The sequence below is a fragment of the Camellia sinensis genome, chromosome 15, assembly GCF_055761805.1.
Source record: "Camellia sinensis isolate YWXY chromosome 15, ASM5576180v1, whole genome shotgun sequence".
Lineage (NCBI taxonomy): Eukaryota > Viridiplantae > Streptophyta > Magnoliopsida > Ericales > Theaceae > Camellia > Camellia sinensis.
In genome coordinates this window covers 123558601-123702779 of record NC_138975.1, presented here as the reverse complement: position 1 = coordinate 123702779, position 144179 = coordinate 123558601, and the positions used below count along the sequence as shown (strand labels likewise).

Below are 144179 nucleotides of genomic sequence, written 5' to 3'. Positions count from 1 at the left end.
GGTCCTTTGATCGACGAGAATCTCGTCTCTTGTCTCGTTTAGCCCGATGTGGTGGTTCAGGGCTCTGAGGTGGTGCAGAATTTAACAGCTGAGCAATTTCAGAAGGGGCCATCTTGTTGGCCATGTTTTCGGCTTTAACCCGCAAGGCGTCATCTTCCACTTTGTAGTATTCGTCAACTTTCTTCACCAACGACCAGACTGTTTTGGGGGGTCTTCTAGTCAAGGAACTGCGGAGAGCACTATCAGGATGCAAACCCATTTTAAAGGCGGTAATGTCCATAGAGTCGTTGCAAGCATCATCGACAAGATTAAAGCATTCCCAATAGCGCACCGAATACGCTCATAAGGTTTCTCCCGGCTGGATCTGCATTGCCCAGAGAGAGTCGGCTTGCTTCGGCTAGACCTCGTTAGTGATAAATCTTGCCCTGAAGGATTTCTGTAGTTGATGGAAACTCTTAATCGACGCCGGCTCCAATTTATAATACCATCTGACGGCCAATGGCCCCAAACTGCTCAGAAATATTCTACACATGAGAGCCTCATCGTCTGCATGCAGCATCATGGCTTGCTTATAATGACGGATATGATCAGTGGGGTCCGGTTTCCCGTCGTACAAGGTGAACGACGGGGCTTTAAACTTCTTGGGTAGCGCTGCCTTTGCGATCCATTGCACGAAGGGATCGTGCTGGTCTTCTTTGTCCGAACCATTTCGTCTTCACTTATGCCTTACACATGGACTCTCTTAAAAGGAACTGGTAGTTTCGAGTCGTCCCTTGTTTTTGGGCTCTGGGGATAATGAGTCAGAGTCGCTGTCACTATATTGCTTTCAAACTCGAGGTCTTCGACCACCCACTCTCAGGGGTTGTCCCGGATCTTGGCGTGTAGCTTGATTGGATTTTGCTACTTCTAAGGCCAAATCCTGACGGAGGAGCTCGTTCTCAGCAATCATGTCTTCCAGCCTCTATTCGTTTTGCTTCGCCTATTCCATGATTGCTTGCATTGTTTCATGTGCTGAGGTCGAGGGCGAGTTCTGGACAAGTGAGTTGAAGCTCAAGGCACGTCTTGCGGTGATAGTCTCCGGTCCAAGCATATTCATTAGAGTGAGGTCGTCTCTCTGTGTGGTCTCGTCATTGACTATCAGAGGGTCTTTCGTTACGCCCGCCATGGATGTATTTGAGTATTCCCACAGACGGCGCCAATTGTGGGGAAGTGGTTTGGAAATACTCTTTTGATCCACTCAGACGCTCGAGATCTTCAGCTGATGACCTGGATGACCTGAAAAGAAACAAACACTCTGATCGGGGGTGCTGAAATTAGCACTCCGACGGTTAAGTCAGTGTATACTCTCTTAGTTACTTGTATTTTAAGTTAAACACCATGATTCTCACATACCTCTCTCTGGATGATATTCTTCTATTTATATCTTTTCTTTCTTGGGCTTCAGGGCTGGGCCCACCTTTAATTCTCCGTTTAACTATTTACTCGGCTCTTTTTGTTGCAAGCCGCCCTTCACTCGGCCCCTTACTGAACTGGTTATTTGGCCGAATAGGGTACCTCTGGATTTTGTGTATAAGATGGGGCCGAATGTGATATATGAATTTTGACTCTCCGGGTCCAACTATTCGGCCTCTTTACGTCTCCCGATATTCGGCCCCCATAGGTGTTTATCAGTTTCACATTGCACTTGTGAGATTAGATACAGAACTGCGGGAGTTTGAACTGTAGGGCTTATTCGCCTTCTGAAAGGGGGTGCGAAAAAGGCGAGCTGCAGTTTCTAGCAACTCCACTGGGGACTTAGAGAACTTGAATCAAACTTCATGATGTGAAATTTTATTTACACTTATGTGTTTATTTGCATTGCATTTGCATTGGTGCACTTAAGTCACTGTGTTTGCCATCTGCTATTCTTGGACGGTTTGCCTAAGGCTTGCTTGAAAAGCTTGCCAAAAGGATGACTGGTCACGGGCTCTGCCATGATGGGGACACAACCCTTGGATCTGGATTACCGCTGTACCGTTTGATCCGCTTTTCACTTTTCGGTGTCAGGTGCAAGAGGTATATTAAGTAGTCTTGCTGAGATACCCTTTTTGACCAATCGGCCTAGTTGCATATTGAAAGCCATAGAGCCTGTTCCAAATTAGGACAAGATGCTCACCCAAGTGTAGGATTGCGTGAAGCCACATTGTTTGAATAGTGAACCCTAGCTCCTGACCAAACTAGGACAAGGTAACCCTACCCTCTCATAGGGGTATTTTGGTTCTCATTTAATTGCTATATGCTTTTAGAGTGAAACTCTACAGGAATATGTGCATCAGTTGCAAGTTTGGGTATCAATATTTGGGGGCAGAATTCAGTGTTGAGTGCAGTCCTACATCTTTGATTACATCTGTGTGTTGTTAACATCTGAAACGAGGTGCTGTGCGTTTTTCTGATTTCTGCTTTCTTTTTGCTTTATTCCTTGTTGCTAGGTAGTTTATCACAATAGCTTCGAAAAGTTCAGATATCCCTCGAGCACTCTAGACCCGTGTGAGGAGACTTTACAGACCTGGGGATCTTGTTAGGGGACAATGTGTGTTTGCTTCGCTCCCACCAGTTACTAGATGGAGGAGAGTTGGGCACAATTCACCAGTTCAACAATCACCTACATCCAGTCAGGCTCAATCTTCTACATTCAGGCTAACAAGAGATCACTCGCCTATTCAGATGACTCAGTACCCTGCAACTATTATGGAAGACTTGGTTCGTCATCTCCAACAAACAGTGGAAACCATGCAGCAAGATGTTGCTCGTCAAGCTGAGGTTACAGCTCACCAAGCTGAAGTGATAAACAGGCTGCAATAACAGCAACCACGGCCGGCAGCAGCTTCTGTTTCCCATGCACCTCCTGCGAGTATCCCAGCACCCAAAATTACTGCCAATGTCCAAGAGAATCTGGGCAATCTTGTAGACCCCATCCCACCGCAAGCCTCCAAGGCACCAGTGCACCAAACCGAGCCTCTGTTTGAATTTGAGGTTGACCCGACTGTACTTAAGGTCAACAAGCTGGAGAAGCTTTTCAAGCGGGCATAAGGCATAAACTCAATCCCCGACATCGAAGATGGATACACCGACTCCGCAGTAACCTTGCCGGACCGGTTCAAAATGCCCCATATCGACCGGTTCAATGGCTCTGGGATCCTATGGTTCATCTATGGTTGTTCTCTAATATCTTGCGGCCAATGGGCCTCACTAGACTTCAAAACTGTCTCTTTTTGGCCGGACCTTGTTTGGAATAGCAGCTATCTAGTATGCAAAGCTAGAGGACTCTGTGAAACGGAGCTGGGAGGAAATGGCTGAGGCCTTCATCACACAATACTCATAGAACACGCAGATCGAGGTCACAACCTGTGATCTTAAGGCAACCCATCAAGAGCCAAAGGAGGGCTTCGTAGACTTTGTAACGAGATAGAGGGCCAAGGCTTCGATGATGACTACCAGGCCATCCAAGAAGGACAAAATCAGGATGGTGGTCCGCAATCTGTAAGGGAAATTACTACAAAAGATGATCATCTTACTGTTGTTCACATTCACTAAGCTCCATGAGATAGGGGTTGAGATTAAAGATGCAATGAAACAGGGGTTAATAACCAATGAGAAGGAGCAGGCTAAGAGGCCTTTTTCACGCAATTCCAATGCAACCACTAGTGGAAGCACAATTGCGCGGCCATCTGATGTGAATGTTGTTACCACCACAATCAAAATCGCCAACACAACTCCACAAACCTCAAACAACCAAGCCCAATCCCAAAGGACCTTTACCCCACTCTATATGCCTTTATCACAAGCCCTGAGGGTGTTGATAAAAAAGGGGCATCTCAAGCTGTTAAAGTCTCGCCCACTACCCGATCCTCTCCGACCAAAACACAACCCAGCCAAATACTGCGCTTTTCACCAGCAACACGGTCATAACACCGACCAATGCTTCATGCTGCGTCATAAGATTCAAGATCTCATTGACAACAAGGTGATAGCACCACCTTAGAAGCCAAATGTAACCACCAACCCTCTCCCAGCCCACAATCAAGTCCCTCCATCTCGGAACTTAAACCTAATACATATACTGGCCATCTCCTATGACCCCAGTGTATATATTACCCTTTCCCACCTACCTGAACCAGCCGTGTTCATTCCTAAAAGCACAGACTTGTACATGATGGACACGCATATACTTCAACCTGAACCCGTGGTGGTGGCAGCAATGGCAAAAGAAGGAAGGTTGGCCTTGGAGGAGAATGTTAGTCCATTGCTTGAGAGCTCAGCAGACTTAGCTGAGGGGGTGTATGACCCGTGCTATTACATTATGCCGACCAATCAAGCCAAACCAAAAGTGGTATTGCCAACAGCAGTAGAGGTCAATGTAGTTAGAGAGGATAGCCCAAGTTAGGGACTAGATGATCTAGCGGAGCTAGAGGAGGACTTAGACAATCTGTAGTTCTACGACGAACAGGATCAGGGGGATGTATAGATTGACTGGTTTGATCTGAATAGGTCGACAGACCGGGGTTTGTGTTCAAAGAGGGTGCCCCGGTAAAACCGGGGTTTGTGTTCCCATACTGGCAGAGCCCACAACCGGTCAGCCTTATGGTCATGCCTTGACAAGACAAGCCTCCGGCAAACCGTTCAGGAATAGCAGATGGCAAACACGGTGTCCTAGGCGCACCAATGCAAATGCAATGCAAAGAATCACACAAGTGTAGTCAAAAACAGATATCATGAGTTCGAGTCAAGTTCTCTAAATCCCCAGCAGAGTCGCCAAAAACTGTAGACGTCCCCCGAACGCCCCGGGAGGGTTTAACTCCCGTTCTGTTCATTTGGGGTCACTACAGCTCGGACTCTTAAATGTCACGGTTCCTAATCTGAACCAAAGAGTCCAAATCCGGCAAATCGTTTTTGAGAAACTGATTTTTTAAAAAAAGTAGTGCCAAACATGGACTGCTTTGCCAGATACAGAGTCGCCACCTAAATATTTTATTTTGGGAAATTTAGGAAACCCTGACTCGGTGCCAAAAGGCCACGTGTCCGTCATCACCAAAGTTGCCTCGGCTCGGGAACTTGGGTACGATTGGGGAAGGTCACTTCGTGAGCACCCCCGCTCGCCCGGTCATAGACCGGCCTCTACTAACCATGATATCAATTTTTGAAAACATTGTGAGTTCTTATTCCGGTTATTAACCTAGGTTACTATGTGATGCTCACAGCATATAAATATAGATCGGGTCGCCTGAATTGGAATGAAAACATTTCATGTTTGTTTTTGAAAGAGGGTTTGCTACCCGCAGGTAGGCTTTAAAACATTTGATGATTTATTCCAATTTAAACAACCCAACCTTCACCCACAGGCATTCAGGCAATTATATCAGATAAGCACATAGCCTCATGGTAAGCATGCTATCATGGCATTCACTCACACGCATGCAAGGATGCTAAAGCATAAAAACTCACCGAGTACTCCAAGCCAAAATAGACACTTATTAGAAATCATGCATGAATCCTAAGTATACAGAAATGCCTAACGCAACACATGTAAAAATGCAATTATAGTAGGCTCGGCTGTTCTAAGATGGTATATGAGATGCTACAGCTATCATGTATTCAACTTTGAAATTGAAAGTACAATGCAGTTAGTATGATGCGCCGAGCCCGGTGCATGCAATACAGATGAATGATGCAAACATGCTGTCATACCGTATGCTAATTTAAATATGCCCTAATCTAACCATCATAAGCGGATAAATAAAAGGGAGAAAGACGTGGGGTTGGAAGACATACAACACACCCACGCACACTTATTACAGTTGTGCCCTCGCACAGAGGGTCCGAATAAATATACAGTCCAAATATTACAGTCCCGAATAAAAGAATATTACAGATTTCTAATTAATTAATGAATTAACTAAGAAAGCAGATAAAAAAAAACTGGCGTGCAAGCCAGGGACTGCCTTGCTTCTGATGGACGATGCATGTCCGGGTTGTCTTGCGCGGAAATCCACCGAAATGCCCCAATTAGCCTCTGTTTACACCTGTTCTTGAAATGTGTGCTGAGCCCTGAAAAATTGTTGATTCTTCGTTTTGCTGCAACAGAGAGCAGGAAAGGGGCATAGCAATGTATTTGCACAGATATATGCATGTCTCGATCCTCGTGCCACCAATCGCGCATACCGAGGCATGATGGCCGAGGAATCGAAATGCACAACTCAATATAGGATGAATGCACATGAAACTACAGCTAAAACCTAACTCCATCATGGATAATCCGGAGTGTCGGTGACTGGGGAATTGAGACACATTCCGTCACTCGGAGTACGAAATGTACCTCGTTTCCCGTGCCCGGGCTAACTCCTATTCCGAACATGATGCAATATGCATGATATGCATGAAATGCAACTAAGATATAATCCTAACATACACAATGCTATGGAATGACATGCCTCGAAGTGCGTGCACACGGGCACGCAAACTGAGAAAATGGCAGAATGATATGAAGATGAGGTGCCTCGAAGTGTGTGCGTACGGACACGCAAACTGAGGCGATGGCAGAAACGATGCGAATGAGGTGCCTCGAAGTGCGTATACACGGGCACGCAAACCGAGGCGATGTTAAATGCAATGAAAATGAGATGCCTCGAAGTACGTGCACACGGGCACGCAAATCGAGGAGATGATAGATGCAGTGAAAATGAGATGCCTCGAAGTGCGTGCACACGGGCACGCAAACCGAGGCAATGATAGATGCAGTGAAAATGGGATGTCTCGAAGTGTGTGCACACGGGAACGCAAACTGAGGCGATAATAAATGCAATGAAATGAGATGCCTCGAAGTGCGTGCACACGGGCACGCAAATCGAGGCGATGATAGATGCAGTGAAAATGGGATGCCTCGAAGTGCGTGCACACGGGCACGCAAACCGAGGCGATAATAGATGCAGTGAAATGACAAATGGGCTTATACCAACATGAGTGAGCCTCAGCCACACTCACATCGGATGCCGTCGGATAAAAAATGGAGTGCCTCGAAATGCGTGCACACGGGCACGCAAACCGAGGCGATGCTATAATGACATGGAAATGACAAATGGGCTTATACCAACATGAGTGAGCCTCAGCCACACTCACATCGGATGCCGTCGGATAAAAATGGAGTGCCTCAAAATGCGTGCACACGGGCACGCAAACCGAGGCGATGCTAAAATGACATGGAAATGACAAATGGGCTTATACCAACATGAGTGAGCCTCAGCCACACTCACATCGGATGCCGTCGGATAAAAATGGAGTGCCTCGAAATGCGTGCACACGGGCACGCAAACCGAGGAGATGCTAAAATGACATGGAACATGGCAAAAATGATATGCAAGCATACTAACAGAATTTCAGCAACAAAATATGGGGAAAAACAGTCCCGAAATGTAGCGAAATGATACCAGATGCTTGAAATTGTCCCGAAATGCAACATTAGGCACCCGAAATGGCCTATAGCCATGCTAAACATGCACAACATGGACATGCAATGCAAAGACAGAAGCTAGACAGCCCCAAAATAAGCACTTTTCCAGTTATAAACATGGCCAAACAGCAAATATAGGTATGGCAAAAATAGCATACAAGAATAGGGGCCAAGATAGGGGTAATGAAGCAAGTGGTATAAGCTAAACCCAAACTGAAAACTTTCCTTCTACAACAATGAATATGGACCAAAAATATGAACATTTACAGTATATGGCAGCCTCAAAATCAGTATACAAATATGCTAAAAATGGGATGCAAAGCAAGGCCCAAAAGGTGCTATAACATGAAGTATATAAAATAATCACCAAACAGAAAAAAAGTGTGAATGAAACATGAAGTATAGGCCAAAATAAGGCCACTTTCAGTTCGGACCAAGGTCCAAAAACAGAAATCAAGAGGGCTATCAACTTATGCAAAAATGGGGCCAAATAGGGGATTGAACTACAAGTGATACATGGAGACACCAAACAATGTTGAGCCCTTCTCCAATGTTGAAGAGGGGCTCAAAATAAGCCCTAAATCAGTTTACCACATGCTCGAAAATAAATTTCTCAAGGGTCAAAAATAGCATGCAAAACTATGACATACAAGATGGTCAATGAAGCAAGTGTATCATGGAGGGCTCAAACAGGGTTGAGCCCTTAATGAGAAGTGAAGATGAGCTCAAAATATGGCCCTTTTCAGTTAGGGCCGGAGCTTGAAACAAAAATGAAGTGAGGCTTAGAAATGGATCAAGAAAAAGGGTCAAAAGGGTAAAAGTGTAACTTACCCTTGAAGATTCGAATTTTTGTTGCTTCTTGGATGGATTTGTAGCTTCTTTAGCCTTCAAGAATCCCTCCTTGCTGCTGGAAATGAGATGGTGGTGGTAGAGCTTGGTGGTGTAGAAGGAATGAAGGTTATGGACTTAGGGTTTTTTGAAGAATTGAAGAAGAAGAAGATGGAGGTGGCTATGGAGCTTTGAAGAAAAGTTTTTCTCACCCTTGTAGAGGAGGCCATCAGCTGGTTAAAAGGGCCAAAAGGGGGTGTAAAAGGTGGGGGAAATGGAGAGGAAAACTCCCCCACAAAATATCCCCCGGATACAGAAAATATCTGGGGGATATTGCCCAACAGCTGGAAAGGGTACAGTGAGGAGAATACGGCCGGCCTCATACTTTTACAGGAGGTGGCCGGCCGGCCACACCCCCTAGCCGGCCGGCTATGGGTCAAAAGGGTCAAGGAGCTTTTCTGGCCGGCCAGATATTGGGGAGGTAGCCCTATGTGTGTACAACACAACCATGTAATTGAAATTCCAAGAAAGTGGGCCCAAGGGGTTCAACAATGGCTCGGAAAGAGGGGGTCAAAAGGGTCAAGTTGACTTACTGGCCGGCCATGAACTTTTAGGGGCCTCCCAGGTGTGTAGATCACAGATATGTGGTTCAAAGTTGGCAACACTAACCCTAGGGTGTTCAACATTAGCCCGGAAGTTGGAAAAACGGGCGCCGGGAGGCTCCGGAGGATGTATAACTGGCTGCTGCAACAATTGCTGGCCTCCCACCCTTCAGTGACCTCTCCAGTGATAAAACAGAGATACCTGCCAAAAATGAACGAAAACCGTTGCAAAACGAATGTTCGGGAGCCAAAACACGCAGTTCGGGGTCCCGAAAATGGGCTGTTAAACACCGAAAGTGGCGTTCGGCCACGAAGTGGGTTTCTCAGACCCCAGTGTCCCTCAAAAGGGATGAAATAGGAAGTATGCCAAAAATCAGAGCAATAGGAGATGGTTAAGCGGTCCCGAACCGAGGCACACGGCCAACGGTCCCGAAAACCGGGAACCGGACTCCGAAATGGGCAAAATGGCCTACGGCCACCAAATGTAGCCTACGGACATCGAGAGATGGTCTACGGGACCTCTCCCTCCCCTCAGGAAAAGAAACAAAGAAAACCGAGTCTGGTTCGCAAACCGAGGCAAGGTACAGAAGAGGGTTCGGAAGTCCGGAGGCAGGGCTCACGGCCGCAACTCTGAAACTTCTGAACAAGCACATCATGCAACATCACCAAGCGCTCAATTGGTGACGTCTGAGTCTTAAGGTCGGTCAAAAATGGGGTGTCTACAGTTGCCCCTCTTTGACAGAACTCGGAAGTCACAAGTGACGAGAGTGAATGTCAAAGCCCAGAGACGACCCATTTTTGACAAGGCCGAAGACTTAGACAAACATACAGGATAAACAGAGATGCGCCCGCAGGCATGCCCGCAGGCAGGGGGCAAAATGCAAAATGATACGCAGAAATATTTTGAAGATTGGACTTATACGCTACGCGAAGCCGATTTGAAAGTTGGACTTATACGCTACGCGAAGCCGATTTGAAAGTTGGACTTATACGCTAAGCGAAGCCGGTTTGACGAGTGGACTTATACGCTACGCGAAGCCAATTTGAAAGTTGAGGATTCATGCAATGCACTGTAATGTAATAACTGAAATGCAATGTAATAGCTAGGAAATGAAGGTACCTCACAGGGGCAATTGGTAATGACTTACCTCATGCTGCTGGGGATCTCTCGCTTCTTCTTGGTTGAACCGCAGGTACTACTTTTCTCCCTGACTATGGTCGCAGCTTTCCTTATTCTCCAACAGGGTGACAGACTAGGTTGGATCAGTATCCAGAATTGAGGTGCATACAGATGCTATCTCAACCTATGGGGCTTCCATACAGATTTCAAGCCGAGGACGCGCCTCTGGGTATTTAAACCAGACTTTAGTCTCGGAAATTCCGAACCTTTGCGTTCTAGGCATAAACCATTCGAACTCTAGTTTCCACCGTCGCAGTTGGTCTCCTAGGAACTCACTGTAAACACAGGCAGGTGGCTATACCAGACCACCGGAAGTCGTTCGGGCACGACAAACACCAAAGGAATTACACCTTTAGAGGATTTAAGGTCTCCTAGACCGGAAGTGCACAAGATAGTGCGAATAAAGATGCAGGATTTAAGGTCTCTGCAGACCGAAGGATTTAAGGTCTCCTAGACCAGGGAGTGCACAAGACAGTGCGATGAAAAGATGCAGGATTTAAGGTCTCCGCAGACCAGGAGTGCACAAGATAGTGCGAATAAAGATGCAGGATTTAAGGTCTCCGCAGACCGGAGGATTTAAGGTCTCCTAGACCGGGGAGTGCACAAGACAGTGCGATGCAGAGTGAATGCACAAAACAGTGCCAAACAGATGCACAAAATAGTGCGATGCTAAAGGTGTACAAAACAGTACGAGCAAGGTGAATGCACAAAACAGTGCGATACCAATAAGGTGCGCAAGATAGCGCGATACAATGCACTAACAAGTACAGGTGAGATGCGCAAGATAGCGCGATGGAATGCATGCAAAATGCAAGTAAAGTGCACAAAACAGTGCAATGCGCAAGAAAGCGCGAGTGATTTGAAATGCACAGGACAGTGCGATACGCTAAACAGCGCGATTGAAATGCACTAAACAGTGCGATACGCTAAACAGCGCGATTGAAATGCACTAAACAGTGCGATTGATTCGAAATGCACTAGACAGTGCGATGCGCTAAATAGCGCGATTGATTTTGAAATGCACAAGATAGTGCGATACGCTAAACAGCGCGATTGAAACGCACAAGACAGTGCGATACGCTAAACAGCGCGATTGATTTGAAATGCACAAGATAGTGCGATACGCTAAACAGCGCGATTGAAACGCACAAGACAGTGCGATACGCTAAACAGCGCGAATGAAATGCACAAGATAGTGCGATACGCTAAACAGCGCGATTGAAACGCACAAGACAGTGCGATACGCTAAACAGCGCGATTGATTTGAAATGCACTAGACAGTGCGATACGCTAAACAGCGCGATTGATTTGAAATGCACTAGACAGTGCGATGCAGATACAACCACAAGATGCACAAGACAGTGCTAGCGAGATACAAAGTGTAAGTGCACAAGATAGTGCGAGTGAATGCATGTTCTATGCAAATGAGGTGCATTTTCTATGCAAGTATGGAAGAGTGCATTTTCTATGCAAAAGATACGAGCATTTTCTATGCATAAAACAAGCAAAGCATATTCTATGCGGAATTAAAAGCAAGCATATTCTATGCATGAATCATTACGACGCGCGGCACGCATGCAACAATAGTGTATATGAAAATTCATATTCTATGTAGTTGAGGAGTATCAAATATGTACTCTGGTGCCTCTGATTTACCTCTTAGAGGACTTTGCAACACACTCAGCTCAAAAGGGGCACACCCTGTTCATATTGGCGGGAGATAACATCTGCTACTGCTGCTTTAATTGCCGTTCTGGCTTGAAGCATGCTTAAGCTTGGAGTAGAGGCACACTCATTTTTCAGGGCACTGGGAAGGCCTGAAGAGGTACATATGGAATGTAATTGCAGAATTTTCTGAAGGTGAAACACACTCAGATGCTCCGGTTTTCCCTCTTTTCTTTTGCTTTGTAGTCGGGAACCCATATAGCTTCAAATAGGTCCTTGTTTTACTGTTCTTGCATGACCTGGGTTGAACCCTGTGGTTTTATGAAAGAATGAATCTTATTTTGCACAGATGTGGAGAACGGCACGGCACTCGGAGCGCAAAACGATTTTATTTTGAAATTGATAAATGAGCTCTTGACCGGGTATCGAGCCTACGACTGAACACAGCAAGACAACTCAACACGGAAATAAAAGGCACACAACCTAGACACATCGGGTAACACTCGAAACGACTCAAAACAAGAATCGAGATAAAACAAAAAGACACGACACTCAAATGTGCACAGGGAGCCTGTTTCACCGGGTAGTGTTTCCCACCCTTTCTTATTTGTGGTTCTCACATCACTCGGCCCTCAAGCTCTGTTTTTTCTGAAAAAGCCCCTTTCTCACTTTTTCTCTCATCGTACATCTCTCTATTCTTCAATCTCTCGTTTTTCATCCCTCCCCTGGGTGGTTGATGGATGAACAGGAAGTTGCGGGATCACGCCCAACATAATCAGCTCGCGGCTATTTCCTTCGGTGACATCTGTCGATGCGCCGGATGAGGGAATGGAGCATCTTGATCCATTCCAATTCGTGTTTCGCACTCGGCTTGATACCTCGCTGCTTGGAGGATGGGAGAGCTTTCAGCCCTTTTGTGATCAGCCTCAGTGGTGCCCTTTTCTGGCGAATATGGTGCCCTTTCGGCAAGTAGAGTTCCCTTTCTGGCAAGTAAGTTGACAACAGGAGGAAGACAGAACATCTGACTCAACTGTGCCCCTATTTCATCATTTTGACCATTTTTTTCTTTTTAGTTTTCTCCTAAAAAAAAATTTTGACCAAAATGAGAGTTAGATTAACATACTTGTTCAATTTTCTGATTTAAAATCATGCAAGTTAGGAAGTGAGCACTGAGAGTTTTCCTTTTTTGGGTCCAAGAAATGGTCCAGTTTTGAAAATGGAATACTTTTCGAGAAGATTAGTCAACCTCAGTAAAAATTCTCAAAAACTATTTTCGCAAATGACCACTGCTCAACGAGCATGGGACCTACTCTTGAGATGCGCAACCTCGGATCCATGGCAATGGAAAATTGCCCCTTGTCTGAAGGACACTGCATGGCAACGGAATGTTGCCCCTTGTTTGAAACGACACTGCGGCGTTCTGAATGGCAACGGAAAGTTGCCCCTTGTTTGGATAGCACCGCAGCGCATTGAATGGCAAAGGAAAGTTGCCCCTTGTCTGAATGGCACCGTAGTGTATTGTAGTCAGTCCTCAGAGCGACGAACGCAACCAGACTCTCAGATACAGAGAAGGCAAAGATTATCAGAACCATTACATGGACACAATCGAATTGTTTTACGGCTGGACTTCAGAATGAAGTTGCCTACGTATCCCAAAGATGGGAATCAAGCCTCACGTAGTTCGGGGTTAAGGTACACTCGGGTATTAACCTCTCCTTTTTAGGCTCTAACTTTTGCCAAGGCGCCCGTTGCGGGTTTTCGACCTTGCAAGCTTTGTTCTTCTTTTCTTTTCAATTCTTTTCATTTCTTTTCTTTTTTGATTTTTTTTTTTTTTTGTTATTTTCTTTGCATTTTTCTTCACTTTTCTTTCTTTTTTTGTTTTCTTTTTTTCTTTTACATTTTTTGCTTCTTTTCTTCTTTTTTGTATTTTTCTCTTGCTCTAACTTTTGCCTGGGTCGCCCTTCCGGGTTTTCGGCCCAGCGAGCCTCTCAAGGGTAAAAGTATAACAAGTCCATGCCAAATGGTTTTGAGATCCTAGAGTCATCTGAATCCAGGAGAATGGCTGCTGCTTTGCAAGAGGACTCATCTTCAGCTCTTCGAGCATGTCTGATATCTTTGCCCCTAGTTCGAGGGGTGTTTCTGCTCTAGCTTCGCAAGCTTCTTCTGATGAGGTCTGATCTTCCTTATCTAACTTTGGTGCCTCTTGTTCGAAGGCTGTTTCGAATCCGGCCACACAGGCCTCACATCGTAGTTAACTGTCGAACCTTCTGAATTCAAGTTCAAGGTTTGGAAGCGGAGGGGTTGAGTCTCGAGGCTGAGAGCGATCCTAAGCTGCACAATCTCAAGAGCGATTCCACACAGGTCTTCGCAAGACCGCTCAAAACATTTTTTTTTGAAAGTTTTTTAAGGAAGCGACAAATCGCTCGCGCTGAAAGTAGTATGAAACCAGTCTGGATCAAGTCAGGGTCCTTCTCAGTACTCACGCTAACAAGCATGATTTCATTCATTAAGGGCTTAGCACACCTCTCTTTCTCTCAAATGATCAAAGTTTTGCAAATCCCGAGGAATTCCTTCCTCTTCGTTTTCACCGCAGTGTTCAAAAAAAAAGTTTTGAAAAACTTAGGTCGATACAATGATTTTGGGGTGCAGAAGAGTAGGCGAAAAGTACTGCCATTTCATTCAAACTTTCTGGCACAACTGGCGCAAGGCAGAAGCAAACACAAGAGTGTGAAAATCACTGCTGTTTCATTCAAATCTTTTGGTACCATTGGCTCCCCGGCAGAAACAGACTCAAAAGAAAACAAAAGGACAAACACAAAACAAAATAGTGATATCCGAAGTAACACCCCCGGAATCACCCGACTCTAACAAAACAGGACTGACTCGATACAACAAGACAGACACTTAATCAAAAAGACCGACTCAAAACAAAGAGACAGACTCAAAACAAAACAACAAGGCTGACCCAATACCCAAGTCAGAAAGCACAAAAGTTAGCATTCACAAATGCTCAAAGCAGTGCATGCCATCCACCAAATCTGGAGTAACTGGGCGCTGCCCGCAGGTGGTTCATCCCTTGATCACATCACATTATCCCCTACAAGTTCACTGATCAAGTGCCAATAGACTTTGCAGGACCTGGTGTGGGGATGACCCCATTGTCAAATAGATCCTGTACTTCATGGCGAAGACGGAAGCAGGCGTTGGTAGTATGGCCAGTTTGTTGATGGTACGCGCAGTACTGGGTAGTATCATGTGTAGCCGGAAGAGGGTTCGGGAGAGGCCGAGGCTCAAGGGGTTTGAGATGGCCTTGTCCAACAAGGATTTGGAGAGCTTTGGACAAAGGCATATAGAGGGCATGGAAGACCCTCCGACCTCGGGGTTGGTACTTCAAGGCTTGTGGATTTTTACTGGGCGCACCAGCAGGGGGATTAGCAGATGCTGGCCTAGTTTGGTGATCTCTTCCGAGTGGAGGATTAGAGATAACAGGATCGTCTCTGGTATGATAGCCCTTCCCCCGATGTTCCTTCTGATTCGGACTGCCTCCAACCTGAGTAGCGAAAGTGTCATCCACAGCTTTTGCAACAACTGCGAGGACTTGCTCTTTGTTCAGTCCCTCGGCTTTCAAAGCCTCAACAGCCAACAGAAGATGTTCATTGGGATCCATGTCCGCCCCTATCTTGTTCCTCCCACTCACCTCCATTCTGCCAAGGGATTGGCTTTCCTCAAATGCAGCCCGTCCCAACATCGGGGAGCCTTTTGACATGAAGTTCCCGGTATGTGGTGTGGTCGATGATGGAGCCAATGTCCCGGAGGCCAGATCTGTCACGGTTTTTTGAAGATCTTTAATCATTCCCATCAACTCAAAAATAGTGGGTTCACGGGTTTGAGATGGTTGAGGTTTAGGTGCACCCATCATGCATAAGTCCATGCTTTCTGGGATAAACACCTCAGGCTTGGGTAGATGGGCCGGGGTGATGTATATACTGGGGTCAAAGGTGGATGGCAGTATGTGGATGTGATTGAGGTAGGCAGGAGATGTTTGGTCATTGGGGTCCGAAGGTGGAGCTATCGTCCGGTTGTCGATGAGATTTTGGATCTCATGACGAAGGCGGTAGCAACGGTCGGTGCCATGACCGCGCTGCTGATGGTACACACAGTACTTGGCGGGGTTATGTCTGGCTGGGAGTGGGTTGGGAAGAGGTTGAGGATCGAGGGGTTTGAGATGCCCTTTTTCCATTAAGGCTTTCAGTGTGCTAGTCAGGCTCATATAGAGGGGGGTGAAAGTTCTACCCTGAGCTCGGGCTGGGCCAGCTGTTTGTAGGCTCGGTTTGGCAAAAGGGTCGGCTGTGGCGACCGTGTTGATTTCGGTGGGTTTGGGAATAGCGCTACTACCAGCGTTGGTACTCCTTGAAATCACCTTCCTTGTCAGTTCCCTTGTCTTGGGAATGATTCCACTGTTGAACGCATTCTCGACTTGAATCCCCAGTTCATGCAAACTTTTGAAAGTAAATAGTGGAGCGACTATCAACTTTTGCAACATATCATGCTCGAGGTTGCGGACCATCATCTGCACTTGATCCCTCTCAGAAGGGCGACGATCTGTCATTTGTGCTGCATTTGTTCTCCACCTTGCAACGAATTCCACAAAAGGCTCTGTTGGGTTCTGGCGGGTTGCTTCAAGCTCTTGGATGGTCATTTCAACTTGGGTATTGTAGGAATACTGATCGATAAAGGCCTCAGCCAGTTCTTCCCAGTTTTGCTTCACTGTATCCTCCAATTTGGTATACCAAGTGGCTGCCACACCCGACAGGGTTCTTCCATACAAAGAGAGTTTCTGTGGCTTAGTCAGACCCATCGGCTTCAGGACTTCTAAGAAGAGTCGGATATGTACCATTGGATCTCCAGACCCGTCGAAACGGTCGATATATGGCATTTTGAATCTGTCTGGGAGCCGGATGGCAGCCTCGGTGTGCCCATCCTCAATGCCAGGAATGGAGTTAAGGCCCTGTGCCCTTTTGAATTGCTTCTCAAGGTTTGCAATTTTCACTGCAGTCAGATTGAACTCATCAACATGAAAGGGTTGAGTTCTCTCATTAGGATGCACCAGGGGTCTGAGCACCTGAGCTTGAGTCGACCCTTCTCGAGGATTCAGACACTGCAAGTCTTCAACTGGCGAAATTGGGTCAAAGTTCGGCTGGGGTCCCAAAGCTGGATGTGAGGCAGATGCCCCAGATGGGCGCTGCGTTTCAATACTGGTCTCAGCCTGCATGGCAGTTCCCTGACTTAGCACTGCTGTCACGGCCGCAAACTCTTCCGAACCTTGTGCCATCACAGTCTGCTGAGTCTGAACAACGGTGATGTAACTGGCGACTGACGGATTAGACGAACAGATGAGCCCTGACCGGCTTTTCTTTACCTTGCCTCAGCGAAAGAACACTGGTTGCCCTTGGATTGAATTTCTGACCTAACAAAGTCTATCAGCACAAGTTCGATGAACCTCGGGGGATATCGGAGCCTTCTGAAGCTATGGTTCCCAGACTACCTAGCAAAAGAGAAAACAGACAGCATCTCAGCCTGATTCCATCTGAATAGATACGAGCGTAGTTGAATAAGTGTGCCCTCTACTGAATTCTGCCCAAAATTCGGCCTCAAAATCTGAGTCTGATACCCACAGGTAAAGCTGACTCCTAAATACTGATAGTAATGCCCGCAGGCCTGATGCCAAAATTCGCAAACTGGTGCCCGCAGGCCTGACGCCCGAACTCATACACTGATACATACATTCCTGTAGAGACGCACTCTAAAGCACATAACAGATAAGTGAGAGCCAAAACACCCCTATGAAGGGGTAGGGTTTCCCTGTCCTATTTTGTCAGGAGCTAGGGTTTCACTACGCACGCAGTGGTTTCAAACAACCTATAAACGGGTAAGCAACCTGTCCTAATTTGGAATGGTCACTATGGATCCGAATATGCACTAGGTCAAATGGTCAAAGAGGGTGCCCCGGTAAAACCGGGGTTTGTGTTCCCATACTGGCAGAGCCCACAACCGGTCAGCCTTATGGTCATGCCTTGACAAGACAAGCCTCCGGCAAACCGTTCAGGAATAGCAGATGGCAAACACGGTGTCCTAGGCGCACCAATGCAAATGCAATGCAAAGAATCACACAAGTGTAGTCAAAAACAGATATCATGAGTTCGAGTCAAGTTCTCTAAATCCCCAGCAGAGTCGCCAGAAACTGTAGACGTCCCCCGAACGCCCCGGGAGGGTTTAGCTCCCGTTCTGTTCATTTGGGGTCACTACAGCTCGGACTCTTAAATGTCACGGTTCCTAATCTGAACCAAAGAGTCCAAATCCGGCAAATCGTTTTTGAGAAACTGATTTTTTAAAAAAAGTAGTGCCAAACATGGACTGCTTTGCCAGATACAGAGTCGCCACCTAAATATTTTATTTTGGGAAATTTAGGAAACCCTGACTCGGTGCCAAAAGGCCACGTGTCCGTCATCACCAAAGTTGCCTCGGCTCGGGAACTTGGGTACGATTGGGGAAGGTCACTTCGTGAGCACCCCCGCTCGCCCGCTCATAGACCGGCCTCTACTAACCATGATATCAATTTTTGAAAACATTGTGAGTTCTTATTCCGGTTATTAACCTAGGTTACTATGTGATGCTCACAGCATATAAATATAGATCGGGTCGCCTGAATTGGAATGAAAACATTTCATGTTTGTTTTTGAAAGAGGGTTTGCTACCCGCAGGTAGGCTTTAAAACATTTGATGATTTATTCCAATTTAAACAACCCAACCTTCACCCACAGGCATTCAGGCAGTTATATCAGATAAGCACATAGCCTCATGGTAAGCATGCTATCATGGCATTCACTCACACGCATGCAAGGATGCTAAAGCATAAAAACTCACCGAGTACTCCAAGCCAAAATAGACACTTATTAGAAATCATGCATGAATCCTAAGAATACAGAAATGCCTAACGCAACACATGCAAAAATGCAATTATAGTAGGCTCGGCTGTTCTAAGATGGTATATGAGATGCTACAGCTATCATGTATTCAACTTTGAAATTGAAAGTACAATGCAGTTAGTATGATGCGCCGAGCCCGGTGCATGCAATACAGATGAATGATGCAAACATGCTGTCATACCGTATGCTAATTTAAATATGCCCTAATCTAACCATCATAAGCGGATAAATAAAAGGGAGAAAGACGTGGGGTTGGAAGACATACAACACACCCACGCACACTTATTACAGTTGTGCCCTCGCACAGAGGGTCCGAATAAATATACAGTCCAAATATTACAGTCCCGAATAAAAGAATATTACAGATTTCTAATTAATTAATGAATTAACTAAGAAAGCAGATAAAAAAAAACTGGCGTGCAAGCCAGGGACTGCCTTGCTTCTGATGGACGATGCATGTCCGGGTTGTCTTGCGCGGAAATCCACCGAAATGCCCCAATTAGCCTCTGTTTACACCTGTTCTTGAAATGTGTGCTGAGCCCTGAAAAATTGCTGATTCTTCGTTTTGCTGCAACAGAGAGCAGGAAAGGGGCATAGCAATGTATTTGCACAGATATATGCATGTCTCGATCCTCGTGCCACCAATCGCGCATACCGAGGCATGATGGCCGAGGAATCGAAATGCACAACTCAATATAGGATGAATGCACATGAAACTACAGCTAAAACCTAACTCCATCATGGATAATCCGGAGTGTCGGTGACTGAGGAATTGAGACACATTCCGTCACTCGGAGTACGAAATGTACCTCGTTTCCCGTGCCCGGGCTAACTCCTATTCCGAACATGATGCAATATGCATGATATGCATGAAATGCAACTAAGATATAATCCTAACATACACAATGCTATGGAATGACATGCCTCGAAGTGCGTGCACACGGGCACGCAAACCGAGAAAATGGCAGAATGATATGAAGATGAGGTGCCTCGAAGTGTGTGCGTACGGACACGCAAACTGAGGCGATGGCAGAAATGATGCGAATGAGGTGCCTCGAAGTGCGTGTACACGGGCACGCAAACCGAGGCGATGTTAAATATAATGAAAATGAGATGCCTCGAAGTACGTGCACACGGGCACGCAAATCGAGGCGATGATAGATGCAGTAAAAATGAGATGCCTCGAAGTATGTGCACACGGGCACGCAAATCGAGGCGATGATAGATGCAGTGAAAATGAGATGCCTCGAAGTGCGTGCACACGGGCACGCAAACCGAGGCGATGATAGATGCAGTGAAAATAGGATGCCTCGAAGTGCGTGCAAATGGGAACGTAAACCGAGGCGATAATAAATGCAATGAAATGAGATGCCTCGAAGTGCGTGCACACGGGCACGCAAATCGAGGCGATGATAGATGCAGTGAAAATGGGATGCCTCGAAGTGCGTGCACACGGGCACGCAAACCGAGGCGATAATAGATGCAGTGAAATGACAAATGGGCTTATACCAACATGAGTGAGCCTCAGCCACACTCACATCGGATGCCGTCGGATAAAAAATGGAGTGCCTCGAAATGCGTGCACACGGGCACGCAAACCGAGGCGATGCTATAATGACATGGAAATGACAAATGGGCTTATACCAACATGAGTGAGCCTCAGCCACACTCACATCGGATGCCGTCGGATAAAAATGGAGTGCCTCGAAATGCGTGCACACGGGCACGCAAACCGAGGCGATGCTAAAATGACATGGAAATGACAAATGGGCTTATACCAACATGAGTGAGCCTCAGCCACACTCACATCGGATGCCGTCGGATAAAAATGGAGTGCCTCGAAATGCGTGCACACGGGCACGCAAACCGAGGCGATGCTAAAATGACATGGAACATGGCAAAAATGATATGCAAGCATACTAACAGAATTTCAGCAACAAAATATGGGGAAAAACAGTCCCGAAATGTAGCGAAATGATACCAGATGCATGAAATTGTCCCGAAATGCAACATTAGGCACCCGAAATGGCCTATAGCCATGCTAAACATGCACAACATGGACATGCAATGCAAAGACAGAAGCTAGACAGCCCCAAAATAAGCACTTTTCCAGTTATAAACATGGCCAAACAGCAAATATAGGTATGGCAAAAATAGCATACAAGAATAGGGGCCAAGATAGGGGTAATGAAGCAAGTGGTATAAGCTAAACCCAAACTGAAAAATTTCCTTCTACAACAATGAAGATGGACCAAAAATATGAACATTTACAGTATATGGCAGCCTCAAAATCAGTATACAAATATGCTAAAAATGGGATGCAAAGCAAGGCCCAAAAGGTGCTATAACATGAAGTATATAAAATAATCACCAAACAGAAAAAAAGTGTGAATGAAACATGAAGTATAGGCCAAAATAAGGCCACTTTCAGTTCGGACCAAGGTCCAAAAACAGAAATCAAGAGGGCTATCAACTTATGCAAAAATGGGGCCAAATAGGGGATTGAACTACAAGTGATACATGGAGACACCGAACAATGTTGAGCCCTTCTCCAATGTTGAAGAGGGGCTCAAAATAAGCCCTAAATCAGTTTACCACATGCTCGAAAATAAATTGCTCATGGGTCAAAAATAGCATGCAAAACTATGACATACAAGATGGTCAATGAAGCAAGTGTATCATGGAGGGCTCAAACAGGGTTGAGCCCTTAATGAGAAGTGAATATGAGCTCAAAATATGGCCCTTTTCAGTTAGGGCCGGAGCTTGAAACAAAAAGGAAGTGAGGCTTAGAAATGGATCAAGAAAAAGGGTCAAAAGGGTAAAAGTGTAACTTACCCTTGAAGATTCGAATTTTTGTTGCTTCTTGGATGGATTTGCAGCTTCTTTAGCCTTCAAGAATCCCTCCTTGCTGCTGGAAATGAGATGGTGGTGTAGAAGGAATGAAGGTTATGGACTTAGGGTTTTTTGAAGAATTGAAGAAGAAGAAGATGGAGGTGGCTATGGAGCTTTGAAGAAAAGTTTTTCTCACCCTTGTAGAGGAGGCCATCAGCTGGTTAAAAGGGCCAAAAGGGGGTGTAAAAGGTGGGGGAAATGGAGAGGAAAACTCCCCCACAAAATATCCCCCGGATACAGAAAATATCTGGGGGATATTGCCCAACAGCTGGAAAGGGTACAGTGAGGAGAATACGGCCGGCCTCATACTTTTACAGGAGGTGGCCGGCCGGCCACACCCCCTAGCCGGCCGGCTATGGGTCAAAAGGGTCAAGGAGCTTTTCTGGCCGGCCAGATATTGGGGAGGTAGCCCTATGTGTGTACAACACAACCATGTAATTGAAATTCCAAGAAAGTGGGCCCAAGGGGTTCAACAATGGCTCGGAAAGAGGGGGTCAAAAGGGTCAAGTTGACTTACTGGCCGGCCATGAACTTTTAGGGGCCTCCCAGGTGTGTAGATCACAGATATGTGGTTCAAAGTTGGCAACACTAACCCTAGGGTGTTCAACATTAGCCCGGAAGTTGGAAAAACGGGCGCCGGGAGGCTCCGGAGGATGTATAACTGGCTGCTGCAACAATTGCTGGCCTCCCACCCTTCAGTGACCTCTCCAGTGATAAAACAGAGATACCTGCCAAAAATGAACGAAAACCGTTGCAAAACGAATGTTCGGGAGCCAAAACACGCAGTTCGGGGTCCCGAAAATGGGCTGTTAAACACCGAAAGTGGCGTTCGGCCACGAAGTGGGTTTCTCAGACCCCAGTGTCCCTCAAAAGGGATGAAATAGGAAGTATGCCAAAAATCAGAGCAATAGGAGATGGTTAAGCGGTCCCGAACCGAGGCACACGGCCAACGGTCCCGAAAACCGGGAACCGTACTCCGAAATGGGCAAAATGGCCTACGGCCACCAAATGTAGCCTACGGACATCGAGAGATGGTCTACGGGACCTCTCCCTCCCCTCAGGAAAAGAAACAAAGAAAACCGAGTCTGGTTCGCAAACCGAGGCAAGGTACAGAAGAGGGTTCGGAAGTCCGGAGGCAGGACTCACGGCCGCAACTCTGAAACTTCTGAACAAGCACATCATGCAACATCACCAAGCGCTCAATTGGTGACGTCTGAGTCTTAAGGTCGGTCAAAAATGGGCTGTCTACATGGCCGAAATGGTCGAGGAAAAAGGGAAACTACCAAAGAGCACCGGTATCAAGAATTTAGCTCAGGAATTGGGCGTCGTGAGTACTGCAGATACAGAACAGGAAGCCGCGTTGAAACGGTTTGTGCAAGAAAATGATCGAGACAAACAGGAAGCTGGAAAAGCCCAACACCCTGCGGGGGGATGTTTCTAATGTGAAAGTTATTAGAACGAAGCCGGACAATAGATTGTCGATTGCCGGAGGTATATGGTGAGAAGATGATGATCTACATCTGGCCCACACAGACGAGGATTGGGATGAGTCCCTGCCAGACAATACTTAGTACTCTGAAGAGGTGGACCACATGACGAGAAGTGGGCGGTATTTCAAACCCCCACATTTAGACCAAGCCGAGGCCTTTGGGAAAGATAAAGAAGTTGAGAAGCAGAAGGAAAAACAATTGGAAGAAGAGGCAATGCTTAAACAGCTAAAGAAAATTCAAGCCGATATTTCAATCTAGGGTTTGCTCATGGCTTCTCGGGTGCATCGACAGGCTGTATTATCAGCAATGGACAAAACCAAACTGTCCATTAACACCATCCTTGAACAGTTTATGGGGTTGGTTTTCCCAGGTGGTACCAGTCCAACCCTAACCTTTTCCGATAAGGAATTGCCGCCAAAAGGCTCAACACACAACAAACATCTGTACATATTAGTTGAGTGCAGAGAAAAGTGGGTGCCAGTGGTATTGATCAACACCAGGTCAACTATCAACATCTATCCATCGCGCACAGCTTATGCCACCAGCCTGAAACCAGTAGATTTTGTGCCTACAACCCAAGTAATTCGGGCATATGACAATTTTCAACAGAGAGGTTATAGGCACGGTACAGATTAGAATTCACGTGGGCCCAGCTCAATAGGATATTGAGTTTCATGTCCTAGATGTGCCGGCCACTTTTAATCTACTGTTAGGGAGACCTTGGTTGCATCAGGTGAAAGTTGTCTCTTCTACCCTCCACCAAATACTGAAATACCCTCATGGGAAGGGGGTCACTATTGTGTTCGTGAATTCATCTATACATCCTCCGCCAGAGGTAACTACACCTGTGCTAGAAATTATTCATGGGTGAAGAGGATGTATTCCTTTCAGGTTTTACGCTAGCTGAGGCCCGAGCAGTGCAAACCATCTTGGCAGCAGATGAGGGCTTATATGTTAGTGACCAATCAATTTATTTCATGAACAAGCTCTAACATGTGCCAAGAATGGGGTTGGGAAGAAGTGGCCGAAAAGGCATCACAACACTGGCCGATGTGCCGCATAATCCACATGCCTTTGGTCTTGGCTATACGCCCACCAAAAAAGATTGGATTAGGAAAGGAAAAGAGATGGCAAGCATGGCCAAAGCTAAGCAGGTCGGGAAACGGTACTTCCCATTTTGTGGCTTTCCTGAGCCTTAGATGAATTCTGAGAAGCAGTGTGTTCCTAGCTTTGAAATTTTCTTTGACTTGCAGTTACAAGACAGTGATACAGAGGGAAAGGTTGAACCAACTGTTGAAGCTGGGAAGAGCATGGAAAATGACTTGGACAACAGCGAACTTGAAGTAGGGGTAGCACTGGCATGTCTCCTTTTAGATCCTCTGGTCGACCCAAAAAGCTTGGGGGATAACCTAACTATCTCCATGATCGGGGACCAACCGGGTGTGAACCCATCTAACAGCATTTTGGATACATCTGAAGCACCATCTCTCATTTGGCAGCTAGAGGAGGGCTACCTGTCTAGTAGTTCTGATTCGGGTAGTGAGCCAGAATCTGATTCCACAAAGTCTATGGAGTTGGAATTAGATTTTGGTTCTTTTGAGTATGGGTCTGGTTTTCCTGGGAGTGATAACCCAGATGCCAAGGTCTTGTCCAGGTCGTCTTTTTCTTTTGCTTTTGAGTCGGTTGTAACCAAAGACCTGGATTGTAGACACCCCATTTTTGACCGACCTTAAGACTGAGACGTCATCGATTGAGCGCTCGTTTCGAGGTTTCGGAGTTCTTGGCCGAGAGCCTCACCTCCGAATCTCGGGACCCTTTCTACTTTAACTCGATCAGCGGACTGAGTTTTGTTTTCTCTTCTCGGAGGGAGGGAGAGGTCTTGTAGACCATCTCTCAGTGGTCGTAGACTACTTTTCGTGGTTGTAGGCCACTGTTCCCGTTTGGAGACTAGTTTTTGATTTTCGGAGCCGTCAGCCGTGCGCCTCGGTTCGGGACCGCTTAACATTCTCCGTTTGGCACGTTCTTTGGAACACACCTTGTTTCCTTTGTCTAGAGGAACACTGTGGTCCAGGAGACCACTTTTGTGGTCATACGCCATATTTTGTGCTCAATAGCCAGTTTTCAAGGCCTCCGGCCGCGCGCTTTGCCTCTCGAACTCTCGTTTTGCATCCATGTTGGTTCAGTTTTGGCATGAATCTTGTTTTCCTTGTTTGTGAGGTGGTACAAGGGTGGGAGACCACTTTTTCTCCTTGGAGACCACTTTTCCCTGCCAGCTGGTTTTCTTGTCGAAAAACGGGTTTTCTCGATCTTTGGGCCACATTTACTGGTCTCCCACCACACCTTGGGCTTGCTTTCAGTGTGGAGACCACCAATACCCTTGGCCGACCACTTTTATCTGGGAGACCACTTGCCCTGGTCGGCCGACCACCTAGTCGGCTGGTTTCCTCCTGTTTTGTGAAATTGTGTGGATGCCAGTTGTGAGGATTTGCATCCAAGCTTTTAGCTTCTTGAGGAAGATTTAGCTTCAAACCTCTATAAGAAAGGCCCTCCCTCTCCTTTGCACAGGTTCAAAATTTTGTTGAAGGCAAAATACATATCTCTCTCTATATCTCTATATTTTGGCTCAAAGTGTGTATTGTTCTTGACCTATTGCACCACACCTCATAGCCATACACCTCCACCATTGATCTGAGGTTCTTGGAGGGTATTTTTAGAGGTTGAAGAGTTGGTTTTTGGTCCCAAAACTTGCTGGTTTTGCTGAGCTTCAAGGGTAACTCCTTTTCCCTCTTTTTAAGCTCTATCTTGATCATTCTCTTAGCCATACTTGCATGCATATTTGGGATTTGTTGTCAACTGAAAAAAGCTTCATATTTAAGTGTTTTTCATGTTTTTTTAAGACTCTTTTGGTTTTGAGGGTCATCTACCCTCTTGCATGCTCTGTTTAGCCTTGTTTTGTGCCATGCCATGAGACCTTTGTGTTGATCTTTGTTTGGCTTTTTAGCCACTGAAATCTAGAGAATTTTCAATGGTTGGCATGTGGTTTTGAGGGCCTAAATCAGAGAGGGGAGACCCTTTCTCTTTTGGCCTTGTTTGTTTGCATTTTTGGCCTTTCAAAGGAGCACATACTTTCATACTTCCAAGGCTTGGTTCAAGCCCTTTTTGGTGACTTTTGGGACCTACTTAGACTCTGTCTATGGCTGGTTTGGTCACCTTGTGTTTGCCTCTTGCATGTGTAGAATAATCCTTTTCATGGCTTATCAAAGTAGCACCACATTCTTGCATGAATTGGTCATGTCTCAGTGAGTTTTTGGCCATCATTTGGCATGCCATGATTCTGTTTTTGGCTGGTTTGATAGCCTCTCATATGCTTCATATGCTTGTAGTGTAAATCATGTTTACTAGCTTAAAATGCATGATGTTTTGGCCCTCTATTCTAGCATATTTTGGCCATGATCCAAACTGATTTTGTTCATATTTTGGGCTGCCTTAGCTCTGTTTTGAGGCCTCTTGGTCGAATGATGCTTTCCATGCATGCTTGTAGTGTAATAGCCTTGCCTAGCTTTGAGTTTTTGAGGTCCCTTGCATGCTTAACTTGAGGTATTTGCATGTTTTGGCATTATGAGGAATGTTATTTCAGAGCTTATTTCTTGGCCATATTCTCATGTTTGTCACTTTTTCAATGTGCTTGAAAGTTGCATCATTATACCCCATTTGTGAGCCATTGCATGAGGTTCATTTTTGTGCCTTTCAAGCCATCATCTTAGTTCACTTTTGCTCCTATTCTGGCCTGCATAGGGTCTTTTTGGAGTTGGTTTGTCCATTTGAGCATTGCCTTGCATGCCTAGAGTGTAATACACTTCACTAGTTTCGGTGCTTGAGCCATTCAACATGCATTGTGTGAGTTGTTTACATCATTTGGAGTCATTTTGTATGCCATTTCAGAGTTGGAACATGTGTCCTTGTACTCTATATTTCATCCTTTTCAATGCATTTGGAAAGTTGTGTTTTATGCCTTAGGCTTGGGGCCATTGCATTGGGCATGTTTGCATGAGTTTTGGAGCCTTGTTTTCATCATCTATTGGCCACTGATTTGGGTGTGGCTGAGGCCCATCCATTTTGGTTGAAGTCCATTTTGCATTGAGTATGCCATTGTAGTTCATAGCATTGAGTATGCCATGTTGTCGCATGATTGATCATTGCATTGTGCATGCCTTGTTCATCTCATTATGTATGTTAGTTTCTATGTGCATTATGTATGCTAAGTGTCATGTGCATTGAGTATGCCATTGTTAGTTCATAGCATTGTGCATGCTAGTTGCATGTTTGCATGTTATCCCTTGCATGTTTGCATGACGTAGTTGCATTGCATTGAGATTACATGCTAGAGTCGCATTGGTGCATGCCATGTTATGTGTTGCATTGTGTTTGGAATAGGAGTTAGTCCGAACACGGGAAGCGAGGGACGTTTCATACTTGAAGTGATGAAACGTGCCTCAATTCCCGGTCGCCGACACTCTTGACTACCCATGATGGAGTTGTTGGCTCTAGGTGCTTGTATGTGCATTCATTTCACGTTGAGTCGTGCAATTCGGCTCCTCGGCCATCATGCATCAGAATGCGTGATTGGTGGCCCGAGGGTCGAGAACTACACTCCCTTGAGCTTATGCAATGATGGGGAGAGTGGTCATGCATACATGTGTTACAAATACTTTGTCGTGCATCTCTCTTTCCCTTTATTGTAGAAAACCAGAAACCAGTAGAGGAAACTGGTCGGCCGACCAGATTTACTGGCAGGCCGACCACTTTTTTTTGTTTCCACCACAAAAGGTGGTCGGTAGTTGGTCTCCCATGCCTATAAGCTAGTCGGCAGCCTCCCCGCAGATTTCCAGGGTGGAGTTTCATCTCTCTGGAGCTTTGTGTAAGTTTCTGAGATCAATTGCAAACAAAGGCGAGTTAGGGTGTCGCGAGGGATTTCCGAACAAGGCAATTAAAGCATGCATGTGTCCTTTGTCATTCAAAATAGAGCTAAGGCAGCCCACATTCATTTAATTTGTATGCTCATTTAGATTGCTTACTTAGTTAATGTTGTGTATTAATTAGTTGTAGCTTATTATTCATTTCGTTGTGTAATAACTAGTTTAATTAGATTAGCTTAGGTTAGTTAGTTGGTTTTGTATTATTTATTCGGACCCTCTGTCGAGAGGGCGAATTTTGTAATAAGTGTGCGTGTGTGTGCTGAATGTCTTCCAACCCCACGTCTTTCTCCCCTTTACTTACCTGCTTTTGATGGTTAGTTCTAGGTCATGTTTCAATTAGCATACTTATGCTTTGCATGCGTGCATCATTTATCTGTCTTGCATGCACCAGGCTTGGCGCATCATACTAACTGCATTATATTTCAATACCAAGTTGAATACATGTATCAAGTTGCATCTCATATGCCGTCTTAGAATAGCCGAGCTTATTTCTAGTTGCATTTTGCATGTGTTGAATTAGCCATCTTAACATGAACTAGGATCATGCATTGATTACTAACTAGTTTCTATTTTGGCTCGGAGTACTCGGTGAGTGTTTATGCTTTAGCATCTTGCATGAGTATGAGTGTTGCCATGATAACATGTTTGCCATGAGGCTATTTACTTATTTGATATAACTGCCTGAATGCCTGTGGGTGAAGGTTGGATTACTTGAATTGGAACGATTCATTGAAATCCGTGTTTTATCCTACTTACGAGTAGCAAACTTCAAATCATTTCCAAAACAAACGGATATGCGATGCTTTGTTCCAAATTAGGCGTTCTAGTCTATACTTGTGTGTTGTGCGCATCACATAGTAATTCTAGCTAATAACCGGAATAAGAGCACATATGTTTTTTAAAATAAGATATCATGTTTAGTAGTGGCCGATCATTGATCGGGCGAGCAGGGGTGCTCATTGCATGACCTTCCCCAATCGTACCCAAGTTCCCGAGCCGAGGCAACTTTGGTGATGACGGACACGTGGCCTTAGGCACAAGTCAGGGTTTCCTAAATTCCCCCAAAATAAAATATTTAGGTGGCGACTCTGTATCTGGCAAAGCAGTCCATGTTTGGCACTTCTTTACAAAAATCAGTTTTTCAAAATGATTTGCCGGATTTAGACTCTTTGGTGATTTATCAATCTCGTATTGTACTTTGCGAGATCGGATTAAGAACCGTGACATTGAGTCGGAACTGTAGTAAGCCCAATGGATAAAACAGGATTTTCCCGGGACGTTCGGGGACGTCTACATGGATCTGCTGGACTTTATGAATGAGAATGCCACTGTAGATTCTGAGTATTTCTTTGTGTCGCTTATTTATTGCATTGACCAAGACTTTCAAAATTTTAATGAAAATGATGAGGAAGGAATTCCTCTAGTTTTGAAAATTTTGATTAATCGAGAGGAGGAGAGGTATGCAAAACCCCTTGCTGATGAAATCATTGCTTTTAATGTGGGTATTGAAAAGGATCCGCGTCTGGTCCAGATCAGGTCCACGTTGTCCTCGGAGGAGCGTGAGCGCTTAGTCGCTTTATTAAAAGATTTCAAAGATGTTTTCGCGTGGTCCTACGAACACATGCCTGGAATCGATCCTGAGATTGTACAGCATCGGATCCCTCTTGGCCCCAAAGCTCGACCCGTCAAGCAAAAGTTATGGAGAATACGTCCAGATTAGGCTTTGAAAATTAAGGAAAAAGTTACCAAACAGATTAAGGTAGCGTTCTTGCTTGTGTCTGAGTATCTAATGTGGTTGGCCAACATTATTCCAGTCCCAAAGAAGGATGGCAGAATCAGAGTCTATGTCGACTTTAGGGATCTGAATAAGGCTATTCCGAAGGATGATTTTCCCCTACCACATATTGATGAATTGGCAGACTTCACCGCGGGCCATGCATTACTCTCCTTCATGGATGGATTTTCTAGGTATAACCTGATTCTGATGGCGCTTGAGGACAGAGAGAAAGCCGCCTTTACTACGTCGTAGGGTACCTATTGCTACAGGGCGATGCCGTTGGACTGAAGAATGCTGGGGCTACCTTTTAACAAGTTACGACCACTATTCTACATGATATGATCCACAAAGAGGTTGAGGTGTATGTGGACGACATGATTGTCAACTCGAAAGAAAGAGAGGGCCACGACACCACCTTGACAAAATTCTTTCAACGGATCAGAGAATACAAACTGAGGTTGAATCCACATAAGTGTACTTTCGGTGTAACAGCAGGGAAAATGATGGGCTTCTTGATCACACAAAGGGGCATCGAGATAGATCCTTCCAAAATCAAGGCCATCCAAGAAATGCCACCACCAAGGACTGAAAAGGAGGTGCGAGGCTTTCTGGGTAAAGTGCAATTCATAAGACGGTTTATTTCTAAATTAACCTTGACTTGTGAACCACTTTTTGATCTCCTAAAGAAAGAAAAGAAATTTCGATGGGATGATTGATGTCAATTCACTTTTGAGCAGATTAAGTAGTACCTTCAGAATCCACCCGTGTTGTCGCCGCCAGAGCTGGGGAAGCCTTTGATTCTGTATATGTCAATCACGGACACCACAATGGGATGCATGCATGCTTAGGAATCTGAGGATAAGCTGGAGAAAGCCATCTATTATTTGAGCAAGAAAATGCTGGAATATGAGACTCGCTACACTCTGCTAGAAAAAGCTTGCTTAGCTTGGTATGGGCTACCAGGAAGCTGAGGCACTACCTGTTAGCCCACTCTATAATTATGGTTTTGAGATTAGATCCCATCAAATATCTCTTTGAGAAACCAGTGCTTACGGGTAGGTTAGCCCGTTGGTTGCTTCTTCTCTCTGAATTTGATCTGAAGTATGCCGCTCATAAGTCGGTCAAGGGGAGAGCAGTAACGGAGTTCCTGGCAGATCATCCAGTAGAAAGCAATGAATTGATGGAATACATGTTCCCAGATGAAGCCATTCTACAAGTTGAGGAAGAGACTTAGACAATTTACTTTGACGGAGCATCTAATCAATATGGTTATGGGATAGGTATGTTGCTAATAGCACCAGACGACTCCCATATACCTTTAGCTTTTAAACTTCAGTTCAAGGTATCGAATAACGAAATAGAATATGAAGCGTGTATCACTGGTTTGGAAGCCGCCTTGGAACTAGGGGCAAAAAGGTTGGACATGATCGGGGACTCGAACCTAGTTTTTTCTCAAGCAAACAGAGACTGGAAGGTCAAAAGAAGAAAAGATGAAGATTTATTACCAGACCCTAGACGTTCTGATTCTTAGGTTTGAAAAATTGACTTTCATTCATCTACTGAGAGAGAACAATAGGTTTGCTAATGCTTTATTAACTCTATCATCCATGATAGACATCCTGCTTGGAGTCCGAATGCGTCTGATCATCATTGAGCAGAGGTACACATCGGCCTACGAAACTATCGCCGCAATAGATGAAATGCAAGATCAAAACCCTTGGCACTATGATATTTGGAACTTCTTAGAAAAGAAGATGTATCCACCAGGGGCAAATGCCATATCGCATGTGTTGCATTAGTCATCTTGCATAAGTTAAGATCATGCATTTTTCTAACTCATTTCTCTTTTTTGGCCTGGAGTACTATGTGAGCCTTTACTCACTTTAGCATAATTGCATGAGTGTGATTGCCATTATTGCCATGTCAGCATGCTTACAATAAGGCTAAGTGCTTAAATGATAAACTGCTTGAATACCTGTGGATGAAGGCTAATTGCTTGAATTGGAGATTTGAGTAAATGTTCATATGCGATCACTTTTTCAAATAGTACATATTTCGAAACAATTTTCAAAAAACAAACATGACTCAAAGTGTTCCAATTCTTACAAGTTAATCTATACTTGTGTATGTGCGCATCACATAGTAATGCTAGCCTAATAAACCGGAACAAGAGCATATAATGTACAGAAGATTCATATCATGATTAGTAGAGGCCGATCTTTGATCGGGCGAGCAAGGGTGCTCAATTCATGACCTTCCCCTCTCGTACCTAAGTTCTCGAGCAGAGGCAACTTTGATGATGACGAGCACGTGGCCTTTGGCACGAGTTATGAGTTTCCTAGATTTTTTAAAAATATTTAGGTGATAACTCTGTATCTGGCAAAGCAGTCCAATTTTGACATTTTTTATTCAAAATCAATTTTTCAAAAGATTTTTCGGATTTGGACTCTTTGGTGTTTATCAATTTCACATTGCACTTGTGAGATTAGATTTAAAACCGCGAGAGTCCAAACTATAGTGCTTATTCGCCTTCTAAAAAAGGGTGCAAGAAAGGCGAGCTACACCTGTGGCCAATGGGCCTGACCATATTGCGGAAGCTCTCACTCTTTGGCCGGACCATGTCGGGAATAGCAACTGTATGGTATGCAAAGCTAGAGGATTCTATAAAGTAGAGTTAGGAGGAAATGACCGAGGCCTTTGTTGCACAATACTCATATAACATGCAAATCGAGGTCACAACCCGTGATCTCAAAGCAACGCATCAGGAGCCAAAGGAGGGCTTTTTAGAATTCGTGACAAGGTGGAGGGCCAAGGCTTCAATGATGACCACACGGCATTCTGAAAAAGATCAGATAAGGATGGTAGTCCATAATCTGCATGGGAAGTTGTTGCAGAAGATGATCATCTTACCTTTGATCACATTCACTAAGCTCCATAAGGTGGGTGTTCATATTGAAGACACCATGAAACAGGGTTGATTATTGATGAGAAAGAGTAGGCCAAGAGGCCTTTTTTCTGTAGTTCTAATGCAACCACTAGTGGTAGCATAACTGTGCGGCCGTCGGATGTGAGTATTGTCACCACCATAACCAAAACCACCAATCTATTTGCCAATACAGCTCCACAAACTTCAAACAACCTTGCCCAATACCAGAGAACCTTTACCCCACTCTACATGCCTTTGTCTCAAGCCATGAAGGTGTTGATCAAAAAGGGGCACCTCAAACCATTACAGCCACGCCCACTACCTGATCCGGTGTACTGTGCTTTTCACCAGCAGCACGGTCACGACACCGACCAATGCTTCAAGTTGCATCATGAGATTCAAGACCTCATTAACAATAAGGTGATTGCACCACCCTAGAAAGCAAATGTCACTACCATCCCTCTCCCGGCCCACAATTAAGTTTCCCCACTTCATAATCTAAACATAATCCATACATTGGCCATCCCCTACGATCCCAGCTTATATATTGCCCCTTCCTACCTACTCATACCGATGGTGTTCATTCCTGAAATTATAGATTTGTGCATGATGGACACCTCCCCACTACAACCTAAACATGTGGTGGTAACAATTGGCGTAGAAGGGGGGCTGGTCTTAGAGGAGAGTACGAGTCCGCTGCCTGAGTGCTCTGAGGACTTGTCTGAGGGAAAGTATAATCCAAGCTGCTACATTGTGCCAATTGATCAAGTCAAGCCAGAAGTGGTTTTGCCAACGGTAGTGGAGGTCAATGTGGTTAGGGAGGATGGCTCGAGCCAAGGTTTGGATAATTTGGCGGAACTTGAGGAGGACTTAGACAACCTGCAGTTCTTTGACGAACAAGATCAAGGGGATGTGCAGATTGACTGGTTCAATTTGAATAGATCAGCAGATAACTTTGGGTCATTGAGTGATGAACCCGACAAAGAGGAAAGAACTGAAACAAAACCGGAAGAAAATGAAGCAAGAATTGCTGCAGTGGCCAAAATGATTGATGAAAATGGGAAAATGCTGGAGAACACCGGCGTGAAATTTTAGCTCAAGAATTGGGCATTATGAGTACTGTGGACACAGAACAGGAAGTTGCGCTGAAGCAGTTTGCACGAGAGAGGGTTGAAGATGACCAGAAAGCTATAATGGCCCAACACCCTGTAGGGGAAACTTGTGAAGTGAAAGTAATTCAAGCAGAGCCAGACAATTATTTGCTGGCTACCGGAGGCATATGGTGGGAGAATGATGATCTACTTTTGGCTCACGCTGACGAGGACTGGGGTGAGTGCCTTCCAGACAACCCGTGGTACGCTAAAGAGATTGATCACATGACAAGAAATGGGCGGTCTTTCAAGCCACCGCACTTAGACCAAGCTAAGGCCTTTGGGAAAGATAGAGAGGTTAAAACACAGAAAGAGAAGCAATTGGAGGAAAAGGCAGTGTTGAGTCAACTAAAGAAAATCCAAGCCGACATCTCAATCTGGGGTCTTCTTATGGCCTTCCGGGTACATCGACAGGCTATATTATCAACAATGGACAAAGCTAAACTGTCCATTGACACTACCCCTGAACAGCTTGTGGGACTGGTCTTCCCAGGTGGTGCCAAGCCAACCCTAACCTTTTCTAATAAAGAACTGTCGCCAAAAGGCTCAGCTCACAACAAACCCCAGTACATATCCGTCGATTGCATTAAAAAATGGGTACCCGTGGTTTTGGTCAACACCGGCTCAGCTATCAATGTTTGTCCTTCCCACACAACATATGTCATCGGCCTTAGACCGGTAGACTTCGTACCCACAGCCCAAGTGATTCGGGCATATGATAATACCAATAGGGAAGTTACGGACACGGTACAAATCAAAGTTCAGGTAGGCCCAGCTCCGCAGGACGTCGAGTTCTATGTTCTGGATGTCCCAGCCACCTTCAACTTACTACTAGGAAGACACTGGTTGCATCTGGTGAAAGTAGCCTCCTCTACCCTCCACCAAATGTTGAAATACCCTCACAGGAAAGGAGTGGCAATTGTTTTCGAGAATTCATCTATCCATCCCCGCCAGAGGTAACTACACCAGTGCTAGAGATCATTCATGGCGAGAAGGATATTTTCCTCTCAGGGTTTATGCTGGTTGAGGCCTGAGTAGTGCAGACCATCTTGGCAGCAAATGAGGACATGTATGTTAGAACCTAGTCTGTTTATTTCATGAATAAATTGCAGCATATTCTAAGAATGGGGCTGGGCAGAAGTGGCCGGAAAGGTGTCACAGCGTTGGCCGATGTGCCGCATAATCCGCATACCTTTGGTTTGGGATATGTACCTACCAAAGAGGATTGGGTTAGGAAAAAGGAAGAGATGGCAGGCAGAGCTAGAGCCAAGCAAGTTGAGAAACACTATGAGATCATTCACAAGTTGATCTGGGGAACGCTGAATGGCTGCTTTGTTCAGGAGGGTGAAGACTTCCTCTTTTGCGGCTTTTCCAAGCCCTGGATGAATTCTGAGAGGCAACGTGTTCCTGGCTTTGAAATCTTCTTCGACTTGCAGCTGCAAGATAGTGATACCGAGGAAAAGGCTGAACCAACTGCTGAAGCTGAAAAGAGCATGGAAAGTGACTCGGATAATAGTGAGCTTGGAGTAAGGGCAGCACTGGCGTGTCTCCTTACAAATCCTTCGGCCGACTTAGAGAGCATAGGCGATAACCTTCCCATCTCCATGATCGGGGACCCACCGGATATAAACCCATCCCACAGCATTTTGGATGCATCTGAAGCACCATCTCTCATTTGGTACCTAGAAGAGGGCTGCCTGTTTAGTTTTGAGTCAAGTAATGAGCCAAAATCTGATTCCACAGAGTCTGTAGAGTCGTAATCAGATTCCGATTCGTCTGAGTGTGAGTCCAGTATTCTTGGGGGTGATAACCCTGTATGCCAAGGTCTTGTCGGGGTCCTCTTTTTCTTTTGCTTTTAAGTCAGTTGTAACTGAAAAGCTGGATAAGCTGGATGAGCTGGATCTTATGAATGAGAACACTGCTGATTCTGAGTATTTCTCTGTGCCGCTTGTTTATTGCATTGACCAAGATTTTCAAAATTTTAATGAAAACGATGAAGAAGGAATTCCTCTGGTTTTGAAATTTCTGATTAATCGAAAGGATGAGAGTTTTGCAAAGCCCCTTGCTAATGAATCATTGCTATTAACGTGGGTACTGAGAAGGATCCACGTCTGGTCCATATCAGGTCCACGTTATTTTCGGAAGAGCGCGAGCGCGTAGTCGCTTTATTAAAAGATTTCAAAGATGTTTTCGCATGGTCCTATGAAGACATGTCTAGAATTGATCCTGAGATTGTATAGCATCGGATCCCTCTCGACCCCAAGGTCCAACCCGTCAAGCAGAAGTTATGGAGAATACGTCCGGATTAGGCTTTGAAGATTAAGGAAGAAGTTACCAAACAGACTGAGGCAGGGTTCTTTCTTGTGTCTGAGTATCCAACATGGTTGGCCAACATTGTTCTAGTCCCAAAGAAAGATGGCAAAATCAGAGTCTGTGCCGACTTCAGGGATCTGAATAAGGCTAGTCCGAAGGATGATTTTCCCCTGCCACATATTGATGATTTGGTAGACTTCACCACGGGCATGCATTGTTTTTCTTCATGGATGGATTTTCTAAGTATAACCAGATTCTGATGGCGCCTGAAGAAAAAAAGAAAACTGCATTTACTACACCGTGGGGTACCTACTGCTATCGGGTTATGCCGTTTGGGATAAAGAATGTCGGGGCTACCTATCAAAGGGAAGTAACCACCATACTACATGACATGATCCATAAAGAGGTCGAGGTGTACGTGGACAACATGATTGTCAAGTCCAAAGAAAGAGAGGGCCACTACACCGGTTTGAAGAAATTCTTTCAACAGATTAGAAAATACAGACTGAGGTTGAACCCGCATAAATGTAATTTCGGTGTAATAGCAGGGAAAATGCTAGGATTTTTTATCACATAGAGGGGCATCAAAGTAGATCCTTTCAAAATTAAGGCCATCCTAGAAATGCCACCACCAAGGGCTGAAAAGGAGGTACGAGGCTTTCTGGGTAAAGTATAATTCATAAAACGGTTTATTTCTAAATTAACCTTGACTTGTGAACCACTTTTTGGTCTCCTGAGAAAAGGAAAGAAATTCCAATGGGATGATCGATGTCAATTCGCTTTTGAGCAGATTAAGCAATACCTTCAGAATCCGCCTGTGTTGTTGCCGCCAGAGCCGGGCAAGCCTTTGATTCTATACCTGTCAGTCATAAACACAACAATGGGATGCATGCTTGCTCAGGAATCTGAGGATAGGTTAGAGAAAGCCATCTACTACTTGAGCAAGAAAATGCTAGATTACAAGACCCGCTACACTCTGTTGGAGAAAGCTTGCCTAGCCTTGGTATGGGCTACCAGGAAGTTGAGGCACTACTTGTTACCTCACTCCATGATTCTGGTTTCGAGATTAGATCCCATCAAATATCTCTTAAAGAAACCAGTGCTTACGGGTAGGCTAGCCCGTTGGTTGCTTCTTCTCTCCGAATTTGCTCTCAAGTATGTTACCCGCAAGTCGGTCAAAGGGAGAGCTGTAGCGGAATTCCTAGCAGATCATCTAGTGGAAGGGGATGAAACGGTGGAATACCTGTTTTCAGATGAAGCCATTCTGCAAGTAGAGGAGAAGACTTGGATGATGTACTTTGACAGAGCGTCTAATCAATACGGTTATGGGATAGGTGTATTGCTGATAGCACACGACAATTCCCATATACCTTTGGCCTTCAAACTCTGATTCAAGGTGTCCAATAACGAAGTAGAATATGAGGCGTGTATTACTGGTTTGGAAGTCGCCCTGGAACTATGGGTAAAAAGGTTGGACGTCATCGGGGACTTGAACCTAGTTGTTTCTCAAGCAAATGAAGACTGAAAAGTTAAAGAAAAAAAGATGAAAATTTATCATCAAACCCTGGAAGTTTTGATTCCAAGGTTTGGAAAGTTGACTTCCACGCATCTACTGAAAGAGAACAACAGGTTCACTGATGCTTTATCAACTCTATCTTCTATGATAGATATCCCACTAGGAGTCCAGATGCGTCCGATCATCATTAAGCAGAGATACACGCCGGCCTATGAGACTATCACTGCAACAGATGAAGCCCAAGACAAAAACCCCTGGTACTACGATATTTGGAACTTCTTAAGGAGATTTATCCACCAGGGGCAAATGCCAAGGACAAAAGGGGAATACAGCAAATAGTCGTCCAATTTATCATCTGAGGAGGTAAACTATACAAAAGAGGTCATCTAAGAATGCATAAGTTGTGTGTCGAAAAAGAGGAATCAAAACGCCTGATAGAGGCCATCCATAGGAGAGAGAGTACGGAGGGCACATGAACAGAGTGATGCTGGCCCGAAAGATTCTCAAACAAGATTACTACTAGTCTACCGTGGAGGAAAATTGTATTGGTTTTGTTTAGCGATGCCACAAATGCCAAATTCATGCTAATCGCATGAATATCCCGCCATCAAAACTGTATAACATGACTTCGCCATGGCCTTTCTCAGTCTGGGGAATCGACGTCATCGGCACAGTCATACGAAAAGGGTCGAATGGGCATGAATACATTTTGGTGGTAATTAATTATTTCACAAAGTGGGTGGAAGCTCAGTCCTACGCAATGTTGAAAGCAGCGCATGTGGCTAAGTTCATCAGAAACAATATCATTTGCTGATATGAAGTCCCAGACGAGATTATATCAGATAATGGCTCCCACTTCAAGAAGGAAGTGATAGACTTGTTGGAGAAATACAATGTGGCTTTTCATAAGTCATCTACATACCGGCCGCAAACCAACGAAGCTGTTGAGGCCGCCAACAAGAATATCAAGCGTATTTTGCCGAAGATGGTTGAGACCTAGAGGGACTGGCCAGACAAATTGCCATTTGCACTCTAAGGCTATAGAACTTCAATCCGGACCTCTACAGGGGAAACTCCTTATTCTTTCATCTATGGGATGAAAGTTGTTCTGCCAATTGAAATAGAACTCCCGTCGATGTAAGTTATGGCTGAGTGTCAGATAGCAGAGGCGGACTGGCAACAAAGCAGATTCGAAGAGCTGATGCTGTTTGATGAGAGAAGACTGAAAGCATTGTATCACGTTCAGGGCTATCAACGCAGAATTGCAAGGGCTTTTAACAAGAAGGTTAAGTCCCAAAATCTCAAAGAGGGAGACATGGTGCTGAAAGACAACCGAGCTCCCATCCATGACCCTAGGGGCAAGTTCAGACCCAATTGGACTGGTCCTGACATCATCAAAACTATATGGTCGAGTGGAGCTGTTGTTCTTATGGACCTTGATGGCCTGGAATTTTCCTAATCGATCAACATGGACAAGTTAAAGAAATATTATACCTAAGAGGCTCGCTAGGCTGAAAACTGAAAAGGATGATCTAGGCAAAAGTTAGAGCATGAAAAATTAGAAATAAAGAAAAATTGAGCTCGCAAGGTTGAAATCCCTAAAGAGCGGCCTTGGCAGAAGTTATAGCGCAAAATGAGAGAGTTAATACTCGAGTGAACCTAAACTGAACTACGTACGACCTTATTCCCACCTTTGGGATACGTAGGCAACTTTATCCTGAAGTTCGACTGTAAACACCTCCAACTCAACTGTCTTGTCCATGTGTCTGATCATGTCATCTTTGTTTGTTTTTTACCTGAGGGTTCGGTTGTGATCTTTACTCTGAGAGAAGAGCTAGTTACAATGCTGAGCAGTGCTATTCAATCAAGGGGCAGTTGTGATCGTTTGATTCAGGGTTGTACATCTTGAGGATTGATTCTGCGCATGTCAAGTGGTGATCCTATTCGAAAATGGTTTTGGAAAGTTTTGATAAAAGTTTATTTTGTTCAAAATTTACCTCTTACAACTTAGACCATTTTTGGACCAAAAGAAAAATTCTCAGTGCTCACAACTTTAATTTAATTGATTTAAACATAAAAGTTCTCCAACTCTCTGATATAAATCAAATTCGCTTTTATTACATCGAAAAAAAAACTTGAAAAGAAAGGTCAAAGAAATAAACTAGGGGCATAGATGAGTCAGGTGCTCCTGTGTCCCTTACTCGTGCTTGTGGAAGCTTCTGAAGCCAAGGTGGGCCCAGTTTGTGCCTTTTCCTCGAGCCATGCCATGCCAAGCATTTGCCAGAAAAGGCACAACTAAAACAAGGGGCAGGGGCCAGAAGCTCTCTCATCCTCCAAGCAATGAGATACCTAGCCAAGTGTGAACCTCGGATAGGGAATGAAACTAGATACTCTGCCCCCTCCTCTGGGCAGGCCAGATCATGCCCAAACTGACGTCTAAATCGGAACGAAAAGTAGAATACACAGTGTGTGAGGCCAATCAGCTGAATGCTAGGTTATCGAGCCATGCTATAACTCATCTCGGTCAGATTAAGCCAGAGGCAACACCAAGCTATGTCAGCAGCAGACCTGTTGCACATCCAGTCGCACCACCACCCCTCATTAGGAAAATCCATTAGATGGTGGCAAAAGAAATAGTCTCGAGCTGAGTACTCAAGGAAAGAGTCCACTACCTTCAGCTTGTCCATAAGCCACACTTGGGAAGGGATGAAAGAAAAGAGAGATTAAAGAATAGAGAGATGTATGTTGAGAGAAAAGTGAGAAAATGGCTTTGAGAGAAAAATAGAGCATTAGTGCCGAGTGATGTGAGAAACACATATGAGTAAGGATGGAAAACAATACCTGAAGAAGTAGTGGGCTCCCCGCAAATCTAGTAGTCTCCCGCCGATGAAAGGCGTCTACGCCTATCAAAGTCTCGGCCAGTACCAAACCAATGCAATTCTTGCCATCTTTCAAACCTTAGGCCACTTCAACCAACTGAATGTTGGACCTGCCGAAACTAGGGGCAAGAAGGAAATGAGCAAGCATACATAAACAGAGGGCATGCTACCGAAATCCTCGCCAGAGAAGGTCGCCTTTATCACTGATGTCAGAAAATGAATGAATCAAACTAGGAATGTCTAACTCTACGTTGTGGGCCAAAGATCGAGCCTCGTGCAGAGTGAGCCCACACATCCGTCCCATAGCTTGGGTGTGGCCAAAACGGGGCTGAGGTATGATTTCCTTATCACGTAAGGATTCCATTAATGCCTGAAATTCTTCAATTGTCAGGCATATTTCTTGTCCCCCAAAGCTAAAGACATGTGTAATTAGGTCCCAACACCTAGCTGTGGCATAAAGGAATAGAAAATAAAGTGGAGTTCGGCTCAACGGAAAAAGTACTTTCATGCCGAAACCCCATAAATTCACCTTTTCTGAGCCATCTAAAGTCACTATCCAATTCGAGAGCTTTTCGACGAAAAATGACTCCATTTGAGAAGAAATTGCAGCTGAAATGAAGTTCTGGACAAGAATTCACGAAGCTCAACCTTTTGTAGAAGATAAAGGCAGTGAGTGGAAGCCAGCTGTCAACAATCTGGAGGCGCTTCACATTGATGGCTAGCAGATGGCCGGCAAGCTCCTTCTCTGGCCGACAGCCTTTTTCTCAATCCTGTTGTCCACCTGTGTGCTAAGCAGTGTTGGAAGCATGTGTTTTGTTTTTATCTTTGTTTATTTTAAGGTCTTGTTTTGAGTCCTTTTGGTGTTGGGCAAGTTTGTTTATTTGTATTTGAGTTGTTTTTGCTTTGTTTATCGAGTTGTTTTTGCTTATCACGTTGTGTTTTGTATTTTGTATCTTGGTCAGCTCATTACCTAATTAAGAACATTGTCTCAATCAAACGCTCTTCCCCAATTCAATTCCATGTCCATTTTCATGCAAATATGGTGCTCATGATGCAAAAAAAATAACAACACTTTTATAAAACCGCGAGGTTTTATTCCGATCATGGCTTTTTACAAAAGAGGAGCACAAGTTTTCAAAGCAAATAAAACCTATCTAAAGCTATACAATGTGCTAGTGCTACCAAACAAAAAGAACTAAACAAAAGTACAAAAAATCAGTGCTGGTCGCCTCAGGCCCTCGAGGCCCTCTTCGTCCTCTTCCTCGGAGGAGAGGACTCTGGGGCACTATCTCCATTGGCTCCACTGTCCGAATTAGTCTCTAAGCCAGAACCAAAGCCAGCATCGTCTCCACTCTCTGCCCCAGAACCCGCCTCAGCATCATCACTTATGTTCTCGAAACCAAAGCCGGCATCGTTTCCACTCTCGGATGACTCAGAGTGCTGACTTGCTACCTCTTCAGAGTCAATGGTCTCAACATTGTCATCGTGCAAGATAGGCGTTGGAGGACTACTCTGGCCTTGGGTGCCGCTGCCCCTCTCTCTCCTCCCTACTGCTGGAGGAGGTATTGCCGTTGTTGCTACTGCTGTTGCCACTGGTGCACTTGGTATAGCTGGGATTTGAAAAGACAGTTGTTACATATTAGTTTCAGCATGTGTATAAGATGCAAGCATAGTATGCAGAATTAGTATATGCAGAAGTCAGATATAGTATGTGAATGAAGTGTGATAATGCAGTGTATCAGTGCAGTTTGGGAAACTACAGTAGAAACGCCAGTGTATCAGTGGAAAGGTGATAGCATGAAGTGTAAACTAAGGAAATTACCTGGATGCCATGGAGACCGAGTAACGTCTACCTCCTCTGTACCATGCCCATCAGTGAGGCGATCAGCTCGAGAGCGCTCCCTATGTACTCTATCGATGCCTGCAAATGCATTTGAATGATCAATGTTCACAATAAACATATTTGAAATGAAATGTGGGGTGCAAATCGTAAAGTATGGTCCATACCTTAGTCGGGCCTCGAACCCCGATAAGCTCATAATCAGCCGCTGCAGGCACAATCGAGACCTGGTAAGCCGTCCCGGTATGCCGCCAACATATAAGCATGGTAGGAAGCTCTAGCCAACGGGTCCTCTACCCCTCACGAGGAGCCCCTCTAGCACGAGCCCTAGTCGCCCTACGTGTCTCTCTCGCTGCAGGAGCCCTCACCCCCTCACTTCCGCGAGCACTTGTCAAGGGTGGCATGAGATGGGTTTGAATGAAGGTCACGTAGTCGCCCTCTACCCTGAAGTAGTCTGCATCTAAGCCCACCATAAACTGAGTGGCCTCATCAATAGATAGATTGTCTGTTGTCCTCATGGACTCTGGCGGTGGCATCGGAATGATCGGATCCGACAAGCCCACCGTCTGGCGAACGAACTGCTCGCTTAGGAACCAGGCCTAGCAGACTAGGCCCTCAAGTAGAATGCGGAAGTGAGAAATGGCTCAAGCCCCTGCATATTGGTCCCGTATCCCAGCTGGCATCATAGCCTAAGGCTGCCACATGATCTATAAATAATGTGTACAGATTGTTAGTTGCTGTCAGTTGCTAAAGTGTGAATCAGAACAGTTGTAAATCAAAAATTATTGTGTTTCAGATTACCTCGTAGGCAGTCACTATGTTGAAGTAGTGGCGAAAGAATGCGAAGGTCTCGCGGGTCCTACGCTGGCATCAGCCATCATACCATCTCAAGTAACATACAGTAAGGGAAAACTCCTCTATGGGCTCTGGAGCCAGAGATAGAAAATACGCATAGACCCATAGCTACAAGGAAAATGCAGTGGTTTGTGATCAACAGGGTATGAACAAATGTAGAAAGTGTAAAGAAGAAAGCACAAGTTTTGAAAAGATATAAAACAGAAAATACAGAGCAGAAAATGTAAAGTGCAAAGAGGGAACTGAAATGCATACCTCCCAGGCTCGCTAGTAGCCTTCGATTAGCTCTCTCCTTAGGCGAGAGATAGAGCTCATGTAGCCATACAGGGTGGCGAGGCTAACTCCGCCCCAATCATAGAAGCGTACCCGGGGAAGGGTAACCAGGGCACTCAGCAAGTATAAGCCCACGATGTTTCACCTGTTCGAAAACAAGGTGGTACCGAGGACAAACATCTGAAAGCCTCTGGCATACTGCTCTATCTCCTCTACTGTCTTAGGCTCGCTCTCTCTAAACTGCTCCACAAACAAACTATACCTGACCATGCCTGTCTGGTACAACAGTAGTCGGGCTTCCAACAGCTCGACTCAGGCCGCCTCCCACTCCCCCATGTCGATGTCAAAGGGGATCGGATTGCCCCCTACACCTAAGCCAGTGATCATGGTGAAGTCATAGGGAGTCATCGTCATCTCTCCAGTAGTAGAGAAGTTGAAGGAGTTGGTGGTGTCCCACCACCTCTCCACAAGTGCTCCTAGAAGAGGATGGCTAGCAATGACCCGCGTCAGGCTAGAGCAGAAGAGGCCAAAGCAAGTCTCATTCACAATGTCGTGAACTCCAGTAGGGAGTTCGTTGTACCAATCTCGCTCAGTCGTGGCTCCGTACCCTCTGAAGGCGCGAGACTCGCCTTGTGGCAAAGAATAGATAAATCAGATAAGACAGTGACAAAAGTACAGTGATAAAAGGCAGTACAAGAAATGCGAGTAAAGAAAGACAGGAATGCATGAAAATAGAGCTCATACCTCAACGGCGATGGATGAAAGGTGAGAAGCCAGCTCCCTTGGCAAGAGGTCCTCCAGTACACCGAGAACGAAGTCGCCAAAGTGCCTAATGCCACCGGCTAGCAAGATGTGTATGCGAGGATGATACCTCTCCAGATCAAAAAGGCGTACCCTCAACTATAGTGGCTCTGGCTCAACCTCAGGCTCAAACTCCACCTCGAGATCGGCCTCAATGCCTCCAATTGCTTCGCCAGCCTCGGCGAGTATTGGTTCATCCGCCTCAACAACAGGTGGGAATACGAGAGGAACCTCTGAAGGAGCCCCGTCATGTGGTATATCATCTGCCATCTGGAAAATGGGTAAAAATGGGTGAAAAATGAAGAAAATTTGAGAAAATAGGGTAAACTTGGAAAAAGTCAACCCTAGGAGAGAGAAAATGTAAGAAAAAGTCAAAGCTGGGAAAAGTTCACCAAACCCGAGAAAAACTCGAGAGGGACAAGCCTAGAAGGGTGAAAATGAGGAAAAAAGTGTCGAAATCAAATTCTAATTGGTTCAAAGTGAAGAGAATTAAAAGGGTTTAGCAAATAAAGTTCGCGTGGGGTGTTGGAAAACGAGTAAAAAGCTCGGATCTAGAGAGGAAAAGTTCCTAGAGAGAGAAGGAGAGCATTTTCAGACATGTGGGTGTGAGGAAATAAGCCTTAATGTCTTGTACTTAAAGACCCAAGAGTGAAATCCCCAATATACCCCAGATTTCCATCGATGGCCGGCAAGTGGCCGACAAGGCTCACTAGTGGTCGGCAAGGCTTTTCAGTGACTGGCAGCCTCCCTCTAAGTCCTGATGTTGTTCTGTGTCTTTGTTTCCCAAGAGTTGCAAGGAAAGTTCACTGTTGGGTCCAAATTGTCTCTACAGAAGCTCAATACTGTGTTTTTGGCGCATGATGTTCATCACTTGTCAACATGAATGAGGTGTATCCTTTTAAAACATATTTCAATTCGTTTGAGAGGTAAATCGGAAGGTGCCATCGAATGTCGCTTTTGTTCATTTTTTCTTCATTCTCCTTTCATTCTCTATTATTGAATAAAATATGCATTTCATATATATTGTTGCATAGAATATGCATCACACATTGTATGCGTATCTCGCATCATTTATATTTTGCATAGAATATGCTTTAGTTGATCATTCTTGCATGGAACAAGCATTCTCACTATTTTAATTTATGATCTTGTTCACTTTGAGCATCTATCGTACTTGTTCACTTTGTGTATCTATCGCACTTGTTCACTTTGTCCATCTATCACATTTGTTCATTTTCAGTAACAGGCAAATGATATTGTATGTATGATTCATTCAGAGGAGTTTCAGATAAGGTCATTTGTGTCTCACTAGGAGAACCTGCACTTTCACTTTATGCATGTATCGCACTCATTTTCTTTGTGCATCTATTGCACTTGTTCACTTTGTGCATCTATCGCACTCGTTCACCTTTGTGCATCTATCGCACACGTTCACTTTTGTGCATCTATCGCACATCCCTCTGTTGTTTCATCTCGGGATGCATGAAACGCGAGCCTGAGCAATTTTTGTTGTATCTCAGGGCGCGTGATGCACAACTTTGGGTGGGTTTCATCTCGGGACGTGTGAAGTATGGGCCCGAGTGATTTTTGTTGTTTCTCGGGACGTGCAAAGCACGAGCCTGAGCAGTTGTATCTTAGGGCATGTGACGCATAGCCCTGGGCGGGTTTCATCTCGGGACGTGCGAAGCACGGCCCCGAGCGGTTGTATCTCAGGACACATGACATGCGACCCTGGGCGGGTTTCTTCTTGGGATGTGTGAAATGCCAGTCCGAACAATTTTTGTTATATCTCAGGGCGCGTGACACGCAGCTCTAGGTGAGTTTCATCTCGGGATGTGCGAAGCACAGGCCTGAGCAGTTTTTGTTGTTTCTTGGGACATACAAAGCACGAGCCCGAGCAGTTATATCTCAAGGCGCATGACGCGCAACCCTGGGCGGTTTCATCCCTGGACGTGCGAAGCACAGCCTCTAGCGGTTGTATCTCAAGACACGTAAGGTGTGGCCCTAGGCGGGCTTCATCTTGAGACTTGTAAAATGCAAACCTGAGCGGCTTTTGTTGTTTCTCAAGACACGTATGACGCAGCCCTGAGCGGGTTTCATCTCGGGACACGTGAAACGTAACCCCAAACGGGCTTTTCTTATATCTCGGGACTCGTGAAACGCGACCCCGAGCTGTTTTCGTTCTCTTGTTTCTCGGGACGTGTGAAATGTGACCCCGAGTGGTTGTTCTTAGTTTCTCAGGATGCGTGAAATACAACCTTGAGCGGTGTTTTGTTTCCTCGTCTCTTGTTTTGGCGTGGTTCTTGTATTGGTTTTTAAACTTGAAGATGCTCATTCATGTGTTGTTATCTCGTTATTTTGCTCATCATCTTGTTATTTCTTATTGCATCATCTCGCATGATCATGAGTTTTCAAAATAGCCGGCTTCGCGAAGCGTGTAAGTCCAGCTTTCAAAGTTATATTGTGCATATTATTTGCATCTTGCCCCAGAACTACGCTGGTTTGATTCCATGCAAAGGGATACGTAGGCAGCCTGCGAGCGCAACCATTTATTTCTATTTTGTTTGTTTATCCAAGTCTTACGGCCTTGTCAAAATGGGTCATCTCCAAGTTTTGACATTCACTCACGTCATTTCATGACTCCGAGTTCTGTCAAAGAGGGGCAACTATAGACACCCCATTTTTGACGACCGTTACGACTTGGACACCATTGCGTGCACACCCGATGATGAGTTTATATGCTCGTCAAGTGCTCGAAGTTTTCAACAGAATGCCACAGCTTTGAGCCCTTCATACCCTACACCCCTGTTACCTTATGTTTGGACCAAGCCTTGGTCTTTCAAGCCTGCAGCTTCTGGTAGCCTGCCGCCCACCTTTTGAGGCTGCTGGCCATCACTTTTGGCTTACCGGCCACCAGTTTCTTTTGCAGATATTTTGTGACAGTTATGCCAGCTGTTTGCACAAATGCATGCATCTTTACCCACGTATAGAGCTGGATATCCTTGTAGGGAATTCATGTTTTCTATATATAGGAGACCTCTCTCTCTTATTTTAAGGTTAGAAAGTTTGGAGATCAAAATTTTTCTTCTCTCTCTCTAGCAAATCTCTTCACTTTTGCCTACAAATCCTTAGCCTTTGCCTATACACCCTTAACCAAATCTCACCATCTTTGAGCTAAGGTACTTTTGAGGTTGGTTTGAGCTCTAGAGGGTGTGTATACTTGGTTTGTTGCCTAGAATTGGTCTTCTCTTCAAAGGTATAAGGCTTTGCCTATTTTCTTGTTTTCTTTGCTATTATTCCTACTATTTTTCCATTGTTTTTAGGCTTTCAAAACTCTGTATTTTTTAGCCGAAACTTGGGTTTTAAGGCCATTAAAGGTTGAGGGGTTTTCTATCCTTTTTTGTACCTTGTTTTGAAGGCCTTTGTCCTTGTGTTTCCCACCCTTTTACTATCTTTTTCTAAGCTTTTAAACACTAATTTTTGAAGCTTTTTCAGTAGCCAAAATCATGTTTTTAGGTCCAAATTTGAAGGGGTTAACCTCCTCTTCTTGTGCCTTGTTTACTAGCCTAGTTTGCACCATGTTTTAACATATTAATCTAGTTATTTTTAGCTCAATTCCAGCATGTTTTAGGATTGTATTAGACCTATTTTAGCACTGTTTCGGGCTATTATTTGCATTTGAGCTTTGCTTTGCATGCTTGTAGTGTAATAGTCCCCATGAGTTTGGTGTTCTAGGCCTTAGACACCATCTTATTTGAGTTGATAGCATTTATTTATGCTTTTCTCACTCATTTTCAACACTTAATCATCTTTGCAACCTCCCTCATTTCTTGGCTTTTTGTTTTGCTTTGAAAATGGTTCAAACAACTTGTTTGTTTAAAGCATGAGATTAAGGTGTCATGCTTAATGGTTTAATCCCTTAGGGGGTTAATTACCAATGGTATGATGTCTCTTTCATGCCTAAAACAACTCTTGGTTTGAGCCCTCTTTCCATTGGAGGACTTAAAATCACCCTTTGGACTCAATGGATTAAAGAATGGATGGAAATTTAAAATTGAGTAACTAAAATTGAGGCTAAAATAGTGAAAGATAATAATTTGATTGTGTTCAATCGAACGTTAATTGAACACATGAAAGCTTGAACCATTTCATACTCATTAGTGATGAAATGATTCAAAGTTCTAAGGTCATCACTTCTCTTGATCTTTCATGAAAGGGAGGTGGTATGACTCTTGTTTTATTACATTTATTGAAATTGCACACTTAGGTTCACAAGCCATCATGCAATGAAATTGCTTAAGTTGGTGGTTTGTGGCTTAGATTCACTTCTCCTTTGATTTGTTCTTGAAAATGGGAGGTGAGTTGTACGAACAAACCCTTGAAATACCATGTATATGCTCTATTTATCCTCTGCAGCAAGGAGAACTGGGCAGCAGTGGCCTCAGGCCATTTTCCATGGCCGACAGGTGGCCGGCAAACCACCTTTGATGGCCAGCTGGCCATCACTGGTGGCCGGCAACCTTCATCACTGGCCGGCCGGCCGCTAATGCAAATTTTAGTAGCATGTTTGTAAGGCAAAGTAGAGTTCTTTTGGAAGTGGGCAACAGTGTTGGTGTTCTATTGTGCAATAGAGGCTCTTCAAAAGCAAAGCAGTGGCTTTTCAGGTGGAAACCGTGCATGTGCATGAACATCCCTTGCTTCCCAAGGCGGAGTAGTTAATTGTTTAGTTCAATTACTTCTTTTAATTGCACTTGTGTTGTAATTATTTAATTAGTTAGTTAAACTAGTTATTCAATTTCGTTGTTAGTTAACTAGAGTAGTTAGTTGATTCATTTTGTTGTAATAATTAATTAAGCAGTTTAGCTATTTTATTAATTTATTTTGTAATAATTAGCTTAGCTTTAATTAGTTAGTTAGCTAGTTAGTTTATTCATTTGGACTCTCCTTTGTAAGAGCGAAATGTTATAATAATGTACATGTCTTCCAACCCCACGTCTTTCTCCCTTTTATTTACTAGCTTACGATGGTTAGTTTAGGGACATCACATTTTGTTTAGCATACTTCATGTTTGCATCCATTTGTATTGCATGCACCGAGGCTCGATTCATCATTCTAACTGGATTGTCAGTTTAATAATTCTTTGAATACGTGCTTAGACTGCATGATATCAAAATTGTTTCATATGCCATGTTAAAAAGCCCAACCTATTTAATTGCATATCGCATGTGTTGCATTAGTTATATTACATAAATTAAGATCATGCATTTTTTTTCTAACTCTTTTGTTTATTTTGGCTTGGAGTACTAGGTGAGCTTTACTCGCTTTAGCATCTTGCATGAGTGTGAGTGTTGCTATATTTAGCATGTTTGCCATGACATGAGACTAAGTACTTAAGTGATAAACTGTTTAAATGCCTGTAGATGAAGGCTAGTTGCTTGAATTGAAATAATTTGAGTAAATGTCCATTTGCGATCACTTTTTCAAGTGGTACATATTTTAAAACATTTTCAAAACAAACATGAATCAAATGTTCCAATTCTCGTGATTTAGTCTATACTTGTGTGTGCGTATCATATAGTAATGCTAGCCTAATAAACCGAAATAAGAACATATAATGTAAATAAGATTCATATCATGATTAGTAGAGGTTGAACTTTGATCGAGCGAGTGGGGGTGCTCAATTCATGACATTTCCCTCTCGTACCCAAGATCCCGAGTCGAGACAATCTTGGTGATGATGGACACGTGGCCTTTGGCACGAGTTATGGGTTTTCTAAATTTTCCAAAACTATTTATGTGGCCATTCTGTATCTGACAAAACTGTCCAATTTTGGCATTTTTGATTCAAAATCAATTTTCTAAACAATTTGTTGGATTTGGACTCTTTGGTGTTTATCAATTTCACATTGCACTTGTGAGATTATATTCAGAACCGTGGGAGTCCGAACTGTAGGGCTTATTTCGAACTTCCGAAAGGAGGAGCGAAAAAGTCGAGCTACATTGTGGTTTGCATATAACAACCTTTATAATCCAAAATCGTGAACTATCATAATTTTCACAAATAACAACATAATGTGAAAAACAAATAACATACCTAGATCAGTTATGTGAAACCTTCGAGTGATCCAAAATGGATTGAACATAAACCTAATAACAATATTAGTAGAAAATGTTTCTCTCTCTTGATCCTCTTTCGAATAGGTTATATTCAAAATAATTGATGGGTGATCTAAATATACTTTATAGATAGATGGATGACCAATTTCCTAATATAACTATAATTCCACTTGTCCATCAAAGTAGGAGACTTGGAAACTACTCCATTTATTGACCAATCAAATAATAACTTGTGGTTCAAAATATGAAACTATATTCTTATTAAATCTATAATTCATATTGTCATATCATGTGGGTCATTATAATGACTAAATAATTCAATTTAGTATTATTATATATATATCTGCAAGCAAATCGAGCTGTTGATAAACTTGCATAGCCAAGCATGATTTTAACTGCAAAAAAATAAATAAATAAATAAATAAAAAAACAAAACAAAATAAAACAAAACAAAAATTGAGATTGTATGAACAAACATGTGGCTCAACGAGTTGGATGTGTGAATTTCTCTCGGCATTGCATAATTTGTATTCAATAGCTTGTTTATTTATTTTATTTTTTTGTTAAGCAATATAAATTATATTTTAAATAATATGAAAACTTCATCAAATTAAACATTTAGTATCATTATCTATTTGGCCTACCTAAAAAGTAACTCTCTGAAAATTTGAAAAGTTGCTTTATTATTATTATTATTATTATTATTATTATTTATTAAATTGAGATTAAAATAAAGGAGGAAACCTTTAGGAATAAGGCCAATAAATAATGATAAATTAGGTGAGATTTGAAAGAGATCAATACCCATTAAAAATTATCTTTTGGGTTGGATTTGATAGAAATATGATGAAAACTTTGTCTTAACAAGGTATTTTTTGGGGTAGGTCCTTGACAACGTATTGATTATGCTTTAAGCTGGATTTTAATGTCATCATTAAATCTAAATTAGGGGTTTTCTTAATTAGGAAAGTGAAGTAAGGTAAGTAACCTAGAAAGGTAAATCTATAGTTCTCTTTCTCTATGTGCAAGAATGTGTATCTTTTTATTTAAAAATTATTATTTTAATTTACTTTTTTTTTTGTGCCAAATGTTAGAAATAATTCAAATTACTTAATTTTAATTTATTTAATTTCAAATTTAAATTTCCCTTGGTGGTATCTCTCTCTCTCTCTCCTACTCTCCCACCATTACAAAAACGTAAAATTGTCACAATTTAGAATCATGATCTATTATTTATGAACATCTTTTTTTTCTTTTTCTTTTTTTTTCTTTTTTTTGACAAAACATATTCTTTCCAAACGTGATTGTTACGTGGCATTTTCCAAACGTAACTTTTATATACACGAAAAAAAGAAAAAATGTATCTCAAAGGATGATAGTTTTAGGTAGCGTATACACATTTTTAAATGAATGAAATATTAAGAGGACTGGAGTTAGTAAATATTTTATTTCGATTTTTATATTAATATAAACTTATAATAAGAGAGCTCGAGTCAAATCAATCTTAATAGGGTAAATTACACTGACATCCTATGAGATTTTTATTTAATATAGATTCTTTTTCATATTTAAAAAATTTCATTTTTCTCTCTAAGATTTGTAATATCATTACAAATTACTTTCTGGATTGCTGATGTCATATTCTAAAATTTTTTAAATGACAATCTTGCCATTTTTCCTATCATTATGACTACATTCTATAATTTTTCGTTATTAAATTTTACTTGAGCATATTCTTATTGAGTGATGATATATAAACATAAATTTTATATAAAATTTTCAAACACAATAATATAACGTAATGGTGACATTTCACTTTAAAATAAAACATCCACAAATATGATTTATATTTAGAACAATATCATTATCACAACATTTTTATAATTTTTTTATATAAATTTTTATATACGAATATAATTTTTCATTTTTATTTCTACCATATATCTAGATTAGATCAAATTAATCTAGATATATTTAAAAGGTATAAAATTTGTATAAAAAAATTTATTAAAAAAAATCCATTGAATACAACAAAATAAGAAAATGTATTGAATTTTTGTATTTGGAGAATTTATAAATAAAAAAAAAATCAAAAAATAGTATACTTCTTAAGTATATCTAGATTAGGTGAATCTGAAAAATAAAATAAAAAATTACTTCAAATACTAAAAAAAATTCAGTAAAAATAAAAAATAAACTCAATTTTTTGTATAAGTTAAATCAAAGAAGATGATTATTATTTTTTTAAAAATGACATGAATAAAATATTTGTATTATTTTATTATTTTATATATATATAAAGGCTGAGGGGAAAATATGTCATTTTAATTTGATAGGGGGTAAGTGTGATTTTTCAAATGTGATGAGAGAATCTATATTAAATATAAACCTCGAGGGGTGTTAGTGTAATTTACCCATCTTAATAATAACTAGACAATTACTAATGCGTTTCAGATAAACTATCAATAATTCTTAATTCTTAGCAGTTGGATTTCATTCTCATTAAGTCTTATTGAAAGTTAGTTTAAAAATAATTTTTTGTGACTTTTTTTTTTCTCCATATGTTGCTAAAAATTAATAATTAATGGCTTTTTTGTCATGATTATTATTAATTGTTACTAAAATTTACAATTAGTGACATTTTCTGTGACGATTTTTTTAAACTGTCTCTAAAACCTATAATTAGTGATTTTTTTATAACAATTTTTTTAAATTATCGTTGAAAATTAACAATTAGTGATATTTTTTAATAATTTTTGACGAAAAACGTCATTAATTATTAAAATATCCATTAAATAATAAGTCCACTTATGAAAACTTACATATAAGTTCGGGAGATTCTATTTATACCCAAAAAATCATTAAGTGCTCTCAATTTCTAAGTATACCCTGTTTTATTATTTAAAATTTTATTTTACTCTCATTACACTATATTATTTTTTCCAAATTACCCTGAAAGTAAACCCAAATAATAAACAAACTAAAAAATCTAAATTATTTTTTAAAAAATTCAATACAGAAAATAATTCTCAAATACAGAAAAAAAAAAACAAACAAAACAAAACAAAAAAAACAAACAAACAAACAAACAAACAAACTTATAAGCACATAAGCATTATAAATACAGATAAAACCAAACTTTTACATAAACATTATAAAACTTTTCAATACAGAAAAAAAAAAAAAGATTTTACATTATAAATTATTCACAAGAATGCTCGTGGAAAAGTAAAAACCAAACTTATAAGCACATAAGTATCCGGCACTAACAAGAAAGAGTAGTTCTCAAATAATATACTATTTAAATGATGAAATAAGAACAACTCCAATAATATATTATTGTTAATCTAACTACTAGACCTTTTAATTTTTGTCAAAAAAACGATATAGAAAATAATTGATGATACTCTACAAAAATTGTGAAATCCCTTTATATAAATACTTACCTCTTTTTTTATGGGTTGTTTCAAAAAACTATTTTAATTATTACTGTCATCCATTATTTGATTTTGTTCAAACTTTTTTTTTCTAGGATTTAGGGTTTTAAAATAATAAAAAACAATGATGTTGATGATGATAGTGAGCTTTGGTAGGATGGATTGGAGTTTTGGAGGAAGGATAAAGAAAAAGAAGAAGAAGAAAACCAAAACGAAGAAGAAATAACGTTGATCTCTTATGAAAGAAAATACAGACATTTGAATAAGAATAACTTATTAGAATATATCATGAGAAAAAAAAAATTATTTTACGATTTAATATATATGTTGTCCTTATTGGTAAATTCATATTAAGATATAATAAGAATTAAAATTTATGGATTTATATTAAACGTAGTGAGACATATTTTGGATACAAATAAAATCTCCCATAAGTTCACAAGGATTTTTTTTTGTTTTTAGTTAGTGTTGCCGATGGATCAAGGCCTTAAATTTTGGGCTTTGCTTGAGCTTAGGAGGTGAGACTAAAATTTGGGCTTTGCTTGAGCTTGGCATCAAGCTCTCGAGCCCATATAAAATATTATATTGGTTGAATTCCCACTTCCGCTCTCCCTGTGGCAACACTAATACTGTGTGTGTTTCGTTGGGAAATTTGATGAGAGATTTAGAAAGAAAAAAAGAAAAGTTAGGTAAAATGTGAATAAAACATACATATATTTTACTTAATTTCACACACTTTTTTTCTTTTTCTTTCAAAATCTCTACTCAAATCTCCCAACCAAATACAGTATAAAGGACCAAAAGAAAGAGAACTCTCTCTATGATGGGTGTTTTTTTCGTTTTGACAAACGTTGGTGGAAATTTCTCTACGCCACGATTGACAGGTGATTTGGCCTTGGATTTCAACTAAAGACAAAATTGGATCAGATGATTACTTGTGGTTCTTTTGAGTTGAGTTTCAATGACTTCTCTGTAACAAAGAAAGTAAATGAAAAAAATAAAAGACGAGTTACAAACACACAAAATTTAAAGATTAACAAAACAACTTTATTACCTTACAAAGCTCAGTACCTGAACTCTATTGAAAGACAATTTAAATTACATAGAGCACAAAAAAATATGGCCTTATTATCGACAGAGATTGCAAAATATGGTATAAAAAATACCCAAATTAAAAAAGATAATTTGTTTCACTTTACAAACCAAAAATAAAGGGGAATTATATATATATATATATATATATATATATTTATTTATTTGCAATACAAAGCAAGAAAACCAGTCTCAGATGCTAACTAATGGTCACTACCATGTTTTCTTAGACAATCCAGTATGTTACAATTCCATATAATTACAAACCATACATCTCATGGCTAATGGTGTGCCATGTTCCTTGGGATCGAATTGTCACTGTCTTCCTTGATAACAAACTTAAATTGACTTATTGTTTTCAGCAATGACTACAATTTGCTCAATACAGATCATCATAACCATCAAAAAGAAAAGAAAAGAAAAGAAAATTGTTATCTTGTAGATAGTCCCAAGAGGAAATGTCAAATTTTCGATTAAAGCATCCACCCGGGAATGAAGCCATTGGCAATTTGGGTAGGGGCTGCTGCATTCATCTCATCTGTACCCATAGGGTTGTATCTAAAACCAGAGAATTTGTTACATTAGAAAATTGTTCCAATCATAAAACATTAACGAGAAATAAGTCAAACAAATAGAACGAAAGATATACGTGGTTCGACAATGTGTTTGTTTCCATGGTGGAGAAGAGATCAAATCCATTATGTGAAATAAGAATTGCAAAGCTTTGAACCTTTTAAGTCAATTACTCTACAATCAAGGCCGACCAAGATAATTTGATGCCCTCAAGCAACAACTTTCATTGAGGCTTTATATATTTTTTATTTAAAATTTATATTCTCATTTTTAGATGAAAATGTACGAATTAAATATTTGTATTCAAGTTTTTCTAACTTATTATTTTCAATTGATAATATGATTAATCCACTTAATATTTCTTGTGAGATAGTAGATTTTTATCAATTTTAATTTAAAATAAATTATTTTTGTAGAAGCAACTGTTACATATTGTTAATAATATTTTGTAAATAATGAATGCATTAGAAATAAACATATTATTTATATATAATTTAATATATTAATTGGCCTACTTTACCCATTCTCAAATTTCTTTAAAATTATGAATTTTAAAACAAATCTAAACTATTTATATTAGATAAATCAAGTTGTTTCATGTTATTTTCAAGACTACGACAATATATATATATATATATATATTCAAACTATCAGTGTGTAATGGTTTTAATTTTTAGAAATTAATAGAAAACAAAAGGTATATTTGTACATTTGAAATTACTCAAACCTAATTTCTATTGAAGAAATTGAAAGATAGATTTGGGTGTTTTGTATTTTTTTTATATTTAGTTTTTAAAGTCAACTAGTATAGTTCATTTCCGGCCTTTTTGTTTTTGGTTTTTTTTGTCTACTTCTTCATATGGACCAATGCATTTTAAAATATATATGTGTGTGCGCGCGCACACATAAACTATATGATGCGTTACTTATAATATTTGAGCTTTTAAAAAATTGGAGTCTTCTTTTCTAGCAAGCATTTTTTTTCACTTGGTGGATCCTTTTTTTTTTTAAAATAAAAAAAAAAAAAAAAAAAAGACTATGTTGGCCTCAACTACGATATATAGGCTTTCAAAAAATATGGAGCCCTAAATATTAAGGACCAAGAGCAAAAAACTTTGTTGGCGTCATAAGTGAGTCAGCCTGGTCCCTTTACTCGGTGAAAGGCCTCTTATAATAAATCTCAGTATAGAGTAAAAATGCAAGTCACCTCACAATCAGATTAGAGTTAAAATGTAGTCCTTGAATTTCAAGAGTGAAAGGATGAAAAAGTACCCGATTTGCAGCGTCGAATTGAGCCCCAAAGGCTGAAAAAATCCCTCGGACTGGGCGGGAAATCGGTTGTAATGCATGGTCTGTCCGCCAGCCTCCCATGATAATTGAAGAGGATTTTCTGCAGTAGTTTCCTCCAACTGATAAACAAAAATTCAAAGGCTATGAATCAATCTTTTTGGGAATTGCTCTACTTTAGTGATGTATGTTTTCTTTCCATAATCCTTATTTGCTTAATGTATTAATTATTTTGAGTTAATAATTTATTTTTTATTTTTTTTTGGCCAATAAAAATGAGTAGATCATAGAATCAAGGTTCTAAATCGCGGTATCGGGTAACGTAACGGTATCGATCGCGGAGTATCGGTATCGGTAGTATCGATCGGTACGTATCGGGAATCGGGTGTCGCGGTGGTGAAATTTTAAAAATCATTTTAAAGGTTTTTCAACTTTTTCTTTCCCGTACCGGTCCGAACCGGTGAGTATCGGCCCGTCGCGGCTTGTGTAACGGCTTGTGTAACGCTTACAGGCCGATACGTACCGGGACTCGGCCGATACTCCTGCGATTTTTAATCTCAGTGGTATATCGGCCTGTATCCGTCGCGGCACCCCATTTTTCCGATACGTATCGGCCGATACGTAGCGTATCGGCCGATATTTAGAACTATGCATAGAATAGAAGTGTGGGCAAACCCATTCCTAATTCCTGCAACAAAACAGGATGTACAAAGGCTTTCAGCGGGTAATCACACATTCAACCACAAAATTTTCAAATCTGAATAAAAAGTCTTTAATCCAAAATAATAATAATAAAATTACGGGTAAATTACCCCTTCCGAGATTTCAAAAAAATACAATAAACTCAACACGTTTGATATAATTACATTGATAATTCTATTAGCAAGGCTAATTAATGCAACTAAAATTAATGCAGAAATGTATAATATGGGGAAAATATACATTTTAATATATATAAAAAAAAAAGAGTAAATTACAAATACACCGTTTTTTAAAGTACAAATTGCCTCCCATGGTTTGGTAAATTACAAATACTTTTTTTTTTAAAATTTTATTTGACAGAATTAATAGGAAAAAAAATTCTTAACTGCTCTCCTGTACAATAATAAAATTACTTAAATTATTAATTAAAATAAATTTCTGACATTATTAAAAATTAATTAATTGACTTGATAATTTATTTAAAAAATGGGTTATTTGTTATGTAATGAGAAACTTTAAGGGGCGGGATGTAATTTTTAAAAATACAGAGGCAATTTATATTTTAAATAAATCTCAAGGGGTGTATTTGTAATTTATCCAAAAAAACATGATAATATCAATTACTGATGAAAAAGAGACTAAGCATTATATGAATTAAAACATTAAGAAAAGTTGATGTAATTATGTTAAAAGTATAGAGCTTATTGTATTTTCTACAAATCTTAGGGGCATTCATTGTAATTTACGCTAAAATGAAATATGGCAAGTAGGAATTGGAACTTATGGTTGTTTGGGATGATCTAAATAAATGTATTTTTTGTCTTTTTACGAAAAGATATACAAAAAAGTATAGAGGTGATATGATGAAAAAAAAATAAAAAGATGAATTATTTGAGATATGCCAAACTTGGCCTTAATATCTCCACAAATGAAATGATTTTCTCACACAATTATGTGAGGAGTTATATTGCAATTTATACACACTGTTCTTGTACATTATCCAATAGCCTGATAAGATATAATAATATGATAACCATCATGATCACCTAAACAAATTACTAACCACGTAACCAACAGATCAACGTTATCAAATATGCCCCATCAAGATGAAGCATCTCGTGGAAGGAGTTTCAGCTTGTCACAAAGAAATTGAAACTTAGAGGACGAAAGCCCTGTGGTATGAACATCGGCAATCTGATCCTTGAAAATAGGATTGGCAGTGAGGTAGGTAGTCCCGACATTGTCACACCACAAGGCTGGAGAAGTGGAAATGGACACACCAAGTTGATATAACAATGATTGTAGCCAACTTAATTCCGCAGCGGCATCAGCTAAAGCCATATATTCAGATTCCGTCGAAGACCGGGCAACAGTGCGTTGCTTGCGAAAGGACCAAGAAATGAGATTAACTCCAAGAAAAATGGCATAACCACCAGTAGATTGATGATCATCAACACAACCAGCCTAATCAGCGTCTGAGTAGGCTTGCAATTGAAAGGCCGAGTCTTTGGAAAGAAAAAGACTATATGTAGCAGTGTGTTTGAGGTAGCGCAAAATACGCTTGATAGTCGTCCAGTGATTGTCGTAAGGAGAATACATAAATTGGCAAGCCTTGTTAACAACAAAAGCAATATTTGGACGAGTGAGTGTAAGGTATTGAAGGGCACCAACAGTTTGGCGATACCGTGTGGGGTTAGCAAAGGGTTGGCCACCATGTTGGCATAGTTTGATAGTGGAAGACATGGGAGTGAGGACAGGTTTAGAAGAGGCCATCCCGGTTTTCTATAAAAGATCAGTGATATAGCGACATTGGGAGAGGTAGAGACCCGCAAGAGTAGGGAAAACTTCAACCCTAAGAAATAATGTAAAGGCCCAAGATCCTTAAGAGCAAATTCAAATTTGTAACTTGGAAATAATGGAAGAAATACAAGACGAGTCATTTCCTGTAAGCAAAATGTCATCAACATAAGCCAGCATATAAACACAAACCGTGTTGTGACAATAGATAAACAAATAGGCATCAGACTTGGAAGAGCGAAAACCAACGATAAGCAAAAAGATAGGCAAACGGGTAAAGCAAGCTCGGGGAGCTTGTTTGAGATGATAAGGAGAAATGTGAAGGCGACAAACAAAGTCAAGGTGGGTAGAGTCAACAAAACCGAGAGGCATTAGGGAGCTTGTTTGAGACCATAAAGAGAAATATGAAGGCAACAAACAAAGTCAGGGTGGGTAGAGTCAACGAAACCGAGAGGTTGAACCATGTAAACTGGATCAAACAAGTAGCCATTGAGGAAGGCATTGTTCACATCAAGTTGACGAATGACCCAATAGTGCAACGGCTAAGGAGAGCACCGTACAAATGGTAGTTGATTTAACAACAGGACGAAACGTACCGAAGTAGTCTAGACCAGGCTGTTAATGAAAGCCCTTAGTTACAAGATGAGCTTTATAGCGATCAATATAGCCATCGGGATTCCGCTTAATGCGATAAACCCATTTACACCCAACAACATTGAACGAAGGAGATGAGAGAATAAGAGACCAAGTACCATTTGAGAGAGGAGATTTGGACGCAATAGAGTAAGAAGTGGGCTTACCAACATTATCTGCTAGGAAAATGCTAGGCATCAAGAAAAATGCTCCATGAAAATGATCATGAACAAATCTCCATCCTTGTATTACACTTTGTAACTTATTGTATATATAATCTAAAGGTCAAAAATTTTTCATGATACCTAACATTGCTCTGTCTGCTAATGTAATAACCACCATCACTGCTTACCGATAAACATTGATTACCGTCAAACTGAACTGATTATGACTGATAATTGAACTGATTAAAGTACTGAACTGACTGACTGAAAACTGGAACTGAATTGACTGAGTCTATCTGTTTAATTGTGCATCTATCTGTTTGATTGACTATTTGATCTGTTCGTGTTTTAGTGTTTAAACTGCTAATTGAAGGCCTTATCGGCGGCCGAACCGGGAATTGATTGATGTTTTACGATCATCATAATTAATGTGATTTTATGGTATAATTACCTGAAAACTGAGTAGGTATGATTAAATTAGATTAAAATGAGTTAAATTGCAATGGTTGCCGTAATTACACAAATGCCACTCTAGTGGCCCACTACTTGGACCTTCTTGAGACTTGATTTCACTTAGGAGCAACATTTGATCAGCCTTTTCCTTGAGTTCCACCGAGTAGAGAGAGATGAGAGCTTTAAGAGAGAATTGAGTTCATGTTTGTGAATTGGCTTGAGAGACTTGAAGGAAATTGAAGTGTATTTGCATATTTGAGCTCCCTCACTCCTAATTCTACACCTAAGGTAGATCATTCATCTTCTTAATTGTGTCTTTGAGTTGTTCTTGCATGGTTCATGTCTAATTGTAGAGCTAAGTCATGAATTGGTTCATTAATGGTGAATTGAAGCTCACTTCATGCATGCATGTTTGAATTAATGAGTTTTCGAGTTGAATTCATGGTAAAATGGTGCATGCATGTTCATAATTATGTAATGGTCCATGTTTTCAACTTGTTTTGGGATCAAGTGGCTCCTTAGAACATCAAATTGGAGCTTCAAAATGATTTGAATTCATGCATGTTTGCATGTTCATATTGTTCATGAAATTGGATTGAAATTGAGTTTGAATTAAGCACCCTTAGGCTTTGATTTCTCAAAATTGAGCTTTGAACCGTGTTATTCTATATGTTTACAAGTGTTTTCTGGAAATTCAACCCAAGAGGATCAGTTTTGATGCTTTTGAACCTGGGTTTTGGCTTGGAGGTGCAATCTGGAATTCCCAGATTTTGCACTTCCGCTCGAGCGAGGGGAGTTCCGCTCGAGCGTGGAATCCGAGCATCCAGTATCTCTGCACTGTTTTACAGTCCGCTCGAGCGAAGGATTGGGCGCTCGAGCGGAGTCATGTGTCTCAAGCTCGAGCGGGCGTCGAGCGTCCGTCGAGCGGAGATTTCATCCATCCAGTACTTTTCAGTACGCTCGAGCGGGAAAGTTGACGCTCGAGCGTGTACCTTTGTTGCATGTCCGCTCGAGCGGGTAAACCTACGCTCGAGCGGGAATCTGTTTTTCTGAAAATTCTGAAACTGTTTTCTGATCACATCTTTGCATCCTCATCCCATTCTAGGCATTCTTAGGCCTAGTTTAAGGCATATTGTTGAGGATATAGATGTAGAACACACCGGGGCATTAGGGATTAAATTATGATATTTCCCAACTGTGTAGCTTAGTGTGTGTTCAACCTGTGAACTGTGTAGGGTTGGCGACTGGGGAGACACGCTCTAGCACACTGTGGCCCGAACACTATGAGTAACAATTGTGTAAAGATATGTTCAACTGAGAATGTTTTCTGACTGTTTAACGAAACTGTTTTCTGAAGTACTTATTATTAATTGTTGAATGTATGTCCTATATTCTGAAATGTATTGTGGCATCCTTAGCAACTGTTGTATACTGTTACTGCTACTGTTACAGAGATCTCTGTCGGTTCCCTCGCGGAACCACTACTGTTTACTGACTGATGGCCATCATTACTGTTTGGTCTTTAAGACCTACTGTTTACTGCTATGCTAATGGATGTACCACATATGACTGAATAACTGTTCTGACTGAAAGACTGAAGTATTGTTTAATGAACTGTTTTCATTACTGTAAGGACATTTCATTCTTAACCTCTTTACGCATTATGTTATTCACTGGGCTTTAGCTCACTGTTTATATATATATGTAGGTGCTCAGCCACCAGATCGGAGCTAGGAGCGCGGGTTAGACTCCAGTTTTGTCAAGCCAACCTTTGTGCCTCACTGCGAGGTTCTAAGTTGCCATGCTATGGCTTTGGGGTGTCTTGTTTTTCCCCCATCTGTCCCCACACTGTTGGACTACTGTATAGACTGTCAGCTGCTAACTGTACTGTTACCAAGGGATTAGGTCCCTGTACTGTGTAACAGTAAATTTTGTATAGACTGTACTGCTTGTATATGTGAATGCATGAAAAATCTTTTTGGCATACAGACTGTCACAGCTCAATGGACATTATTTATTTACTGTATTGGCTTCCGCCAGGCCCTGTACTCTGTTTTACTGTGTTACTGTTCTGCAGGCCTTTGGTAATCTCGGATTACTGGCCGGTTACGGTGCTAAACCCATAGGGCCGGGTTTGGGTCGTGACAGAGTGGTATTAGAGCGATACTTAACCACGAGTCATACCACACATACGTGTCCAAATGAGCTATAGGGTGTCCTAGAAAAGTGAGTAGGGCATTTCATGACCTTGAAAAGCGTGTGGCTATGTTATAACTGAATATCTGCTAATGTGTTAAATTGTGAAACAAATGACTGCTTATGTTTAAAACTGTTATAACTGCTTATAGTGAAATGGACAATGCAAATGAACCTGAATCCTCCTCTACCGAGGCAAGAATGGAAAGAATGGAAAGAATGATGGAACTGATAACTGCTAGACTTGAACAATAACAGAACCAACAGCCCCCACCTCCTCCTCCGGTACAGCCGGAACCTAATGCGAATATGAATGATGCGGATATTATTGCTCTGACCCAGAAGTTCAACAAAATGAAACCGCCATCCTTTCAGGGAGGCCTTAAACCGTTAAAAGCTGAAGCTTGGGTTCTGGAAACAGAAAAACTATTTGAAGTGTTTCCGTGCTCCGAAGCGAATAAAGTATTGTTAGCTACCTTCACCCTACAGGAAGAAGCTAGAAGGTGGTGGATGTTGATCCGCGATACAAATACTGTTATGACTTGTGCTCAGTTCAAGGAGTCCTTCTTTGAAAAGTACTTCCCACAGTGTGTCAGGGATAGGAAAGTGACTGAATTCGAACAACTGAGACAGGGTACGATGTCCGTTGCGGAATATGAAACAAAATTTACTGAACTTGCCAGATATGCACCACACATGGTGGACACTGACTACAAGAAGGCCAGAAAATTTGAGGGTGGCCTTAATGTTGCAATACTTGACCGAATAAATGTTTTGAAACTACCGACTTTTGTGGGTGTTCTCGACCGGGCATTGATGGCCGAGTCAAACATTGAAGCACTGAAAACTGAAACACCAACGTCAGAATGGTGTAGTAAGAGGCAGGGTTTTAAATTCAAGAAAAGCAAGCACAACCCGACCAACAAGAAATAGAATACGGGGTCGACAACTAACCCCAGTCAAGGAAGTGGGTTCATTCCACCCTGCTCTGTATGTGGCAACAAGCACAAAGGGGTTTGTCACAAAATATCCAGAGCCTGCTACAGATGTGGCAAAGTGGGCCACATGGTTAGAGACTGTCCCTCTGCTCTGCAAGTTAGTAGCAAAGCTACGCCAAGCGCAGCAGCGTCAACTGTAGCACCAAAGCCTAACCCCAAAGCTACCGGGAAGGAGCCCATGAGGCAGGGCCGAGTATTCGCCCTAGTACCGGGAGACGTGCAAAATACTGAAACCGTTGTGTCAGGTATCCTCTCTATTTGTACACAAAATGCATATGTATTGATTGACTCGGGGTCTACACATTCTTATATATCGCATGCTTTCTCACGAAAATTGAATAGACCCTTAGAAGCCATGAACTATCTGCTAGCCGTATCATCACCCGTAGGAGGATCCATGACATGTGCTTATATGTACCCCGCATGTGAAATCATTGTTGGGGATATGCATCTGTTTATTGATTTACTACCATTGAACATTGATCATTTTGATGTAATATTGGGGATGGATTGGTTACAAAAATATCATGCCACTATTAATTGTGTGACCAAGCAAGTTGTTTTCCGCCCACCTGGTTTGCCTGAATTCGTGTTTAATGGGAGTGGAGTAGTACCTCCTCCGTATTTGATTTCGCCAGTGAAAGCCGTTAAATTACTTAGAAAGAGGTATAAAGGATATCTGTGTTCTGTGCTGACTGTGTCTACTGATGATAGTGTTAAAACTGATGTGAATTGTATTCCTATAGTCAGGGAATTCCCAGATGTATTTCCAGATGATCTGCCAGGGAATTTGATTGACAGGGAGATTGAATTTACCGTCGATGTGATTCCGGGTACACAGCCGATATCGAAAGCTCCTTACAGAATGGCCCCAACTGAACTGAAGGAGCTGAAAGTGCAATTGCAAGAACTGCTAGACAAGAAGTTTATCAGGCCCAGTACTTCGCCATGGGGTGCACCGGTTTTGTTTGTAAAGAAGAAAGATGGCTCGCTGAGACTGTGCATTGATTACCGTGAATTGAACAAGGTAACTGTGAAAAATAAATACCCATTACCGCACATTGATGATTTATTTGATCAGTTACAGGGTGCACAAGTGTTTTCTAAGATTGATATCAGATCGGGGTATCATCAACTGAAGGTTAAACCGGAAGACATTGATAAAACTGCTTTTAGAACGAGGTATGGCCATTATGAATTTTTAGTTATGCCATTCGGAGTCACGAATGCCCCTGCTGCTTTTATGGACCTCATGAACAGAATTTTTAAACCATACCTTGATGATTTTATTGTTGTATTTATTGATGACATATTGATTTACTCCAAGAGTATAGAAGAACATGAACATCATCTGAGACTTGCCCTACAAACCTTAAGAGAACAGAAACTGTATGCTAAACTGTCTAAATGTGAATTTTGGCTTGACCATGTTATGTTTTTGGGGCATGTTGTTAGCAAAAATGGAATTTTTGTTGATCCGCAGAAAATTGAAGCTGTAGTGAACTGGCCTAGACCAACAAATGTGACTGAAGTCCGAAGCTTTTTGGGATTGGCTGGATATTACAGAAGATTTGTCAAAGATTTCTCCAAAATCGCTTTACCATTGACTCAACTGACTCAGAAGGGGATATCATTTGACTGGACTGACCAAAGAGAATCTGCTTTCCAGGAGTTGAAAACTCGACTAGTGACTGCACCTGTTTTGACCTTACCTTCAGGTACGGATGGTTATACTGTGTTTAGTGATGCTTCTCATAAGGGTTTGGGATGTGTTTTAATGCAGAATGGGAAAGTAATTGCCTATGCTTCCCGACAACTGAGACCGCACGAAAAGAACTACCCGACCCATGATCTGGAACTTGCTGCAGTAGTATTTGCACTGAAAATCTGGCGTCACTATCCATATGGGGTGACATGTGAAGTATATACCGACCATAAGAGTTTAAAGTATTTCTTCACACAGAAAGAACTGAACATGAGACAGCGGAGATGACTAGAACTGATTAAAGACTATGACCTACAGATACCGTACCACCCGAGAAAAGCCAATACCGTTGCCGATGCATTGAGCCGAAAATCAATTGGAAACTTAGCCTGTTTACTCACTGGACAAAAAAAGCTGCTTTGTGACCTTGAAAAATCTGAAATTGAAATTGTTTTGCGAGAACAAGGTGGAACCTTAGCTGCTATTTCTGCTCAACCGGCACTGATTAAAGAAATTAAAGAGAAACAGCAACTGGATGACTTCTTGAAGAAGATCATTGAAGAAAGAGAATCTAAACCGAGACTGGGATTCAAATTTGAGAAAAATGCACTGAAATTTCAAGAAAGACTGTGTGTACCGAACGATACTGAACTGAAAAGAAGAGTTCTGCAAGAGGACCACAACTCAAAATTTTCTATCCATCCAGGGAATACGAAAATGTATCAAGATCTGAAATTGAATTTCTGGTGGCCGGGAATGAAGAAAGAAATTGCCGACTTTGTATCCAAATGTCTTCATTGCCAACAAGTTAAAGCCGAACATCAACGACCCGCAGGCTTATTGCAGCCCTTACCGATACCGGAGTGGAAATGGGAACATATTACTATGGATTTTATTGTGGGATTGCCTCGCTCCAGTAAAGGTATGGACTTGATTTGGGTTATTGTTGATAGACTGACTAAATCTGCTCATTTCTTACCTGTTAAGACAATTTATAATGCGGACAAATTGGCTATACTCTATATTGATGAAATTGTTAGACTACATGGAGTGCCTGTGTCTATTGTTTCTGACAGGGATTCGAAGTTTACATCGAGATTTTGGCAAAGTCTACAGACTGCATTGGGTACTGAATTGAGGCTGAGTAGTGCCTATCATCCTCAGACAGATGGTCAGTCAGAAAGGACCATCCAAACTCTGGAAGATTTACTGAGAATGTGTGTCCTTGATTTTCAGGGAGATTGGGAAATTCATCTGCCATTAGTTGAATTCGCCTACAACAACAGCTACCATTTGAGTATTAGTATGGCGCCTTTCGAGGCATTGTATGGCAGAAAATGTAGATCTTCGATTTGCTGGGCAGAAGTTGGAGACGGGCCTTTGCTTGGGCCCGAGATTGTTTATGAAACGACTGAGAAAGTGAAACTGATTCAACAGAGACTGAAAACCGCACAGAGCAGACAGAAAAGTTATGCTGATGTCAGAAGACGAGACAGAGAGTATGAAGTGGGTGATCACGTATTTGTGAAAGTGACACCGATGAAAAGCCAGACTCATTTTGGAGTCAAGGGCAAGTTAGCACCGAGATACGTCGGACCGTATGAGATTATTGAGAAAATTAATCCGGTGGCGTATCAAGTTGCGCTTCCTCCTGAAATGGAGCACATGCATAACGTTTTCCACATTTCGATGTTAAGAGATTATCTCCGGGATCCCTTCCATGTAATTGAGCCTACTCGGGTAGTGTTGAGTGATGACTACACTTACGAGGAACGGCCTATACAGATTATAAACAGACGGATCAAGAAACTGAGAAACAAGGAGATCCCGCTAGTGAAAGTTGACTGGCAAAACCATGGTGGTGTGTACGCCACTTGGGAAAGGAAAGATGACATGGCTAAAAGATATCCTGAACTGTTTCCACTGAATCCTGTTTTCTTCCAGAATGAAGGTAACTCGAGTTTAGAGGACTCAACTCCTTATAAGGAGGGGAGACTGTAATAACCCTCATCACTGCTTACCGATAAACATTGATTACCGTCAAACTAAACTGATTATGACTGATAATTGAACTGATTAAAGTACTGAACTGACTGACTGAAAACTGGAACTGAATTGACTGAGTCTATCTGTTTAATTGTGCATCTATCTGTTTGATTGATTATTTGATCTGTTCGTGTTTTAGTGTTTAAATTGCTAATTGAAGGCCTTATCGGCGGCCGAACCGGGAATTGATTGATGTTTTACGATCATCATAATTAATGTGATTTTATGGTATAATTACCTGAAAACTGAGTAGGTATGATTAAATTAGATTAAAATGAGTTAAATTGCAATGGTTGCCGTAATTACACAAATGCCACTCTAGTGGCCCACTACTTGGACCTTCTTGAGACTTGATTTCACTTAGGAGCAACATTTGATCAGCCTTTTCCTTGAGTTCCACCGAGTAGAGAGAGAGATGAGAGCTTTAAGAGAGAATTGAGTTCATGTTTGTGAATTGGCTTGAGAGACTTGAAAGAAATTGAAGTGTATTTGCATATTTGAGCTCCCTCACTCCTAATTCTACACCTAAGGTAGATCATTCATCTTCTTAATTGTGTCTTTGAGTTGTTCTTGCATGGTTCATGTCTAATTGTAGAGCTAAGTCATGAATTGGTTCATTAATGGTGAATTGAAGCTCACTTCATGCATGCATGTTTGAATTAATGAGTTTTCGAGTTGAATTCATGGTAAAATGGTGCATGCATGTTCATAATTTTGTAATGGTCCATGTTTTCAACTTGTTTTGGGATCAAGTGGCTCCTTAGAACATCAAATTGGAGCTTCAAAATGATTTGAATTCATGCATGTTTGCATGTTCATATTGTTCATGAAATTGGTTTGAAATTGAGTTTAAATTAAGCACCCTTGGGCTTTGATTTCTCAAAATTGAGCTTTGAACCGTGTTATTCTATATGTTTACAAGTGTTTTCTGGAAATTCAGCCCAAGAGGATCGGTTTTGATGCTTTTGAACCTGGGTTTTGGCTTGGAGGTGCAATCTGGAATTCCCAGATTTTGCACTTCCGCTCGAGCGGGGGGAGTTCCGCTCGAGCGTGGAATCCGAGCATCCAGTATCTCTGCACTGTTTTACAGTCCGCTCGAGCGGAGGATTGGGCGCTCGAGCGGAGCCATGTGTCTCAAGCTCGAGCGGGCGTCGAGCGTCCGTTGAGCGGAGATTTCATCCATCCAGTACTTTTCAGTACGCTCGAGCGGGAAAGTTGACGCTCGAACGTGTACCTTTGTTGCATGTCCGCTCGAGCGGGTAAACCTGCGCTCGAGCGGGAATCTGTTTTTCTGCAAATTCCGAAACTGTTTTCTGATCACATCTTTGCATCCTCATCCCATTCTAGGCATTCTTAGGCCTAGTTTAAGGCATATTGTTGAGGATATAGATGTAGAACACACCGGGGCATTAGGGATTAAATTATGATATTTCCCAACTGTGTAGCTTAGTGTGTGTTCAACCTGTGAACTGTGTAGGGTTGGCGACTGGGGAGACACACTCTAGCACACTGTAGCCCGAACACTGTGAGTAACAATTGTGTAAAGATATGTTCAACTAAGAATGTTTTCTGACTGTTTAACGAAACTGTTTTCTGAAGTACTTATTGTTAATTGTTGAATGTATGTCCTATATTCCGAAATGTATTGTGGCATCCTTAGCAACTATTGTATACTGTTACTGCTACTGTTACAGAGATCTCTATCGGTTCTCTCGCGGAACCACTACTGTTTACTGACTGATGGCCATCATTACTGTTTGGTCTTTAAGACCTACTGTTTACTGCTATGCTAATGGATGTATCACATATGACTGAATAACTGTTCTGACTGAAAGACTGAAGTATTGTTTAATGAACTGTTTTCATTACTGTAAGGACATTTCATTCTTAACCTCTTTACGCATTATGTTATTCACTGGGATTTAGCTCACTGTTTACCAAGTTGCCATGCTATGGCTTTGGGGTGTCTTGTTTTTCCCCCGTCTGTCCCCACACTGTTGGACTACTGTATAGATTGTCAGCTGCTAACTGTACTGTTACCAAGGGATTAGGTCCCTGTACTGTGTAACTGTAAATTTTGTATAGACTGTACTGCTTGTATATGTGAATGCATGAAAAATCTTTTTGGCATACAGACTGTCACAGCTCAATGGACATTATTTATTTACTGTATTGGCTTCCGCCAGGTCCTGTACTCTGTTTTACTGTGTTACTGTTCTGCAGGCCTTCGGTAATCTCGGATTACTGGCCGGTTACGGTGCTAAACCCATAGGGCCGGGTTTGGGTCGTGACAGCTAAGGAGGATGTTGTATGAGTAAGCAGGGCATGAGATAAAGTAGACTTCATGGAGCGTAAGACCATGTAGTAAGTACGAGGGAGAATAAGCGGATGCAGTGGGGAGAGAGAAGAAGGAGGAGAGGGTTTATTGAGATCAACTACGAGTTGAATACTTGGTGGAGAGTGGCATAGAGGAGAAGATGATGAATTGGTAGATGAAAGATGCTGGGAAATGACAAAAGAAGGAATAGAGAACAAAAGATTGTTTGAAGAAAAACAAGAGAAGAGGAAACTAAGGCTAGAGGTATTTGCAAAGAAGATCGAGACGAGAGAGGCACAGGCCTAGAGGTGGCCAATTTGTGGGTTGTAAAAGCCCAAGGGAAAAAGGAAGTGATAGAAGAGGGTTTTGGGCTGGGACCAAGAATGTATGAGCCAAGAAAAGAAAACGTGTGTTTATCGAACTAGACATAGCAAGCAACATATATGCAACCAGTGTGGCGATCAAGATAGCGATAACCAAGATGTGAGGGACTATGGCCAACAAAGACACACGGAGCAGATCGAAACTCCATTTTATGACGATTATACGAGAGGAGAAACGGGTAGCATAGACAAACTTTCCTCTTTTGTCACTCCTTCTACTCATCTTTCTGAACGTGTGGATTCTGTGTGTTGGTATTGTCATTTAGGCCATCCTCACTGCTGTGTTCTTCGTCAGATTGTCGCCACCAATAAGTTGCCTTACTCATCATCTACGTTGCCAGCTTTGTCTCATAGTTGTCAATTAGGCAAATCGAGTTGATCGTCTCTTCCTGTTAGTCAGACAATCAGTTTAGCTCCTTTAGATTTGAGTTTTAGTGATGTTTGGGGACTAGCTCCAGCACCCTCTGATGATGGTCATCGTTATTTTCTAATCTTTTTTAACAACAATTCCAAGTTTTTATGGTATTTTCCATTCACTCTCAAGTTTGATATGTATAATATTTTTCATCAAGAGTTTTCCTGGTTACTTTTTTTTTTGATCGGCAAAAAAAGAAACTTTATTGATGAAAACAAGTACAAGGTACAAATTAAGTTACACCAATAAAGAAAAGAGGAGTGCAGGAGCATCACAATGAGCTAGATGATCCCAACTAGGTTGGCACCAAAAAGCACATCCTATCATTTGCTAGCACCCCCAAGTTGGTGAGGAACCAACGAGAGAAACGGATCAAAACACCAAACCAATGCTGCTTTGCTGCTAGACATCATCTGGTAGAAACCAGCATAACAAACTAACAGCCAGCAAACTCAACAACCAGCAAACTAACAAACATCCTCTGGTAGATACTAACAGATCATACTAACAACCAGTAAACTCAACACACAATAGCACAAATGAGGATGAAGTCTTCTTCCTTGCTTCCATCAGCAAGCCACTTCAGCTACCCAGCAGAGGATGAACATAACCTCACAGCAATGCAAGACTGGTGCAGCATAGATCAAATCATCTTCCTAAACAAGACTGTTAAACGGAGGCACACAGCCAGCCACCTGGATGCCAAACAGCTCCACCATCTGTATAACACAGTAGTCCAAGGTAGAAAAAAAATAACTCCTTTTTAGGGACATTACAGCAGTCCAAGGCAACATTCTACAAGCATCAGGCATATTACAGCAGCAGCATGATACACAATTTTTATTTAGAAATAGCTCAGCAGCCTATAACCAGAAGCAGAAATACAATGTATGCACAATCATACCAGCAGAACAGACATTAGACCTGGCCAGCTCTGAACTACCATGACCACCAATCATACCAACAACCAACCAACCAAACAAACACTTTTTCACTCAACCTCCATTTCTAATGCAGAACTTCACCTGTGGCATGTTAAAGACTAGGTCATTAATAGAAAACTCCACCTGAGTTGGTGAGGCTTTGAGCCACCTAGCTACACGAACCTTCACTATTTCACACAGGTCTTCCACGTTTGGTTGAGAGCCATTAAAGATGCAATCATTTCGATGTTTCCATGTAGACCAGAGGATAGCCAGAGGAAGAACCTTCCAAATTTTCTTTTCCAGCTTCTTCATTCTACAACCATCCCACCAATTCAACAGTCCATTCATTGAACCTGGTAGCACCCACTGCATACCCCACCATCGAACGATGTTGGACCAAAGCAACCAAACGAAAGGACAGTACAATAGAATATGATCCACAGTTTCAATCTCATTATGACAGAAGACACAATCAAGATTTACATTCCCTGTTAGAATTCCAATTCTATGGAAGAAGCTCGAAGTTTTAATCTTACCCAGCCAAGCCATCCACCCAAAACATTGAACTTTTGGGGGAGCGAAATTATTCCAAATTAAAGCAGCCACTGGTAGTATAGGTCCTAGAAGTGATTCACTCCAAAGATAAACTGAAGAAATGGAAAAAAAGATTAGATGGGTCTGCATCCCATATGAGCTCATCAGATCTGGAATTGCACAGAGTTGGTGTAGAATTCAGCAAATGAAAAAGTCTGTTAGCTTCTTCCTCCTCCCATACCAACAGAGGTCTTCTGAAGTCCATGTTCCAGCCACCATTCTCTTCCCTTTTTTCAAAGAACACCCTTACCACACCATTTTTATCATTAGATAAGGAAAAGAGCCTTGGGAATTCCTCCATTAGGCATACATTACACATCCACTTGTCTCTGCAAAATCGAACTCTCCTCCCATCCCCCAAAACAATCTGAGAATTAGAGATAAAAAATTGGTGCAGCTCTGGATTGGACAGTACAGCTTGAATAATATCCGACCAGATCTTGGATTCTCTGCCTATTAACTGTGGTGTCCATCTTCCATCCAATGACACATACTTGGAGCAAATCACTTCCTTCCAAAGGGATTTATTCTCTACACCAAATCTCCACCACCATTTCAGCAAGAGACATTGATTGAAACTTTTTATCCTCCTCAACCCTAACCCACCTAGTTTCTTATTTTTAGAAACCACCTCCCACCAGACCATATGTATTTTCCTTCTAAGATCGGATCCACCCCAAAGGAATGTAGATTGTATTCTCTCAATTTCCTTTGCCACACCAGTAGGGATTCTAAACAGTGAGAGGTAATAGATAGGCAGATTAGACATAACCGATTTAATAAGAGTTAAGCGCCCAGCAAAAGATAACAACCTTCTCTTCCATGTGGACAATTTTTGTTTGAACTTATCAAGAACAGGTTTCCAAGTACTCCTCCTGCTGGGATTAGCCCCCAAAGGAAGCCCCAAGTATTTTAGAGGCAATTTATGGTGGCGACAATTTAAGGAAGAAGCAAACTCCTGCATCAAACCCTCATCTACCCCAATCCCACAGATGACACTCTTGTGATAATTAATTCTCAGACCTGATGCAATCTCAAAGCATCTTAGAATTCTTTTAATGTTGCCCACCTCCTCTTTATCCGCATTACAGAACAAAATCGCATCATCCGCAAATTGCAAGTGCGTGATTCTTAACCCATTAGAGCCCACCACAGCCCCTTGAATTAGACCCAGCTGTCTAGCTCTACTCAGCAAAATATTAAGACCTTCTGCTACAATGTTGAATAAGAATGGTGACAATGGATCTCCTTGCCTCAGGCCTCTTTGTGGACAAAACTCAGATGTTGGTGACCCATTCACCAAAACGGAGATCTTAGCAGAGGAAACACAAGTTTTCATCCATCGTAACCAACGATATCCAAATCCAAACTTTGCTAACATGTCGAATAAAAACTCCCAATTAATAGAGTCATAAGCCTTTTCAAAATCCAATTTAAGCACCAAGCCTTTTCTATTGGATCTTTTCCAACCATCCACTATTTCATTGGCTATCAATATGCCATCTAATATATTCCTTCCCCCCAAAAAAGCTGACTGAGCTTCGCCAATAATCTTGGGCATTACCTGCTTCATTTTGTTTGCTAGCACTTTAGCTACAACTTTATACAAGGAGCCAATCAAGCTAATAGGCCTATAATCATTCAAACAAAAAGGGCTTAAAGCTTTGGGAATCAGAGCTATAAATGAGCTATTCAGCCCACAAACAAGCCTTGCATTCTGATGAAAATCACTCATAAATTGTAGCACATTAACCCTCACAATTTTCCAACACTTTTTGAAAAATGACATATTAAACCCATTAGGGCCAGGTGCCTTAATTACCATCACAACATTTGATAACATTTTTAATCTCCTCCTCTGTAAACTCTGCCTCCAACTGTGCCACAACTTGAGCACTCCCTATGTTCTTGAAAGGGCCAGACAATTTGGGACGGACTTTCCAATTTTCTGAAAAAAGCCTCATAAATTGATTCTTAACGGCCTCCCTAATTGCCAAAGGCTCCTCTAACATTGAACCATTAACAGCAATTGAACACAAAGAGTTTCTACTATTTCTGCTACATGCCATAATATGAAAGAACCTTGTATTTTTATCCCCTTTAGATGCCCAATTCATTCGAGATTTTTGTAAGGAGGAAATAGTGGTTGATTTTAAGGAGGAAATAGTAAGGCAAGGCTTTGGGGATGTTAAGGTGAGACTAGGTGGGGGAAGAGATATGGTTCTAACCTTCACCTCAGTTGAAGATATGAAGGTCAAATTTCAGGAAATGCAAGAGTGGCTTAACGCATGGTGTGAATCAGCTCATGTATGGCGGCATGGGCTGGTACTCGAACAAGAACGACATGTCTGGCTAAGTTGTTATGGAGTTCCAATGAATCTGTGGAGTTTCTCTACATTTAGCAGCATTTGCAAGATCTGGGGTGCAGTGGATGCTATAGATGATGATACTCTTCGGCTAAACTCCCTCCACTGTGGTAAAGTGAGGATAGCCACGACTAGTATGGATACTATTAATCACACGATTAATCTGGAGTGCAAAGGTACACTATACCCTGTGCGGGTGTGTGAGGAACAAATTATAGTTTCTAAAACTTTGCAGGATCAATGTGTATGCCAATCCAATAAATGGAAGAATGGAGTGGAGTCATCTTCAGAGGCAAGTGCAGAGGCCCAGATCACGAACAAAAGCAGCAGGTTTGAGGAAGAAGATGACGATGTGGAGGTCCAGATGGACAAGAAGTCAGATATACGGGGTGATGTGGAGGTCCAGCTGGGCAAGAAGTTAGATTCACGGGGTGATGTGGCTGGAGTGGGTACTACTGTTTCACCTATTCTTGCAGATGCACTGGACGGGGATGATAGACTGAGAGATGTCTCAGTGGTAGCTGAAACTGATATGATGAAGGAAATGTCAACGGAAGGTGGCGCACGCGTAAATCAATTGGCAGAGGTAGGGATGAGCTGCAAGCAGTGTGATGATAGTGTCAGGCGTAGGGTAGATGGTGATGTATATACTCCTGGGTTCATTAGAAGTTTAAGTGGGTCTGAAAGTAATAGGCTGGGTATTCACCTTGAAGTGGCTCTTGATGGGGCCCAAATGGCAGGTGGGTTGGTTGGGTCGGCCCAAAGAACTGAGGGGCCAGTTCAACTTGATAAGTCTAACTTCCAAGACCCCATTACTTTTCCAGAGGGGCTTGATCAGTGTGTTAACTGTAACACAGTTGGTCCTAAGAGTTTATTAGCCCATTCTACAACAGCATCCGTCTGTCCAGCAATGAAGGAAAAAATGAAAGGTAAAACACTACCAGTTTCAACAAAACAGTTTTAGAAGCAGCAAATGAAAGGGAAATTTGATGTTTCCACGGGGTTGGGGGCATCTTCATTGAATTTAAGGAAAGGAGCAGTGTTCAGGTCGGCGGTAGCGGCCATCTCACTATCAATGGCAAGCGGAAACAGTAGAGGAAGAAGATTATTGACAGAGGCGGAAGCTTCAATTCAAATAGGAAAAGCCCTCGGTCTTGAGTGTGAAGGCAAAGAAGAGGAGGTGCTTAGTAAATTACATGATCTTGAAGCTCAAGACAAACAAAGAGCAAGGCTGGGTGAAGGGGATGCGAGTTAGATTAAAATGATCGGCTGGGTAGAGGGTTTTCATATGCTTATGAAGATATAATCCTGGAATGTGAGGGGAATTGGAAGGCCTCAAAAGAAGAGACAAATAAAGAAAAGTCTTGCAGAGAGAAAAATGGATATTGTGCTATTACAAGAAACCAAGAAGGCAGTAGTTGATTCTACCTTGGTTAGGTCTATGTGGCCGAGGGATCAATTTGATTTCATGGCAGTAGATGCGATTGGTCAAGCTGGAGGGCTACTATGTATTTGGAACCCAGAGGTGTTTTTCCTGAAGGATTGCTGCAGTAACTAGAATTTCATCCTTTTATCAGGTACATTATTTTCTAGTTTTGATTGTGTAATTATCAACGTTTATGGCTCTAACGAGGTGGCTAAAAGAAAAGAGACTTGGGATGTGTTAGTGAGGTTGAAATTCAATTTCTTGGGGCCATGGTGTTTGGGGAGTGACTTCAATGAAATAAAGAACATTTCCGAAAGAATAGGGTGTTTGAGAAGGGATCGTGGGATGAGAGACTTTAACAATATGATTGAACAACTCGAGTTGATAGACATTCCTATGTTAGGGAGGAAGTTTACTTGGTGCAATTCTCAAGCTAGGGAGAAATGGAGCCGAATTGATTGATTTCTTCTTAATTATGAGTGGGTGCAGAATTTTTCCTTCAAATTATGGGGGCTTCCTAGATTTTTGTCCGATCATTGTCCTATTATTCTGATGGAGGATGATAGGGATTGGGGCCCTAAGCCTTTTAGGTTCCTCAATGCCTGGCTTCTTCATCCCAAATTTTTATCTTGTGTTCAACAAAGTTGGTCGGAATCTGCTGTGGATGGATGGGCAGGGTTTAAATGTCTTATGAAGTTTAAAGCACTGAAACAGGTCCTCAAACAGTGGAATGTTGCGGTGTTTGGTAAGATTGAATCAAAACTGAAAAGTGTAGAAGATGAGGCTCATGCTCTTGATTTGTTAGCTGAGGATCGACCATTACTTGATACAGAACTGTAGAGAAGAAAGGAAATGCGGGGTGATGTGTGGAGGTTACGTAAATGTGAGGGTCGATCCTCCCTTAGCTGAGGATCGACCATTACGTAAATCCTGGTTACTTGATCCTTAATAAAAAAATGTGAGGGGTGAAATTCAAAATAGACACCATTATCTATACTGAATTGGTGAACAGAAAGTAAGGATTTAGTAAGGGAGGGGACATACAAAACATTATACAACCGAAAGGAAGAGGAATGAGTGTGAAAAGTAGTTGTAACAACATGAGAAATGGACAAGGAAGAGGAATGCGTGTGAAGAGTAGTTGTAACAGCATGAGAAATGGACAAGCTCTTACCGTTACCCACACGAAGTTGATCAGGACCATTGTAATCAGTATGATGAGTCAAGGCAATAAGATCAGGAGTGACATGATGGGTCACACCCAGGGACGGAACTAGGATTTCATCATCGGAAGGACCAGAAGACAAATAAAAATTTTCACTATATACATAAACACTCATATATGTACAATATGATATATAAATTATATCTATACACATAAAAAAAATTCAAAATACTATAGAAGTAATTTCTAATATGATAAAAAAGTTTTTTTGGTGCAAAATAAAAAAAGAGAATGCAAGATGGCATAAGAATGAGATATATATTTTTTATATTATGAGTCATTTTATGTATAAAATGAGATATATATATTGTTAAAATGCCATAACAAATCGTATTTTTTTACAGAAATAGGAGGCCATGGCCCCTTATAGTCTTCTCCTAGTTCTGTCCCTTGTTGCACCAGTGTCGATAAACCAGTTGGAAACAAAGGATGGAACAACATAGTGTTTTTTGATCAGTAAAGAAAAATTTCATTAATCAACATGAAATTAAAGGTACAGGAAGATGAAATGCACTGAGAGAGATTCGGACCGTACAAAGTACCCCTACTACTGCTACTCATAACCATACAACCAACCCCTTGGCCTCACGATTTTTTTTTTAAACAAAAAACGTTAAGAAGGACTTAACAAAAATAAAATACATGATTCTCCACAAAATCAACCCACCAAAACACCCAAACTACTAAAAAAACCTATTCTAACACCCAAGTTGGTAACCCAAAAATTTTAAACACCAACTGCACTCCCACGCCTATGCTGTCCATGCCTGTGCCAAGACCAACTGCCCATGCCTATGCTGCACTCCCATGCCTACACTGCCAATGTTGATGCCTTCCCAAGGCCAACCACTCACCTGAACACCTAATCTGCTGCACTCCCAAGGCTACACAACACCTATGCTACTACACTCCAGAGGCCACACCACTGGAAAGCTCCATAGCCAACTGCTCCAAGGGCCGACACCGGTATCAAACATCGACCAACCACCCAAGAAAACTCCAACGCCTATGCTACTGCATCTTTCCTGCTGAACTTGACATTTCAGCTCCAACAACCCTGTGCAACTTCCCTTCTGCAACTTCCCTCCTGCAACACCGGAATGCTTCTTCACACCCACGCCTATGTCGTAGACATAACAAACACCCACAGCAACTCCAAAAGCCAACACCGCTAACGCACACCCACTACAAATCCACACACCGACCAACCACTGGGACTCCTCCAAACATTTGGAATAAGATCACCCCTCAAACTCTCACACAAAGAGGAGCGCACGAATGAAAATCGGACAGATCTGGACCTACTACGACACCCTTATTTCCGCCCAAACAAAGCATCAACACTTGACCACCAATCTGAACCAGAGTTCACCCCTCAAGCTCCTACTTCACCAAAGAGCGCACGAATGAAGATCCTGAACGACAAGAAAATAGAAAAAAAAAACCAACCGCAGCAACTCAAAACAAACCGAGGTGGGTAAAATGGGGGAATCAAGTTTATTGGAGGAGAAAAACTAACGAACGACCGCCAGAAAGAGCTAGGCCAGCCGACCGCCATAGCCAAAGGCGGCGGCCAGCCGACCCAAAAGGAGGTCTGCGGAGGAGGTTTTTAGAGAGAGAGAGAGAGATTGAGGAGGAGTGGTATGATTATATCGCTGACAACAAAAGGCAACAGTGTGGTTAGAACCACCACAAATCTGACAGCAAGTGTGAGTATCAGGCAAGATAGAAGGCTAGTCACCAGAGAAGTGAGAACGACCTCGAGAATCAAAAAAACGATGACCAGTATTGAGGCAACCTCGACCACCACGACTACGATAATTACGGCCACGACCATGACCATGACCAAAAGAAGACTCAGTTCGCTGTGCAACATTAGCCTGTGGAGGATTATATGGAACAACGACAATAGTAAGTGAAGCCTCGTGATGAAGGAATTCTTGGCTAAGAAAGAAACTGGGTAACTCATCAAATGAAACAAGTTCAGAGCGAGTAGCAAGTGTGGTAACGAGATCCCGAAAGTTAAAGTTCAGACCTTTGAAGATATGAAGATTGAAATCTTGGAGAGTGGGGGGTCTGCCCGCAGCAGTAACTTCATCTAATAAACTCTTCACCTTATGCAAAATCTGGGTGACAGAGAGATCACCTTATTTAAGTTCGTGGAGTTGCAGATAAAGTTGAAGGACTTTAGTATGAGAGGCAGAAGCAAAGGCAGCCTCCAAAGTAGTCCAAACAGTAAAAAAAGTGTGGACACGACGACTAAATGAAGGATATGTTGAAAAATTGATTTTATATAGACTTATTTTGGGTAATTTTTTAGTCCAAAATTGAGTGGGGTCCACATATTTTTTGGGATAGGTTCAAAGAGATGACGTGTTCCTTACCTTATGGCAAGTCATACGGTGAAAACGGTTCGTCAAAACCATTTATGAGTGAATGGGAACTTGACGTCATTTTCGGGTTCATGGAATGGACATTTAAAGAATTAAATGTGGGTTTCCTTGAAATGGATTGTCCTACTTTGAAATTTTAAGAGAGTTTTTGTGAGTATAGAAGCTCTAGGTGTACAACTTTGGGTTGGACCCCAAGAGGCACCCCAAGTTTGTATAAGGAATGAGTTATGGACAAATAAAACATTGGCTCAAACCACCACACACGCGCGCACTACAACCGCCGACCGGCCGAGCCAAGCGGTGCCGTGCCGTGCCGTGTGCGGGTGTGGGTTGTGGGTCGGGTCGGTTCTAATATTAATTTTTTGGACAAAATTCATTTGAATTTTTTCCAGAAATTCTTAATGAAATTAAATTCAAATTTTGTGCAAAAATTGAATTTAATTTTCTGTCTATATTTTGCCTATTTCAGTCCGAAATATCCAACAGATTAACTGCTCAAAACTGCTGCAGTTATACAGATTTGAATCTGCCCAGTTCAAACAGTTTCATATAGTTCGGACAGATCAAACATTCCAGCAGTTATCTGTTTGAATAGTAATAACACCTGTTCATTCAAAATTCAAACCTGTTGAAGTTTGAATTCACACCTTTTCGGCCCTATATATACTTGGACCATTCCAACAAATTTCCAACCCGAAAATTCATTACTTTCCTTCTAGTTTTGCTCTCTTGCATAATATATTCATTATATTATTTTAGGGAAAAATTTCAGAGAGTATAGAACACAAGGCTTGTTCGTCGTACAAGTTGTTTGGAGTGCTACTACAATTTGTAAAGATCATTATACCCTCGGAGATAGACGCCACTTAACCGTAAGCACCATAGCGGAACAAATCTTTCTTAAGGATAAAGTATCACACACTCGACTTAATCTTTTTATTATTCATTCGGTTCGGTAAAATAAATTCAATAGGTTATTTATTTTATTTATTTGATTTAGTTTCAATTTATTTTTTACACAGAAGATTGTTCCAACAGTCTTAAGACAGATTCGAATTATTCTATTTACAGAATTTTCCTTTTCTCTTTCTTTTTCTTACAAAAATTATTTTCTGTGATTTTACAAAATAATATTCTAGTTAGAAAAATAAATAGTAGTAATATATTGTTTGACAGATAGCAATAATATATTGTCTATTTTCTTTGACAACTAGTAGTAATATACTGGTGTCATTAACAATTCAAAATATTTATTTGTGAAATTTGTCAAAAATTAATTTTGATTTTTAGAAATTATTTCTGAGTGTTCATTAATTAAAATTCTGTTTTAGTATTTTAATTATTGAAGTGTTACAGAAATTTAATTTTGTGTATGGAATTAATTTAGTTAAATAAAATTTTATTTTATTTTCAAATTAATTGAAAATAAAAGTTACAATTCTTGTTTCTTTTATTTTTATAGAATTTAATTCTGTGGTTTTGGTTTAAATTTTCTGTATAGTATAAAATTTTAATTATAATTTTGTATTATAATTTAGAATTCATGGCTACTGAAACTAGTCAAACTAATGCTCAAACAAGTACTAGTGTGGTGGCTGCAATTGCTCCAACCCCTCATATTGTGACTGTGCCAGTCAATCACGGTGAGAAGGTAGAGAAGTTCTTAGGAACTGATTTTAAAAGATGGTAACAGAAAATGTTGTTCTATCTTACAATTCTGAACCTGGCTCGTTTTCTCCGTGAGAATGCTCCTACTCTGAATAAGGATGAAACTGACCGGCAAGTGGTTGCTGCGGTCAATGCCTGTAAACATGCTGATTTTATTTGCCGGAACTACATCTTGAACGGACTTGACAACACATTATATAACATCTACAGTCCTATCAAGACAGCAAAGGAACTTTGGGAGCCTTTGGAGAAAAAGTACAAAACAGAAGATGCTGGCTTAAAGAAATTTGTGGTTGGCAAATTCCTAGACTTTGTGATAGTTGATTCTAAAACTGTGATCAGCCAAGTTCAAGATCTCCAACTCATTCTGCATGACATTCACGTAGAAGGCATGTCTCTTAGTGAATCCTTCCAAGTTGCAGTCTTAATTGAGAAATTACCACAAGGCTGGAAGGAATTCAAGAACTACCTCAAACACAAGCGCAAAAAAATGTCTTTAGAAAAATTGATTGTGCGTTTGAGGATTAAAGACAACAACCACAATTTAGAGAAGCGGGCTAATAAGCATCCAATAGAGTCTAAGGCAAATATGGTGGAACATGCTCAAAAAGCAAAGAAACGAAAGTTTTATGAAGAAAGCTCATCACAAGGCTCAAAATGAGGCGAAAATAAAAAAGTACAAGTTTAATGACAAATGTTACATCTGTGACAAAGAGGGACATTGGGCCAAAGATTGTCATAGCAAACGCAAAGGCAAAGGAAGATCAAGCAAGAAGCATGCACAAGCCAATATGATCGAAATTGACAAAATTTCCAATGGTATTAATGACATAAATCTTTCTGCAGTTGTTTCCAAGGCAAACCTTGCCAGAAATCCTAAGGAATGGTGGGTGGACACTGGTTCCACTCGCCATATCTGTGGCGACCAAAAGATGTTCACATCTTATTCTACAGTGGACAATGGTGAACAACTTTTTATAGACAACTCCCCAACTTCCAAAGTTGAAGGACAATGAAAGATTATTCTAAAGATGACATCTGGAAAGGAACTCACTCTCAACAATGTGCTGCATGTACCGAACATTCGCAAGAATTTTGTTTCCGGATCTTTGTTGAGTAAAAATGGGTTTAGATTAGTTTTTGAAAGTGACAAGTTTGTACTTACCAAAAATGGGATGTATGTAGAAAATTGTCACATGTCTAATGGCCTTTTCAAAATGAATGTAATGACTGTGGTACCCTTTGTTATTAATAAAAATACATCATCTTCTTACTTGCTTGAGTCTTCAAATTTATGGCATGATAAACTTGGACATGTTAATTATGGATCTTTGTGTAGATTAATTAATATGGAATATTTACCTGAATTTGACATTGATTCAAATCATAAATGTGAAATTTGCGTTGAGGCAAAATTATCTAAAACTCCTTTTCATTCAATTGAAAGAAATACAGAACCACTTGAATTAATTCATAGTGACATTTGTGATTTTAAATCAATTCAAACTAGAGGTGGGAAAAAATATTTTATCACTTTCATAGACGACTATACTAGATATAGTTATGTTTATTTAATTCGAATCAAGGATGAAGCTTTGGAAACTTTCATTCAATATAAGAATGAAGTTGAAAATCAACTTGATAAGAAAATTAAGAAACTTAGAAGTGATAGAGGTGGTGAATATGAATCACCTTTTGGTGAGTTTTGTAAAGAAGATTGAATAATTCATCAAACAACTACTCTTTACTCACCTCAGCAGAATGGAATTGCTGAAAGAAAAAAGAGGACTTTAAAAGAAATGATGAATGCCAGTTAATAAGTTCTAGATTACCTCAGAACTTGTAGGGGGAAGTAATACTTTCTGCTAATTATATACTTAATAAAGTACCCCGAAAGAAAGTGAATCAAACGCCTTATGAATTGTGGCATGGGAGAGTACCATCCTACAAATACTTGAAATTATGGGGTTATTTGGCTAAAGTGGCTATTCCTAGTTCTAAAAAGACTAAGATAGATCCTAAAATTGTTGATTGCATTTTCATTGGTTGTGCCATGAATAGTAGTGCATATCGATTTTTGATTCATATGTCAGAACATTCCGAAATGCATGTAAATACTATTATTGAATCTCGGAATGCATCTTTTTTTGAACATGTATTTCCAAATAGGACTGGATAAAAGACTAGTAATAATAAAAGATTTCATGATGCTATTACTAGTCAGGATCAAGAACATGATCAAAAACAAGAGCAAGAGATAGATCAAAATGAGGAAAAGGAACTTATGCGTAGTAAACATGCTAGAATTTCAAAATCTTTTGGTTCAGATTTTCTAACATTTTTGTTAGAAAATGAGCCTTTAACTTTTAAAGAGGCTATGTCCAATCCTGCAAAATCACACTTTTGTTAGCTTTATGGAAAAAAAAGCTGTAAACAGCGAAGTTAAATCCATCTTGCAAAATCACACTTGGGAATTAGTGGACTTACCACCAGGTTGTAAACCACTTGGATACAAGTGGATTTTTAAAAGAAAAATGAAAGCGGATAGATCAATTGACAAATACAAGGCAAGACTTGTGGTCAAAGGTTTTAGACAAAAAAAAAGTCTTGATTACTTTGACACATACTCACTGGTTACTAGAATAATATCCATTAGAATGCTAATTGCTATTGCATCGTTGTACAATCTAGAAATTCATTAAATGGATGTGAAAATCGCTTTCTTAAATGGTGAGTTAGATGAAGAAATTTACATAGAACAACCAGAAGGATTTTCTGTTCCAAGAAAAGAAAAGAAAATGTGTAAATTGGTTAAATCATTATATGGTTTAAAACAAGCGCCAAAGCAATGGCATGAGAAATTTGGTAAAGCAATGATGTCAAATGGATTCAACATTAATGAATGTGACAAATGTATTTATATTAAAAATACAAACAAAGGTTATGTTATAGTATGTCTTTATGTGGATGATATGCTCATCATAGGTAGTAATAATGACATGATTAAAACTACTAAGAAAATGTTGAATAAACATTTTGACATGAAGGACATGGACATTACTGATGTAATTCTTGATATGAAAATTACCAAAACATCATAAGGTTATGCTTTGTCGCAATGTCATTACATTGAAAAAATACTTGACAAGTTTAGCAAAGATGATGATCATGTTACTAGAGCACCTATGAATGTTAATTTGTTTCTTTCTAAGAATGTACAGGAAAGTATTTCTCAATTAGAGTATGCCCAAATTATTGAAAGCTTAATATACTTAATGAATTGCACTCGCCTATATATAGCTTATGAAGTAAGTAAATTAAGTAGATACACGAGTAATCCAGGAGTAGAACACTGGAAAGCAATTATAAAGGTTTTAAGATATCTCTAATTTACTCATAACATTGGGCTAAATTATACTAGATATCCAACAGTACTTGAAGGGTACTGTGATGCAAACTGGATATCGGATACTAAAGACTCAAAGTCCACTAGTGGGTATGTCTTTACTCTTAGTGTGGCTGTATCTTGTAAATCTTCTAAATAGACTTGCATTGCTAGGTCTACTATAGAATCAGAATTCATAGCTTTAGATAAAGGTGGGAAAGAAGCAGAATGGCTTCGCCACTTCCTTGAAGATATTCCAATGTGGCCAAAACCGGTGCCTGCTATATGCATACATTGTGATAGTCAATCAGCAATAGGTAAAGCACAGAGTCATATGTATAACGGCAAATCCCGACACATTCGTTGTTGACATAACACCGTGAGACAACTACTCTCAAATGGAATTATTTCCATTGAATATGTGAAGTTTCAAGACAACATAGCAGATCTACTAACCAAAGGGTTAGCAAAAGAGTTAGTTAAAAATCCATCGAAGGGAATAGGACTTAAGCCTATTAAATAAGAGTTACCACAACGGCAACCCAACCTAGTTGACTGGAGATCCCAAGATCTAGGTTCAAATGGACAACCGAGTTATGTATGACTCATAAGGATCACTAGAGAGTCAAACTCCTACCCATTTCTGTTATGAAATAGTGATGTCTACAGCGCTTTAGGTTAAGTAAATTTTAATGATTCTTATATCTAGGTAAACCTAATGAATTATGACAAGATACTCTTCATAAGAATCACCTATGTGAGTGTGAATTGGGCCGGTTCTATGAGATTTGTGAATGGCTTCAATTCTCTAGAGCACTTATGAAAGACCTGGTTGTTTAGAGCCAAAATGAACACAATAGTGACAACTAAACTGTATTTGGTAATATTCTGTATGAGTTTTATTGCCTTGGTTTACACAAATGGCTAAACAATTCAAGACATTATGTTCACTTAGTAAATCCGATAGTGTCTCACAAAGGAAGGTTCAAAGCCAAAAGCTACCTATCCTTTGCAGAATATTTTCAATTTCTGTATTCTCTGCAATTAAATCATATTGTTGCATTTTCTCTCCGTCAAATTCCATTCATTTGAGGGATTGTTGGAAAATTGGTTTTATATAGGATTATTTTGGACCATCTTTGAGCCCAAAATTGAGTGAGGTCTATACGTCTTTTGGGGTAGGTCTGAAAAGGTGACGTGTTTCTTGCCGTGTGGCAAGTCACACGATAAAGACGGTTCGCCAAAAATATTTATGAATGAATGGGAACTTGATGTCGTTTTCGGATTCATGGAATGGACATTTAAAGAATTAAATGTGGGTTTCCTTGAAATGGGTTGTCCCACTTTAAAACTTTAAGAGAATTTGCCAAGCCGAGCGGTGCCGTGCGCGGGTGTGGGTTGTGGGTCAGGTCGGTTCTAGTATTAATTTTTTGGACAAACTTCATTTGAATTTTTTCTAGAAATTCTTAATAAAATTAAATTCAAATTTTGTGCCAAAATTGAATTTAATTTTCTGTCCATATTTTGCCTATTTCAGTCCAAAATATCCAACTAATTAACTGCTCAAAACTGCTACAGTTATACAAATTTGAATCTGCCCAGTTCAAACAGTTTCATACAGTTCGGACAGATCAAACATTCCAGCAGTTATCTGTTTGAATAGTAACAGCACCTGTTCATTCAAAATTCAGACCTGTTGAAGTTTGAATTCACACCTTTTCGACACTATATATACCTAGACCATTCCAGCAGATTTCCAATCTGAAAATTCATTACTTTCCTTCTAGTTTTGCTCTCTTGCATAATATATTCATCATATTATTTTAGGGGAAAAAATTCAGAGAGTATAGAACACAAGGTTTGTTCGCCGTACAAGTTGTTTGGAGTGCTACTACAATTTGTGAAGATGATTGTATCCTGGGAGATATAGGCCATTTAACCATAAGCACCATAACGGGACGAATCTGTCTTAAGGACAGAGTGTCACACACTCGACTTGATCTTTTTATTATTCATTTGATTCGGTAAAATAAATTCAGTAAGTTATTTATTTTATTTGTTTGATTTTGTTTCAATTTATTTTTTACACAGAAGATTGTTCCAACAGAGAATATCTTCAAAGAGGAAAGCAATCAATACGCTAAGTAAGAGTAGCCATCTGGATAAAAACACACCCAGTGGGGCAAGGCTACACGGTGGATGATTTTGTCTACAATATTCAACAAGTTAGACACTGCATAGTGTGACTATTGTAGTGTTGTAGTTGAGTACGATAAATAGATTTTTACTCAACCCATAATGGATGCAAAATTTTAACTTTAAGTTATGGAGGCTACCAAGGAGGGTTTTTAATCATTAACATATTCTGCTAATGGATGATGAGAGGGATTGGGCACCTATAGGCCATTTAGATTCCTTAATACTTGGACTCTACACCCTAACTTCATATCTTTCGTGGAAGAAAGCTGGGCCGAAACTAATATGGATATTTGGTATTAATTTCTATCCCCTTATCTCTTATAGAGCACCCACTTCTTTCAGATTTATAGAGATTTTATTGATGAATATGTCAATGTACAAAACGTTAAAAATACACATCAATAAAGCAAAGTCAAGTGCTTTGATCATTGTCAATACATTACATCCTAACTATGTTAGTACACAATGCAAAACTAATCATACGCATTCCCATAGTCAACCTGAACTAGGAGTTTGAGAGATTCCAACTCAACTAGCTACTCCTCAATACATTCAGAGACACACTAATGCTCAACTAAATTGGCCAAAACCAATTACCATCATCCACCAATACAAACTCTAATAAGCTTAATATTAAAGAAAAAGTGATTTAAAGAATTGATGAATCTAATGTAAAGATGAATGGTACCATTCGTTGTGTGACTTACTACCCCAATGGACACCAGTCTATTTTGAACCCTCCGGCACAAAATATTTCAATTAATTTGACTGTTTTTTTATTTCATCTTTTCTTGACTCGATTACTTTAATCATCAATCAATATCTACATCACTTGATTAGGCTTATTTCCAATTGTAGACAGCATTATCGGAACCTCTCCAATTTGGTTGGTTTTGGTTTTAGGTTGCATATGATTGGTCTCTCAGTTCTCTTCTGTGAAGCAGATTGGGACTAGATAGTATTTTTCAAAAGAGTTCTTAGATGCTTTGAGCCTTCCTTTGAAATAATTTGGAGCTACCTCTAGGAGCTAACCCAGGCAGAAAATCAACCTGGAAGCCTGTACTTGACAAAATCAGATTATGGCTTTCAGGTTGGAAGAGAAAATTGTTGTCCTTTGTAGGAAGACTAACCTTGATCAAGTCTGCTTTATCAAGTTTACCTATGTACTACATTTCTTTATTTAAGATGCCTGAAGGTGTGGCAACAGAATTTATGAACATTGAGGTTGTGTTCTTGTGGGGTGGTAATGATCTAAAAAGAAAAGTTAATCTAGTGAAATGGGTGAAGCTAACAAAGAGTGCTACTACAATTTGTGAAAATCATTGTATCTTGGGAGATTAACGCCACTTAACCGTAAGCACCATTGCGGGGCGAATCTGTCTTAAGGATAAAGTGTCACACACTCGACTTGATCTTTTTATTATTCATTCGATTCGGTAAAATAAATTCAGTAAGTTTTGTTTCAATTTATTTTTTACACTCAAGATTGTTCCAACAGGATATCTTCAAAGAGGGAAGCAATCAACAAGCTAAGTAAGAGTAGCCATTTGGATAAAAACACACTCAGTGGGGCAAGACTACGTGGTGGATGATTTTGTCTACAATGTTCAACAAGTTAGACGCTACATAGTGTGACTGTTGTAGTATTGTGTGTTGGTTCCTCACCAACTCTTTCGGCCTGAGTTAGCACATGATTGTGTTGTCTTCTTAGTGCCAACCTAGTTGGGATTAAGAAGTTTCACTTTGATGCTTTTGCTCTTGCCTCTTTTATTGATGTTTTTCTTATGTGTATCATTTTGATTTCATCAATAAAAGTCTTTCTTTTGCTAATAAAAACAAAAAAACAAAAAAAGAGGCTAAGAAGAAGTTGGTCATGATGGGTCCAGGGGATGAAGGCTGGATTGGGGACTTCAACATTGTCCTGACTAATAGTTGGAAAAGGACATGTAGTCAAGCCATCAATATAGCCAATTAAATCTTGGCTTCGACGGTAGGGAGCTTGATGGAGAGGAAGTGATGGGCATTGGTTAGAGGAAGAGGGGAAGCGGCAGATTGTGAATTGGTGGAGGAAACAGAGGAGTGTGTGACTGGCCATAACAGCTTTTTGATGCTATGATACCAAATTGGAACTTAATTACTCCACAAATGAAATGATTTTCTCACACAATTATGTGAGGAGTTATATTGCTATTTATACACTTTGTTCTTGTGCATGATAAGAAATAGCAGTTAGAGATAGAAACCAATAACTATACAATAGCCTGATAAGATATAATAATATGATAACCATCATGATCACCTAAATAGATTGCTAGCCACGTAACCAACAGATCAACATTATCCAATAGGAGAGATGGAAACCGATTGAGTTTTTTTTGAATTTCATGATTGAATTCTTGATTTTAAACTTAACAATTTTAATTTATAATTTTATATTTTATCATATCTCTTCAACAGTTTTAACCTACCTATCCCCTGTACTTGGCTACCGCATCGCTGAAATCATTACGGTGACCGAAATCGCTTTTTAAAATCTTGGAGCCACCTGATTAAACCCACCTGACCCATCCGGGTCAACTCTAGTTCGGTCGGGAACATGTGTGATCTAGGAGAACCCATTAAATTCAAACCGAACGAATATATATAAATTAGAGTCCTTATAAATACTATTTCATACATTTTTTATTAGAATTGGATTAGAGCAAATACAATCAGGTCGGGTAATTTTACGGATCAATTTTCTTTGTTTTATAAAGTTATGTAGAAGAGTTGGTACCTTCCTTCTTAAGGCTTTGTTAGATTCAGCAAGCATTTGTTCCTGCAATAAGCAAACCATTGAATGTTAAACTTATCCAACAACCAAAAGTGAATTATTGGTTTGCAAATATGCATACTAGAACTTGAGATACAAACCCTCCTCTGAAGGTCAGCAAGTTGATCAAGCATAAATTGAGTCTGAAAAAACATACAACAAAATAATTTTTTTAATTACCCAAAAAAAAAAAGGAAATTTATTTGTGTAAATTTTGAAAGTGCAGCTGAGTTCATCACCATACCATACACACATCAATGAAAGGTCCAAAAAAAAAAAAAAAAAATGCTAAAGATTATATCACAACTAGATTGGCACATAATCTCAGCCAATCATGTGCAAAATAACAACGCAGATAATAACAAAAAAAACCTTTTAGGAGTATTGTAACTTGACTTAAAGTGTAAGGAGTTGACAGTTACAATTGAAAGTGAAATGACCAAAGTGAGATGTTGCAAAGGAACCATTCACATTTTAGTATATATCAAGTAGAACATACGTACAATTCGATGAAAGTGCTATCGATATTTGATCAACTTGATTTTTTACAAATATATTTTACTCAATGTATCTTAAAAGTAAATGGTTCGGATATCAAAATAGGCCCATTAGCAACACAATAGCCATCCCTTATCAAGTGCCCATTAACAAAATATTTTTATCCCAATTTCAATAGTAATTACGGCCCGGACGCTTTATTATCATTTGCCTTTGCTCTTAATATTATGTTTTCATTTTTAAAACCATGCCTTGAAATTGATTTCTAACATCCCGTGATAAATAGAATGTGTAATGTTGAGGTTCAAATAGATTTTAGACACATATACACAAAAAAATTTATGCTCCTCTTTTTAATTTATTTATGGGACATGATCTACAAATTTTAAATAAATTGGAATAAGAGGACAGAGACATGAATATGAATGTTCATGAATAAAATTTAATAGTTGTCTTTTGCGGAGTTCATGTGAGTAATTGAAGGGTTGGAATGCATTTAATTAAGTCTAGATGTTGCAACCCTACAGAAATGTCCTATTTACTTCAACTATTTTTTGTGAAGTGGAATGACCTTCAATTTTCACACATAATTTTTGACAAACTCATGATAACTCATGGTTGGTTTTTCAAAGTGATTGGATCAGATCCAAAACATTCATTTTTCATCTGAAACGGCGCAACAAATTCCACTTCCAACTATGCGGTGAGTTGCACTGAATTTTGGGTAAATTCTCTTACTTTCGTGCCGATCAAAAAAAAAAATTCTCTTACTTTCGCGGTATAAATAAATCTGTTTTGAGTCATGTTTTTCTAACTTGGATTTACTATTTTTGGCAGCTTTATATTTCATATAATCTTGGTTCAATTGAGAGCGTGAATTGTGGTTTGGTCACCGAACACTGTTCGCTATAAATTGAGTTGTAAGCCATCGGACTATTCAATTATTTTGACTAATAAAATTTTAGAGAAAGGTCTCTTTTCTATATTATTGTTATTTTCCTTCATTTTGTTTGCTTCCTATTTTCCTTAGTCATGGTGCTTCAATTTTCTTTGATATCATTACAGTCATATTACAGTTTAGCAATGTAACAAACCTACTAGTCTTGCATACCTTCCTTTTGTTGTACATTGCATCGACCCGAAAGATGTATAAATACTACTGATTTGCAATGGTATGCTATGAATTTGCATTTTCATTGTGTAATTGTTTCAATCTTTGGTGTTTTTTTTTTTTTTTTTTTTTTTTTGGTACACAGATATCCAAGCTGTATATATAAAGTTTATTTACCTTTGTTGATCTGATTTTTTTCAAGGAGTTCTCCAACTGGTACTCAAGCTGATCAAGCTCCTTTGTGTTTAATGGTCCCAAATCTTCCCCAAGAAGGTTTCTGCAACCACCACATTCGAATATTTAAATTTAAATTATATATATAATTTCTTCAATCTTGAAAAAAACTAGACAACTACTACATATAGCGAACACTTGTTACACTTGAATTTAGAAATATCAAATTTGTGTTGATTACCTCTGTGATTGTTGTAGGATCTCAACTCTTGCCTTAAGCCTCAGATATTCATGGTAGTTGTTCTGCTTTTGGACAATATCAACCATTTAATATTATCACATGCTCAATTTCACAAAAGAAAAAAGAAAATAAGGGTCAAGGTATCTTGGCATGAGTTTTAGCATAGTACTCAAAAGAAGTAAACATAACCGGTGAGATAAAATAATAAATTAGTACAAATTTATGTTTTATCTCTATATGCTTTGTTTTGTTAATTTTCATCAATAAAGTTTTTTTTTTTTTTCTCTTTGCTGATAAAAAAAATAATTCTCATGAAAACAATTGTTACAATAATGTGATGGGAAAAGCTCGCAAAATAAATTTAGGGCATACATTGATTTTTTTTTTGTGTGCACATTCCTATATATATATATATATATATATTTTTGATAACTCTGTATCCAGTCCATTAGACCAACTAATTTAGAAAACCAATCCTACCATCCATCTTAAAAAAACACACTCCCAAGTCCCAAACTTTAACCACTATGACAATCCCTTGGGATTTGTGAAGAATGACTTGAATGCAAGAGAATAATATATAGGGTTACCTGGTTCTCAATGGCAGGTTGCCTGGGATCCAACAAATCATAGCTACACCTTTGGTACCTTTCAAGTGTTTTTGCCATGCTAAAATTGAAACAAGAATGATAATGAGAACTATGTTTCTTTTTTTTCTTTTTTTCTTTTGTGTGTGTGTGTGTGTGTTGGGGGGGGGGGGGGTTCTATTTGATAGACAATACTTAGAATGTAAGGTTAAGTTAGAATATACAAGTGATGCATTTTATCAACAAACATAGAAGAGGGGGGGGGACCTTTTCTTAACATATATAAAATTATTACCTCAATTTTGCTATTAAAATAGGTTACCAACTTTATGCTACATATGCATCATGTCCGCAATATAATAATAATGCACTTCTACAACGATAACCCCGTCAAGATTCGCATTTTGAGACAAAAAAGGATGGCCAACAGAGGATGGATTCCAGTGGTAAAGCAAAGAGGGAAGCAAGAAGCAAGGAAATTAGTGGGTAATGCAGTAGTCTTCACGGTGTTTGTGGATAATCTACCTAATTCAATGCATACCAAAGGCTTGTCTAACCTGTTTGGAAAGTTTGGAGTTGTAAAAGATATTTACATTCCACAAAAGCGTCGCAAGAATACCAATACTAGATTTGGTTTTGTAAGATATAGCTGTGAGGTAGCTGCAAACGTTGCTGTGCAGAAGGCGGATGGTCTATGGGTGGATGATAAGAAGTTATTCGTGAAGCTTGCAGCTTTCGAACGAAGCAGAGAACAGGGGAAGTTCCATGCCCAAAAACCACCGCAGTTACATCTCAGAGAGGAACTCCGGAGAGGCTCACATCACTTCTCCAACAACAAAACGTTCGCAGACGTGGTAAGAGGTATTCAGATACAGGACAGAGACTCTATTACAGTTCAGGCCAAAGAGTATGGTAATGGGTGGCTTTACAACAGTGTCTTAGTTTGGCTAAAAGTCAGATGTGTAAACATTAGTTTGAGGTTCGAGCTTAATGCTAGAGGAATAGACGGGTTTGAAGCCAGACAAGGAGGTGGTCGTGATGTGGTGTTATCTTTCAAGTCCAAGGAGGAAATGGTAACAAAGATGAAGTCTATCAAAGAAATTATCCATGAATGGTGTGATGACATCATCCAATGGAGGCCAGAGATTGCTCTAGCACAGGAGAGAATTGTATGGCTTACCTGCTATGGCATTCCCTTACATTTATGGAATAGGTCCAATCTTGTTAAGATTGGTAGCATATGGGGTGAAGTTATTGATGGTGCTGAAGGCTTGCCTCAGTCTTTCGTATGTGGTAAGCTTAGGATCCTTACCAAGTGCATGGATCCCATTAACAGTGTTATCAACCTGGTGACTAAACACTCCTATCATCCAGTGAGAGTCTTGGAAGTTCAGGGCCTTGAAGCAAAAACCATAAATCAGTGCTGCAGCTGTTTGAATCATTTAGATAAGATAAAGGATCTCAATTCAGAGGAGGAAGGTGAGGATCATGGTTCCAACCGGGTTGGTAAGCCACTACAGAACCTCAGAGATGAGTCAACTCAATCCATAGAAGGTGGGTCAGCTCGGGGTGCTGAGCAATTCAAAAATGAGGCCAGTCGAGTGTTGACACGTGGGGATGGCAGTATAATAGAGGCAAATTGGAAGAGTGATACGGAAGTGGCTGAGTCTAGTAGCATAGTAGGCAAGGAGCTCGAGGTCGAAGCAGGCAGGGAAAAGGTGGCAGGTAGCAGTGCATTTAATGCCTCAAAACCAGCTGAACAAGATAATGATGGGCATGTCTTCTCGCCTGGGTGTATGAGAAGATTGAGTGGTTCTAGTCTAAATTTACATGGGTTGAACTCCAAAGTGGAGTTGGGCCAAAAAAATTTAATCATAGAAGACTTGGGCCAAAATATTTTAAACCATGGGTTGCGTGGGCCGATTGATTTGGGAAAGGCAACTTTCTCTGAGAATGTCTGCCCAGTTGAGGAAGCGGGCAATTCTGATGATGAGATTAGCAACAGTGAAGATGAAGGTGTAGTGGCCCAACCTGCTGTAGCTGCTTGGGCCAATAATGTTAAGACCCAAGGGAAGGAAATTAGTAGGCCAAGATCAGAGAAGGAGATGGCTATCAATGTTGGTCCTCAAGGTAGATTCTGGAAAAGTAAAGGAACACCGGGGGCTCTATTAAAAAAATCTCGGCAGTGCTCTGATCAGGTGTACATGCCTAGGTATATGAGAAGTTTAAGTGAGTCTAGCATGGCTAAGCCTGGGCTGAATTTGGAAGTTGTGTTGGGCTGTAATATGGGGTCTACTGATCAGGTTATCCACACAGAAGTGGGCCCATCAGCCCTGTTGAATAAGGGATTGAACAAGCCAGTAAATGGGAGAAAGGAAGGTAATAACAATCGGAACCGTAAAGGGAAAGCATCAACTGGGGATCAATTATTGTTGGAAAATAGAGCAAGAGTGCACGAGTGTGGTCAAGTTTAGGGTAGTAAAATAAAGGGGCAAAGCCAAAGAAGAATAAGGAAATTGCGTTCTACTCATCACTTCTGCCAAGGATTTCACAGAGGAGCTATTTTCAGAGCTGCGGCAGCAGTGATGTCTTCATCTCTGTCAATCAGTAGTGGGGCTTATAAACAGATTTTAAGCCGAATTGAAGCTCAAGAAACCGTGAAGGTGGGGAAAGTTTTGGGTATTGAATTTGGGGCCAATGAAGAGAGTGTTATCCAGAAAATTTCGGAGATGGACAGGCAAGATGAGGAAAGACTAACCAAAAAAGGGGTGAATGGTGGTGCTTAAGTCTGCACCTTCAGGGGATTTTGCAGTCAAAGTTTTGTTCCATAATGAAAGTTCTTTCGTGGAATGTTAGAGGCTTGGGTAAGCCTGAGAAAAGGAGGTGGATTAGAAATTTCATAAAGTCAAAAGGGGTGGATATGGTGTTGATTCAAGAAACTAAAAAGTCAAGTATTGATGAGAGATTTGTCAGATCTCTATGGGCAGAAGATGAACTGGGGTATATGGAGGTGGATACAGAAGGGAGTGCAGGGGGTTTGCTATGTCTTTGGAAACCTCATGTGTTTCAGGTGAAGAATTGTTGCAGTTCTAGGAATTTTATCTTGCTATCAGGTCTGGTTTATAATAGTTTTGATTGTGTTATTGGTAATGTCTATGCTCCTAATGATTGTAGAGGTAGAAGTCAACTGTGGAAGGTCCTTTATAACTTGAAAGCATCCTTTCCAAAACCTTGGTGTTTGGGGGGGGGGGATTTTAATGAAATTAAAGCTATTGGAGAAAGGGAAGGCTGTGTGAGAAAAGATAGGGGGAAGCAGGAGTTCAATGAACTTTTAAATAATATTGAATTGGTTGATGTTCCTATGCTTGGTAGGAAATATACATGGAGTAATTCACAGTCAGGTGCATGTTGGAGTAGGATTGATAGGTTCCTATTAAATCCGGATTGGCTTGAGTGGTTTAATTTTAAGTTATGGGGCCTACCTAGAATACTGTCTGATCACTACCCAATTTTATTAAAGGAAGATGATAGGGATTGGGGGCCCAAACCATTCAAATTCTTAAATGCCTGGGTGCTTCATCCCAGCTTTCTTAAAGAAGTTGAAAAGGTTTGGGTTGGTACACAAGTGGTAGGGTGGGCTGGATTTAGAATTATGGTCAAATTGAGAACACTTAAACAAGCACTGAAGATTTGGAATGTGGAGGTATTCGGTCATGTGGAGTCCAAGCTCAAAGCTGCTGAGGCTGAGTTACATTCGTGGTATCTAACAGCTGAAGTGAGAGATCTTGCAGAAGATGAAGTTAGACAAAAAAATTGAGATTAGAAATGAAGTGTGGAAGCTTAGAAAAAGGCTAGAGTGGCTTTGGTTGCAGAAATCCAGACTGAACTGGACCTTAAAAGGGGACAAAAACACCAGATATTTCCATATTATGGCATCAAGAAGGCATAGTAAGAACGTCCTTGATTCACTGAAGATTAATGGTACTCTATATGAGGATCCTGCGGAGTTGAAACAGGCAGTGGCAGCTCACTTTAAAACTTTGTTCGCTGAAGTTTGGAAGATTAAAACAAGGCTAGGGGGTGAGTTTAGTAGCATTGATCAAAATCAGATTCAATCTTGTTTGGTGAAGGAGTTTTCAAGAGCAGAGGTTTGGGCAGCAATCAAGGAATGCGATGGCAATAAGGCCCCGGGGCCTGATGGTTTTAATCTCACTTGCTTCCAAAAGGGATGGAAATTTATGAAGGATGATATCATGAAATTCATGCAAGAGTTTCATGATAATGGTGTATTGGGTAATGGAATTAATTGTTCTTTTGTGACCCTCGTTCCCAAAATAGTTAGTCCAGAAGCAATTACAGACTTTAGACCTATCAACCTAATTAGTTCAGTCTATAAAGTGGTGGCTAAAGTCTTGGCCAACAGGATGAAATTAGTGCTGCCAAAAATTATTGATAGAGTCCAATCAGCATTCCTAAGTGGTAGGAATATTATGGATGGTGTTCTTGTTGCAAATGAGATTGTGGACTGGTGGAAGAAGACTAATAGAAAGGGGCTAATCATTAAGTTGGATTTCGAAAAAGCCTATGACACTGTTAACTGGAATTTCCTTATCCAAATGTTAGAGAATTTTGGCTTTGGACCTACCTGGACCAAATGGATAAAGGAATGCATTTCTTCTGCTAAAGTGTCAGTTCTTGTTAATGGGTCACCATCACCAGAGTTTTGCCCTCAAAAAGGTTTAAGGCAAGGTGATCCTATATCCTCTTTTTTGTTTAATGTAGTAGTTGAGGGTCTGAATATACTCATATCAAGAGCTAAAAATATGGGTCTGTTTAGAGGTATATTTGTAGGTGCTAATGGGTTGAATATATCTTACTTACAATTTGCTGATGACACAGTGCTGTTTTGTGAGGCTGAAGGGTCACAAATTTTGGCTATAAAAAGAATCCTTAGGTGTTTTGAAGTAATTTCAGGTCTAAGGATCAATTTTGCTAAAAGTGTTGTGTGTGGGGTGGGTGTGGCAGATGTGGAGGTTGATGAGTTTGCAAGGAATTTGAATTGTCTAAGCACGAAATTACCATTGAAGTATTTAGGATTACCACTGGGAGCTAGCCCTAGCAGGAGCTTGACTTGGAGGCCAGTTGTTGAGAATTTCAAGAAAAAGTTATCTGGGTGGAAGAGAAGAGTGTTATCTTTTGCTGGTAGAGTCACACTCATTAAGTCTGTGTTGTCTGCTTTACCTGTGTATTACATGTCTCTTTTTAAAATACCTGACTGTGTTGCAAAAGAGTTGGATAGGATTCAAGCATCATTTTTATGGGGTGATTCTGAGCGTAGTAGGAAGTTGCATCTAGTTAGGTGGAATGAAGTATGCTTGAGTTTGAAACAAGGAGGGCTGGGGATCAAAAACATCAGGTTAGCCAATGATAGTTTGCTTTTAAAATGGTGGTGGAGATATGGGCAAGAGGATGAGGCACTTTGGAAGATGGTTATTTGCGAAAAGTATGGTTCAGTTGGGGGTAGATGGTTCCCCGATAAGGATGTTCACGGTCCTATATCCCAGACTTGGAAAGACATCTTATCAGTGGCCCAGAGGAATGGCAGTATTCTCCAATTTTACAAGGATAATGTGGAAATCTTAATAGGTAATGGGCAAAGAATCAGTTTCTGGAGAGATAATTGGTTGGGTTCAACAAATCTTTTATGCCAATTTCCTAGATTATTCCAGTTGGTTATTGATAAAGAGATTTCCTTGAATGTTCAGGTAGCCAGAAGAGATAGTCAATCTGGGTGGTTTTTCAATTTCAAAAGACCACTTCGGGCTTGGGAAGAAGGCGAGTTGGTCAGATTAACCACTGCTCTGGGGTCAGGCCCTCTTCTAAGAAGTGATGTAGCTGACAGTTTGGGTTGGAAGGCTGCTCAGCCAGGTATTTTTAAGGTTAATGCTGTTTATGCTTGGGGTATGCTCAATGTTGGTCCTACTCACAGATCAGTTGATCTTATCTGGAATAATTTTTCCCCACCGAAAGCAAAATTTTTTCCTTGGCTAGCTTGGAGAGGAAGATTGAAAACTAAAGATTTGCTTCATAGGTTCGGAATTCTAGAGGGGGAAGATGTCCTTAATTGTATATTCTGTCATGAGGTTAGAGAATCTCTTGACCATGTTATGCTTCATTGTTCTTTTACTTGGAAAATTTGGTCTGCTATTATCTATTGGTGGGGTATTCAGTGGGTTATTCCCAGATCCATAGATGGTCTTTTAATCTGGTGGATAGGTTGGAAGTTTAGGAAGAAAGTTAATCTGGTGTGGAAGGTCCTTCCAGCAGCAGTGTTGTGGTCTGTGTGGAGTTATAGAAATGAGTGTGTGTTTAAGGCAGTCCAACCCAATTTACAGGCCCTGTGTGAACGTATCAAGGTCAGGTTAGCAATTTGGATGAGATCTCAGTTCAGGGAGGCTTCATTTTCAGTCAATGATGTCGTGTTTAATTTTTCACAAGTCAGGTGTTGTCTAGGAGCTCAGTGGTGAATTATGTTCTGTTATGTCGCTTCTAGCCTGGCTCACAGGTTGTTATCTACTAGTTAGGCTGCTGTTGTGTTGTTGTATTGTGAGTTTTTTTTTGGGTGCTATTTGTTGCTGCTAGGGATTTCAGTCCATCAGAGCATCCACCAATTTGACGTAAGGGCATGACGTGGTTGGGTTGATTAAAGAGTAATTCTGTGATGTATTGCTGGTCTGGTGGTGGATAAATAGGTAGCTGGCTGAAGGGGGTGCCCTGTCTTGTTGGTTTGATGTCTGTTGGTTTCTGCTTATATGTTAAGATTAGTCTTAGCCTCAAGTTGGATCCTTCTGTGGCTGGAATTATGCCTAGAAATGGAAGCTGCCTGCTTTTCTTTCTGCTGTCTGTGATTTGTGCTAGATGATTGGGTTACTCTAGTGGAATGGCTTAATGGTTAACTGGTTATGTTGTGATGGTTGTTGCTGTTCTGATGGTTTACCCTAGTGTGGAGCTTGTTGCTGTTCTCTGCAGGCTTGGTTGGCTGGATGTTTTTGTTATCTTTTGAGGACTGGTATGTTTGGGTGATGTATCTGTCAGCGTGTGTTTTTTCCTTTTTTCTTTTTTTTCGGTTCTGTTCTGTATGTTGGTTACTCACCAACTTGGATGTGGTGGTGGTGCTGGCAAATGATTTGGTGTGCATCTAGGTGCCAACCTAGTTGGGATCTTAATGTTTCACTTTGATGCCTTTTGCACCCTCTTTTATTGATGTACGATATCACACTTTGTATGTGTTTCTTCATCAATAAATTTTCTTTTCGCTGATAAAAAATAATGCACTTCTATTCTGGACTTCACAATACATAATGATAATTGATAATTCATCTAAAAATGCATGCAACTAAACATTACAAATAGAGAGAATGAGAATATAGCAGAAAAAGAGGAACAAAAACCCATCCAACCATCAAGTTGTTGTTGGAATGGGTCTCACATCATTTGAAATTGCTTCATCTGTTCTGGTTATAAGGTTCCAGTTTCTTTCTCCTTAATACATGGGTTTTAAGAAGAAATGTGAGTTCGACTTTTCAATTTGATATCAGAGTTTGGTTGGACTTGTTATTGGTGTACCCTTTGTCCGGCTACGATATGTCTCTCTTCTTAATACGAGAAGTGTGGACTGACGTTTTTAATTGTTGTATCACATCTACGAACTCCAAAATAATCTCCAACAAAAAGGCAAAGAGTTATCCATGAGACAAATCAAATCTCAACCAAACTCCCATGTTGCAATACCCCTGCTAACCCAACATTGATCTCCATCATAATGAAACAAGTCCTCAGCAAGAGTACGCCCTAATCGCAATGCTTCAGCCATAATCAAGTAAATTACAGCTCACTCCCTTGAATTATTGTTTTTGTCAAAAGTGTTCATTTCTTATGCTTTAAAAAAATGTATGTAATTTTTTTTTATTAAAAACAAAAAATCAAATGAAAGTTAGGGCTTTCAATTCTTTTGATTGTATGCTTAAATTTTAGTGTTTTTAGGTAAGCAATCTCAGATTAGGCTTTTGACAAGATCAATTTGTGTGTTGAATTGGCTTATTGTATACTAAAATAAGGCTTTATGTGCGGTATCTATTTGATTTTTTTCTCTATCAAACAAAATGAGGCTTTTGATTTCTTTAATTCATTTTTTTTTTTTTTTTTGATCGGCAAATAAAATCTTTATTGATGGAAACATACAAGGTATGATAACTTATATCAATAAAGAGGAGCTTGGAGCTATCATAACCTCCAAGTGCCAGTTGGTGAGGAACCAACACAATAGAGCAAATGATTTCTTTAATTCATTTGCTGCTTGTTCTATTAAACTGATTTGTAATGTACTTGAATTTCTTGATAATTGAGAAAAAAAATATAATTTTTTTGCTTGAATGGTTGATCGGTAAATATATGTTAGGAACCTTAGGGATAAATATTTAAGTATTTGTGCTTATTGTTAGCAACTTTTGTAAAGGTGCGCAATAGAAACTTTTGTGGTTAGTAATGAATATTTAAATTTTGTAATATCTCTTAACTTTTGCGGTTAGTAATGATTATGGAAAAAGAATTTAAAGATCGTAATTAATAGCATGGGATGAAAATCAAATGAGCAATGCTAGGTATCATGAAAATGATCGTGAAAGATTTATGACCCTTGAATTACACTTAAAATAAAACACCACACACAAATCAATGTAATCTAAGGATTATAAATTTTTCATGATCAGTTTCATGAAAGTTTTTTCATGATCTCTATCTTTTTTCAAATCAAATACCATTCGCAAGGCAATGCTAGTTACGGACCATTTACCCCATAACTACCCTTGTATAACCGAAACCTCTATTAATGTTGTCATAGTTGCCCAATCTCACCAAATTCAGTGAATTTACTAGCCTTAGTATTTTTTGTACCCATAATTTATTTATTTTTTTATTTTTTTATTTTTTTGCCCTAAGCTCCATCTAGTGCTTTTGCTCTTGTATTGGGGGAACAAGTAGACATAAGAAGAATTTATATTACTAATTTTGGAAAAATTGATAAAAAAGAAGATAGTACTTGTTGCAAGCAAATTAGAATTTGTTAGAAATTCTCAACCACGCTCTATAGTGCATTTTAGAAATTTATACAACTTTATCAATTAGTGCATTACACATATTTATGTCTCGACTTTAAATGGGATGTGAATAGTGAAATAAAATATTACCAAACGTTCAATAAAGTATGAATTAACCTTCTATAGTACCAAAACAATTGATATTGGAATTACACACCTTGTGCACCTGCATGAGTTGTATATGTCTAAAGTTTGAATAAAACTCACTAAAATTCTTTGAGGCAAGATTCTCAAGCACAAACATGCACGTCTTTGAGTTCTTAGAAGTTGGTGTGTTTCAAAAATGTAATTCAATTTATTTTCATGTGTTATGGATGACTTTCGTACGGAAAATCCCACAATTTAAACACTTACAAGTGATTTTTATTATGATGCTCTTTTTCTTGAATAAATAATGTTCACATTTGCATTTGTATCTATCACTCAATAATACCCAATATATTGATAGGGTAATTTTTGGGGAAAAATTGGGCCGAGCTGTGAATTGGGCTTTGTGGCCCAAAGTACGAACGACTGAGTAAAAAGGCCGTAATGATTACTCCGGCCCAATAGAAATAGTTACTCCGGCCCAAGAAAGACAAAGTTACTTCGGCTCAAGAATAGTAAAGCTACTTTAGTCCGGGCAAGTTGGAGCTACGCCGGTCTCAGAGTTAGTCCGGTCGTGATGTATCTTGAATAGGTCGGTCTAGCGGTATTTTTGAGTTAGGCCGACCTAGGAGTAATACCGGTCGCGATTTGTTAAGTTTGGTCCAGCTGTGCTATGGGTTGAGCAGAGAACCGAGATGAGGAGTAAAAGCAGAACCGAACTAAGAATAGTTCGGCCTACTCAGTGGCTCTGCATAGCCAAGCTTATTTCGATCATATCGTAGTTCGGCCAAAGTAAAAACCATCCCACTTGGTTTAAGCAGTGGGGGGTGTAAAAGGATAAGCATTATCCTTAGGAGTATGAATCCTAGGAGGACTCTGCATGGAGGAATAAAAGTGCTACTAAGATTGTGCCATTCGAAACTTATAAAAGCTCACAAACATCACCTTGGTGGAGGGAACACACAATTTTGCTTTCTGAAAACATAGAGCTTTGTCTATTTGTCAAGTTTACTGACTTAGGCATCGGAGAGATTTCCGGCACACACCCGCCGGCTAGCTCACGTTTGTGTTTTTAGGTGATAAAGCGACGTCGTACGGAGGAGCGTGGACTTGGTCAACAGGATTATACGAGAAGGCGTATTTCTTTCCCGTACAGATGGTATATTTTATTACTATTAATCTTGATTTAATTTCATCTATTTGTCACTCCATGATACCAAATATATGATGGTATATTCTATAACTGTTAATCTTGATTTAATTTCATCTATCACTCCATAATACAAAATATATGAAAGGGGTGCTCTAAAAGAGATAAGGGGATGAGGAAGTTTAATGAAATGATTGATCACCTAGAGGTATTGATATCCCAATGCTTTAAAGGAAATTCACTTGGTGCAATTCTCAGGAAGGGAAAAAGTGGAGTAGGATAAATAGATTTTTACTCAACCCAGAATGGATGCAAAATTTTAACTTTAAGTTACAGAGGCTGCCAATGAGGGTTTTTAATCATTGTCATATTCTGCTAATGGATGATGAGAGGGATTGGGCACCTATAGGCCATTTAGATTCCTTAATGCTTGGACTTTACACCCTAACTTCATATCTTTCGTGGAAGAAAGCTGGGCCGAAACTAATATGGATATTTGGTACTAATTTCTATCCCCTTATCTCTTATAGAGCACCCACTTCTTTCAGATTAATAGAGATTTTATTGATGAATATGTCAATGTACAAAACGTTAAAAATGCACATCAATAAAGCAAAGTCAAGTGCTTTGATCATTGTCAATACATTACATCCTAACTATGTTGGTACCCAATGCAAAACTAATCATACGCATTCCCATAGCCAACCTAAACTAGGAGTTTGAGAGATTCCAACTCAACTAGCTACTCCTCAATACATTCAGAGACACACTGATGCTCAACTGAATTGGCCAAAACCAATTACCATCATCCACCAACACAAACTCTAATAAGCTTAATATTAAAGAAAAAGTGATTAAAAGAATTGATGAATCTAATGTAAAGATGAATGGTACCATTCGTTGTGTGACTTACTACCCCAATGGACACCAGTCTATTTTGAACCCTCTGGCACAAAATATTTCAATTAATTTGACTGTTTTTCTATTTCATCTTTTCTTGACTCGATTATTTTAATCATCAATCAATACCTACATCACTTGATTAGGCTTATTTTCAATTGTAGACAGCATTATTGGAACCTCTCTAATTTGGTTGGTTTCGGTTTTAGGTTGCATATGATTGGTCTCTCAGTTCCCTTTTGTGAAGCAGATTGGGGCTAGATAGTATTTGTCAAAAGAGTTCTTAAATGCTTTGAGCCTTCCTTTGAAATTTGTGGAGCTACCTCTAGGAGCTAACCCAGGTAGAAAATCAACTTGGAAGCCTGTACTTGACAAAATCAGATTATGGCTTTCAGGCTAGAAGAGAAAATTGTTGTCCTTTGTAGGAAGACTAACCTTGATCAAGTCTTCTTTATCAAGTTTACCTATGTACTACCTTTCCTTATTTAAGATGCCTGAAGGTGTGGCAAGAGAATTTAAGAAGATTGAGGTTGTGTTCTTGTGGGGTGGTAATGATCTAAAAACAAAAGTTAAACTAGTGAAATGGGTGGAGGTAACAAAGAGTATTGATCAAGAGGACCTGGGCATAAGAAAGATCAGGGATGTCAATGCATGTTTACTATTCAAATGGCGGTGGAAATTTAGAAATCAAATTAATGCACTATGGAGGAGATCAGCTATTAGCAGCAAATATAAGATTAAGTATGCTGGCATCCTCTAGTGAGATTCTCATATAAGCATTCTAGAGTATAGAATGATATTATCTTCATTTTTTTTTTTAATCAATAAAGAAAAATTTCATTAACAGCATAAAATCAAAGGTACAGGAAGATGACATGCATCGAGAGAGATTTAGAAAGTACAAATTAACCCCTACTACTACTACTCGCATCCATATAACCAACTCCTTGGCCTCACGATTTTATTTTATTTTTAATGCAAAATAAAAGATAGACTAAAAAAAATGAAAAAAAAAAGGTTAAGAAGGACTGAACTAGAAAATAAAAAACATGAATCCCCACAAAATCAACCCACACAGCCCAAAACCAAAACACCGAAGCTGCTTCTGCACTCCTCTTTTCAACGAACCAACATCTTCTTTTTCAACACCCAATCTACTGCACTACTCTTTTCAACAAACCATACTCTGCTTTTCAACCCAAATATTTTATTCACCTATGCTGCTGCTGCCCCAATCAAATGTAATCAAATAGTAAAAGACCCACGCCTCAAATGTAACCTATGCTGCTTCTGCACTCCTCTTTTCAACACCCATGCCTCCTAAAAAGAAACTAAACTCTTCTTTTCACCAGCCCACACAGCCAATGCCAAGACCCACGCCGCCTCCACACGCTCTGCTGATTCGATTGAGAACGTTCTATGGCTAAAAAACTCCATAGTCGAAGACTCCATAGTTGGAAAAACTCCTTTGACCGAAAGACTCTGGCCGAAACACATCCAAGGACAAAACCCAAGGGCCAACTTCCATGTAAACACCTGAACAACAAAACTCACACTGGAATAAAGTCGCCGAACACCCCTACGGTCGGAACACATCTTATTGTCAGATCCAAACATTGAACACACCCGCTGCAGAAACTCTTAAGATAACGATCCAAACACCGAACAACCGCTGAGACACCTCCATACATTTGGATGAATTTCACCCCTCTAACTCTCACTCAAAGAGGAGTGCTTGAATGAAACCCGGACAGATCTAGATCAACTTCGATACTCATGTTTCCCCCCAAACAAAGCATCGATACTTCTCCATAAATCTGAACCATATTTCACCCCTCAAACTCCGACTCGCAAAAGAGCACCCAAATGAAGATCCTAACCAAATCTGGACGTCCTCTATGCTGGTCCAACACCAATCTCCTCCTCTATATTGACCCTTATTCCAGGCATCACCTGTTGAAAACAACACACCACTGCTTCAACCCCAATGAAACATCTAAAGCATGCACTGAAACACCAAAAAATGAAGATCAACAGCAGCACACAAAGCACACTAGGTGGGAAAATAATAGGGGAATCAAGTTTATTAAAAGGGATAACTAACAGACAAACACAGGAAAGAGCTGGGCCAGCCGACCGCCATAAGGGGTTATTTTCAATTTCTATTTGGAAAACTATCAAATCAAGGTGAGAAATAGGAATAGAATCAGATTTTGGCGTGACAGGTGGTGTGGAAGCTCTTGCCTAGTTTCCTTCTCTTTATAATCTCTCTACTGATAAGAAAGGTTTTCTACACTACTTTTTTGTTAGAAAATCCCACTCGCGTGTTTGGAATTTTCCCTATAGAAGAGTATTGTATGCTTGGGAATTGGCTGAAGAAGTTAGATTAATTACTATCTTGTCCTCTGTCTCTCCCTTGAGTCATGAGAATACTGATTGTCAGGTTTGGGCAAGTGCAGCTGCAAGCTCTGGTGCTTTCTCTGCGTCTAAATTATACTCATTTAGAAACTCTCTTCTTGGCCCTCATCTCAGAACCAGCATGTTTGTTTGGAGTAATGCATTACCCCCTACTTTTCTTCGTTGGTTAGCCTAGACAAACAGAATTAAATCTACTGGGTTTTTGCATAGAATTGGCATTTTAGATAGCAATGTTTCCACCATATACCCTTTTTGTAGATCTGAAACTGAATCTGCTGCTCATGTTCTGCTTCATTGCCCTTTCTCCTAGATCATTTGGTCTTCTGCGATTCATGATTGGGGGTTTTAATGGTGTATCCCAAAATTAGTGGAAGGTCTTTGCAACTGGTGAATGGGTGGAAAATTTAAGAGTCTTGAGAGGAAAATTTGGAGAGCTATTCCCCTAATTATTTTTTGGTCTCTTTGAAAGCATAGGAATGAGTGTGTCTTCACTGCAGCCCAACCCAATTCCTCTGGTCTGTGTGAGCTCATTAAGATCAGAATAGCTCTTTGCCTCAAAGCATCTATAAAGGTTTTCCCATAATTAGTTGATGATATTGTTTTCAAGTGAAGACAAATTGGGGGATGTTCTTAACTCTTGAGGGGTTATTGTAACTGGATTTTTGTTATTTTTCTTTCTCCTATTTTGTCTTTTCTCTTTTAGTTGGTTCCTTACTAATTTGGTGGTGTGCTTGCATTTGTTTGTGCCACTCTCACTGGTGCAAATGTAGTTGGGATTAGTTTGAGAGCTTCGATGCCCTGTGCCCTCTTCTCTTTATTGAGTGTATCTTTGCTCTTCATTGTTATAATAAATAAAGTTTTCTTTGCCGATCAAATATATATATATATATATATATGATTGGTCTCTCATCAAGTGCCAACATAATCGGGATATGATATATTGACAATGATCCAGTCTTTCTCACCCAAACTTGGTATTGTCTATGTTCCCTTTTGCATTTTAAAAATAAAATAAAATAAAAAATTCCTTCTGCCGATTAGAGAGAGAGAGAGAAGTGTTTACAAATATAAAGATAAATGGCCCCAAACAAAAAATCTACCTAAAAGGCAAGTGTTCTTGCAAATTCCAATCAATAGCAAAATTACTTAATTGTTGCAAAAACTAGATTCATCAAATTTTTTAACACTTTTCCTTTAAAAGTTCCCAATTATTCGCTTAATTGGAGTTAACATCTCAAACAATATACAAATATATATAAACATAACTACAAAATACATTTTTTCCAACCAATGACTTTGCCCTAAGTGGTCACTTAAAAAATCCAAAATATGGAATAATAATTAAAGAAGATAACAGCTAGCAGATGACCTAAAAATGAAATTTGTGCAATTTTTCTTTTTCCAGAAAGTAAAATTTTAATACCCTATTGTGTAATTTGATAGTTATAAAATTTCAAATAAAAGAAAAAAATCAAAGTAAACAATTTATCGCGTATGCACAACTACCCGTCAATCTGAATTAAGATTTTATATAAAACATAACCAGTAAAAAGGAAGGAAGACATAAGAAGTAGCCATTATATATATCAAAAGGAAATTATATTAAGCAGAAAAAAGCCCAAGATATTTTTTAAATAAGAGAAAGTAAATTTCAGATATAAAATAATAAAAAAGTGATTCATATGCAGCCACACAAATTTTCTGAAACATATGTACTTACCACTCAGTGTTAACAATGCTATTTAATGGTTTCATTTAGATCAAACTTAAGCTTTTCAGATGATGACTACAATCCAAAAATTAAAATAAAAAAATTATTATTATTATTATTTTTATCTATAATACTATTGAAGAAAGGAGAACTTTAGGAAATTAGTTTAGCTTTTAGGGTTAAAGAGATCCGCAACTCTAGAACCAAACAGCAGCCTTAAATCTCTCTCTCTCTAAAAACCATTCTTTAACTGAACCACAAAGTAGAGCAGACTTTCACTGCAAAAGATCACATCTCTGGAAATCAAATCTTAACAGTGGATCAGTCTTATAATGGTTTTTTTTGAAGTCTATTAAAAATGAATCCATTTTTATCAAAATTACCACACAAAGGTCTCAGTGACTTCCTCTCTTAATCAAGCTTTTAATGGAGAGGAAAAAAAAAACAATAGTTATTAAAAAAATGCAATAAAAACTCAAGGTCCTCAATAAAATCCATGTAAAATACTCTTTAAAAGGTATCTAATTTTTTAATATTTAACTATAACAAGAGAAAAGAAAAAGTTTAGATCTTCACAAAAACAATAAAAAAAAAGGCTCCATTTTTTTAATGGATGCAAATAAACCTAACTTGGACCTATAGGAACAGATCAAAACTTGAAGTATATACAAAACCCACAAAACAAAATCATCAAAAAATTGAAAGAAAAAAAAAAAAAAAAAAATTTGTTCTGACATGATGAGAAATGTTCAGATCTTGAAAGAAAAAACTAGACTACAACTTGCACTTGAAAAAACCTAACTTCGTAGACTATTAGAAGAAAAAAATTAGCAAAAGCAAGGCTCATACACACACAACATATGTATATATATATATATATATCGAGAGAGAGAGAGAGAGAGAGAGAGAGAGAGAGGGATACCTAGAGCCGCTACAGAACTCATAGAGCTTGCCACGATTGGAAAAGACTATGAGAGCAACCTCAGCATCACAGAGAACTGAGAGCTCATAAGCCTTCTTGAAAAGCCCATTTCTTCTCTTCGCAAATGTGACTTGCCTGTTTATTTTGTTCTCTATCCTCTTCAGGTCTACTCTCCCTCTTCCCATTTCTCTCTCCTCTCTCTCTCTCTCTATGTATTCTACTCTTGGTTAAGAACTGAACCCACTTTTAGAAGTGCTTGAATGTGAAGAAGGGCACCAAAAGAGATAAAAGGGCAGTAGAAAGAAAAGGAGAAAAATGAGAGAGAAATGGAAACCCCGAGTGTAGGCTGTCACTGTTCTTTGGTTACATTATTCTATATCTGGTTACTATTTCCCTTAATGCAAAACCGAAACTGCATGTCCACTACACCTGAAACATTGTAGTAAACATAAATAGGGAAGTCAAAATTTTGCTAATCTTTTTCATTTTAAACAAATGTGGAACTTTAATGATCATATTTTATTGATTATATTTGGTTGAATTTTCAAAATTTGCTTTTGATTATTTTTTATAAATTTAAAAACTATACAAAAATTTTAGAATAAATTATAAATACATATCTTGAGATTTGTTTAAAATAAGAATTGTTTCTTATTGTTCTGGAAATTACAGCATGGCTCCTGAAGCTTTTAATTTCATAACAAATATCATCTTTAATAAATAAATTATCAAGTCAATCAATAATTTTTAATAATGTCAGAATATATTTCAATTAATAATTCAGGTAATTTCATTATTATATAGGAGAGTGATTACTAATTTTATTTTTGAGTTAATTCTGTTAAATAAATTTTTTTTACAATGGATATTTATAATTTTTCAAATCAAATGAGATAATTTGTATTTGAAGTAAATCACAGTGGGAGCATTTGTAATTTATCTAAAATTTTATGACAAAATGATGTGAGAATGAAAATCTTAAAAATAAAAGTCATTAATTGGCCTTAATTTGTAAAGTCATTGTGATTAAAATTTTGTATTGATTTTTTTTTTTTTTTTGTCTATATAGCACTATTCAATCTAGAAATTGGTTTGGTAAAATTAAAGGGTCAAGTATATTGACCTCTCATGAGATTTGAAAAAAGTACAATAAACTCTTATAATTTACATATTATTACATTTTGCTCTTTTGTGATTTTAATTTATGTAACACTTAAGTCATCTTTTCATTAATAATTTGTTAGTTATATGAATGAAAAAAATTATGTTATTATCTCTTTTACACGAAAATGTATATTTTACGTTGTTTATTTTTATATTTTTGCAATATTCGTATTAGTTTTAGGCCATTTAATCTTACTAAGAGGGAGCTCAGTGTAATTATATCAAAATTGTGAGATTTATTATATTTTTTCTAAACTTCAAGGATGACAGTGTAATTTAGCCAAAAATAAAAATAAACATAAATGAAATTATTATTTTATATGTATTCTTTTTCTTTTTCTCTTTGAAGAGAAAATAATATTGTAAATTAAAAAAAAATTGTGTTTATTTTAATCAATTGATTTTTTATTTTTTGAAAGGAAAAAAAAAGATTTTGAAAACTTAAACAAATGTATATGAAAAATGAAAAAAAATAAAAATTAAACCCCTAAAAAGTCTTCCATAATTTTACCTATAATAACATGACAAGTTTATGTGTCACCTTTATTAATTTGTCAAAAACTTAACTGTGTTAGATCTATCTATCTTATTATGTCATTGTGAATAAATTATAAATTGTAGTTTCTATCATCCATCATAAAAAAAATGTATATAAAAAATAATACAAGAATGAAGCGGTAATATCATTTTTGTTACTATGAAAAAATTAATTTCATGAAAATCATCTTGGAGCCACGGTCAGTCATCACCAATAGATCGATCCTAACCTTTGTCAATCAACCGGTTACAACTTCAAAATGATTTTCATAAAATATTTTCCATTACACCTACACTTATTGTCTGATATTAGAAAAGAATTTTATAAATGCTTTGTTTTAAAATAAAATGTTCACATTGAATCACATCGTTTTATAATTTTTATTTGTATATCAATATCATCACTCTAACAAACAAAAAAAATTATCATTATTCTTTTTTATCAATAAAAAAATCTTTATTGATGAATAAACCATACAAAGCACAAAATTATTACATCAATACAGAGAGTGAAAAAATTCGCCATTATAACTCATAAGGAAAATGCTATAAGTACCAAAATTTCTACTAAATAAATAACTAAATGTTTCACATGAATGTGTAATTTACAAACACATCTATGTAAGATATTTGGTCATTTATTAAAATCTGGTATATCTAACATTACCCAACTCATAATTCTAATGAATGAGAGCATTTATTATATGATTTGTTTCTCAAGTGACAAAATATTTGTTAGAAATTGGGCGCACATGTGGCATGACTCTCTGAACCTTTTGAACCTGAACCTTTTGAACCTGAACCTTTTTTAACCTTATTTATGTAAGTTTGAATTTGAATTCAAAACTTATTTAGATAACCATTCAGGATATCTATACCTATCATACCAATCTATATGGATAGATTGATATATATGGTTATATATCTGATTATATATTGATCAGATAATATAATTGATATATCAGATACGTTAAGAGGTTTTTACCTATAACCTTTTTTTTCAGACTCTCTCTCTCTAACTCTCTCCCATGCGAAAACGATCCAGCTTTTGCACTGTGACTTGTGTGGGTGATACTCATTTTGTAGTATCACTCCATTGCTGAGTTGGTTGTTCACATCTTGGAAGCACGTGATTTACCTATGAGATTCTTGGCTTCAGGCTCTACTAAAAGGTATGACTATGAAATTTTTCATCCGCTGCGTTTTATACTTTGATTTACATTGGTATCAGAGCTAGATTGGATATTTTCATGTTTATTTTTATGCATTAAAATATGTGTATATTTTTATATAAAATATATATATATATATATATATGATATATGCATGAATATTCATAAAGGAGGAAGATGTCCCTCTCATTAGATTAAGAACATAAAACACTTCATGTTTATGTTCATTAAATGTCATTTTTAATGCCATAAATGTTTTTCTTGTGAAAAATGGAGTCCGATAGTAACAAAATTAGACTATAAAACACCCTGGAAGGCGGCGCGTGTGACTTACGTGCTATATGACGCCGCCCAGCGAATCCACGCGCCACCACGCGCTCGGCGCGCTTCCCACGCACTTCCACGGGTGCGCTGTCCGAGCCCTTCCACACGCGCGCGTTAAACCACACCGCTTCGAGCAGCGTCACGTGCGCAACCACGCGTGCGCCATGCGCCGCGTCGCCTCGCGCCGAGTTGCGCTGCGTTGAGCGGCGGCGAGCCTAGCCGAGCCGTTTTTTCCGCGCTGGTTTGGCTCTAAGGCTCTGGTTTTTTTTTAATTTTAAATCGTGTTAAATGGTCATAATTAATTCGTTATACCTTTGTTTTAAGCGTGGTTGGTACCATTAGACTCAGAATTAAATTTTCTATCTTCTGTAAAATTTTCAAAATTTTATGAAAATAAAAAATATTTTTCCTGAAATAATAATTCATTATTTCTATTTTAAAATGCATCTGGTGTTGCATGATTAAGTTTCTGGGGTTGAATTTTTTATTGTAGACTATTGTTATAGTTTATTATTTACTGATATGGTTATTGCATTTTACTAGATTCTGAAATATTTATTTTTAATTTTATGTGTGTTTATTAGTTATTTAAAATTCCAGAAAATACCAAAAAATTTCAAAAATTTTCAGAAGTGATATACTTTCTATTATGGTATAATTTGAATATTAAATACAACATATTGTTGTTTTTTACCTAGAGTTTCTAATATGTTGTAATTAAAATAGCATGATTAATTGTTATTTGTTTAAATTCCATTATTAATTGTGACATAGCATAAGTTGGTTGTGAATCTACATTATGATGCTATTGTATGGAATTAGAATTTTTTATCATGCTTTTAGACATGCCATAGTCAGTGGGAAGTTCTTCGATTGAGAGAAATATTTGTAAATTTACTCCCGAAAACTAATATTTTGTGCATGAATTAAATTAAATTTTGGATAATTGTCACATGTGGCACAAGAGATGATTACGAGCATAGTGGATTTTCGATCTTGTGACTTGTGTAATATTGTCACTATTTAATTTAGATTTTTGCGGCAAAATTATATTATGCTAATCAAAATTAATCCCAATACGAATTTCTCTCTAAATTGACTTAGCTTATGGAAGTTAATTTGGTTGACCAAGACTTAGTAGACATGTTCAATTTGAACAATGTAATCCTATTATTTAGATGAGTAAAAGTCTTGCAGACTTTAGGTCAGACCTTAATTGAGTCAAAGTAAGGAAATATGACTCAAAGTCGCCCTGATTTTGTTGCCTTGTTTGGCACAACAAAATTTGATGTGTGCGTTATGGTTAACGGCACACTACGTAGTTTTGATTGGCGAGTTTTGGAGTTATGAAATTAGTAAGCTCTCAATAGATCAGTATATGATCTTGACTATTGAGCTGCACGAATTAACTTTGTAATTTGACTTGTAAATAATGTTACATCATTGGATGAAGTAACATTCAAGAATCACGTCATCCAAGAAATGCGAGCTTAAATAAATTAGTCATTGAGTGTAAGACGAGTAGCCAGTATGAGCAGTATTTTGCTCTCTACCCAATTATTGGGAGTGGATGGAGCAAAATTTCATGCACTATAATAGTGTGCGTTGAAATATCACGTGAAGTTAAAAGATTAGCGCTTAGAAGCTGCAAAATCTATTAACACTAAGTGAAAATATTAACGCTTAGAAGCTACAAAATCTATTAACACTAAGTGAAAAGATTAGCGCTTAGAAGTTGCAAAATCTATTAACACTAAGTGAAAAGATTAGTTCTTAGAAGCTGCAAAATCTATTAACACGAAGTGAAAAGATTAGAGCTTAGTGGCTGCAAAAATCTATTAGCATTGCCAACTTGTCTAAGTTTGGACACTTACTATTTCCACACTTGAGTGTGAGACATGAGGAGGGGCTTCTTTGTATGAATCCTTAGCAAGGCTAACGTTTTTAAATAACGTTTACCACTAAGCGCAAACGTTGCAGCATAGTAATGAAAAGGTCAAGGCCGACAAGGTTGTTATAACTCTAAGAATTTGACGCATGGCTCATGAGAGCATTGTGTTGAATTAAACTCTTTAGCCTAATTCGCGCTTAAGTTACTTCGAGAATTGTCATAGATTGATAGCTTATTCTCTCCTTCTAGTGCATAGCAGAATTAATTACAAGTAACTATGAAGCGAGAAACAGAGATGGCAAGAGGGGTATCGTCATCTTTCAACTAGATGCAGTAAAGTGTATGGAGAATAAAATTGACTTGAAGGTGCAGGGGATTAACACTTATTAGTTAAATTTGCGACTTAGGCACACTTAATATCTCTATAACATCCTTTTATGATCTAGTGAATATGAATTAGTCGTGAGTCATTACCTAGTTGGGGCTAAACCTTTAAAATTTGTCTTCAAGAACTCACATATTAAAAAGATTGGAATTAGTTTATGACATTGGTCATGAACCGGTGGCTTATTATACTTAATCACATTAATGAGATGATGACAAGATGGTTTAAGTAGGCCCTCTCGGGCCCACTCGCTTGTGACATCATGCTCTCATGTGAATGTATAACTTTGTTCGCAATGGTTGCGCACAAGTAAGTAGGAAAGCCGTAGAAGGTCATTTGTATTGGCGCATTTAGTCCACTATGATATTTGTGATTAGATATGTGTAAGGGTATGATAGCTAAGCCTCAATCTCGATACATTTATAGATTACGATACGCATCTGAGTCAAGACTATTTGATCTCTAATAAGTCAAAAGTTTTGAGATGATTTTTGACATTGCACATATGAGGTTGTGATCAATTAGATAAGAGCTTTTGTACTTTTAGTTTTGACCATGTGGCGAGTATCTATTTGAGTTATTTTTTAAGAAAGCTCTGTGAAGAGAAATGGATGCTTAGAAAATTGATTATTCCTAGTACTCAACAACACAATGGTGCAGTAGAGATAAGAAATTAAATATTGTTAATGTTAGGTGGATAATGGTGCAAAATGTTTTCTAATTGAAAATTGCACTAGTTTGTTGCCTATATCCCTAACTAAGTGCCCTTTATATCAGATTTTACACTCCATTTGAGTAATGGGTTAGCTGAGAGCCATCTATGGGCGATCTGTAACCATTAAGCAGCTTATCTTTATTTTACTTCTCATAAGGTTACAAAGTTAAGACCTAGGGTTCTATAGCGCATTATTGTATACTATCTTATAAACACATAGGGTCATGTAGCGCATTATTGTATACGGTCATGTAAACCCTCCGGGTCATGTGCATATAGGTAAGCAGCTTTGTAGTAGTGTAACTAAGTCACATAAAGTTTTTTTAGTAAATGTGACGTGAATAGAGTTTTGGAACTCTATAAGATAGAGAATTCTAAGCATAGCGCTTTTATGTAGCCTAGTTGAGAATGGAAAGAAATTTTCAATATCCTAAGGACAGTGGGAGCGATGTGCCTACTATTGGATTACTCCATTAGAGTAGAATACTCTACATTTTTAGTTGCGTGGTAGCGAATGTGAAAAATTTTCTACGTTATCACTAGGTGATTGAGAAGGAAACATTCATGATTGCTCCGCAAGATGATAAAGTGCCTAGGATAATGCCAAAGGCTCTAGTCTCCTGTTTTTAGAAAGTGGATCAATGTTGCATAGTTTAAGACAAAGTCTTTGAGGATTAACCATTTCTATAATTTGGTTGATTTTCCATTATGACGCGAAACTGTTCTAAAGTTATGCGTAATTTGGATAGTCATTGTTGAGGCATAAGGCTCGCTAGATACTGAAAAGTCGCACCATTGAGAAAAGTGTAGACTATGAGAAGACTTCCTCCTAGGGAGTGAGGTTATTTTGACTTAGGCTATGATTCGAAACATTGATTTGTGGACATTGTGACCCAACTTTCTCGTTAGATAATTGGATAAGTAGATCCGTAGGGATTTACCTTCTACTTTTATGGTGAAAAGTTAGGAACGCAAAAAGGTTGCTAGTTCTAATAAATCTTTTACAGCCTAAAACAGTTATCCAAATAGTGGTTCTTAGATTTTGTTAAGCCATGATAGGCCAACGATGATCGATGAAGACTATTGAGGCATGATCAATGGTCCAAAAAAAGTTTTTCCTTACTTAGTCATTATGAGCCAGGAATTTATAGGGTTGTCGCCACCTAGGGTGGGCAGTCCTTTGTCTTAGATATGATGGACATGGGTGATATAATTTATATGCTCGGATGTACAATCCTTAGGGATTGTTTTGGGAGAATTCATGTTTTGTCTTCGATGACTTACATAAGGAATATCCTAGAACGATTCTAGATGTAAAATTACAAACCCATTGACTTACTTATCGATAAAAACCAGAGCCTTAGCTATTGAGTGAATCCTCGGATTGTCTTTGGGAGAAACAAATGACCTATATTCCTTGATCTTTTTTTTTTTTTTTTTTTGTGGGAGCCTGAAGTACGCTATGTGGGCATATTCGTTATGATAAGTGTTATCTTTGGTAAATGGTCAACTGAGTTGTTTAGACATTGACCATGCTCATTAGATTGTGGATAAAATACTTTACTAGTAGTATATTAATTTGCTCCTTGTAAGATTCAATGCGCTAGTTGGGCGCATCAAGAATGAACGCAAATTGGTCACCAAAATATCTTTAGAGAGGTTGTTGCGCAAGAGGTAGTGATCTTGAATCACTTCATGTGAGGCGCACATGGAGGATTCCGTTGTATATGCTTATCGCAAGAGGTGCTGATAAGGCTTATGTTTGGAATCTAGAATTGCGCAAGTTGTAGTCATGTTTTTTAGATCGATCACTTATTTGTTGTGAGATGATGGGATGTTGACACTATTATGGTTTGTGTCAAATGATTAGCAGATGATGATGTCAGCAGGCAAGATTGGCTCACTCACACGAGCAATCGCCCTTGACGCTTGGGAGCGAGCAAGGATGAGACTAATGGTTTATTTTTATTTAGAGCCAAGAGAGGCTTAAATTATCCACTATGCATGTCGCCTTGGTTACAACCAAGATGAGGTCGTGTTAAGGACCAAACATGGATGTTAGTACCCACTTTCCATGTTGTGCCTATTATGATTAGCCAGATGCGAGATCTCATTTGGCGCTTAGAAAGCGAGCAAATAGAGAATTCTGGTTAGGCGCTAGAAAGCGACTAGACTAATATCTGTACGGTGTATCGAGTATGACGTCACTCTTTTGGAAGAGTTACTCTACCATAGCATGTATTCATACTATATGTGCTTGGCGACCGAGTAATGAGGTGAGAGAATGGATCCCTATTTCTTCACCGTGTGAGTCTTACGTGTCATTATTGATATGACTTCATTTATGTACCCTTTTGTGACTTTTGACTATGTCATAAGGTAAGGGGTTGATGTTCTGCTACTTTGGTATGTTGCCTGCGGTCATGTATGATTCAGCCTTAAGGGACATCAATGAAAAAGCGCTCAATCCTAAACTAAATGGCATGAGGGCAAATGGAAGATCATCTAGTATTACACCACTGTTGTATATTCACTGCCGACAACTCACATCGCTCTGTATGAGAGGCGGATTGAGTGTGAATATATTGCAAGAATTGAGAGAGTCAACCATGCTCTTTTGGAGGGATTAGAGATATTTTTTGGATCGATGTAATTAGATGGGTCTGGGGTATATGAGACACTATTTCTGTTCTTTTTGGGTTGATGTCTCTATACTGGCTCATTTTGAGTTTCTAGTATAGAGCTTCCACATGCAGGTGTTCTTAGCTATCGCACGGTGCATTGACTAGTATGAGATTGTTCTTTTCTGGGGAGATTGAAATAGAGATGTGGCAGTGTCATATCAGCTCATGTGCGAGTGGGAGATGTTAGAAATTGGGCGCCCATGTAGCATGACCCTTTGAGCCTTTTGAACCTGAACCTTTTTGAATCTTATCCATATAAGTTTAAATTTGAATTCAAAACTTATTTGGATAACCATTCAGGATATCTATATCGATCATATCAATCCATATGGATAGATTGATATATATGGTTATATATCTGATTATATATTGATCAGATAATATAATTGATATATCAGATACGTATATCAGATACGTTAAGAGGTTTTTACCCATAACTTTTTTTCCCAGACTCTCTCTCTCTAACTCTCTCTCATATGAAAACGATTCAGCTTCTACACTGTGACTTGTGTGGGTAATACTCATTTTGTAATATCACTCCATTGCTAAATTGGTTGTTTACATCTTGGAAGCACGTGATTTGCTCACGATATTCTTCGCTTCAGGCTCTACTAAAAGGTATGACTATGAAATTTTTCATCCGCTGCGTTTTATACTTTGATTTACAATATTATTTATAGAATTTTAGGGAAATTTTTACTTTTTAAACAAAATTTTGAAATTATATTTATAATTTATCTTTTTTTCTATATCATAGTTTCTTAAATATTTGGTGTGATACATGTACAAATAATCAAATGAATTTTACATAAATCGATTAATATTTGACCTCTGTAAATATTATAAATAAAATATGATTATGACGTCAGCTCAAACGTCAGCTCAAACCTATATTATAAATAAATTATAAAATATTATAAATAAAATATTTGACCTCACCAAGTTTAACATTTTAGTGGGGTGCCGCAGCACCCAATAAATGTTTACTTGACGTCAGCTCAAACCTCAAAAATGATGTTCCAGTCTTTCCTGCTGGAGGGACACGTGTCAATTCTTCAGTCGTGCACATTATAGTTCAGTCTCGTTTCGGGCTTAACTTTGTTTTTTGTTTTTTGTTTTTTTTTTTTGTTTTTTAAAGTAATATTAATCCATTTATTTGGTTTTTATACAACTAAAGATTTATTTATATTGGTGAAGTAGAATTGATGGAAAAATATATATTTTAATTATTAAATTTAATAAAAATTATATTTTATATATATTTATATTGAGTTTCATGCTTAAAGTATTTTTTTTATCGATTTTATTTAATGAAAATATGCTAATGGTTTAAATTGAAAATAAAATAAAAAATCAATATTTAATTGATAAAATTAAAAATTTAGAATTTATTTTGTTAGAAAGTTAAAATCTTGAGATTTTTTTAATAATTGTCTCTAAAAGAATTTAGTGATTTTTTGATTTTTTTTTGAATCTTTGATAATTTTTACTACTTCAGTCTTCATGCCCTTGTTATGAGATTTCAGAAAATTTGGGTAAAGGAACAACCCCCGCTCCCCCCGCCCCTCCCCTTCTTTAAGCAACATAGGAAACAAAAGGGTCTACTTGAAGAAGCCTAATACATTAATATGTTTTTTTTTTTTTTTTTGATCAACCAAAAAAACTTTATTGATGAGAAAAAACCTTACAACGAAGGAAAAAACACAACAATAAAAGAGAGAGAGGAGGGGGGAATGATGCAAAATTCATCATAGTGAAACAAACCCAATCCCAACTAGGTTTGCACTAAGTCGCTCACACAATCATATGACAGCACCAAACCACGAATCTGTTGGTGAGGAACCAACAGATACACAGTAATAAAGTAGACAGCAGTGCTAGCAAATACACAGCTAAATAAGGCAGCAGTGCTAGCAGATACAACAGCACATAAACACAAAAGCAAAAAACATCAGCAAAAACACAACTAACACCAGAGCAGAACAAGTCACACCAAAGCAGACGCACTAGAGCAATCACCAAGTTAATAGCATAGAGACACCATATTAGCAAGATACACTAGACACAAGCAACTCCAGCACATATATACCAGAGTAACACAAATACACAAGACAACATTGCTAGCAGAACATCAGCACAGATACACAAAACCAAAAAAATCAACAAAAAACACATCAACACCAGAGTAGAACAAGTCGCACCAGAGCAGATACACCAGAGCAATCACCAAGTTAACAGCACAGAGATACCCGAATTAGCAAGATGCACCAGACACAAGCAGCTCCAGCACAGATATACCAGATTAGCAGGAAACACCAAAAACAAGTACTAAGGCCCCATTTGTTTGGGGTTATGGGGAGGGAATTGGGTTTGATAGAGAGGAAGGGATTGAGAATGGGGTGTTTATTTTAAGAGATAGGGAAGGGACTAGTAATCCCTTGGTATTTGTAAGGAGGAGGAAGGAGGATTGGTAAGGAGGAGGTAGAGATGGTATTAGAAAAATAGTGAGGTGATTAGACATTTATTTTTTATATATTGGAAATTTTTTTTTTAAATATAATGTTTATTTTTTTATATTTTTTTATTTGTTTTATTATTTTATATAAAAATAATTTAACAATTCCTCACTATTAATCCCTTCACTATCAATCCCCTCACTATTAATCCCCTCACTAACAATCCCCTCACTATTAATCCCCTCACTATCAATCTCCTCCATTCTATCTCCCAAAACAAATGGGGCCTAATGTAACAGCAGATATACCAATGTAAGAGCATAATAGAACACATAGCACACAGATACAGAGGCAAAACACTCTTAATAACAAAACAATATATGACTAAGGTTATGAACAATATCATGCCTTGAGTATGAGAAACATGGAAGATTGGACTTGGTCCACAGAGCTACTCTCCATTTCACATTAGCACTTAATTCTTTTAGATTAGGTTGACACCCATTGAAGATGTAATCATTCCTAATTTTCCAAATAAACCATAGCATAGCCAATGGCACTAAATTCCAAAGCTTCACAATAATCTTTTTGCATTTAAAACCCATCCACCAATGTAACGAAACCACCACTGAAGCAGGTGTTGCCCATTTCAAATCGCACCAAAGTAACAATTCAATCCAAGACTTCCAAATACCACTGCACAACAAAAAAATATGATTCACAGATTCAGGTTCAGCTTTACAAAAGGGGCAGACATTACTGAAACTACTGCAAAGTATACCAAAAATTTGCAGAAAGTCCATGGTTTTAACTCTACCCTTCCAAATCAACCAGCCCAGGAATTGAACTCTAGGAAGAGCCACATTATTCCATAATAGTTTAGGGATCGACAGCTTAGGCCCATGATGAGCTTCCAACCAGGATCTCACTGAAGCAACTGTGAACTGCCCAGATGAGGACCTCTGCCACCTAAAAGAATCTAGGAGGATTTCTCTCAAGCATGGTGTCTCTGACAGTAGGAGATATAATCTACTAACCTCAACACCCTCCCAAGGCCTGAATACCCTCCTGAAAGATATGTTCCACCCCCCCTGAAATTTTCTTTCTACGTAAAAAATATTCCAGGGATTCTTCTTTCTAAGTAGACAAACTAAATAGCCTAGGAAATTCATCGTTAAGTTTTGTATTCCGCAGCCATTATCCAGCCAAAAGTGCACTCACTTTCCATTACCCAAATGAATTTCTATACTAGAGAGGAAAAAAACATGTAAATCTGGATTAACCTCTACCCTAGAGAGAATTCATTTCCACACATTTGACACCCTCCCAGGAGTCTCAAGATTAGGTATCCAACCCCTTCCTACCACTCTATACCTGCTATTTATAACCTATCTCCATAATGCCTTTTCCTCTACCCCATATCTCTACCACCATTTCATGAGTAAATTGTTATTAATTTCCCTCAAATTCACAATCCTCCTTACTCCTTGCTAGTTGTGACAGACTTCCACTTTACAAAATGCACTTTCTTCTTTTGCTCAAAGCTTTCCCACAAAAAGGTTGCTTGTAGTCTATCAATAGTTTTTGCCACACCCTCAGGCAATTTGAATAAAGATAGGTAATAACATGGGAGATTGGATCAGACAGATTTTATCAGGGTTACTCTACCAGCAAAAGAGAGCAACTTTTTTTTTTTCTTTCTAAAGGGCCAATTTTGACTTTATTTTATCCACCACCGGTTGCCATGGCTTGCTTCTTTTAGCGTTAACCCCAAGAGATAGCCCTAAATATTTCGTTGGTAGTTTTTGGCACTTACAGTTGAATTTGGTTGCAAAAGCCTGGCCAAGAGCTTCGTCAATTCCTATATCACACAGCACACTCTTATGGAAATTTATTTTCAAGCCTGAAATAATCTCAAAGCACCGAAGAATTCTTTTAATAGTCACCAACTCTGCCTCCTCTGCTTCACAAAAAAGTAAGGCATCATCAACAAATTGTAAGTGGGTTACTTGAAACTCTGTTTGGCCCATTGAAACACCCTCGATTAACCCCATCTCTTTTGCTCGTACCAACAGTAAATTGAGGCCCCTAGCTGCAATATTAAAAAGGAAGAGGGAAAGAGGATCTCCTTGCCTTAGCCCTTTACTAGAAGAGAATTCATCAGTTGGTGAACCATTCACAAGAATGGAAATTCTGGTTGTGGTCACACACTCTTGCATCCAACTAACCCATAAATCCCCAAATCCAAAATTTGTTAGCAAAGACCACAGATAATTCCAATTAACTGAGTCATAGGCTTTTTCAAAATCTAGTTTAAGAATAATCCCCTTCTTTTTGTGTTTCTTCTACCAATTCACGACCTCATTAGCTATCATGATACCATCAAATATATGACGACCACCTATGAAGGCAGATTGTACTTCATTGATAATATTTGGCAACACCAAACTAAACCTATGTGATAAAACTTTGGGAAGGATTTTGTAGGCAAGATTCAATAAACTAATTGGTCTATAGTCAAAGAGACTCGAAGGACTGACCAGCTTGGGGATTAGGGCAATGAAAGAACTATTCAAACCTTTAACCAATTTGCCATTAGAATGGAACTTTTGCATGAATTTGAATACATCATCCTTCATAATTTTCCAACACTTTTGGACACAAGCTATGTTGAATCCATCCGGTCCAAGGGCTTTATTCTCGTTATTATCCTTTACCACCCTCCAAATTTCTTTCATGGTAAAATGAGCTCCAATACCTCCCAGACCTTTGCTGAGCTTAGACTCTCAAAAGTGCCAACTAATTTTGGTCTACTAGCCTAATCTTCTGTCAAAAGCTGTGGAGAAATGCCTCAATACTTCTTATTTGATCATCACGGGTTCATCATATCTAACAACATTAATCAACACTGAGTCCAACAGATTTATACTTTGTCTTTTACTTGCAATAATATGAAAGAATTTGGTGTTCTTATCCCCATAATGTGCCCAATTCAATCTGAATTTTTGGAATCAAATCCAATCATTCATCTTTCTTAACTTTCAAACCAGACTACTAATTTCCTTCCTATTTGTTGTTCCTTGTGTTACAGTGTGTTAGTTCTATTTTTTTGCTTTATAATAAATTAATTGTTTGATTTTCTTTTTCTTGCTTTGGATACCCATGAATAATTATAATTATTTTCCTTTTTATTTGTTGTCAGTATGTGAAATGTTATAACTTATATTTAGGATTTTTTTCTAAATATAGAAAAACATCACTAAAAATATTTAAGAATTTAAAAAAAAATGAAAATTTAATAATTATATTGTTAATTTATAATTTTTTAAAAATTATTTATGACATAATTATGACGTCAAGGTTCAATCTGGTTCAACCCAAGAGTTGAACTGATAACCCATTTGCCAAATCTCTTTTCCAGTTTATTCATCGACTTGGTTTTTAAAACCTTGCATATTAGGACACAGAAGGATAGAGGTAGATAGATCATAATGGCCCAACCCATGTTTATGTGTGATGAGTCCCACACGTGGGGTATTGTTTGGCTCCATCCATAAGGTTTAATTTGTGTTAGGACTATTCACAAGGATGGAGACAAATATATAAGGTAGGAATATTGTAATTGACCTGTGTTTGGACCATTTGTATGAACACAAAAGAATAGAGGAAATGAGATTGTAATGACCCCAACTCTCATTTATATATATATACATTGACAATATGCATGGATGTCTTGTATATATGATTAGTTGAAGCAATGAACCAAACGACATTTCTTGACTCTTTTGGGTTAATTCCACTGACGTCTAGTTAGTTTTGTTTTTAAAAAATAAAAATAAAATGAAATTTTGATGGTTATCTTTTTTGCACTAATCAAATACCCTATACTCTATTTTGATGGTTATTTTTTTTTGCCAAAAATGTTAGAAATTTTAAAAAATTTATTAAAAATTTTATCAAATATCTCACATAAGTGTCGGACTCACACGGGACCTGTATTGTGTGGGTCCTACACCTATGTAAAACATTTAATAAAATTTTTAATAAAATTTTTGAGATTTCTAACATTAATTTTTTTTTTTTTTTTTTTGGCACTAATCAAATACCCTTTACTGTCCTCTTCCCCTGCTACTTCGTATTTATTATCATATTCCCTTTTATTTTTTTCACATGTGAGTCCTCTACTATTCATCATAACTTGTTCATTTTTCAAGTTTTATTAAATGCCTAATTATATAAAACAAATTATAATGATAATGTCAGAACAATTTTAATTATAATATCAAGAGAAGAGATAATAGGTGATCTTTTTACTATATTAGAATTGTGGTTGAGAATAGGGTTATTCGAACCCATAATTTGTACAACTTGAACCGATTCGTATACAAATTGATAGTTTCGCAGACACAATATAGGCGGATACAGTTTGAAATATGGTATAATTGTGGGTTGCGGATTTAACCTGCACCCGCAAGAATCCGCCCACACTTAGAATTTTTCTTCTTTTTTTTTAAAACCTGAACCGTTGTTATTTTATTATTACATTTTGGATGAATGTAAAAATTTATGAAGAATTTCCTTTAGGTAAGCTTAGAATTTTGAATGATTTTACATTAATTGTATTGTTAGGTAGTAGATAGTGAATGAAATTAATGATCCAATTTAAGATTTTGAAAGATGTGCTTGTGTTAGTTTATGATTTGATTTAAAAGCTTAGGATTTTGAATGATTTATTTGTATTAGGAATTGATTTTGTTGTGTTTTTAATTTTTATAAGTTTTAATTCATTAATTATTAATGTTGGAGCATTTTAGAAAATGTGAGGAAAATGACCCAAAATAAATATTAACAAATTGGGAAAAAAAAATACTCCAAAATAAATTTTTCAAGAAAAAGTCTAATCCGCAAACCGCCAGCAACCGCTCGCACATCCGCGAATCCTGCCCGCATAAACCGCAACCCGTATTATGGGCGATTGTTGGTTGAATTTTTCCTAAACTGCATTTATGTGGGCTGGTCCAAACCGATCTACAAACTGGCCAAAACTGAATCGCGACCCCTCCTAATTATAATATAGATTTATAATATAGATAAAAACTCTTAAAAAGGATGAAAAGACACACACATAAATGAAAGAATCAAATCCTAAACTTTAGTAAAATGTAAGATAATATTTGATTTATTGAAATTATTTGGAGCAAGAATGAAAAATCGCTATTCGGTGATGGTGTGTTTGGTTTACACATTTAGCTAGGGATTTTTTTTTTAAATTATATGAAAAATAGTTATATTTCATTTACTTTTTTTTTTCCTTTCAAATTTCTATTCAAATTCATAAATCAAACACATCATAACAAAATAATTATTGTCTTAAATTTATTTGTCAGTTCCTAAACCATTGTTAGTGATATATTGTAATTATGGTTATCACAATCTCGATTCGGATCGTAAAATCTTAAGATCCTACAACTCTAGTTGGTCCAAACGATTCAAATTGTACTAAGATCTTAAATCTAGTAGGATCTTAAACTGATTACGATCCTAATCAAAAAATCATGCAGAATCGTATTCACTGTGTTTGGTTTGAGTTTTCTGGATTAAATTTTTTGAAAATTGACTTTTTTGGTTTTTTGTGTTTTTTTTTTTTGTTTTTAGTGAATATTTTTTAAATTTTAAACATTTTTTTTTTACTTTTTTAGATACACCTTACTTAGATGTATCTAAAAAGTAAACAATTTGTGAAAAAATATTTTAAAAAATTAATAAATACATAAAAATGCAAAAAATATACTGAATTCTTGTATTTTTTATATTTTTGGTATTTAGTGAATTTTTAAAAGATTTTTTTTACAATTTTTTTACTTTTTAGGTATATTTATGTTAGGTGTGTCTAAAAAGTAAAAAAAAATGCTTAAAATATTAAAAAAATTCAGAAAAAACAAAAAAATACAAAAAATAAGAAAGTAAAATTTTCTGAAAAGTGTTTTGAAAAATTCAGTAAAATTTTCTTAAGATCCCAATTCTACTATGATTGCCAATCCTACCCAAAAAAAAAAAAGAAATTTATTATTACTTATATCTTATATGCATATGTGTATGTGTATATTTATATGAGAAATTTGATTATAAATTCTTTTTACAAATTTCTTTTTTAATTTATGATAATATAAAAAATGCATTATACTAAATTAAATATTTTTTTTAATGATTTTATAATTATTTAACATATATTATTATTATAAATAATTTATTATTTTATTTTATAATAAAAATAAAATTTTACGGTTCTCAATTTAATTTTACGATCCACAATTCCTTCTACTAAATAATTCTATCTAACATTTCGATTTTAAAAATTTTGGTCATAATCAGCAGCATTTTGGATCAAAAAATTAAGGGCAAATTACAAACACCTCCCTCGAGGTTTAATAAAAATACAGATTCCCCCCTGAGGTTTGAGAAATTACAAATTACCCTCTGAGGGTCAAATTTTCATAACAAATTAGGGAAAATTAGGGGGAATCTGTATGAAAATAAAAACCTCAGGGGGCAATTTGTTATGGAAATATAAACCTCAGGGGGCGGGATGTTATTTCTCAAACCTCAGGAGGGAATCTGTATTTTCACCAAACCTCGAGGGGAGTGTTTGTAATTTGCCCAAAAATTAAAATCCAATAAAAAATATGAAAAATAAAAAACGCACCTCAATTGTCAGAACAAAAGTAGTTGTCAAAAGGACGTGTCAAGATATGAGTGGACAGGAGGGAGGAGGGGGTACCGAGTAAAATTCTACGGTTTGGGGGGGAGTCCAATCGTGTGTACCAAAAAGCATGTGTCGTAGTTCTGACACCGACACGTGTCAACCAGGAGCCACCTTAATATTCGCCGGTAAATTCGGTGCTGTCGTTGTTGCTCTCTTCTCCTGACACATTTTATTAAGAGGTTGTTTGAGGTGTACGAAAAAAAGAATATATTTTTTAATTTTTGAATAAATTACACTGACACTTCTTAAGGTTTATATTTATTACAGTTTTTCTCACATTTTAAAAATTACAACTCCCTTCTTAAGATTTAAAGTTTCATTATAGATTTTCCCTCAACAATTAAATGTTTTTAAATACTAATTTTGTCCTCACTGGATAAATTATATTAACACCCCTCACATTTTAAAAATTATAATCTCCTCGTTAAAGTTTAAAGTAGCATTACCAATTACCTCATCGGTTAGTTTTAGTTGAAAAAAAAAATTCGTTGAAAAAAAAATGAATTGGAAAACAAATTATTTGAAAAAAAAACTATTAGTAAAATTTTTAAATTCTTGTTCAAAAATCAACGTAAACTCATTTTTTGAATTTACGTTTTTTTTTCAAATTTACAAATTGAGACAACAATTTATAAACCAAAAAAATTATCAAACAAGTTTTTATTACAGTTTTTAAAATTTTTGTAAATATAAATTGAAAACTGAAAACGAAATGGTTACAAAAACATGTCTCAAATGGTAAAAATATCGTAAAATTAACAAATAATTAAATAAGTTATCAACGTAAGAAATGACTTATCAAAAGATTCTTAGGCTATATATGGTTTGATTAAAAAAAATAAAAAATTAATTTGGTTAAGAAATAAAAACTAAAAAAATAATTATCATTTAAGGGTAAAAAACAATTATCATTTTAACTTTTGGGCAGGTTATATACATACATATGGCTGTTTCAATTTAATCTGTAAAAAATTATTTCTAACCACTCAAAAGATAAAAGTTATATAAAAATAATAATTATTTCTTATTTCTTATTTCTTAACCAAATTAATTTTTAATTTTTAAAAAAAATTCTAAAAATCAAACTATACATAACTTAAGAATCTTTTGATAAGTCATTTCTTACGTTCGTAAATTATTTAATTATTTATTAATTTTACGACATTTTTACCATCTGAAACTTGTTAGATAACCATTTCGTTTTCAGTTTTCAATTTATATTTACAAAAAATTTAAAAATTGTCATAAAAATTTATTTGATAATTTTTTTTGGTTTATAAATGGTTGTCGCAGTTTGTAAATTTGAGAAAAAAACGTAAATTCAAAAAATGAGTTTACGTTAGTTTTTAAACAGAAATTTAAAAATTTTACTAACGAAATTTTTTCAAGTAATTTTTTTTCAATTGAAATTTTTTTTTCAATGAATTTTTTTTCCAACTAATACTAACCGAGGGGACAATTGGTAATGCTACTTTAAACCTTAGGGAGGAGATTGTAATTTCTAAAATGTGAAGGGTGTCAATATAATTTACAAAGAAAAAAATTAGTATTTAAAAAAATTAAATTACTGAGGGAGGAAATCTGTAATAAAAGTTTAAACCTCAAAGAGAGAGATATAATTTCCAAAAAGTGAGGGAAAACTGTAATAAATTTAAACCTCAGGGGGTGTCAGTGTAATTTACCCTTTATTTTTTTATATTTTTTAAGTCATATTATTTTTTTTATAAAATTTTAAAACATATATTTATTTAAATTATTCTAAACAATTCCTATAATCAATAATAGTATGGAGAATTACTTAACAGTATAGTAGGGGTGCAAGTTATTTTACAGTGCGGTGCAAATGAAAAGTTATTTTATATTTACACTTTTATTAAAATCTCATTTTAATTCTTACATTTTGACCATTTTACTGTAATTTATGCTGCCTTCATTAACGGTAGACAGACGCAAATATGGCATTGCCCTTCAATTTTTGTCAGTTTCATTAAGAACAGATGGATGCAAACATGACATTGTCCTTCAATATTTGTCAATTTCATTAACAATAGATGTACACAAATGTAAATTGCAATTTGACTTTAAGGTGTTAACTCCAATTGAACATGAAGGTTCAATGTGAGATTTTAATAAAAAAAAATACAAAGTTATTAAGTGTAATTAACCCTATAATTTAGTTTAAGGAGTTTACATAACTTAAAAATTGTTTCCAACAACACTATATCTCTTACTCCCCCCCCCCAAAAAAAAAAAAAAAAAAGAGGATAAATTTGAAAAATTAAAAGTAGGGGTACAAGAAAAATTGATGAATCTAAACTGACTACTCAAAACTAATCAATATTTCAATTTTTAGTTGGTTTTTTGTAGGGTACAATCTATATAGATTTTATAATATTTCAATGCTTTTTATTTTATGATTCTTTGAGTATTCGACGATTAATGACCAGTGCTATATTTTTCGTAACACAGAAGGAGGAGAGAATCATTTATAATGTAACACTCATTCTATCTCTCTATTCATTTATTCCCAATATGAAACTTCACATGTTTCTGTGAAGAATAAAGATTGAGAGCTCTAATTTTGGAGCTCTAAAGATAGTTCTAGTTATGTGGTAAAGAGTGGGGCCCACGTTTGATGTGATCTGTATGCTTATAGTTTAAAATAAATTACCAAATATTCTATCAAACCTCTCACATGGGTGTAGGACTCACATAAATCACATGTGTGTAGGGTAATTCATTTGGGGTTTATAGTATTTTTTTTTTCACATCACTAGAGCTCTCTTTAGAGTTCCAAAATTAGACATCTCTATCACTACAAGAAAGGTGACTTTAAAACACGGAACTTTTTGCGACGATGTGTATCTCGTCGCAAAAAGTGGTCTTTTACGACAGCATTTGAAGCCGTCTCAAATAAATGTCTTCTGTGACGGTAATTATCCCGTCGTTAATAAGCACACAAGAAAAAGTGCCTTAAACACGGAAGTACTCGCGACGCATTGTGTGCCGTCGCAAAAATAAATTCTTTTGAGACAGGTGAAATTTACCATCGCAAATAGTGGGCATTTGTGATGGCAATTCTCTGTCACAAAAAAAAACCCTTATTAAACGGTGTTGTTTTAATAAATGGATTTTATCATTTGCGACGGTTTATCTATACCGTCGCAAAAGGTACTGAAATATTCATCTCCCTCCTTCAGCTCGATTGGCACTCGATCAAAGCCCCCAAAATTTCATCCCCAAATCCCTAACACCATTATCTCTCACAATCGCAAAGATTTTAAGTTCCCAATCTCAGAGATGAGTTCGAGTTCATGTTCACCGACGATCACAAAGATTTCAACTTCTCAATCACAGAGATTTTGATTGTTCATCGACGATCTCTCTGTCGACGAGCGACGACGGCTAGCAGTGGTGCGGCGACGGCGTATTACGATCCCTCTCTCTTATGCGAGCTCAGTCAGTATGCTCTCTCTCTCTCTCACGCGCACACACACACACACACACACACTGATATATATATATACACACACACACACCTTATGACTGTTGCCAAACAAGCAAACAACTCTACTATTTTTTTTTTAAATTTATTTTTAATTTATTTTTTTTTACAGTATATATTTTGTTAATCATATGGGGCGTAGTTACACTTGTTGGTGTAATGATTTGAACACGATCTCTAGTAATATCTTACAATTGTGGATTTGAAATACTAAGATAAACAATGTCTGATAAAGTGAAGTATAATATTATTGAGGAAATAGGAATGGATTAAATTATATATTTTTTGGTTTAAAGTCTTGGATATCTCTCTATTATTATTTATCATTTTTATTTATTTGGCACCAAACAGTATAACCTTTTGTACTATTGCAAGAGGTCCAATTGTTATGGAAATTTGGCTGTCCAATTTTAAGGTCAAGTTAAACTACAAGTTGCAACAAAGTGGATATTATTGAAACATTTAGAAAATAATTTAGTAGTGATAGGGAAATGAACATGTGAAATAGAAATTTGTTACAAATATATGGTTGTACATTTTGGTATTGGGGGCCCACGGACAGAGACCAAGTAGATACACAGAGGAGTACTGTGTGATTGAGGCCACTTGTCTATTGTATACTTACAAATAATAATATCTACCTTTCCTCACCATTGAAGTGATAGAATGAAATGGGCAGCTTGATCAATAACCATCGTCAATTTTTTGAGTTGGTATTTGATGGGGTTCACATGAGTGTGGACTGTATTTTAGAAAGTTCATCCTCCCTGGGCTTTAGCTGCTTCTTCTGACTACCAACATGGCCTCTATCTCTCTCTCTCTCTTTGAGCCCAAAATAACACTTTTGGGCACATTTTGTTGTTTAACACTTTTGTTAGCTAATGAGTAATTTGATGTAATTGTATTTTTGTCTAGGGCATAGTTGTTGTAAATATGACTAATTTTTCCATTCTTTCTCTATCTACCTCCCTCATAATCCTATATCATTATGACCCTTACATTTGTTGTAATTATATTTTTTCCTAGGGCATATTTATTTTGCATGTGAGATGTATATCTCCCAGGAAGTTTGCCTGAAGCAAATTAATGGTGGGAAACATAAATGCATGTGGAAAATGACTGGCATTTAAATACATTTATATATATTGTTGAGAAGATTACAAAAGAAGTGAAGTGTGCATTTGAGGGAAGTACAGATGATGGATAAGAATTGTATTGATTTGCTAAATAGGATGTCGAGGGAATACATTAATGGGATTGATCAATTCCTTGTGTTTAGCTACACCAATAGGGTTGAAGGTTCGATGATTATTTGTCCGTGTAGGAAATATGAGAATCGATACCATCTTGGACGAGAGGGTGTACGGGAGCATCTGATTTTAAATGATTTTTTAAAAAAGTACAAACATTAGATTAATCATGGGGAATCTTACGTATCTCTGTATGGTAATCAAGAGAATAAAACATGGGCTAATTTAGACATTGGAGACGATATGGTTAGAATGATACAAAGGGCTATGGGAAATCCACATGCCGGTACAAGTTGAGGGTAATGAACCACAAGGGCATGATCCCCATGCAACTGAACCCCAGCTCGGTCCAAATGTAGAGACTGCAAAGTATTTCAAACTTCTTCAAGATGCACAAAGTGAATTGTATCCGGGTTATCAGAAGTTCACATCTTTGTCATTCATTGTTTGACTTTTACATCTGAAGGTGCTTAATCAGTGGATAGACAAGTCTGTTGACATGTTGCTTGAGTTATTGAATGAGGCGTTCCCATTGGGTGTGAAACTCTCAGACTTATATTATAAAGCTCAAAAGGTCACAACAGATTTGGGCTTCACGTATGAGACGTGGGATACATGTCCCAACAGTTGCATGTTGTTTCGAAACGAGGACGCCAATCTTGATAAATGTGTCATATGCAACAGTTCAAGATGGAAATCAAATGGTGATGGTGGTTCAAATGGTCCTAACAACGGTAGCAAATGAATAGCTACAAAACAAATGAGGTATTTTCCTTTAAAGCTAAGGTTGCAGAGGTTGTTTATGTCATCCAAGATGGCTAAGTTAATGAGATGGCATGCAGAGGAACGAACTGATGACGATGTCTTTAGGCATCCTGCAAACTCCCTTGCATGGAAAGATTTTGACCGTCGGAATATTGACTTTAGTAATGATTGCCGATGTGTAATTCTTGGCTTAGCATCTGATGGTTTTAACCCATTCAGGATGATGAACATAGTTCATAGCACTTGGCCTGTTGTACTCATTCTATACAACTTGTCGCCATGGATTTGCATGAAGCAACCATTTCTAATTTTATCTGTGCTTATTGACGGCCCGAAAGGACCTGGTGACAAGATTGATGTGTACATGCAATCGTTGATTGAGGAGTTGAAAGAACTATGGAATGATGATGTCTCTACATTTGATGCATCAACAAATCAAATGTTTCAAATGCATGCAGTTTTACTGTGGACAATTAATGATTTTTCTGCATATGCAAACTTGTCAGGATGGAGTACTAAAGGCGAATATGCATGTCTTTGTTGCAATAGGGAAACTACATCGTGTTGGTTGAAGCATAATAGGAAACAATCATACTTGGGTCATCGCAGATTTTTACCTAGTGGCCATAAATTCCGAAAGGATAAAGTATCATTTGATGGTAGTCGGGAAGTTAGATTCAAACCGAAATTGTTTTCTGGAACTGAGATGCTGCTACAATTAGAATCTGAGGGTATTTTAACCCAATACAAGAGGGATGACCTTAAGGAGAGGCATAAGAGACAAGTAGAGAAGGAGAAAGCTGGACATCGCACCCATAGCTGGAAGAAAAAGAGTATCTTTTATGAACTGCCATATTGGGAGCACAATCTAATAAGACACAACCTCGATGTGATGCATATAGAGAAGAATGCTTGTGACAATGTGCTGTGGACAATATTAGGGGTTGCAGGAAAATCGAAGGATGGTGTTAATGCTCGATGTGATTTACAAGAAATGAATATTAGAAAACCCCTATATTTGCAATTAAGAGGGTAGAATAAAGCTTATTTACCACCAGCACAATTCACGATGACCAAGGATGAGAAAGATTTGTTCTTGAAAGTATTGAAGGAAGTTAGAGTTCCCGATGGGTATTCATCCAATATATTGCGTCGCGTGCGCTTTCATGATAGAAGTATTGGGGGTTTTAAGAGCCACGATAGTCATATTCTGATGCAACAACTAATTCCATTGGCTATTCGAAGATCGTTACTGAAGAATGTAATTGAACCTTTGATTGAATTGAGTAATTTCTTTAGACAATTGTGTTCCAAAGTGAATCGTGCAACGGATTTGCAATATATTCAGGATCGTATCGCCGTAACACTTTGTGTCATCTAGACAAAATATTTCCTCCTACACTTTTTGATAAAATGAAGCACTTGCCTATACATCTAGCTGACGAAGCATTATTGGGTGGAGCGATTCAGTTTCGATGAATGTATCCAATTGATAGGTATCTTTTTACTTTAAAGCAATATGTGTGTAATAGAGCTCATCCAGAAGGTTCAATTGCTAAAGGATATCTTATGGAAGAATGTATGAATTTTTGTGCACAATATCTCAATGATGTGGAAACCAAATCTAATCGACCCATGAGGAACTACAGTGGTGATGACAATCTGGGTTATGCTATTGGTGAAAGAGCAAGCTTTTATCTTGATAATACTTCTTGGGTACAAACTCGTCGGTATGTCTTATTCAATACAAGCGTGGTTCAACCATTCATAAAGTAAGTTGTGTCACTCACTCAATATTTTATTATGTTTCGTTGAATTTTGAACCAATTTTTTTTTTGATAAAATTTCAATCTACACAACAAACACCTTGAAGTACTTAAGGCAAAATGCCTCGTGTTGAGTATCAGCTTCGGCGTGAACATTTTGAAACTTTTCACATTTGGTTCAAGGAACATGTATGTATTTAAATCTACATATTCTATTTACCTAAGTCGAACTACATTTTAAATTTTACAATTTTTTTTTAAATAGGTTCAAACTTTGCGAAGGACTAGTGATGTCACATTTTCTGAAGAGATTATTGTATTGGAAAATGGTCCTCATAACCTGGCAAGGAGGTTCAACAGGTATATAATGAATGGGTTTCGGTATCGAGTAAAGGCCATGGATGACCATCGAGCTACACAAAATTGTGGTGTAGCTTTGAAAGCAGATACCATAAGTTATGCTAGTTGGAAAGACAAGAATCCTCGTGTGGGGTTTGTGTACTATTATGGACAATTGACAGATATTGTTGAGATTCGATATTCCAATGAGAAGAAGCATGTGCTGTTTAAGTGTGATTAGATTGACAACATTCACGGGAAGATACAAGATGTCTTCAATTTTACGTTGGTCAACTTTAATCATTTGTTATATTGAGATGATCGAATTACCAATAACTTTTCATCTTGGCATCCCAAGCAGAGCAAGTTGGGTATGTTGTAGACCTATTAGAACCAGACTGGCAAGTAGTGGTGAAGATGTCTCAAAGAGGTTTATTTTATATGAATTCGACTGATCCAGAAATCGAGCCATATATGAGCCAACAATTAGAAGAAAACATAATGCTCTGTGATGAAGAAGTTGGTTGGGTGAGGGAAGCCGCAGAAGGATAAACACTTAATGTGGAAATAGACTGATATTTAATAAACATCAGTAATTGAATTAAGGCCAAGGTTGTAGTTAATGTTCAGTTTCTTAATTTACTTTGTCTTTGTAATTGTATTAGTTCAATTAATGCCATATTATAGTTGATTCAAAACCATTCTCTACATTTCTAATGTCAATTAATGTCACGGCACTTACAGATTATTATAGCAAGGAAGAGGAAGCCTGATCATCCCCTACGCATGATGTCCGATATGGTATGTAAGAGGACATTAGCGGCACCACCATAAGAGAAGGTATCACATCGACCACCATCAGAGGGGCCATTAGTACTACCACTATCTGACTAGCCACCGCAGCGACCACTATTAGTGGCACCACCATTAGAGGAGGCATCACAACGAGCACCATTAGTGCCACCGCATCGACCACTATCAGTGGCACCACAACAGCTATCATCTACTCAGCCTCCACACATATCATTGGTCCGTCCACCATTAGTGGCACCACCATTAGAGGAGGCATCACAGCAAGCACCATTAGAGGGGCCATTAGTGCCACTGCATCGACCATCATCAGTGGCACCACAGCAGCTATCATCTACTCAGCCTCCACGCCTACCATCGGTGCGTCCACCATCAGTGGCACCACAACAGCTATCATCCCGACTAGAGTCATCGGCTTATGAGCCATCTGCAGGTATATAAATTTGCTTTGATTTGTATAAAAATTATTTAAATATATATTTATTTGTTCTTATTACATATGACTTGTTTATCCTCATTGTATTTTTCAGACCTTTCAACTTCTTCACAGCCCACCTCAGGTATAAGAATTCGATTTGTATTGACATTATTTAAATTTGTATTTGTTTATTATCATTGCATATTGTTTATTCTTATTGTATCTCACAGGTCATGTTAGTTCTTCATCAACCTCGAGTAGGCGTGGTAGAGGATGTGCCAAGGGCATTAGGGAGTGAGGTACTGGTACAAAGTTGGACATACAATTTGATGAAAATTACTGTCCAATAGGGGATAACGTGTCTAAGTTAACTACTCAACTTGGCATTATTGTGAGGAATGGTAACATTGTTCCTCTTACTTTTCTTGACTGGAACACTGTGTCTGATGATATTCTTGATGCTATCTGGAAGGATGTGAAAGTAAAAGTATAATTTTGTCCAAAAATTTAAATTCCAAAATTGTGTTATTATTATTTAAACTTTGAAATTGTGTTTTATAGGACAATTTGAATATATGTCCAGAGGAGTACAAGCCAATTTGCATGAAAAATTGCAACATATAGAAGGATCACAAGAATAAAATTAAGGCTAAGTATTTCAAGTCTAGAAGTTCTAATCCTAATCTGAAGGATGATGTTCCTTTGCACATTGTGCCAAGCTAGTGGGAAGAACTTGTGGAGTATTGGCGTACTTCCGATGTTGAGGTATACAAATAAGTTATATGTATGATATGTAAACAAACAAATCATATTTATATACTTACATTTGTTGAACCTGTTATAGAAAATTGCAACTAGGAACACTAAAAATCGGCAAGCTCACGGCATAGCTCATACCACAAGGCGTACCACTTTCCCTCAGATACGGCATGAGGTTTATATTTTATTATTTTATTTTTGTATATAAATAAACATTGTATATTTGCAAATTATTTGGATTCTAATTTTCATATTTCTAAAAAAATGTAGATGACCAATAAAAGGGAGTCTACTGATAAGATGAATGTTTAGCTTATGACACGTAGAGCAGATGACCCAAAGGTTATCCGAACCTTGGTAGTTTCCAAACACCTTTGATTGTATTTAAAGTTTATTTTTTATTTTTTGTGTGTCAACCATCTTAATTTGGCATATATGTCTTATTCAATACAGGATGAGTTTAATCATCAACTCTCTATGCTACTTGAGGATTGTCGGACTTTGGAGGCTATGAATGCCATTTTTCATGAGTTGATAGGTCATGACGGACATGGATATTGTCGCACATACGGGAGAACTGTGCCTCGTAGAGTGGTGTATAAAGATGGTGCTGGGCCATCACAGTCAACACCCCAGCCATCGACTATTGTTCAGATCACCCAGCAGGTTCGTGCGGAGCTAAGGGATGAGTTTAGGAAGGAGCCGAGGAAGGAGATGCGAGCAGTGTTCTCTACACATTTACAGCAGATGAGAGCTGAGATGATTCCCTTTGTGTCATAGGGGGTGAGTATGGATCCCAATAAACAAGTTTGATATAAATTAAATTGTTTGATAGTTAAATTTTCACACAACATTATGTATAAAATTCGAATATGATTAACACATTATGCATTGACTATCATAGGTTCCTGATGCATCGAGTGGCCACCGGGCATTTAGGCAATCTGCAGAAGACGAGAATCCATATACACCACCACCAGAAGATCATGTATTAAATGTATCTTTGCATTCTAAGCTAAATTGTATCTTTGCATTCTAAGATAAAAGACTTGTGGGAGAAGACGGGACTCAAATCGGGTTCCCGGATTGGGAGTTAGAGTCAGATTTCACTCCAGGCAAACTAGTTTCTTAAGAAACTTAAATTCAAGGTGTTGACGCCCCCAAATCACTAAACGACGTCGGTTTAGCACGAAACATGGCACACACGACCGCCTAGGCATGAGAGACTTGTAGGAGAAGACGGGACTCTAATCAGGTTCCCGGTTTGGGAGTTAGAGTCGGATATCACTCTAGGCAAACTAGTTCCTTAAGAAACTTAAATTCGAGGTGTTGATGCCCCAAAATCACCAAACGGCGTCAGTTTAGCACGAAACTTGCACACACGACCACCTAGGCACGATAGACTTGTGGAAGAAGACGAGACTCGAATCAGGTTCCTGGATTGGGAGTTAGAGCCGGATTTCACTCTAGGCAAACTAATTCCATAAGAAACTTGAATTCGAGGTGTTAACATCCCAAAATCACCAAACGACGTTGGTTTAGCACGAAACTTGGCACACACAACCGCCTAGGCATGAGAGACTTATGGGAGAAGACGAGGCTCGAATCGGGTTCCCGGTTTAGGAGTTAGAGTCGGATATCACTCTATGCAAACTAGTTCCTTAAAAAACATAAATTCGAGGTGTTGACACTCCAAAATCACCAAACCGCGTCGGTTTAGCACAAAACTTGGCACACACGACCGCCTAGGCATGAGAGACTTGTGGGAGAAGACGGGGCTCAAATCGGGTTCTCGGTTTGGGAGTTAGAGTCGGATATCACTCTAGGCAAATTAGTTCCTTAATAAACTTGAATTCGAGGTGTTGACGCCCCAAAATCACTAAATGGTGTCAGTTTAGCACGAAACTTGGCACACATGACTGCCTAGGCACGAGAGACTTGTGGGAGAGGACAGGGCTCGAATCGGGTTCTCGGTTTGGGAGTTAGAGTCGGATATCACTCTAGGCAAACTAGTTCCTTAAGAAACTTGAATTCAAGGTGTTGACGCCCCAAAATCACCAAACGGTGTAGGTTTAGCATGAAACTTGGCACACACGACCGCCTAGGTACGAGAGACTTATGGGAGAAGACGAGACTCAAATCGGGTTCCCGGATTGGGAGTTAGAGCCAGATTTCACTTTAGGCAAACTAATTCCTTAAGAAACTTAAATTCGAGGTGTTAACGCCCCAAAATCACCAAACGATGTCGGTTTAGCACGAAACTTGGCACACACGACCGCCTAGGCATGTGAGACTTCTGGGAGAAGACGGGGCTCGAATCGGGTTCCCGATTTCGGAGTTAGAGTCAGATATCACTCTAGGCAAACTAGTTCCTTAAGAAACTTGAATTCGAGGTGTCGACGCCCAAAATCATCAAACGACGTCAGTTTAGCACGAAACTTGGCACACACGACCACCTAGGCACGAGAGACTTGTGGGAGAAGACGAGACTCGAATCGGGTTCCCGGATTGGGAGTTAGAGTCGGATTTTACTTTAGGCAAACTAGTTCCTTAAAAAACTTGAATTCGAGGCGTCAACGCCCCAAAATTACCAAACGATATCGGTTTAGCACAAAACTTGGCACACACGACCACCTAGGCACGAGAGACTTATGGAAGAAGACGGAGCTCGAATCGGGTTCCTGGTTTGTGAGTTAGAGTCGGATACCATTCTAGGCAAACTAGTTTCTTAAGAAACTTGAATTCGAGGTGTTGACACCCCAAAATCACCAAACGGCGTCGGTTTATCACGAATCTTGGCACACACGACTATCTAGGCACAAGAGACTTGTGGGAGAAGATGGGACTCGAATCGGGTTCTCGGATTGGGAGTTAGAGCCAGATTTCACTTTAGGCAAACTAGTTCCTTAAGAAACTTGAATTCGAGGTGTTGACACCCTAAAATCACCAAACGACGTCGGTTTAGCACAAAACTTGGCACACACGACCGCCTAGGCACGAGAGACTTTTGGGAGAAGACGGAGCTCGAATCGGGTTCCCGGTTTGTGAGTTAGAGTCGGATACCACTCTAGGCAAACTAGTTCTTTAAGAAACTTGAATTCGAGGTGTTGACGCCCCAAAATCACCAAACGGCGTCGGTTTAGCACGAAACTTGGCACACACGACCGTCTAGGCACGAGAGACTTGTGGGAGAAGGCAGGACTCCAATTGAGTTTCCGATTTGGGAGATAGGGCCGGATTTCTGTCTAGCCAAAATTATTTACTAAACTATCTTTGTCATTATATAATAGTTAATTTTTTATGTTTTTTTTTAATTAAAATATTAACACATAATTATATTGTCATTAATTATTTTTATTTTTTTATTTTCAGATATTTCCTGAGTAGCAGTTTGCTTCTTGTGGAATGCAGGCGTGTGAAGATTACGACTAACTTTTATTTTTGTAACTCACGGAAGAATCATGACGAAAACTTTTTTTGTTTTATTTACGTTGTTTAGATTTGTGAACAACATTATGTATGTATTATGCAACATTATGTAGTGGGATAATTTTGCTGATGTGTTGTTATGAATGGAAGAATATTTTAATTATGGATGAATTTTTATTTATATATTGGACTTTTTATATTATTATGTAATTATCGGTTTCTTTTTTAGTTATTTTTCATTTAATATAGGTCATTTTCATATTTTTAATAATTTTATTGCAGGTTTTTTTTTTTGAGACTGCACCACACACCGTCTCAAAAAGAAAAATAGAACCAGGTTTTTACTGCCGTCGCAAAAGAAAGCGACATTATTTGAAACAGAAGCCCTTTAGCGACGGTATTATTTGTCGTCGCCAATAATATTTTAGCGACGACATCAGGTGCTGTCTCAAATAACCCTTTAGTGACGGTATTTTTGCCGTCGCAAATAACTCTTTTAGCGACGACAACACAGTGTCGTCACAAAAAATCTCAAATTTTCACGCATTAATGCCAACAACATTTTGCCGTCGCAAAAAAAAGGCGACGGCGTTATACCATCGCTAAAACCTTTTTGCAACCCCCTTTGTTGCGAACCCCCACTTGCCGTCGCTAAAAGTCACTTGCCGTTGCAAAAAACCTTTTGAGACAGTGTTTTGGATATTTGCGATAGCATTTTGCCGTCGCAAAAAAATTTTTTTGTCGCAAAATTTTTTTTTTTTTGTAGTTATCATTGTTGTTCTATGAAACTCTTAAAGCCTCCTGTGAATACCTTACTTATATTAAACTGAAAAACTGATAAAATCAAAGTCTAGCATGCAATTGACTTCAGTTCCTCAATCAACAAAATCTAATAGTTAAGTTCGATTCTAAATTTTTCCCTCAAATTTTACTAAATCAAACCGATTACACCCTAAGTTGCAGGTCATGAAATGGTGTATAATTGGCCTTTTAACTTTAATGAAGGGGCATAAATTTTCTTGATAGCGTGCTCTCTGCCCTTTTTGGAAATTTTAGCTAGGTAAGAAATTTTCTTAGTCAAATTCAATTCAAAAATTCTCTTATTCATATTCAATTCTTATTGATCACAAAGAGAGAATTGCATGAGACTAGTGGATATTGTGATGTGCATTAAATTTAGTAAAATTACCTTTTAGCTTTTGCTTTATAAGATTGGTTTGGTTAATTTGAGGAACAATATATGTGGTACCCAACAAATAAATCAAAGAATCTCTCCTAAAAACCACCAAGTGAGAAAAATAACTAAATAATAAGATACGTTATTAAATTTAGTATAATGTGAATGATAATAAAAATAAATTTGACCTATACATTTCATTTCCTGACTTACATAGAATTTAGAATTAATGATAGCTGTATACCAATATGATTAAAGTTATGAGGTTAGTTTTTGATATTTTCCATATGAAATTTAGCAATAAAGGACATAAAAAATAAATAAATCGGTGAATGATAATTTTAGGAATAATAATCACTATAACTAGGTGCTACGGTAACCCTGAGTGATAGGAAAAGATGGCACATAAGAAATGGTACGGCTATCAAATTTTTCCAGAGGATGGTGATTGTGACTCAATATGCCAACCCAACAAACAAACACTGATTTTGCTAAAGATAAGGCACTATCTTTTTTTTAATTGCCAACCTAAATTTCACCATTCTTTTTAACTCTATTATTACGTCTTTTAGTAAACAAAAAAAAAAAAAATCAAGGCTTTACTCTTATTTGCAATGATATATATATATATATATATATATATATATACACATATTGTAAATTACACAGACCTCTCCTAAAATTTAGAGAAAATGTAATAAACCTAACAGTATTAACATAATTATATTGGATTTGCCTAAGGTTTTAATTCGTATAACACTTAATCTATTTTTATTAATAATTCATTAGTTATATATATTGTGGGGGCCGGATAATTGGAAGAATCAGAAGCGTACTCTAGAAGACAGATATTACTTGGTTCTTTCTTGCACGATCAGGAAGCCGAATAAAACAGATGAGCCGAGTAGATACCAGACTATGGAGCCGAGTAAGTAAAAGGAAATGAGTGAAAAGTGGACCTGGTCCCGAGGTCCAGGAAACGAGTATAAATAAGAGAACAACCGACTAAGAAAGGTATGTGAGTGTGCTTAATTTAGAATATAAGTAATCTTGAGTGCTGAGACTGACTTGTCCGTCGGAGTGCTAATTCCGGTACCCCCGACCGGAGTGTTTATTCCTTTTCAGGTGACTATCAGCGGATCACGAGCATCCCCTAGAATTAGAAGAGTATTTCCAAACCACTTTTTCACAATTGGTGCCGTCTGTGGGAATACTCAAGCATATCCATGGCGGGCGTGACGGAGGACCCTCCAATAGTCACTGATAAAACCACGCAGATAGACGATTTCACTCCAACAACACATGCATGGACCTGAGATTATCACAGCAAGACGTGCTTTGCACTTCGCCTCACCTTCGACTCCAGAGCATGAGGTAATGCAAGCGATCATGGAACAGGCAAAGCAAAACGAGCAAAGGTTTGAGAACACGATCACTGAGAACGAGCGTCTCCGTCAGGATTTGGCCTTGGAAGTGGCAAAGTCCAAACAAGCCGTGTGCCAAGATCCAGAATGACCTTTGAAAGCAGGTGGTCGACGACCTCGAGCCCGGCAACAAGACGCTAATAGCGACTCTGACTCATTATCCCCAGAGCCTAGAAAGGGGGCGAACCAATCAGCTCAGTCATGTCCAAAGTTCAACACCTTCCGTCCTTCAAATGGCCGTCCAAAGTGGTAAAACCTCCCGATACGAGAAGATGGGATAGGCAGTGTGAATATCAAAAAGATCACGGTCATGACACCGACAATTGCCATGCTTTGAAAGACCACCTCGAGGAGTTGGTGCAAGATGGTCGACTCCAGCAACATGTCCCAAAGAGTGCAACCAAAACAGTTGTACTACGGTAGGATTCGCCCCCGCCCAGTGTCATTCATATGATATACAGCTTGCCAATGCCTCCAACCGTGCATGCTATTCAATCACACCCAGTACCCCAAAAGCAACTAACGCCAGCAAAAAGGCCACGTGAAGCTCCGAGTATTACCTTCGACGATTCTGATCTTATCAACATAACAATCCCTCACATTGATCCACTGGTCATTGAACTACGCATAAATCTATTTACCGTTGAGCGCGTTCTCATAGACCAGGGGAGTACTTCAGAGGTTATGTACTACAAGACCTTCATCAAACTCGGCTTCAACGAATCAGACCTGTCCCCGGCTCCTTATCCACTATTCGGCTTCAACGCAAACCCAGAGTATCTGTTGAGGAAAATCACACTACCCGTTCAAGCGGGCTCCCAAACAGTGGATGTGGAATTCTTGGTCGTCAAGCTTTCTTCGCCGTATAATCTCATCATGCGGCGAACTTGGTTGCATACAATGCGCGCCGTTCCAAGCACCTATCATCAGCTGCTGCGCTTCTCGACGGAACACGGCATTGAGCAAATCCGTGGTTCCCAACAATTGGCACAGGCATGTTATCTCCTTTTCGGAAAGACACCAAAGGAGTTGCAAGTTAATTCTATTGAGGTGTCGGATCGAAACAGCCTCGACGATGTCGGGCGACTCCCAAATGAGAAAGCCATGGAAGACCTAGACCGAGTTGAGATTGACGACAATCTAGAGAGGTTCTTCATGGTCGGCGCCTCCCTGAGTCAAGCCGACCGACAGCAGCTAGTATCCTTCCTACTCGGTAATCTTGATGTATTTGCATGGACTCCATATGAAACGCTGGGCATAGACCCATCTGTTTTGGAGCATCGTTTGAATGTTAACCCGAAGTCCAAGCCGATCATTCAAAAAAGCTGACGATCAGCCGCAAAGCACACTACCACCGTCGTTGAAGAAGTAGACCGGTTGCTTGATGCCGAAGCAATCAGGGAAGTGACTTACCCCACATGGCTCTCTAATACTGTGGTTGTGAAGAAGAAAAATGAGACTTGGCGAGTCTGCGTCGATTTTACGGATCTAAACAAAGCCTGCCCCAAAGACTGTTTTCCTCTTCCCAGGATAGACCAACTTGTAGATGCTACGGCGCGTCATCAGCATATGAGCTTCCTTGATACCTACAGAAGTTATCATCAAATCGCTATACATCCGGAGGACCAAGAGAAAACTGCATTCCTCACCCCAAGAGGTACCTATTGCTATAAGGCTATGCTTTTGGGCTGAAGAATGGAAGGGCAACCTACTAGAGACTGGTCACCACCATGTTCAAGGAGCAACTCGG

The 144179-nt window shown here is 38.9% G+C and overlaps 1 protein-coding gene across 1 annotated transcript; it reads right to left on the bottom strand.

Annotated features, from left to right (window-relative positions):
- Positions 1-55291: 55291 nt before the first annotated feature.
- On the bottom strand, positions 55292-109033 carry LOC114256720 (agamous-like MADS-box protein MADS2). Its single transcript, XM_028196391.2, has 8 exons — positions 108697-109033; positions 92357-92435; positions 91767-91828; positions 91529-91628; positions 89844-89885; positions 89707-89748; positions 56925-57061; positions 55292-55637 (listed from the first exon to the last, which is right to left on the bottom strand). Exons 1-8 carry the CDS (start codon positions 108879-108881, stop codon positions 55553-55555), a joined length of 732 nt encoding a protein of 243 aa, XP_028052192.2. The 5' UTR covers positions 108882-109033; the 3' UTR covers positions 55292-55552.
- Positions 109034-144179: the final 35146 nt, after the last annotated feature.

Coding starts and splice junctions, on each gene's coding strand:
- LOC114256720 (XM_028196391.2), bottom strand. CDS start 108,881: ATGGGAAGAGGGAGAGTAGACCTGAAGAGGATAGAGAACAAAATAAAC. Junction 92,436..108,696: donor GAGTTCTGTAGCGGCTCTAG/GTATCCCTCTCT, acceptor TTTCAATTTTAG/CATGGCAAAAACACTTGAAA. Junction 89,886..91,528: donor AAAAAATCAGATCAACAAAG/GTAAATAAACTT, acceptor ATGTTTTTTCAG/ACTCAATTTATGCTTGATCA.